Here is a 144,179-nt window from a genome sequence, read left to right on the forward strand (position 1 = left end):
ACAGAGGTTATACTCTTTATACCAATGAAGAATGTAACTAAATAAACTCAATATCATTAAGATTTGAATAACATCTCAATAGAGGCTCCATGCCTTTCCCTTCCATTGTGTTCTTGTTGCAGAAATCTTGGTCTATGACATGTTTTAATACTCACGCCAAAGTTGTGTAAGAAAACAATCACCTTATTGGCACCTCAATAATAATGACAACACTAGATCTCTTATAAAAAGGACATCGAATACCAGCGTTCTTCAAGGATTTTATTAAGGTGTAAATGGCTTATTTATTAGGTGGTAACTTCCTAGCAATAATGATTGAATCACCCTCCACAATGAGGTTTTGAATGCACAATTTAATTGGTTTCTTTGTACCTTTCATTATTGCATTTGTCTCAAACATGTTGTTAGAGTTGAAACTTAACTCTAGGAATATAACTTGTGAAATCTCCTTTCCAATCATTAAGAACAACACCTTGCTTCTCTAGTGTTGTCGAACAAATCCTTCTTGTAGACAAGAACAATCTCCCTAGATCTAGAACAAAACAAATAGGAACATACAACTTTCCATAAGTCTATTGCAATCAAATTGTAGATGGAAACAAAAATAATTTGAGTCCATACCTTTTTATCGATGTATGTCCTCGCTAGTTTCTTGAATAACTATAGTTTCTAGCCTTGTCCTCAATCCTCATGAAGAAGGGACCTGCATACAACATAAACAAATGAAACAAAAAAAGTACATCTAATCAAAAAATAATTTGATAGGCTTATATATATGATCAAGGAGATATATACCAAAAATCATCAAACACATAGACTATTATTGTGGGAAAGTAACGAATAACTATATTAATCACAAAGGAAGTGGTTACAACTTGATGCCTTGATGTTGTAGAGTCCCCTTCCAATGATTCCTCGTTTCAACTCCTTTCCTTCAAATGTCTTGAGATCATAAGTTTTATACTTTAGCAGAGATTTAATCAGGATCTTAGAACCAAAGCCTTTCTGAAATCAACCAAGAGCCCTCTCCCAATGGAAGATGGTTCTATTTGTAAGATTTTGGGAAGGATAAGGGATGGAGGTTATGATCTAGACAATGCAGGGATGCGAACTAGATCTAAACCAATTGGAGTAGATGCCATCCACGAGGCTTATCTTCTAGAGGCTTCTCATTCTTGTTATTTTTTCCTTCGTTAAAACAATGTCACAACTTGTAGTGAAGCAACCTGTGATAGTGTCGTGGCTTCACAGTTACGTAGATTGTGACAAACAACTATGTTTTAGGTTGTCAATGTGCAACCTGCGATGTCCTCTTTAATTAGGTTTTTAGAAGGATTTGTACAATTTTTTCATCTTTCAGTGAGAGGATTTTCTTCCATATTATTTAGGGATTAATGGAAGTAACACTATGGATGGTGAAGGATAGGGGTACCACATCAATTTCCATGAATGGACAAAATTGTTTGTAACAGAATGCCCCCTGAAGTATAGAGTTAGAAAAGGAGTGGTAACTGAAATTGTTAGAAAAATATTTATTACAAAGCAATGGAACACATAAAATATTGCGGAAACACAAACACAGAAAATGCATAAAACAAGAGAGACATAGATATACATGGTTCACCCAATTTGGGCTACGTCCATGGAGAAACAGCCAGACCTTCCTTTTATATTATCCAACAAAATGAAGAGATACAACCTACAGTTGATTTGTTGTAACTATTTCTTCGCCCTCACATAGTCTCCTCTCTCTTTTTTGTTCAGAGTAATAATACACAGTCGCAATACAATTCTCTCATATAGAGTGAATGTTTCCTTCTAGGGGAAAATACCCTTAATTAACATAACTTCTACTGCAAGATCATCCACCTAATGAATGGCCCAGATTGACTACAAAATTATAATATTTTACAAGGCAATTTTTCATCTCTATTTTGCTTCAGGGGCACTGCCCCTAAACCCCCGCACAGGGGGCGCTCCAAACAGAAATATCCCCCCCCCCCACCCCATACCCCCTAGGCAGTAATAGTGGGGAGGGTAGAAAGCCCCCCCATCAGGGATTGGCATCCAAACACAACTAAAACAAGACCTTTGAATTAGGAAGATAATCAGGCTCCACATCCAACAATCTCCCACTTGGAGACTGATTATATCAACTCCATCATTGCTTCATTTGTTGGACAATGACTCCACTTGGACCTGGTTGTTTCTCATCTTCACCATCATACATGAAGACCAATTAAAACTGAGCATAATCTCAGTTTCTCCCTGGTTACAAATTTTGTTAACATATCTGCAGAATTTTGGATAGTGTGTATCTTTTCTAACTTCAACTGTCCATCTTCCAACACTGGCCGTATGAAATGGTACTTGAGTTGTATATGTTTAGCCTTGGAATGAAATGTTGAGTTCTTTCCAAGATGAATTACACTCTCGTTGTCACTCTATAACTTGCCCATCTCCTGCTTATTACCAATTCATCCCAAAACCTTTGTAACCAAATCATTTCTTTACTAGCCTCTGTAGTAGCAACATACTTTGCTTCTGTTGTTGAAAGTGCAAAAACACTTTGCATTTTTGAAACCCAACTGATAGTTGTTCCACCAACAGTAAACACATACCATGTGGTGCTCCTCTTGTTATCTCTATCACCTTCCATATCTATATCATCATATCCCTATAGAGCAATGTTTGAACCTCCAAAAAATAATGCTTGAATTGTGGTACCTCTCAAATACTTGAGAATCCACTTCACTACTATCCAATGCTCTTTTCCTGGATTTTTCATAAACCTGCTAACAACTCCCATTGCATGTGCAATATCAAGTCTTGTGCAGACCATTGCATACAATAAGCTTCCAACAGCTGATGTGTATGGAACTTTACACATATAATACATTTGTTCCTGGGTCTTGGGACACATCTCCTTGCGTAGCTTGAAATGGCTAGCCAAATGTGTAATAACTGGTTTTTCATTCTGCATATTAAATTTTTCCAACACCTTTTGTATGTACTCACTCTGAGACAATGTTAATTTTCACTTTTTCTTGTCTCTGGTTATTCTCATACCAAGGATTTGTTTTACGGCACCAAAATCCTTCATTGCAAATGAATTTGCCAATTTTCTTTTGAGCACATTTATTTCCTGCATGTTAGACCCTGCAACAAGCATGTCATCTACATACAATAGCAATATAATATAGATTCCATCATTTTTCTTTTTAAGGTAAACACAGTGGTCAGAGTGACATCTAGTATAACCTTGTTCAGACGTAAACCTGTCAAATTTTATATACCACTGCCTTGGAGCTGGTTTTAGGCCATACAAACTCTTCTTCAACTTGCACACTAATTTCTCCTTCCCTTTGAACTCATACCCTTGTGGTTGTTGCATATAGATCTCTTCCTCCAAATCCCCATGGAGAAAGGTTGTCTTTACATCTAACTATTTAAGATGCAAATCTTTTGTTGCCACTAGACTTAAAATAGTTCTGATTGAACTCAATTTAACAACGGGCAAAAAAAAAACATCAAAGTCTATACCTTTCTTTTGTGCAAACCCCTTCACAACAAGTCTAGTCGTGTACCTCTTTCTACCTCCATCTTCTTACTTCAACCTATAAACTCATTTATTCTTCAATGTTGTTTTACCTGCAGGCAACTTGATTAAGTCCCAAGTCTGGTTCTGCATCAAGGATTCCATCTCTTCTTTCATGGCTAGCTCCCACTTCTTCCGAGTTTTTATAATATTGCTTCTTCATAACATTTTGGTTCACCAGAATCATTCAACAATACACAATATAATGAAGGAGAGTATCGTTCAGGGGGGTCTACTTGTCCTGGTAGATCTTCTAACACCACTTTCAGGTGTTTGAGGTGTTTTTTGTTGTTGTGGTTGTTGTTAGTGTTGTTGTGGCGACTGAACATTATGATTTTCGTGCACCTTTACTTTTTTCTGTGATTTCATCAAGCACTATGTATTCTTTATTTTCTTTTTCATGTTTCTTTCCCTGCATTTGATCCTTATACAAGACCTTTTTATTGAATATGACATCTTTTCTCCTAATGATTTTGTGATTTTCATAATCATATAAGAGATAACTAAAATCATTAACACCATATACAATAAAGGTACATTTATTTGATTTTTCCTCAGGCTTTGCTCTATTTTATTTATTAATGTGGACAAAGGGAGTATTTTACCTTTTTACCTGTTCATGCCTCATCTAGAATACCACCATCCAAGAAACTTGACGGACCTCTATTTATTAGATAAAAAACAATATCTACAACATCTGCCCAAAATTGTAAAGGCAATCTTGCATGTAATCGTATGTACCTCGCTCCATGATTGTTTTGTTCATCCTTTCTGACACTCCATTTTCCTACGGTGTTATTGGAATTGTATTCTCTCTGTGAATTCCATGCTCTAAACGGTACTTATCAAACTCTTTGCTACAATATTCACCTCCATTGTCTGATCTAAGACACTTCAACTTCTTTCATGTCTTATTCTCAACCAAAGCTTTCCATTTCTTGAAAGTATCAAATACATCATATTTATTTTGAATACAATAAATTCAAGTTTTCTTGGTTGCATCATCAATAAAAGTAACAAAATAGCGAGAGTTGCCGAGAGATGATACTTGAGTAGGTTCCCATACATTTGTATGCACAAGCTGTAATTTTTTGCTCTTCTTTTCTTTCCCAACTCTAATAAATTTGACTCTCTTCGGTTTTCCATAAACACAATTCTCACAGAAATCCAAATCAACCTTCTTCAAACTTGGCAACAAATTTCTTGAGTGAAGAATTTGCATCCCCTTCTCACTCATGTGCCTAAGTATATGATGCTACAATGTTGTATTTTCTCCTATGGAGGTTAAATCATTAACATAATTATAAATACCATTGTATAAATACAATGTACCAACCTTTTCTCCTTTTTTATATTACCAGGGATCCTTCAGTGACCTTCCAGGTTTTTTTTGTAAATGTAGTTACACAGCCTTCACCTCCTAACTGCCCTATTGAAATTAAATTTTCCTTCAGATCTATAACATGACTTACCTCCTTTAAAATCCATTGGTTTCCATTTTGTTGTTTTATAAAAGCCTTACCCATTCCAATGGTTTTACATGGTTTATCATCACCTAGATGAACCTGTCCAAAATCTCCTTGAACATAGTCATGAAAATGTTTCCTATCAGGTGTGTCATGGAATGAGGCCCTGAATCTACCACCCAGGAATCAATAATATTATCTAATGAAAGAATCAAATCATCTTGCAATACATCACCTGTCACATTTGCTTCATGATTGTTCTCTTGTTGTCCATCTCCTTTTCCCTTCTGAGATTTGCAATCTTTCTTCAGGTGTCCTTTATTCCTACATTTCCAGCACACTATCTTCATTCTGGAGTTAGATCTTCCTTTCCTTAACTTACTTTGATGTCCTGGCCTCTTTCTTCTTTCCATTTTTCTTCCCCTAGTCTCTGTAGTCCAATTACGAAATTAAACCCTTTTTTGTCATTTCCCTTGAAATGTTGAATGCCGCTGATGCTACCAAACACAACTGTGTTGTTCCAAGTACCTTTCTGTTGAGAATCTCCCATTCTGCATCTATCATACTCGTCGGCTTCTTTGTTTTTCCGCTCAATGGTAGGTACATATATTTTTGCTACAAAAATATTCCATTTGCATCTTCCACAACTGATAGTTTTGGTCGTTGAATTTCTCAACCCTAAACCTACCATCCTCCGCCATTGCTCCCACTCAAACTAGGAACCCTTATTTCTTATGATATTATCATCCAAATAGACCTTCAGCTCTGATACCAATTGTTAGACAATTATATATTATAGAGCAATGAAACACATAAAAAATTGCGGAAACACAAACACAGAAAATGCATAAAACGAGAGAGCCACAGATATATGTGGTTCACCCAATTTAGATTACGTCCACAGAGAAACAGTCAATCCTTCCTTTTATATTCTCTAGAAAAATGAAGAGGTACTACATATAGCATTTTTTTATTATTTCCTCTTCGCTCTCACACAGTCTCCTCTCTCTTTCTCATTCAAAATGATAATACACAGTCACAATACAATTCCCTCGTATAATCCAAGGGTTTCATTCTAGGGAGAAAAAACCCTAAATTAACCCCCATGAAGCAATAGTGGGGGGGGGCAATCCCCCCCACACCCCCCATCGAGGATTGGCATCCAAACGTAGTTGAAACAAGACCCCTAAATCAGGAAGAGAATCAGGTTCCACATCCAACAAAAATACTTTATCATGCAAAATCATTGAAACAAGGAATGGACCAGTCAGAAACTTACCAACAAAAATTACGTAGTTGCACTATAATGATATCATCTCTCAGGTAGGCATTCCCATGCTCATAATGATAAAGGTCATGACCACCAAACATACATTGTGGATCCATGCCCACATGACTCAATACAAACATAGCCACCATACATATAATGTGGATCTATACAACAATCATAAATACTCAAAAGACTCCATCACAACCTGGACATAATAGACAAGATCTGGGGTCTTCATCTCTATCTTTCCATAGTACAAATCTAACCATGCGAATAAATGTGTTGAGGTCGAACATGGTAGAAACAGTTTGATTACTGGTCAATGATGAAAATTGTTAATACATGTGAAAGAAACCACCAATAATGACAATGGCCCTTAAGGTACTCGAATACATTCTATTAAGTGTGAATAAATGATCTAAAGTTGAACACTCATACAATCATTCAATTGAAGGTCAACGATGTAAACCTATCATCGAAGGCAAGGAAATTTTCCATTAAGGCATGCAAGCTCCAAGGTACAAAATGCTTTCTAAATAAACTTCCTAGATAAAGTGTTGAATTCGATAGGAAGTGATTCATCATAGGAGGGCCTTGATGTATCCCCCATCAATGACATGAAATAGGTACAAAGATGTGAAGTATAATAGAGAACAAAGTAATTTAGCACTAGCTCAGGGATGGCCAACATGATAGAAGGCTTAAGGAACTGTGAATTGGTTAACTCGGGCTGAAGTTATCTTGAACGTATTGATGACACGACAATTGTATTGGCAGCACTTACTCAAAGAAGGGTCAGATACAAAAGTTATAAGACTTTTGAAGGGATATGATCAATAAGAGACAAGTGGATTTCCCAACCTTAACACAAGGAGTGAAAGGGTGTCATGTTCAAGAGCGACTTGCTGCCATAAAATGTGTACAGAGTTTATATATTCCCTTCCCAAATTTCCCCCACCATTTCTGGTGAGTACCTCTTTATTTTTAAGCGAGCTTGAGGAGGATAACATATGCCCAGAATATAAGCCCATCCTTCAGATGAGTCCTTCAGATTATTTTTAACAAACCCTAGGAAGGAGTGGTTTGATCCCAATTTACAGATGGGTCCTTCATTGTTTAACTTTTATGAATCGAATGAAGGCATAACTCGATGTGTTTTTCATATTTAGAGAGTTTGAAAAAGAAATGAAAATAAAACTCCAAGATTACCATTTTCATTTAGATTTAGCAGGTCCAAGAAAAGGGATAAAAGATAACTCATTAGATTCTTTCAACGTAATATTTTAATGAGCATAGAGAAAGTAAAGCTCGGTGATTTTTCATATTTAGAGAGTTTGAACAATCGAAAAGAAAACTTCGGCGAGGACGTTTTTTCGTAAATTTATTCAGTCTGAAAAGGGATAAAAGTATACATATTTCCTTCTCACATTTTAACCAGCTTGAGAAGGGAAAATTGATCGCTTTCCGACTTTAAATTTAATTAACGAATGGGAGAGACAAAAAGAACTTGAGGTTTTTATATAGGTTTTATGAGCATGAAAATATGGTAGCAAAAGAAGCTCAAGATTTTCATGAGTCTAACGAGTCAGGAAAAGGAGACCAAAATGGACTCGGGGTTTTCAATTTTCAATGGGCATGAAAAGAAGACCAACAAGAAGCTCCTGCCCAAAGATCATGTTTAATTGGTATCATCCCATGGTATTTATCTTAAAGACATAATCTCCATGATACTTTTTTTGGTGGGAAAAATATCATCAAAATGATTAGGAGATGTAGTGGAAATGAGCTAAAAGGATTGAGAGTACTGATCTAAAACCATGTTCATTCAGCCATTGGCATCAAAAGTCACCGCAAAGGTAGACTATATTGCTTCATAAGCATATTCAATTGGACTAGGCAGAATTTGTTCGTTATAGTTTTAATATTTAGATGGACTAGACACTACCCAAGGGTCATATGATTCGAGGGATCCACTAGTGCTAGCCAAAAGCATGTTGATTTGAGTGATAGGAGTGGTATTGATTGGTGGAAGTGGAAAAATACCCATTAATAATGAATATTTCAAAAGACCCACACCAACATCCTCATAAGGAAATGGGGTTTTACCTAGGAAATGTACATTAACAATCATGCATGAAGCAGAAGAAAAGTAAGCGAGCTAGTATACCGTGACTATTTTCCCTCGATGACAGAAACAAAGTACACGAAAAAAGAGTAGAAACTATAAAAAACATAGCATAGGTCTAGCTATGACAAAGTAAAAGGTTACAATCAAGAGGTTCGTCAACAACTTCTACTTCAAATGTTATTGTTTTACCTTCCAATTCGATAGGAAATGCATTAAGAATACCATAAGGTTTCAATCCTCTACCATAAAATTAATTTAAAGTTGTTGCTGATTGATTGATCGAAGGAGATCCAATGGATTTCCAATATGTTAATTGCATTATGCAAGTTGAGGCTCCTTTATCAATGATAGTACAAAAAACTTTTCGTACACACAACAATTTTAATTTGCAAAGCAAGTTGGTGGGGAGCCTTAATACACGATTCTCCAATTCAAAAACTATCAAACTAGAATCAAACACTTCAACTCTACTAATAGTCGAAACTAACACTTTTTGTTGCACAGGAAAACTTTGAAGGACTTAGAGGGCTAACATTGCAGAGGGAGCTTGAGCTAAATATTCTACAATATTTTAATTTTGAGTAGTTCAAGCATGTGGACTGAAGGAAGACCTTTGATTAACACCTTTTGGAGGGGGTCGGATCACTATGTCAGAACTTGGTCGCTTGATCTATACAGGACCAGAAGTCGGTGGAGTAGATGTGTAAATTTGATCAAGAACACTTCCACTAGGAGGATTATAGTCGTTGGCTCGTGTTGCCACTGAAAATGTCTCTTGACTCATGAGTATGTCAGAAGAGGTCGACATTGGAATGATGTAGAAAATACTTAGTATAATGATCCTCATCACAAATAAGACAAGGATAACGAGGTTTTCATTTTTGTCCTTCATCAGCAGGTTGAGTTTTAGTTTTCCCTTATTAGGGGGAATTTTGTTTAGCTTTACCTTTTCCCTTTTTTCTAACCTCTAAGTTGTTGAGATTTACCAATTGATGTGGAATGGGTTGTGCTAATATCATAAGTTTGAACAAGATTAGTAGTAGGAGGGGCAGAGTTTTGAACTGCAACAGTTGAAGTAGTTTTGGAAATTGAATGACCAAATGTTTTACTCATAAACTATTGACCAATGAAACCAATCACACCATAAAAAGCATGAGATTTTGTAGGAGAAAATGTAGTGGGATTATTCGATGGGTGAGAAGCATGAGGAATAAGATCATACAATGCTCTAGACTACGAATATACAAGATCTAGATATTGAGCATGAGTGATAACTTGTTCTTCGGTAAGGCCACCACCCATGGTGACATCATGGAAAATATCAAAAGTAATGACTTTGTAAACCAATCTTTCAGTAATTGGTCTGGGATAGAGGCTTTAATTAATCAACGTCATTGTCTCCATTCATGAATATGATCAGAAATGTGTGTACATTTAGACTGATGTAACAAAGTTAAAATATCAGTGTCAGTTTCATAATGAATTGGCAATTAGAAGTGGATCAAAAATGTTGTAGCCAGCATAGTTAAATCATCCAAATATGCTTGGGCTAACTCAATGTACCACTTAGTTGCACTACCAGTAAGAGTGTGCTGAAAAAGACGTAAATGAATATAATCATCATTTAAAGAGTTTGAGGAACACAACAAATGATAAGTCATGGTTTGGCGGGTCTTTGTCAGGTTTACCATCAAATTTGGGAATGTCACATTGTAATTTAGCAGGAATTACTGGCCATAATGGATAGTGAAGAGTAGGATCATTCATAAGTCGTGAAATGTCTGATGATTCTAAAGTCACAAGGAATGGGAATTTCATATTAGAAGCGGGATATTGATACCCAGCCATAGGACTATAAGGTCCAGCTACTAGAGGAAGATATACTTACTTGATAAGGTTATGCTGCGAGCATTTGAATTCCACCAGTGTAGGATGGAGGAGAAAATCCTAGAAAAGCTTGACCTATGGAAATTTGAGTTCCAACAACATAATCTTGAGGAGGAAATCCTTGGTAAAGTTGGCCTGTAGACATTTGAGCTCCACAAGCATTAGCTTGAGGAGGAAATCCTTGAAAATATTAGCCTGTAGTTATTTGGGCTCCACCAACTTAAGCTAAATTCCATGGGGTACCTATCATTCCAGGGAATGTAACACCACTAACAATTTGACTATTGGCGGATGATTGCATAAAACCTATTTGATATGGTCCAAAATAGAAGGAATATATCTAATGGGAGGTTGTTGTCTAGTAGGAGGAAAGATTCTTATGGTAGGTTGTTGTCCAGTAGGAAGAAAATTTTCTATGAGAAGTTGTTGTCCAGTAGGAGGAGATCCTATGGGAGGTTTCCTCTCATTAAATGGAAGATATCATATAGGAGATTATTGTGAAAAACTTATTTCATTAGAAATCTTACTAGGTTGTTGACTAGATATTGGTTGGACACTAGACATAGAAGTTTGAGAAGCAACCACAGTTTGAGGGGTTTGTACCATACTTGGAATAGATGAACTAGATGGAATTCTAGTAGACCAAGGAGGATAAGGAAAAAATGAGGGACTAGATTCTCCAGAAAAGGTTCCGTTGAGTGATTAATACCTAGTAGGTACATAAGGTCCACCATAAATATACGATTTACCATATCCACTAGGATCAAAAGAACTAATAGGAAAATAATATCCGATAAACATGGAAGATGTATTAGGTTCAGAAGATCCACCATAATAGAAGGTAAAGTTTGCATTAAAGTACTTGCAGGTGCAGATTATGTGGACATTGATTGATACATAATTGGACTGGTAGGAAATGATAAAGGAGTATGTAAAAGTGGACTTCTCTTAGATGTAGAGTCGGTGTTGCTAAGAGGGATAGCAACAAGAAATTGATACGAAGGATTATCTCGCCACGGAGATGCAATAGGTAATTCAACAAGAACATGGGCTCTTATATTAGTTATCAGAGGATTAACTGAAAAGGTGTATTCTTGAGAAACTTCTTCTATGTGTAGTAGACCAAGTGGAAGACATGTTACAACTTTACCTCCTGAAGAGATAGATTCTTGAGGACTAACTAGTAAAGGAGTAGACACTAAATCTATTGAAGGAGGAATGTCAATTTCAAAATTTATAGGTTCAACAATTTTCAATTCCAAAATTTCAAATGGGACAACCTCTAGTTCCAAAGTTTCAAGTTCCATAATCTCTAGTTCTGATGTTTTGGTTTCAACAATTTCAGGTATGTAACTTTAGGTTGTGATTTCTCAAGTTCTATAATTTCAGGTTGTACAAATTCAGGTTCTTCTATAATTTCTAGTTTTGCAACTTCAAGTATTTTAGGGGGTAAACCATGCATCCTATGTGATCGAAGAGGTTGATATTTTTCCACATTGAATTTATATAATCAATTAAAAACACACCTATGGTTCATTAAAAAGGAAAACAAATAGCACACTCTAACAAATCTAAAGTAGAAATCATACAATCCATAAAGATGAGAGAGCGGGTGGAACTATTTTTGTTGACGACCTGCTTAACGGTCCAAGCCCAATGCATGTACCCTCATATATATTGGATCACCCTCCAGGAAGGTCTGAGTGGGTTTCACCAACGTCTGTCCCATGTACAACAAAGATTCCCCCTTCATCATCACCTTGTATATGAACCCTAGGATTATAGCCACTAAGGTTACCACCTACAACAACTCGACCTGGGGGGACAACTAACAATCAAATATACATGTAAGGGCAGGGTAATGAAACACAAAATTCCCCTAATAGATTCCTCAAAATGAGGTGTAATCCTCCCAGGTGATCCCCAAGTGTTATACAACATCATTTGTAATATGTGCAGATCAATGTCACGAAGATCAACAAAGTGGGGTTAATAACTCTATTGGCCCCAATGTGACATCGTACTTAACCCTTGTGTGAGAAGGGTTGCCCAGAAAATGTGATGTTGCAAATGTATTTTCACTCCTTAACTCAAGATTCTAAGTTTTTTTTGTGGCCTTGCAGAGAAATGAAAAAATATCGAATTGATTTTATTAACTATTAATTTCAATGGTTGTTGTTTACACAAATAGGTGTATGGAGTGGAAGAGATGGTATTTTGACATAAATCTAAATCTTAATCCAACGAAATGAAATGCAAAACCTTTGTTTCAATGAAATCTATATCAGGAGAAGGAGAAAGCACTTTAATTTCCCATATTTAATCACATTCGCTTAAAACCAAGATGTTTTCACTACTTGAAAATGCTTTGTTTCAAACCCAAAAATATGTCGTCCTACAAATGCAAGAATTTAACAAAATTCCATTTTCAAAAAAGAAATTAAAGCACATAAAGAATGCGGTGAATTCAATCGAAGAAACAAAAAACCAATTCAAGCAATCAATATATATATATATATATATATATATATATATATATATATATATATATATATATATATATATATATATATATATATATATATATATATATATATTGTAAAATGAATCTTTTTTAAAGAAAAGGAAGAAAATTTTCTTTTTTTCCCAAACAACAAACTCTGAAATAATTGATCAAATACAATAAAGAAAGAAACCCTGAGATTTGAATAAAAAATCCAAGCCTAAGCGATTATAAACCTTTAAAAAGCAAATGAAGACCAAATAGGTCAAAGAGACAAATAATGAAAATTTCACATAAAAATTGAAAAGAAAAGAAAAAGAAAGAAAAAAAGGAAAATGGCATACAAGAGGAGACCTAATCAAACACACTCAAAAACAAATGCAAAACATAGATCTAAGATCAGTTTGGAAAAAACCATGAGGAAAATTGATTTTTTAGTCAGTGTGATAAGTTACAGTGCGACAAGTAGGTTGTGTCACAATCTTTAAACTACTCGAGTGTGACAATGTCGCTCTGGTGCCCAAAGCAAGGTGCGAAAATCTTGCTCTAATTCCCAAAGCAAGGTGTGACATGTGCAAAAAAACAAGAAAAAAAATACAAAATTCTTCCAACATATGAGTAGATCTGAGGTTTAGTCAAATCTCGTTTTCCATTGATTCATAAAGCAGAAAGCTAAATAAAAACAAGAATTCAAGAAACAAATCTTGGAGAACATATCCTAGAGATTAGTCCCCAGTGAAGTCATCAATATTGTTGTCGGAAAAACCCTTCTTGTGGAGAAGAACAATCTCCCTAGGTCTACTACCTAGATCTAGAACAAAACAAACAGGAACATATAGCTTTCCTTAAGGATATTGCAATCAAATTATAGATGGAAACAAAAGTAAGATGAGCCCATGGATTTTTATCAATGTTTATCCCCTCTAGTTGCTTGAATCGTTATAGTTTCCAGCCTTGTCCTCAATGCTCACAAAGAAGATACTTGCATACAACATAAACAACTGAAACATAAAAGCACATCTAATCCAAAAATAATTTGGTAAGACTTATATATATGATCGAGGAGATATATACCAAAAATCATTAAACACATAAACAATCATTGTGGGAAGGTAACATATAACTGTATTAATCACGAAGGAAGTGTTTACAACATGATGCCTTGATTTTGTATATTCCCCTTCCAACTATTCCTTGTTTCAACACCTTGCCTTCAAAATCCTTAAGATCATAAGTTTGATACTTTAGTAGATATTAAATCACAATCATAGAGCCAAGGCCTTTATGAAATCAACCAAGAACCCTCTCTCAATGGAAGATGGTTCTATTTGTAATCTTTTGGTAAGGATAAGGGAAGGAGGTTATGATCTAGAAAAATCAGGAGTGCAATCCATATCCAAACCGATTGCAGTAGATGCCATCCACGAGGCTTATCTTCTAGAAGCTTCTTATTTTATTTTATTTTCCTTCATTAAAACAATGTCACACCTTGTAGTGAAGCAACCTGTAATAGTGTCGCGGCTTGACAATTTTGCAGACTACAAAACTTAGCTATGTCACAAGTTGTCAATGTGCATCCTATGACATCCTCATAAATTTGGGTTTTTAGAAGGATTTCAACAAGTTTTTCATCTTTCATGGAGATGATTTCCTTCCATCTTCTTCAGGGATTAGTGGCAATAATGCTTCGGATGGTGAAGGATAGGGGTACAACATCAATTTCCATCAATGCGACAAAATAATGTGTAACATCTAGGATAAATTTTAGATGCCTTATCAAAGTTATGCTCATAGAGAACCCTTCTATGTGTTGGTTTTAGCTCTTTTTCTAAGTTTCCTTCTATTAAGGCTCATAGGATATTGCACATGCTAGTTAGCAAGTTTAGCAAAGTTATCTTAAGCACACCCCCATACTTCTCCAGGTTTGATTTTAAATGGCTTATCAAAGTTATGCTTGTAGATCCCTTCTATCTATTAGTCTTAGTTCTTCTTCTAACTAACTTTCTATCAAGGCTCATAGAATGTTGCATATTTCACTTAGCAAGATTGGAAATTTTTTATGACCAAGGATGCTCCTCAATAAGTGAGTACACCATTGAAGTTTCTACCAAAGAGGTCATAATTTATTGAATAATTCGAAGATGGGAGTCTTATGTTCCTAGCTCTAATCATATTTTCCAAGAAACTAATGTTGTAAAAGTCATTATAAAATCGGTGACTCGCGAGTTTTTTGAAATGTCGATTTTATCATTTTTTTATTTGAAAAAACTCTTCATTTTATTGTAAAGGTTCTGATTTTTTCTCAAGTTGATGGAAAAAATTATAGGTTATTGCTAGGATGAGTTAAATTAACTTTTTGATGTTTTTTTGGGGTCATTTTACATGCCTAATGATGCATTTCGAGCTTTGAGGAGAAGCAAAGGGTTTCTAGTCACTTAGGACGACGAAAAAGGTAAGTTTTTTTAGTGGTGATCGCTTTTTTCTCCATTGTTCAATGAGTTATCTCCAGTAGTTGTGAACCTTCAGGTATGGGCAATGATTTTGCCCCTTTTCTTCATGTTTTTTTTTCTTTGGTTTGGATTCCCAATGCCTTAATGACATGGTCTACGTCTACTATAATCTCCAATTAGGGTGAGAAACTTCATAAAACCCTTGATGTGGATGCCATCTTATTGGATCAAATTAACACCATTACTACATGGAGGGTTGAGACTGAGAGACCTATCATGGAATCAATCCCTGATTGGTTAGATGAGGAGACATTGCAGAGGTGGCATTTGTGGGGAAGAGAGAGGTAGAGGAACGGGAGATGGAGGAGTGATAAGAGTAGGACGTGACACCACCTATCATGGTCACCGATAGAGTACATCAGAGGCTACCTCCTATTTCTTCTTCTAGAGGACGTCAAAGTCCATTTCCAGCCCCAGGTCCTTCTTCCTTTAGAGGAAAAACTATTACAAAGGAACTCACTAGATTATTTACCTAATATGATTATAGACGACTCATGATGATGAGATACATTTATTATATTTTTTGTTGATATTTTGAATCTTAAGACTGAGTCAGGACTCTAGATTTAGGACATGATTCATTGATGATATGTGATGCAGCACTAGACTTTTTGTACATCCTATATATCAGTTTTATTTTTATATTTTTGTGGTAATGCATTTATCTAATGTCGTGGATACTTTAGATGCTAAAAAAAAAATTAAAAATGAATTTTTTTGTATTTTTTTTTATTTTACCATTGTTTTTCTTATTTTTTCTCAGCTTTTACAATTTTTTCATTTTTCAGACTCTTACGATTTATTCCCAATGTTGAATTTTCAACATTGCAAGAAAGAATTTATGGTGATAGCCTCCTTAACTAAGACAAATATTTTTTATTTATGGATTAAGCTAGTGTACACCAACTTTTAAGTTGATTTTCATTGGCATCGTCTTAAATCAAACAATTGGAAAATTCCACCGTAGGCCTCCCTAGCATGGGTGCAACTCAAAAGGTTATGATTAGTCCATTCCCTTTTTCTTTAAAAAACATGCCCTAGGAGGAGATTGAGATGCCTATTTTCTTTCATTGATCCCCAATGAAAAGCTTATGCTTAACAATTAAAGAAAGAAAATATTTATCCTTCATCCAACCAACCCTATTTTTTGTGACTAGTGGAATCGACAGCTATGGAGGTCTCATCCTTTCATGACATGGGGAAAATTTTGTCTACTACCATTATAACAACTACGTACACCATGCTTACCCCTAATGTGGACATGGGTTATCAAGGGATCGAACCAAGGACCTCATAATATTCTACATAACACATTTACATGCTTTGCCAAGTGAGCAACCCCCGTGGATTGAAAAAATGAAGGACATAGGGGTGGGATTTGATCCACCTATGTGTGCATGGGTCACAAGATCATTTAATATAATCTCTCTAGGTAAAACAATAGGTTTTACCACTACTTCAAGGTTCCCCATGGATTTAGGTTAAGCCCTCATGGAAATTGAACCTTACTTAATAGTGAAAAACTCCTCGCTTTCCATCATTGGATCCAACCCCTTTGGGCTCATCCAACCAACCTTGATCCAATAGTTTCTCCAAATTTTCTTGACTTCTTCATCATCATCTTGTCTTACCATTTTTTTTAATTTTATGTGAAATACATAACCATGGAATCCTATTGGGCACTTCCCATCATTCGAAGGATGGTACTCAGTATAAACTAAATGATGTAGAAGCTCAAGCCTTTATGAGCAAAGGGCTCAAGAACATTACAACATTACACTTGTTATGATTTAAATGTGTCACTTACGAGAATTTAACTTAAGTGGGGATGATAAAAATAGTTCCTCATAACCAACCAAACTAGACCCAATTGACAATCCTTTTGTCTTACTCTCAATTCTTACCCAACATTGACCAAGTATTCACTTAAGACATATCCATTATGCCTCCAATAATCCATTAATTCCTTGTAAAGGCTTATAAATTGATCCAATATGCTTGTGAGTTGATTTGATGTGTCTTAGTTTTCTCTATTACAAACCTCTATGATGTTTTCCATGTTTCTTGTAGCATCCCTTCTCCTAGCTCTATCCAACAGTTGCAATTATTTTAGCTCCAAGCATGTTGGATTGGTTCTCAAAGAAGTGCCCAACTAACCTTATTTTAAAAAGGTGCATTTCTTATTTTCTGTCAACCCATCCCAAAAAAATTCTGTCAATCCATCCCTAATCATCCAAATAAGTTGTAATTGACTATCTCTACATTTGTTGTGATAAGATATCAAAATTTCTATCCTTTTACAAGAATTGTAGTTGTGAAAATGCACTTACAACTTAGAGTAATTCTCCACAATCTCGAGTACCAAGAATAAATTTTCCAAACCTATTTACCTTTGATGTAGAGTTTGCTTAATTCCCCCGTCCAAGTCTAAGACTATTCCAAGACTTGGACTTGAGTATAATTTAATGCATTTATGATACATGTAGGAACTTTCAAGATTGAGAAGGAATAACATATGATAACTTGGATCATTGATTTTGAAATTTATATTATGCTTCCCAGCGAGAGCCATTTCCCTATGTAGCTTGACCTATTTGTAATTATATCTAACACTTTTGTCCATAAATAATTTCTGGCTTAGCATGGAAATAATAGAATTTGAATATGTCACACATGGAAGAGGTTCTCTGTCACATCGCAATAACTTGACCTATTTTGGTCTTACCATACTACATTGGGAAATAAATCTTAGATTTCTAAGCATTAATATTTTTTCTAGTGGTGTTTTCATAGGATAAGATGATTGATTTGTCAGATGGCTTCATAATGGAAATGTTTCTCAACTTATTGGGTATTATCTCCAAATTATAGATAAGAGATGGGTGAAGGATCTGAGGATACATTTTCAATATGATGAATCTTCTTATGTCTCTAGCATCCCTTAATATTTTTCCATTTGCCTCAACCATAATGATAAATAGATAAGGATATAAATGGTCTCCCAGATAGAGATCCCTTAAGGCTTCAAAGAAGTTAGTGGACAAGCTATTGATTATAACATAAAAGCTAAGTGTGAAGTAATAAATTTCCCTTAAGGCTTCAAAGGAGTTAGTGGACAAGATATTGATTAGAACATAAAAGATAGGTGTGGAGTAGAAAAAAATCATCCAAAGCATTTAGTTTAGGAAGAATTCATAAACTTTTGCACTAAATTCAATAGAGGTGTTATTGAGGATTACACAATTTTAAATATTTGTTAAGTTATTTTTTTGCATATAAACTTTTTGTATTTTATGCAATTCAACCAAGAAATGTGATTGTTATAGGTTTGAACATTTACAAACATTTCCCAATTTGTGTGTTTGCATGCAGGTGCAATGAGTAGTCACCACCTTTCTATAAAAAATGCTATTATTCCTTGAAATTATCATAATATTTAAAAATACTAAACAAACTAGGATTTTTCCTCCACATTATAGAATAATTCCCTTTCATATTTCTTTCCATTCGCATTAAAACATAGAATTAAGATTTTTTGAAGATCCTATATTACAACTCATAAAATAAAGAAAACAAAAAGGATAATCCAAGAGACAAGGAATTTGGCTGAATTTTACCTTATTGCATATTTTGTAGCTCTTATGATTTATTATTCATGGAACAATAGTAGGATAAAGCAAGGATGAGTGAGTTATAAGGTTTTTTATAGCTAATAGATGAAAAAATAGGTTACTGGTTGTCAAAAGGGATGATATTTCTTTGGCCCAAAATTCCCCCGCGCTTAGGGTGTTGCGTGTTCGCATGAATTTTGGTAGAAAAAATTTTCAAAATTGTGATAATATTATCTTTAGAAAGCAGTCTAAAAGGCTTGGATCAGTATATCCAAGTTACTCTTAGCACCTTTCTTCTTCATAACAACTGGCCACCTAGGATTTTTCATTAACATCTTTTCTTTTAACCCTTTAATTTTCTATTGAAGTGCTTTGTTGATATTTTTTAGCTTTGAGTTCTTATGATGCTAGTAATACATGTGCTTAAGAATTATGTCATTTTCTTCTTTAAGCATCTCATTTTCTCCTTTTACATGCCTTTCCAGTACTTCTAGTACAACAATTTATTCTTTCAATGCATCGATAATGTCTTTTTCCACAGAGAATGGAACACTATCATTATGTACATAACTATTAGGTACTGGAATATCATTATTGAAAGGCTGCTCAAAGAGAGGAGAAAGTTCCTTTACCTTTTCTTTATGCACCTCTTTCTCCAAGGCATCAAAATAGTGATATGCTTGTTGTTGAATTTCATCAATCTCTGGACTTTTCACTTCAGGTACAGATGGTGACTTTGGCTCCTGGACACTTGCAACTTTCAATGTTTCAAACGACACAGAATTGTTTCCTTTCATCATACTCTTGGTAATTCTTCTGCATTTATTTTGCCTCTAGTTCTCTAATTCTTTTATCTTTTGTGAACTTTTCCTTTTAACACTCTACTTTTCAAGCTCGGGTAAAACAATGATACTCAGTTTTTTCCCTTTTTGATTTTTCTTAACTGCTTTGGTTGCTTTTGGTGCTTTCTTCTTTTGTGCTTCCTCATTTTTCTCTCTCGTGTATCCCTTTTGACAATTCTCCTAGGGTGATTGGTGAACTTGGAATTTCTTCTGCTTTTGGCATGTCTTGATTTTCATTCAATGGATCTTCTAGCACAAAAATTACTTTTGTCTTGATGATTCTAATATCCACTGCTTCTTGAACTGGTTGTTCTTCTTTTTCTATGTTCTCATTTTGAGGGTTAAGGTTTTGATGAAACCCGACTTCTTCTCCTCTTTCTTTTTGGAACCGTATCTTCCTCTAACACTTCAATAAAATGATTTCTAATTAGGAAATTACCCCAATTATCATTCCTTGTTTTCAACTCTACTTCGACAAGGATTTTAATTGACCCGAAATGATAAAGGGCCCTGTCAATATTTATGGGGTTCCTCTTAAATGTTGAAGGCCATTTTTCTTAGACTATTAAGTAGATAGTATGGCAAATTTATCTCCATCCCCTTTACAAAATGCATTAAAAACCAAACATGATAAAATAGGGTGATACCATACCTACCTTCACAGGTGATAATTTTTTGCAAAATTAACTACAAATTTCACCATTTCTCCTTAAATGTTGATAAATGAATAGCTTTTCTCCATGTCGTGATGTCCATGTCGGGGTCTTTAGTAGGGATTTCCATGATTCATCTCTGAGGTTCTGACACTTTACCCAATTTCCACTAGTTCTTAGAATTCTTGTGGTTTCATCCAAGAATGACTCTATTATTTTCAGATAGAGGAGGAATGACCTGTTATAGAGTTTTTGTGAACCCAACATTTCGGACTACCAAGTGAGTCCATCATCAGGGGATGTGTCAATAGATATTCTCCAGATCTTAATGATGTATCCAAGAGCTATAATTAGGGTATATATATAAGTTATCAAAAAAAAAAGAAAAAAAAAAGAGTAATAAGAAAATAGGTCGGCTATCATTTATTTAATTAATTAATTAATTTATTTATTTATTATTATTATTATTATTATTATTATTATTTATTTAAAAGGATAAATTAATTAATTTATTAACAAGTTAGAGGGATAACTTAATTAATTAATTTTATTATTTTGTTTATTAATTATAATTTTTATATGAAATTAATTATCTAAGTAATTGGTTTAACTTATTTGTTAATTTGTCCAATAAAATTAATTAATTTGTTTGATTAATAAAATTAATTCATTTAATTATTTTTAAGTTATTAATTTATTAATTGGATTTAAATGATTCATTAATTAATAAGTTTAAAGTGATAAATTAATTAATTAATTTTGTTGTTTGTTGATTTAATTATTATGTTTATTACTTTTATGTAAAACTATTTTCTATATATATATATATATATATAATTTGATTGGTTAATTCATTAATATGTTTAACTAATTAACTAATTTGTTTGATTAATAAATTAAAAAAAAAAAAAAATAGATTGATTAATTTTATTATTTATTATTTGTTAATTTGATTTATTTGATTAATTTAATTAATTAATTAATTTTTTATTTTATTATTATTATTATTACTATTATTATTTTATTAATTAATAATCCTTGTAGATTTGGTGAGTTATTTTGTTATAATATTATCTAAGATTTCTAGAGTTAATTTTTAATTGTTTAGATTTGAGTAATTACACCATATGCATTTTCATCGTTATTTTATAATGTTATCACATGATTATATGTGAAGTAATAAACTACTAATTTATGTATGTATGATTATTGTTCTATTGCTCACATAGGATGTTATATAATTGATGTTTTTTGTTAATTATCATTTTATTTATTTATTTTAATTATTATTTTTTTTTTTTAAGGGAGGAGGGAATAGGTAATTTTTAAGGGATAAGAGTTAATTACTGATTTTTTAAAATTTCAAGTAAAGGTTTCCAGGTGTTGCTTAGTTTTAATCCATCGTCCCGGTTCAGGTTGTTCTTCCTTTTTTCTATTTCAATGGCTTCTTTGATTTTCCTTTTAAGATAGTGGTCTTCTTTTCTAACCAGTTTGACTTCTTCCATGCAGATGTAATGAGAGGAAGAGTGAACATGTTCTGCTAAGGCTGATTTAGAGGTCCTTTCTCTTCTTAAGTCAGCAGTGTGTTCTTTAATTCTAATATTAAGAGACCTACATGTTTCACCTATGTATTCCTTACCGCATGAGCAGGGAATCACATAAACACCTTTTTGAAGTTTAGGGTTTATGGGATCCTTGACTGAGTTGAATAATTGTCTGTTAGGGTCCCACCCTAACCCCCTTATTTATGTCATGGGATCACGTCATAGTCAAGAGTCAATAAAGCCCATATTAATATTTGTAAGTGGTTAACCCGCAATTAATGACGGGACCACAGTTAGTTGCAAATGGGCCATAGTATTAGATAGATGGTATTAATAAAACCCACAGTATTGGCCCGTGGTATTGCATGTATGAGTCATATATAAAGGATAGAGACTCCCTGCGAGGAGCATTATGTCTTATTTTGTATTCGAGCTCTGCTCTATTTGAGGTTGCCCCCTCGAAGAGGCAAGTGAACATTACTCTCTGAATAATAAAATCATTGCTATTCTGTGTTCTGGGTATCTTTTCTTCGCATATTCTGTATTTGGGTATCATTTTGCAGGTTAAGAGCATAACAAGTGGTATCAGAGCACTTTCCAGGGCCGGTGGGATCTCCAATTCTTAGCAAAAAAAAAATTTCGGCTAGAGACGTGTTCCGGCGTCTTTAAACCACGGGATCTGTCGTTGAGCGCATAAACATGCGGATTTGGGGAGGCATGCACGCAGGAAATACAAGAGGTGGTCACGTCTGTTGGACTCCCTCGTAACCCCTGTGGGTACCCCTTCGAGTAGTAGCGCATTCGACAGAACTGCGCACGGACTGTCTTACACGTACCCTCTGGGTATATCGGAAGCCCCCTAGGCTCCCTTGAAACCTCACCATAGATAAACCGTCGGTCGTCTTATGGCTATAGTACACCGAGAACAGCACTCGGAGAGATTACTCACCCGTACGATAGGGAAGTTGGGTTGTACGACTAAGGGTACGGTCGATCCTCCTTAGTTAGAGCCCTGAAACATTGGGCCGATTACTACTGCCAGACCCTTATGTATATTGCGATCTGTAGCACCTGACACTCCTCACGACCATAGTTTCCTTTTCTATCGGGGGATCACACATCATCTATTCCCGATCCGCGTGTGCAAAGAGGTGCAGCAGCAGCAGACATCAGTCCTGCAGATCCATCAGATCCGCCGCAGCAGTTGTTCCGCCATTCAGATCTCTCAGACCCACCAAATCGGAGTTGTTGTGAAGGGTTCCTATACCGGGGCATACTTTTTGCAGGACTTTTGGCAGCGTTGACATTTTGAGGATTTGGCGACTGCAGTATTGATCAAGAAGGAGTAAAACTCCGTTAGGAGTTTTCAAAAAAAAAAAAGTCTGAGATCTTCTGGGGCGCTTATTGGTGATCTAGCCCATCAGAATCAGGACGACGAGCTGAGCAAGGTGGTACCATTCAATTTATTAGTAAAAAAAATTTTAGGCGGTCCCAATTTTTCATCAAGTTGGTGTATGGTAGAAACTTGAGCTCAAGCGATGGCCAATGAAAGGATGGACAAACTGGAAGAAACTGTGAACTCCATCCAAACTGAGATTCGCGGACTAAGTCTCCAGATACAGCAATTACTCCCGAAGGGCAAGGAGCAAGCCCACGAGGAGGCGTATAATGGCCATGAATACAATGAGGGTGAGTCTAGCCACTCTCCTCACGTCTGGCACACCCATCCACCACCCAGTCAGCGACCGCCCAAGTTGGATGTGCATAAATTTGACGGTTCTCACCCGTCCGCATGGCTAGCACAAATGGAGCAATATTTCAAATTGAATCATATCCCAGAGGATGCGACTAAGCTTATGTTGGGGAGCATGTACTTGGACAATGAACGGTGGCAATGGTGGGAATGGCATCAGCGTTGCAATGGAACTTTTAGGACTTGGACCCAATTTACCAAAGCTCTTCGAGATCGCTTTGAACAGGAAGACTCTTTTTTGGGTCATCTCACTAAGCTCCGACAGACTGGTACAGTGGATGAATATATTACCGCTTTTGAAGCCTTAGCCTTCCGCACTAGGGGTCTCACAGATGAGTTATACACGGAATGTTTTATCAGTGGTCTTAAAGAAGCCATCAAAGCTCAAGTTCTACTTCACCACCCTCCCACGTGGACGGAGGCTTGCCAGGTAGATCGTAAGGTGGAACGTGCATTAGCAGCCCAATACAGTCGCCCAAATTTCCCCGCTAAAGGTCGTCCCCCACAGGCTCACAACACGACTCAAACACTTAAGGTCCAAAAGGTGTCACCTGCGGAAATGGCCGAAAGAAGGAAGCAAGGACTATGTTACTACTGTGATGAAAAATATTCCCCAGGTCATAAATGCAAGGAGCCCAAATTTTTTTAAATAGATGCCACTGACTATAGCTCAACAGAGGAAGATCCACCACTTGAGGAACATGAGGCGCTAGAAGAAGACAACCCAAAGGAGAATGTCTCTGACGAACCAGTTATTTCGCTGCATGCGTTGGCAGGGATTTCTTCCCCTCAAACTCTCAAAATCCGGGGTTTTCTTAAACATCACCCAGTAGTAGTCTTGATTGATAGTGGAAGTACCCATAATTTCATCCATCAAAAAATCGCAGAAGCAGCGCATTGTTTTGTACGAGCAGTTTCTAACTTCCAAGTCCAAATTGCGGATGGGGGCACAATGAAATGTGAAGGCCGCTGTGAAAATGTCAAACTTCAAATGGGGGATTATCAGTTGAAAACCCACATGTTTGCCATACACATGGGGGGTTGCGACATTCTCCTCGGCGCTGAATGGCTCCGCACTCTTGGGCCAATCACAATGGATTTCCAGGAGTTATATATGAGTTTTAAGCAGAACAACTCCACACATACCCTCCGTGGACTCCAGGCGGGAGCCCCCTCTATCATCAGCTCGCATAGGATGGAAAAATTGTTAAAAAAGGGCCATCATGGAGTAGTAGCTCAATTTAATGCCATCCAGGTAGTCGAAACCATGTCTCTGCCAATTCATCATGAGATGCAACAGATTTTAAATAACCATCGGACGGTCTTTGACAAGCCTCATGAGCTTCCACCCTCGCGAGGGGAACATGATCATAGCATCACCTTGGTTCCAGGGGCCCAACCCCCAAATGTGCAGCCATACAGATATCCATTCACCCAAAAGAATGAAATAGAAAAAATCATCAAGGAACTGTTGGAAGCAGGTGTCATTCGTCCCAGCATTAGTCCTTATTCATCCCCAGTGGTCATGGTGCTCAAGAAAGATGGGGAGTGGCGGATGTGTCCTGACTTCAGGGCCCTCAATAAGTTGACAGTCAAAGATAAATTTCCCATCCCGGTGGTTGACGATTTGCTGGACGAACTCAATGGGGCTCAATTCTTCACTAAGTTGGATCTTCGCTCAGGCTACCACCAAATTCGCATGAAGGAAGTCGACATTCCCAAGACGGCTTTCAGAACTCATGAAGGCCATTATGAGTTCCTGGTCATGCCATTTAGTCTTTGTAATGCCCCCTCTACTTTTCAGAGCCTTATGAATCACATTCTCAAACCATATCTCAGAAAATTTGTCCTTGTCTTCTTCGATGACATCCTCATCTATAGTGGCACTTGGGCGGCACATCTTCAGCATGTAGATCTACTCTTGCAACTGCTCCGCAAGCATAAATTATTTGTCAAGATGTCCAAGTGTTCGTTTGGCATGGAAGAAGTTGAGTATTTGGGCCACATTGTGGGGCGTGAAGGTGTCAAGGTGGACCCCAAAAAGATCCAGGCAATGCAAGAATGGCCTCAACCTAAGACCTTGAAGAGCTTGAGAGGATTTTTGGGTCTCACAGGCTATATCGTAAATTTTTCCACAACTATGGCCGTATAGCGAAGCCCCTCACTCAACTCCTAAAGAAAAATTCCTTCTTCTGGAACGAGGAAGCACAACAGGCATTTACCGCTCTCAAAAACGCCATGTGTTCCACTCCAGTCTTAGCACTACCTGACTTCACCAAATCCTTTGTCATTGAATGTGATGCTTCGGGTACAGGTATCGGGGCGGTCTTAATGCAGGAAGGGCGCCCGTTGGCCTTCACAAGCCAACAACTCAGTGGGAGGAATCTGGGCCAATCTACCTACGAGAAGGAAATGATGGCCATCTTACATGCAGTCGAGACCTGGCGACCTTACTTATTGGGGCGACGTTTCCAAATCCGCACAGATCATCATAGTCTTAAATATTTTTTGGAGCAATGCCTATCCTCCCCACAACAAAATAAATGGTTAGCCAAAATGCTGGGATATGATTATGAGATCATTTACAAGAAAAGGAAAGACAATAGTGTAGCAGATGCATTATCTCGCCAATTTGAGGAGGAAAGTACTCTGCTCGTAATTTCCCTCCCCATTCCAGACTGGATTGAAGAGGCTCGCAGGGAATGGTTTTCACACCCCGGGCTCTCCCAACTCATTTCTCAATTGCAGGTAGATCCTAATTCCACCAAGGGCTACTCGTGGCAGAATGATATTCTTCGCTACAAGGACAGAGTCGTAATCTCACCAACATCCACCCTCAAAAGTCGCATTTTGGCAGAATTACACTCATCTCCCATTGCAGGACATTCAGGCTTTCAGAAGACGTATGCTCGCACCAGAAGATCATTTTTTTGGACAGGCATGAAAAAGGACATCCTTACCTTCGTAGCAGAATGTGATGTCTGTCAACGCCACAAAGGGGAAACCGTCAACACACCAGGGACATTACAACCATTGCCCATTCCAGCATCAATTTGGACGGAGGTTTCTATGGATTTCATTACAGGTCTTCCAAAGTCAGGGAACAAGTCAGTCATCATGGTGGTTGTGGACCAACTGTCGAAGTATGCTCATTTCTGCGCCCTACCCCACCCATTTACACCAACTTTGGTTGCTCAATCTTTCATGGATCAGATCTTCAAATTGCATGGCATGCCCACTTCTATTGTGTCCGACCGCGACCCGATCTTCACCAGTAATTTTTGGCAGGAACTCTTCAGAATACAAGGCACTCAACTCAAACTCAGTACTTCATATCATCCGCAAACAGATGGTCAAACCGAAGCCTTCAACAAATGTCTAGAAACCTACCTTAGGTGTTTCACTTCAGAAAAGCAACACCTTTGGATACAGTGGTTACCTCTGGCTGAATGGTGGTATAACACCAACTATCATGCCACCACCAAAATGACTCCCTATGAAGCAGTATATGGTCAACTTCCGCCTTCCCCTACTTCTTATCTCAAGGGGTGCTCCAAAGTACAAGCAGTGGATCAACTCCTACAACACTGCGCAACCATGCTCGCCCATCTTAGAGAGAATCTTCATCAAGCTCAGAACCGCATGAAGCAACAGGTCGACCAGCATCTCTCAGAGCGCCAATTTCAAGAAGGGGATCAAGTCTTTTTGAGGCTGCAACCATATAAGCTAACATCACTCAAAGACAAGGGTTGTCAAAAGCTCTCTCCAAAATTCTACGGACCATACCAAGTACTTCATCGCATTGGAGAAGTGGCTTACAAGTTGGCTTTGCCACCTACGGCAAAAATCCATCCAGTTTTCCATGTATCGTGCCTCAAGAAAGTGATTGGGAACAATTGCCGAGTTCAAACCAGTCTACCTGAATTGGACGAAGAAGGGTCAATCTGGCTTCAACCCGAACAGGTTCTAGACACACGAGACAAGCACCTGCGCGGCCGCATGATTAAGGAAGTCCTCGTCAAATGGAAAGACACCTCTCCAGAAGATGCAACTTGGGAACCAGCCACTATTCTTCAGCAGTTTCCGCAGCTTCAGCCTTGAGGACAAGGCTAGTCTTAAGGGGGAGGGCATGTTAGGGTCCCACCCTAACCCCCTTATTTATGTCATGGGATCACATCATAGTCAAGAGTCAATAAAGCCCATATTAATATTTGTAAGTGGTTAACCCGCAATTAATGACGGGACCACAGTTAGTTGCAAATGGGCCGTAGTATTAGATAGATGGTATTAATAAAACCCACGGTATTGGCCCGTGGTATTGCATGTATGAGTCATATATAAAGGATAGAGACTCCCTGCGAGGAGCATTGTGTCTTATTTTGTATTCGAGCTCTGCTCTATTGGAGTTTTCCCCCTCGAAGAGGCAAGTGAACATTACTCTCTGAATAATAAAATCATTGCTATTCTGTGTTATGGGTATCTTTTCTTCGCATATTCTGTATTTGGGTATCATTTTGCCGGTTAAGAGCATAACATTGTCTGATGGTGTTAGCAGGGGTGAACGCTACGTTAATGTTATGTTTATTAAGAATTTTAGTGATTTTGTCAGTGGTGCCTTTTATGAATGGAAGGGAGATCTGAGGAGTTGATAAATTGTGATTTTTAATATCATTGTTCTTCTTATTTAGGGATAGTTGCATGGTTTTCTTGATGGCATTTCTATTGTATCCATTTAGTTCAAACACCTTGTGAAGATGGTTGAGTTCATCATTTAAATGGTCAAGATCAGATATTCTGGCTGCCCTAGTGGTTAAGGTCCTAATGATGCCAATCTTCTGTTTAGGGTGGTGATGGGAATTTGCATGCAGATATGTTTCTGTATGGGTTTTCTTTCTATAGACTTGGAAACCAAGAGACCCATCTCTTTTAGTTAGAAGGATATCAAGAAAGGGAAGTTGGTTGTTATTTTCAATTTCAATAGTGAATTTTATATGGTCAGAGAGGTTGTTTAAGTGATTGAGGAACATGTCTAGTTTTTCTTTTCCATAACTCCACTTGGCAAATATGTCGTCTACAAACCTTTTCCATTCTTCAGGGGTGTATGGAAATGACGTAAGAGCCTTCTTTTCAAAGTGCTCCATAAAGATATTGGCAATTATGGGGGATAGAGGAGAGCCCATAGCCACACCATGAGTTTGTTCATAAATTTTACCTTTGAAACTGAAGTAAGAGGATCTCAAACACAGCTCCAGAAGATCCAAAATAGGTGATTTTTTTTTTCTTTTACAATTAATTTGTATATATTTTCATAAGTACACCATATATATATATATATATATATATATATATATTATATATATATATATATATAGATATATATATAGATATATATATATATATATATATATATATATATATATATATATATATATATATATATATATATATATATATATATATATATATATATATAGATATATATATATATAGATATATATATATATATAGATATATATATATAATTAATATCTTTAATTTTTCAATTAAATCATATAAATTCTTAAGAATTCTTGTGGTTTCATCCAAGAATGACTCTATTATTGTAAGGTCCCTCGTCTACCAACTAGGTCTATAACTTAAGTTACCCAAAATAGGTGATTTTTTTTTCTTTTACAATTAATTTGTATATATTTTCATAAGTACACCACATATATATATATATATATATATATATATATATATATATATATATAGATATATATATATATATATATATATATATATATAATTAATATATTTAAGTTTTCAAATAAATCATATAAATTCTTAAGAAATTTTTGAAGTTAAAATTAAATTGTCTCAAATCCAACTTAATATTAAATGTTAATTTTAAATCATAAAATATGACTTCACACATAAAATCCATCCATGTTTCATACGAACAGTGAAAATAGATCCTTATTATTGCTATATGTTAACAATACACTATATAGACTTTGTATCATGCTTTTGGCCTTTCATAAAACATGAAAACTAAAAACATTAATCCTTGCATAAATTATAAGTCTTCCAAAAATGAAGAAGAAATCATCATATCCAAAAACATTCATTCTATGTAACATAAATTTTAGATATTAAAATTTGATCCATTCATTTGAAGAATCTTCTTTGCAACAATACCCTATATTTTAAATATAAAATTCTGTCATTTTAGAAATATTTGATACCATTATGAAACCATTAAATGATCACAGCATGGGGATTCATTTCCATTTCCTCTTCTCAATAACTTACTTACTGAAACCATTAAATGATCATAGCATGGAAATTCTTTTGCCTCATATATTGTTGACCCCACTAAAAATTATTTTGGCTCATATATTGTTGACCCCATTATAATACTTTTTTCTTAAATCTTCAGTGTTATAAATTGAATAATATTTCTAATTTCAAATCCATTTATATTACTTCCCAATTAGTTTTCATATTTACCCCAAACAACTAAAATTAATCTCTTTATGTACTCTAAGAATCTTTCATCAATACAATAGCTATACATGCAAAATATTACAAGGGAATATATATATATATTTCCTTGTAAAAGGAAAAATCCAACATAATTCTTATTTCAGTTTTTAAAAAGTAAGATACAATTTCTAATACTTAATAAATCATATAAAATTTCAATTACTTAATAATATGGTAATATTTATATTACTTTAAAAGCATGAAAAAGAAGACGATGTCATTGAATCTCAAGCTTAGTAAAATAAACCCAATTTAATATTGAATAGCGTCTGCATCCCTATCAGGGAAGGATACCAGAGTATGGTGTTCATAAGTGATTGGTCAAAATTAACAAAATATGTATTATTTGAGCTAAATATTCTTATTATTACAATTGCCTGAAACAAAATCAAAGTATATCTTGCCAACCTATAGAAATACTCAGAAGTATTCTTTTCAACGAAAGTCCAAACAAACAAAACAAGGTTTTCTTTCACATTGTCCAGACAAAATTACTCTATGTCAAAGCTCACATACTAAGATTTGGTGTCATGCAAAGTGCAACACTAAAATAATAATAAATTATTTAAAACCCATCCCAAAATCAACTATTGGCAAAATAACCAAATATCCCACTGTATAAAACATTTAATATTATAAAATATTACAAAGCTTATCTTCTTTCAAAAATTATCGCAATCTAATATTTTTGACAAAAATAAAAACTTTAAACTACATAATGTAAATGGATAAATCATAAAGTCTCATTTGCCAAAAATGCATATAAAGTTTACTAAGGTCATAAAATCAAAATAACATAGGGTCCAAAATCAAAATTTTCTGGGGCGCTGCCTTGGACCCCATAAAGTGGGGTTACGGGTACCCCTCAAACCCCCTGTTAACTACATGGAAAGAATATAACACAACCCAACATTCTCCCACTTGTTGTTTTCTTTCCACATGGAGCCACAGGAGAGCTTAGTCATTTTTCCAGCCCTAAAATGCCCATTGTTTCTCTACACCAGGAGAACTTCTCAGAGCTCACAGATTTTGCCAATGCATTTGCAGTATTATTCAAAGTGTCCACCTTTACTAGCAACACCTTTTTGTCTTCTATCATATCCCTCACAAAGTAATATTGAACATCAATGTGCTTTGTCTTTGAATGATAAGCAGGGTTCTTTGCTAAGAAAATTGCACTTTGGCTGTCACAATCTATCCTTATAGCTCCCTGTACTAACCCCATACTTGAACACAATCTCTGCAACCAAACTACTTCCTTGCTTGCATAAGTGGTTGCCATGTATTCTACCTCTGTAGTTGATAGTGCCACTACATATTGTTTCTTATTCATCCAACTGATTGCACCTCCAAATAGGTTAAACACATACCCACTTGTAGATCTTCTCTAATCCAAATCTCCAGCCCAGTCTGCATCAACAAAGCCATGGATATCCAAAACTCTGTCCAATCCTATTCTTCCTTGGTAGCACAAACCATAATTACTAGTGCCACGCAAATACCTGAAAACCCGCTTCATTGTTGTTCAATGCTCCTTCCCTAGTTTTTCATAAACCTGCTCAATACTCCCACTGCATGTGCAATGTCTGGTCTAGTACAAGCCATTGCATACATCAAGCTACTGACTGCACTTGCATATGGAACACGGGATATATCCTCTTCCTCTTCTTGTGTCTTGGGACACTGTTCAGCAGATAACTTTACACCTACAGGAATAGGAACCTTCATCGGTTTACTATCCTGCATATTAAACCTCTGCAGTATTGTCTCGACGTACTTCCTTTGGTTTAACCAGAGCTTCCTCTTTTCCCGATCTCTTTTAATTTCCATGCCAAAAATATAGTTTGCAGCACCAAGATCTTTCATGTCGAATTTGGAGGACAATTGGGTCTTCAAATCCTAGATAATTTCTTTGTCATGTCCAACCAGCAACATATCATCCACATACAAGACCAAATAAATAACACAGTCACCAATTAATTTAAAATGCACAATGATCTGCTTTGCTTCTGGTGAAGCCAAGTCCGCGTATAAATGTATCAAATTTCTGATACCACATCCTTGGTGACTGTTTTAACCCATAAAAAGACTTCTTTAACTTTCATACCAATTCTTTCTTACCCTTCACCGCAAAGCCTTCAGGTTGCTTCATGTAGATCTCCTCTTCCAGATCCCCGTGAAGAAATGATGTCTTCACATCCATCTGTTCTACCTCAAAATCAAAAGCAGTAGCAACATATAAAAGTAATCTAATAGAAGTTACCTTGGCAACAGGAGAAAAAATATCACCAAAATCAATTCTCGGCACCTGGGAATAACCTTTTGCTACCAACCGAGCCTTGTATTTCTCCGCCTTTCCTTCTGCATTTGTCTTCTTCTTGAACACCCATTTGCTGCCAATGGGTTTCCTTCCGACCGGCAACTCCACCAGATCCCAAGCCTCATTTTTGTGCAAAGATGTCATTTCATCAACCATGCCTCTTTCCAGAGTTTTCCATCCTCTGAATCCACTGCTTCCTTCACAGTTCTGGGATCATCATCATTAATATATAAAGCAAAAGTTGAATAGAAAGTAGATGGACTATACCTTTCTGGTTTCCTTCTTTCTTGAACTGATCTTCTTACACCCGGAGTTTGTGGCTCTTCATCTTCTGATTCCTCCTCTGTTGTAGAGTCTGATTCTTCTTCCTTTAGCTAAAACTCTATCTTCTCAGGTTCCTTTGGTTGGACTTCATGTTTAATAACATCTTTCACCTCTCTGAACACCACATCTCAGCTGTACACAACCTTCCTTATTACTGGGTTCCAAAGCTTATAACCCTTCAAACCATCATTATACCCAATAAAGATGCATTTTTCAGATTTACTATCCAACTTGGTTCATTTCTCCTTTGGAACATGTACATATGCATCACATCCAAATACTCTCAGATGTGAAAGAGAGGGTTTCTTACCAGTCCATACCTCTTGTGGAGTTTTATCCTCCAACGCGGATGAAGGTGATTTGTTGACCAAGTAACATGTTGTCTCCACCGCCTCTGCCCAGAATTCATGTCCTAACCTAGCACCACTGAGCATGCTTCTTGCCCTTTCCATCAACGTCTTGTTCATTCTTTCTGCAACTCCATTTTGCTAAGGTGTATATGGAGTAGTCTTCTGCCGTGCTATACCACACTTCTTACAGAATTCTTCAAATTCCTTACTGCAAAACTCTCCACCATTATCTGTCCTCAGCACCTTTATCTTCTTCTCTGTCTGGTTTTCCACCAGAGCCTTGAATTCTTTAAACCTGTCAAAGACTTCAAATTTCTTCTTAAGGAAATATATCCATGTATTCCTTGAGAAGTCATCTATAAATGATACATAGTACACAGACTTACCCAGTGATGGAATCTTCACAGGTCCAAACACATCACTGTGCACAAGCTCTAATATATGTTTCGCCCTCTTACTTCCAGAGGGGAAACTCACCCGATTCTACTTCCCATATACATAATTTTCACAGAAATAAAAATCTAGAGAGCTATTACTCATACCTTCTACCATACCTTTATCATGAAGTATTCGAAGCAACATGGTCCTCTCTCCAAAGACAACTAGATTTTATGCTCCACATTCAGGAACCACAGAACTGTTGCACCCATCAACAGCAGTGCTACCTAGTAGCTTGTATAGAGTTCCAGTCCGAACTCCCCGCATCAATACCAATGCTTTCTGAACCATCTTGTATGTATCCTTCTCGAACACTTTTTTTACACCTGCATCATCCAGCTTGCTTACAGAAATCAGATTTCTGACCAATGCAGGAATATGTAGAACACCCAGAAGTGTTCTAACCCTTCCACCTTGCAACTTCAACTTTACTTTTCCACAACCAATGATTCTAGCCTTCCTGTCATCCCCCAAGAAGACATCACCACCATCATATTTCTCATATTCGCAGAACCACTCTCTATGGGGAGTGAAGTGAAAGGATGCACCTGAGTCAATCAACCATGCCTCATGATCTACATGTGTACTTGAAGAAGCCAAGTACACATCCCCACCTTCATCTGAGGTGGTTTTCGCCTCTGTAGAAGGAGCATCATCAGATCCCTTTCCTTTATCAGGAGCTTTAGATTTACAGTCCCTTTTGAAGTTCCCTTCCTTTCCACATTTCCAGCACACCACCTTTACAGGTTTTCCTGGAGATTTAGATCTCCCTCTAGATTTAGATCTCTCACTCGATGACTTATTTTTGTTTCTGTTCTGGGACCATCCTCATATAGACAAGGCATCACCATTCTGACTCTCCATATTTTTCCGTCTCATCTCCTTCGTCAGCAAGGATGAGACTATTTCATCAAAATGCAAGGCAGTTGCATTGTTATCTATTGCAATAACCAGACTATCCTACGAATCTGGTAGAGAACACAACAAACTGATGCACTTATCTTCATCTGAAATTTTAATATCAACAGATGCTAATTGACTTACCACAGTATTAAACACATTCAGATGCTCTGTCACCGAGTCTCCATCTTTCATCCTCAGCATATACAGCTTTTTCGCAGGAACAGTTTATTCACCAGAGAGTTAGATTGGTACAAAGTCCCTAACTTGTCCCACAAAGCCTTTGTCGTAGCTTCCCCTGATACATTCAGCAATATTGAATTTGAGACACGCAATCGTATTGTGCTCTTTGCCTTCCGATCCAACTTCTTCCATTCTTCATCGGTCACTCCCGTTGGTTTAGTACCTGGATCTATCGTGATCCACTGATCTTTATCCACCAACAGATCCTCCATCTTGAGTTTCCACAACTCAAAACTCCTACCATTAAATTTCTCAATCTCTATCTTTCCACCACTCGCCATCTTCTTTCACCACCAGAATTGATCTCGTAGATCTCCCACTGAACAGGGTCTACCACAGGCTCGAGTGAAACCCCTCAGCAACAAAGGCGTCCCCTTAAAGCCAAAAACACCTCTGATACCAAATGTAGGTTTTAACCCCGAACAGAAATTACTTGCATACGAATTCTAAAACACAGAAAATAAACAATGCGAGAGCATAACACATAAAACACATATACACAGAGATTTTCCCCTGGAACCCAAAACCGGAACTACCAGCATGATTTTTCATTATGTTCCTTTCAATGTTATAATACATATTTATACATGCCGAAGCATCCAATACCATGGACCGAAAACCATCGCATCCAATACCATGGACCGAAAACCATCGTGTCCAATACCATGGACCGAAAACCCATCGCGTCCAAAAACATGTGCCAAAATCATGCACAAAACCATAGGTGGGTCCGCCCAACCTAACATATGGTCCAAATCAAAATTTTCCGGGGCGCTGCCCTGGACCCCATAAAGTGGGGTTACGGGTACCCCTTAAACCCCTTGTTAACTACATGGAAAGAATATAACACAACCCAACACCATGGTGGATGAAAATAAAGATGAGGGGGCAAGAGATCCTATCAAAATCTTGTTGGAGGAAGCCCTCGAGCGACAAAGGAACGCGATGATGGACAACTACGCCCAGATCCTTCAGCAGCTACCCAGGGGCAACACATCTACTTCTGGCAGCTACTCTGGAAGCGCCACACCCTTTAAGTTATAAGTTAGCTTTGACATTCCCATATTTGAGGGTCAGATAGATGCAGATGCTATAGATAAATGGTTAAATTTGCTAGAAGGATATTTTTTCATTCATGATTTTTCCAGCTGGGAAAAGATAACTTTTGCACTTCTCAAAGTGGCCCCCCACATCAAGGACTGGTGGGAAACCTACTGTGAGCAGAAGGATGAAAGTACAAATTCAATGTTTTCAGTCGCACCCACTTGGAACTGGTTCCAGGATGCCATCAAGGAGTAGTACTACCCTGTCAGGAGTTATGAGGACAAATACAGAAAGTGGACAATGCTGCAATAGGGAAGGGACCAAGATGTGTCGGAGTTTACCAATATTTTTCATACCCTTCGCACGAAGTTGGGTATCAAGGATTCTAAGAAGCATTTGGTTCTCAAGTACCTCGGCTGCCTGCACAGGTACATCTAAGACGATATGGAATTCCTGGACATCTCCTCGCTCAGCATGGCATACCGATATGCGGTCAAGATCGAGCAAAAGTTTAAACAGAAAAAGCGAGACTTTGGATCTGTGAATCCAAAGCAAGGGAAAGGTGCCCCCAAACCACAGAACAAAGGAAAAATCCAAGGCGAGGCGACCCAGGACAACCTGCCAAAGTCGTAAGCAAAGAACAATGTTGCGAAGCCGAAGGACATAGGAAAGTGGTGTGAGTTCCATAAGAGCTCCACTCACAACACAAGTGAGTGTCAGGCCAAGCAGACACTGGTGGCCGAGCTAAAGGCTTCGAAATCAAATGCATGTTCCAACTCTAAGTCAGAACCTGACAAGGGGAATGAAAAATGGAAGCATATTATCGATGCGAAGCCCAACGCCACCGTTGCCACAATGAGGATCCAGAAGGAGGAACCTGAAGATCCAGAGGAGGAGGAGCGCCTCTTCCACTCCCAAATGTGGATAAAGGGATCCCTGCTATAGTTCATTGTCAATAACGGAAGCCAAAAGAACCTCATTTCAGCAGAGGTCGTGAAGCATCTGGGCTTACTAACCACATCACATCCACAACCATACACCATCGAGCGGCTTCGCCAAGGACAAGATCTTCACGTGAGCCAGCAGCGCCGCCTTCCATACAACATCAAGCCCTTCACGGATGAGGTATTATGTGATGTTGCTCCCCTTGATGTTTCTGATGTATTATTAGGCCAACCATACTTATGGAAGTGACATGTTGTGTATGAGTCAAGGCCTCGTGTTGTATTGTTACTTTGGGAAATAAGTTGTACTAGATACCAAAGGTAGCACCACCTACCGCCATCTCTTTGGTTACTGCAAAACAATGGAGTAAGCTCATTTCCAAAACCAGGAAATTTGTTTTCGTGATGATACACCCTTAGGGAAAGAAGAAGATGTTGGCCATGACCTCCAGACAAGGCCCCTCCACATGGAAACAACATATGGACAAGGTCATGGAGGAGTACGAGGACATCTTCACCTCCCCCACAGGGTTGCCTCTACACTGTCAGGTCAAGCACTCCATCGATCTGACCCCAGGTGCGTCGTTGCTCAATGGACCAATCTATCGTCGCTTCATTTTGGAGAATGACGAAATCAAGAGGAAAATTCAATAGCTACTACAGAAAGGTCACATCCATCCAAGTTCATCGCCCTGTGGGAGCCCGATCGTGTTGGTACAAAATAAGGATGGGACTTGGAGACTCTATATTAACTACTGGGCGCTGAACAAGATCATTGTCCAGAATAGGTACTTGATCCCACAGATTTATGACCTTCTAGACCAACTAAAGGGGGCAAAGTATTTCAACAAGATTGACTTGAAGTCTGGCTTTCACTAGGTACCAATCGAACCCTCCGATTTGTGGAAGACTGCCTTCAAAGCCAAGGAGGGCCTTTTCGAATGGTTGGTTATGCCTTTTGGGTTGACGAATGCTCCTACAACCTTCATGAGGCTGATGGATGACATCTTATGGCCATTCACCAACTCATTTGTAGTGGTATACTTAGATGACATCCTGATCTTCAACCAGAGTTCAGAAGAGCACCTCCACCACATCTGACGGGTTCTTCAAACACTGCGGCAACACAAGCTGTGTGCCAATTTGGAGAAACGCATTTTTGGCATGACCCAGGGTTAGTATTTGGGATACATTATTGATGAACGAGGGGTGCATGTGGATCTAGCCAAGATCAAAGTCGTTCGGGATTGGCCAACCCCAACCACTCTAACAGAGCTCCATATCTTTCTGGGTCTTGCCAATTTCTACTGCAAGTTCGTGTTGGGAGTCTCTCTTATCACTTGGCCCTTGAGTCAAGTCACCAAGGGAGGAGCAAAAGAAAAATTATTTTTGTATGAATCTCAACAAAAGGCATTCGCAGAGTTGAAACATCGCCTCTACTCTGCACCAATTCTCACTTTACCAAACTTGCAACAGCCATTTGAGATCAAGACAGATGCCTCTGACTATGTTATTGGGGCAGTGCTTACTCAACAGGGGCATCCTGTGGCATATCACAATGAGACACTTTCAGACACGGTCCGGAAGTATCCCACTTACAACAAAGAGATGTATTCCATTGTGCAGGCCTACCGACAATGGAAGAATTACATTTTGGGGAAGGAAACAGTCATCCACATAGACCACCAACCGCTGCAGTTCATACAGATGCAAGGGAAGTTGCAGAATGATCACCATCAAAAGTGATCCACATACCTGCAACAATTCCATTTGAATATCAATTATAAGAAGGGTAGCACCAATAATGTTGCAGATTTCCTCAGCCAACCACCGATCATGGCGTTAACCACCATGCTCAACCTTTATGGGCACGAGACTTTTGATTGGCCACTTCTCTGTAAAAGAGACCCAGAGTTCAGCACGCATACCAATTGCTCTTGGAGGGTCAGCAAGTTCCAAATTTTCACCTCCGTAATGCCCTACTATTCCATCTGGGAAGCGCACTACAGTCGTGTCACTGGGCATTCTGGGGTTGAGAAAACAATGGTAGTACTACAAAAGTATTTCTACTGGCTGAATCTTCGACAAGATATCGGGAAGTACATTAGATCCTACACTGCCTGCGCCATTGTCAAACCGACCATCAAGAAGCAAGGCCTCTATACTCCACTGCCTACCCCTAGTCAACCTTGGGAATCCATCTCCATGGATTACATGTTAGGTCTTCCTTCTTCTAAGCATGGAAATGACTGTGTTTTTGTGGTCGTCAATAGATTCTCGAAGATGGCCATTTTGGCGCCCTACAAGAAGAATATCACAGCAGAAGCCACTGCTAAACTCTTCTTTGAACGAGTGTGGGTACACTTTGGGATCCCACAATCTATCATCTCAGAATGGGACAGTAGGTTCCTCAGTACATTTTGGTCCAGTCTCTGGTCAATATTGGACACCAACCTCACTAAGTCCATAGCTTTCCATCCCCAAACTGATGGCCAAACATAGGTCGTCAACAGGATGATCGTACATATTCTGCATATGTACAACTCAAAGCATCCACACACATGGGATGAGAGCCTTCCCTATGTCCAACACAGCTATAATCAGGCTCTCCATAGCTCGATTGGCCACATCCCTTTTCAAGTGGGCTTGGGATTCTAACCAATATGTCCCATTGATGTGGCCATACCATTTGCAGCTACTCAGGCAGATTCGGCTCATGTCCAGTCAGAAGCCAATAAGGCAAATAGATTCATTGATCACATACAACATATCCGCCAGTAGGTCCATGACATTCTGAAGAAATCAAATGCCAAGTACAAGCAGCGACATGATCAACATCGGGTGCCACACAAGTTTCAGGTGGGCGACAAAGTCTAGTTGCATTTGCAGAAGGAACGCCTTACCGGAGCCTATCGAAAACTCAGACCACTCCGATATGGTCCTTACACCATTATCAAACTTGTGGCTGACAATGCATTTGAGCTCAACATTCCCCCATTCCTTGGCCTGCACCCAGTGTTCAATGTGGACCACCTTCTACTATACTTCCAACCATTAATGGACACATCAAACATTGCAGAACAACTCACACCTACAGAGTTAAATCCAGATTGCATGGAGCAAGCCACAACTGATTAGATCATGGACATGTAGATTAATAACACCTGATAGCAAAGGATCCAACTATATCGAGTTGTCAAAGAAGACCAACTCCTTCACCAGGGCAAGTGGCTCACTAGGGACCAAGTTCGGCAGAAGTTTCCTCATTTCATGGAGAAAGTCAACGCAATGGGGACCATTGCTTCCTAAGCAGGGAGGAATGATCCAGGTGGATATTGGTGACCACCACCTATTCCACTTGGACCCCCACCATTGTTTCTTTCAGTTTTTCAGTTTCCTTATTTGTAGCACGATTTACTATTTTTGGCAGTTTTTTGGGTCTTGAACTTTCAGAGCCGTTTTGAGGCCCTAAACGATTTTTTTTGGGAAAACCAGGAGCAACATGGGTTGTTGATTGATGTTTCTCACTCAAAAGTTGTATTGCTCGAATAGATCTTTCTAACAAGGTATTGTGCACATCAAACGAAGATCGTATGCCAAAGTTACAACCCCAGGAAGTTGATGTCCCAATTTACCCAAATGGGGCCCATAGTTTGGCGCTTCATCTCCTAGGGTTAGGCTTTTGGATGTTTAGGGTTTTCCATTTTTTCTCAACAATAAATAGGCCTTCGAGCCTCATTGTAATGGAGTTCAAAGGCATGTAGCCACCACATCTCTTCTCAAAGGTAAGCTACCATCGCCCGAGCTAGTCTTATTCCCATTATGTTTGTAAGTATATTTCAGTATTTGATATTAATGAAATGAAGTGTTATTTCTACTGCATCTTTGTATTTATGGTTATATCTGTAATTTTTTATGTTCCTGTTTAAATCCGGATCAGCCTGCTAAGTTTCACCACCGCCCATCCGGAGTTTATCCAACGAGGACTCTCAGAGATGTATATCAGTATCTTATTTCCATGTGTTGCCGGTTGCATGGGCGGAAGAACGCTGAGGTGTTTGAGGAAAATTGGATATATATGCTCAATATGGTAGTCACCCGTGGTAAATATTTCAATTCGGTAGATATATTGTCATTGAAGTTGCAAGTTCATGTGGGACAGGAAAAGGCATCTTTGAGGGAAAATCAAGCACCAGAATTCTATATGTCTACATTTCTTCTAGATGGAATATGTGCACAATATGCTTTCCTAGAAATGTACTAGAACTAAACTCCTCAGAACAAGTTCCTAGATTACTTCCACTGTAAAGTTTTGTTAGAATCAAGCTTCAGAGGCGCATATGACAGATTGGTTGAGAAATTCTTTATAGTTATATTCCACGTGATATTCGAGATCTATCCTCCTTCCATGATCGATCAGATGAAGGAGTCACTACAGGATATCATGGATTGGTTTGCAACACCTAAGGGCACATACATTCATTGCTTTGGATGTCAGATATCCCCTCATCTCATGCCGTAATATGTGACCAATAAGGTGGTCATGTAGAAAGTAGCATATTAGTTGGAAAAAGGATTGTAAAGAGTCCTTCACAAGAGAAAGAAAGCCCCTCAGCCCACCTTCCCATTGATGATCAGACTATACGAGTTGATGAGCCATAAGGCGGAAATTGCAGAAATACAAAATTTGGATCACTTTCACTTTGAAACTAAATAATTTCATGGATATGATCCCAAGAGAGTGTGCAGGCAACATTGTGAAAGGATCGGTTTCAATTGGGGATATTCATCAATGTCTATAGCAGAAGATGAGAAGGTGAAGAACTGGTACAATGCAGTTAGAAAGACACATCCAGGGATGGAGACCAGTTCACCCCAAGATCCACCAGCTTAAGACATGTAGGTGCAGGAGGTAGAACAGATAATCCCTCAAGCAAAGAGTGTAGCTCCTAGGAAGAGGATCAAGTACGATTTGACATCAGAAATCAGCAGGAAATGGAAAATTAATCCTTTGAACGCAAGAGCTATTCAAGAAGAACAAGAAAGAACAGAAGTAGGATAAGAGGAGAAGAGGAAGCAAGATGAGTTGCTTAGAAATAAACAGGAAGAAGAAGAGGAAAGGAGAAGAATAGGAGACGAACATGAAAGGTAGTCCTAGGAGGAAGAAGTAGCACAGAGACTAGAAGAACAACAGTTGACTCAAGACATAGAGGAAGAGTTGGAGGAAAAGGATACCATCTAGCCCATGGATGATGAAACAGGCTCTCTAGAAGAACCTCCTCTCACAGGTGGTCATCTTCCATTTGGAGAAATGGGAATCACACCTCCACCTAAGGATAGAGTCATGGATGTGTGCAATGTCATGTTTGATCAGCACAAGAGGAGCATTCAATAGATATGAAGATACCTCTCCAATGATCCTTAGAACCCAGTCTCAATATCTACATAGAAGGTGATAACTGCAATTACTAGAAGGAATGCTAGGGAAATCATGCAGCAAATGTTGCTTTTTCTATAGGAGCGTAGGAGAACTCTGAATATCTATTGAGTGAGAATTTTAGATTGAAGAGAGAAGTTGTTGCAGTGAAGAAACAAGAACACCTTGCGGCAAAGAATCAATGGTTATCTTCACACAGTTACAACACCACAAAATGGCAGTTAGCCATGCAGGAGGAACTGGCGCTAATCGAGGAAACTATGGCACGTTTATATGATGAGATGATACTTCCAACAAGTGGTGGATCCTCTCGTTGGCATTCATAAAGCACAAGAAGTGGTAAAACTCTTGAAAGTGGAAAACAAATCAGTTGACCAACTTCAAGAATGGGATGCCAAGTATCTGGATTCTCTACAACATTTGGAAAGGAAAGACATGATTGTTGCTGAGATAGATAGAGTTCAGCTAACACTCCACCATCAGAACTACATGTTTCTTGGAGAACAGTTAATTATTACTATTGCTGCTTATAATTGACTGCACAATGGTTTCGAGTCTCTAACACAAAAACATGGGATGCTCGCAACAGGGTCACTTGAAGAAATAAAAGGTAGGTAAACCATCTTCCTGGAGATCAGACAGTACATAGAACAGATCAAGCAAGCATCAGAATAGGAAGGCTTGGAGATTACCAAAGACATTATTCTGCAATATGCCATTGCACCAGTCAAAGCTCATATGAAACCCTCATGGCTATTGATTAATGTATAGTCAAGCTCCAAGACTATATTGACGGAGGCACTAGAGGTGAAGTTGTGTTATGTAGAGGACTTTCCAGTTCGGGTCAAATTCATCTCAACAAAGTTCAGAGCTTGGCACATATACATCACAAATGAGCTCCATGAGAAGGAAAATTATTTGTCTATTTGATAAGACTTTGTCCTATTTTCATTTTTGTCTTATATAGGCATTGTCCCATATGTAATTTTTCCTTTGTAATAAATGGTATGTAATGAAATCCAAGATACACATGTGGAATGTGAATAGCCACATATGGAATGTAAAGAGTCATGTATATAATATGAAAAGTTGTAGGAGTTGAAGAGTCATGAAGAAGTTCAAAGATCATTGTCATTAGTTATAAATATCTCCTTATAACTCAAGCTAAGGGCTTGGATTCTTGGAGACTTGCCTTGGCTTCCCTTGTAGTTCATAGGAGATAGATCATTCTTTGGAGAAGTTGTGGCTTCATGTTCCACCATTGGATCTAACTTTTCACCTATGTAACAGTGTACTTGGGATCTTTCATTCATAATCATAAGCTATATGAGACAGTATCTATTCATACAAGTATCATGGATGTAATAGGACTATTCTTGTTATGTTTATAGTATATGTTGGTTTAATTACATACTAAGTCTAATGAACTACTCCATTGCTTAAGTATGATTATTATTGAATAGATGATGTCATGTTTTCATGATTGTTGTTTATTATGTGGACTAATCTGCAGGTAATCAACAAGCATTTATCTTTGTTCCTAGGTCCCCCTTTAGGATAGTACTATTACTTTTCTAACTAGAGGCTTGTTTCCCTTTACCAGCTATGGAAGTTCCCCCACGCACCTTACATTGGATGTCTTATAGAGCTTACATACTTGTTGCCCAAAGAGGTGTTACGATCTCTTGTGTGTGATTGTAACCAAGGCGTATCTTTGAAACTTGTCCAACAGTGGTCAAACTGTATAGCAGAATGGGACTCCTACACCAAATGGTGTGAGGTATAATTGGGACTTCACATCAGGGAGATCCCCTTACATGTTTGCGGCATCTAGAACCATCAACATTTTGGCACTAGAAGGAGAGCTAGATGACAAGTTGAGCCTTTGAAGTCTGTTTGAATCTTTTACCTTTAATGGCTTCATCCTATATCATGATCCTGAGGTGTTTTTCCAAAGCTTTATATCTTTCAATTTTTTACATGACTTGTCACATTTGAAATTCGATGGCAGGGGTACAACAATCATCCTTGATTACATAATTGATTTTATTCAATTTTGTTTCTCAAGTGGTGTATTCTAAAGAAATCCTTGCACAGTTGTTTACCCTTACATTAGATGGTCGTGCGAAGCAATGGTGCTATTCTCTACCCACTGCTTCTATCTCATATTTTAAGCATTTGGTTAATTAGCTTTGACGTGTTTTCAACAAATATGAATATCAAGATTTTCTTAATGAAATTGATCAGCGTAGAATGGTATCCAATTAATCTCTTGAACATTTTGCTGATAGATTTCTTCGTATTTGTTATGAGTTTCCGGATGACAATGTGGACTAGAAATTCTCGGATGAAAAGTTTTGTTTCTTAGTCAGGATGTCAAGGAAGTCTTTTGAATCTCATTCATCATGTTCTCTTGATCAAAAATAATTTCAACATATTGAGGAATAACTGGATATGCCTTTTGTTCTATGTCCCCCTCCTTTTGATGTTCTATGTTTTCAACCTAAGCTCATCACTAAATCGAAAGATCAATTTGCTAATGAAGAATTAAATTTTCTTTCACATCTTTCCCCCGATGATGATTTTTATAATCCTATTAATCAATAATCCTCGAATCTTGATATTTCTCTTGTCAACCCTCAATATATTAATCAAGTGGAATCCTTGGAAAACCGTGACCCTAAAGATTTTCTTTTTTCTGAATTGTATGGTGATGATGTTCAAGTCTTATGGATGAATCTTTCTTCCCCCAAGAAGATTCAAATTTGTTGAAGTTGCAAATGGAGTCTGATGCTATCATTTAAGATTTTCTTTCAGGTATGGTTCCTTTTGATCAAGAAGATGGCATACTTATCATTGCAAATTTTTGTGTTAATCTCGAAAATCTATCTGATCAACCTCAATTTCCTTTTGAATCTCATGATTTGAATGATGACTCTTGTTTAGATAAGCAGCTAACCGTGTTTTCTTAGAATTCAAAGTTAATTCAGGTGAGTAGGACACTTCATCCTATGTTGATGGTTATGTCAGGTTCCTATCACCTTGACGGTATTTGTGATTTTGGTCAATTTAAGATTTTCTCACAAGATCTTGTTGTTAATGTCATCTCGTGGGATGTCGAATCTCTCTTGAGGGATTCTCATTTTCTTCACATAAAATTTTTAAACCCTCATGGTAGAAAGTTTAATTTGACTATTGAACTTCAATAAATACATCCCACCTCAAGAAAATCTTTAATCTCCTATGTGGAAACAAGCAATAGTCTTAATGATTGCGAAATCCTTTGACTAACACACCTTTTGCATCATCCATTGAAAATTTTAACTTTCACGAAAACATGGCTTGTGGTCAACTTGATGATATTGCTTATGATATGGATTTGTCTTTGATCAATTTTTCTTGTCAAAGTTTTTCTAAAGGTTGTTTCCATGATCCTATTGCAGAGTCCCTTGAAGAATCTTATCAGTTTGGACCCATGTCTCATGGCTTTTTCTTTCTTGCATTTAATCGAGTCTTGTATGGTCATGGACCTGGTATTTGCTACTTTTGTGGAGTCTTTCATTTAACAGAGTGGTCGAGTGTGTCACACCATTGTGATTGCACTTCTTGTTTCTATATGTCGGAGTGGATGTTTGCATTGTATATCCTTTTCACTGCTTTATACTTTATTCCAGTTTTACACGGTCACATATTTCCATCCAAAGGTCGGTAGCATCTTCTATGGCTACATTGGAAGTCCCATTTCACATGACCCCACCATGTATTGCTTAGTTTAGGGTAGGATAGGATGAATTTAGGTAGACACATTGCATTCATGTTTTGTTTCTCTTTGCCTCGCTTTGTTTTTTCAGTTTCATTAGTCCTTGAATAAAGATGGTTTTGAGCTTTAAGATGATGTGGCTAATCTTTTGTAAAAGGCAAGTTGTGGTAGCACACAACCTTTGGCTTATCTATTACCCTCTTTTTTTTTGTTTATGTCTTTCAAGTCGATGATTTTTTTTATGGAAAATATGATCCTTCAGCCGAGAAGTTGTAAGCAAACCATGATGCATGTATCCTTTTAGGATTCTCATTCATGCACTCTATCTTGTTTATGAATAGTGTGTTCTTGCTTATCTATCTAAGTAGAGTAAGATAAAGGGAAATCCTTTAGTGAATAAAGCATCAAAGGTCTTAAATCTATCTCTAAAGGAGCAACCTCTTCTACTCTCAATAAGTCAAGATCCCTCTTCCACCCATTGAAAATAATAAGTGACTAAGCACAGTCCTATGAAAAAAAATAGAAAATAAAAGGTGAAAGAAGAGAAAGGAATCTTGCATAAGGAGGTGAAGCAAGTGACTTTGTCAGGGTATTGTCTAGGCTCGCTGGCAGTGAAGCAATGTTTGTGTTCCTTAGGTGACTCTGTCGGGGTATTGGTCAGTCCTGCTAGCAGCAAATCAATGCCAGATATGTAAAATTTATGCTTTGATTGTCTTAACTTGTCGTGCTATATTACCCTTACTTACATAGACATGATAATGATAGGGATTACTTTATATTTTGTTACACTAAGTAGTGGAACTGGGAAGACTATATCTTTAACCAGGTAAGAGTGGGGAGCTAATGTAACTCACTAATTGAATCAATAATTCCCGGAGAATTGAGACTTTGTGACTAAATGAAACCATTTCAGAGAAGTTGGGGTTCTCCCAGTGTTGTTGTTGCGACAACGACCCTCCAAAAAAAATTCCTAAGACGATTTTGGAGCCTACATGAATTGTCATTTCAAGCCCCTTAGTGTCATCACGTTGCTTGTTTTGTTACTCTTGTGTTTTCTCTTAGTTTCGCATCCTCCTAAGTTAATGTTTCCTAAGTATCGTCGTCTAACCTTTAGAAATGCTTGTGTTATCTAGCCCATGGTTAGGTGGAACCATGACTTCTCTTGACTTAGAAACTAGCCTTTTCACCATGAACGCACTCGAGAAGCACTCAAGAGCACACAAAAACAAGCAAAAGCAAGAAGAGCGCCCTTTAAGTCAAAAGTGCACTTCTATTTGATGAAGACATGTGTTTGTGTTGAGCGCACTCCTTCAGGTTGAAGAAGTGCACCATCCTTCAGCACACTCCTTCATGCTTAGCATATATATATATATATATATATATATATATAGATATATATATATATATATATACATATCTATATATATATATATATATACATATCTATATATATATATATATACATATCTATATCTATATCTATATATATATATATATATATATATATATATATATACATATCTATATCTATATATATATATATATGGGAGATGAAGGGTACAATTATAATAAAATCGAACCATGAAAATTCCTAGTGTATATAACAATAGAAATGTACACTCAATATCTAGAAATTAATAAGGGGTTTTAGTATTAACATGGGGTGCATATAGGGCTTAACAAAATCTAAAATTTTTGACAATTCAAAGAGTTTAAGGCACTTGTGGAAAATCAAACAAAAAAAAATTAAGGTGTTATGAATAGATAATGGTGGAGAATTATGTGAGAATGAATTCAAAGAATTCTGTAAGTGTGATATGGCAAGGAAAAATATCACTCAAAACATAACTTAGAAGAATGGAGTTGCAGAAAGGATGAATAGGACGTTGATGGAAAAAAAAAAGAGCATGCTTATTGGTGTTGGGTTAGGACAAGAATTCTAGGCAGAGGCAATCGATACTACATGTTACTTGGTAAGTTGATCACCCTCCTCAACGTTGGACAACAAGATTCCACATGGAGTATGGATTGGTAAGAAACCATCTCTTAAACATCTCAATGTAGTTGATTGTAATGATTATGTACATGTTCCAAAGGGAAGAGGTGGTGCATACTACATGTTAGATGGTAAAACGATCACCCTCATCAACACTAGACAACAAGACTCCACATGATGTATAGATTGGTAAGAAACAATATCTTAAACATCTTAGGGTATTTGGATATGATGCTTATGTAGATACTCATAGGAAAATATGTGTAAGTTGGATAATAAGGATGGAAAGTGTATCTTTACTGGATATAACAATGGTTAGAATGGTTGTAGGATTTGGAACCTAGAAACAAAAAAATTATGTATAGTCGAGATGTGGTATTTAGAGAAATCAAAGATATTTTCAAATAGGAAGTCCTACCAATAAATAAAGAATCAAAGAAGATAAATTTTGAATTGAAGGATGATGAAACAAACTCTATAAAAGAATAGGAACTAGAGGCAGAAAAACCACATAATTTGGTATTAAGGAGATCAGTTCAAGAAACAAGGCAATCATAAAGGTATACTCTTTGTGATTTTTATTCTAATTTTGCGGTTTTTATCACTAATGATGTTCCTATAACTGTTAGGGAGGTGGTTATGCATACATTTTCACAAAACTATCTCGAACCTCGTTCAACTAAGCAAGATAAATAGGAATGATACTCTCGGTTTATATTCTATTAATTTTACAACCATGTTTCAAGAAACTAAGTCCTTGAAATATTAAATTTATTTTCATATTATAAAATTTTATATTTTTTATTTATTTCGGCCAAACAAGTAAAGAATGAAAGACTATAACATCAACTCATAAAGAGATTTTGAAAATAAACTGAAAATATTATAAATTGAACAATAGCATCAATTCAAAACCAAAATCTTTTATTGAGCCAAATTTAAAAAATCAATCAACAAACAACTTTATTGAATACCAATCTAAATTGCAAACTATCTTTTCAAATCCCTGTGAGGATCGATACTAGAGATTTTCTTAGAAGCATGAGATGTGGTAACAACTCACACAAAAGAAACCAAGTGCCACATGAAACAAACAAACAAAAAAAAGAATAAGGTTTGATCTAGACCACTTCAAGAGACACAAATAACATTAGCAAACTTCTGCAAAAGTTACACTAATTAGCATTAAATCAGGTCAGAACCTTTAAATAGTGAAAGAATAAAACAAAGAGAGTAAATAACCTTGAAGAATACCACAGTTCAACGTTACTCAAATTTTTGTTATCAACTTTCAAGATGTCTCTGCTATCAACAAGATGATTTAACCCTCAAGAAATATAGAATGGAAATGAATAATAATAATAAACTCACTCTCAGATCTTAGACATACCTTCACATAACTCTTTCCTCCTTCGTTTCATGCCTTCTTTCTTTTATCTTTGCATAAAGTAGCTAAGTAGTTCAACTACATTTTAATTATTAATTTAGTTTTTTACTTGATGAGGGAATAAAGTGTTTCAAGAAAAAAACCACAAATATTTTAAAATACATATAACTAAAAGTAGGTGGGGTCCCGCTAGACTCTTAATATCACAACTTTATCGTATATAAAATATCCTTGTAACTCCCATAATAATATAATCTGTTAGCACCTAAATTTGCCTTAGGCTAAAGGAAGGCAACATTCAGGGTAACCACAAACCACGCTCGGTCTGGTAGCTAGCCCTACTAGAACAGGAGAGGGCTCTCTCCGGGTCACACTCAGGAAAATAAACAATAGGGTCTGAGATGACTCAAAAATGAATACTGATTTTAGGCTAGGTAAATGGATGTGATAGAGGTATTTTGACAAATGACTGAGTTTTCTGGGATGTGTGGGACCAAGGAACAGCATGAGCAGAGAATTTAACTCAAAGACACAGATTATTTCGTGAGGCAAGATAGGTGGAAAGTCTAGCAATTAGATTCGAAATAACATGAAGTGGAGAGATTGTTTAAGAGTGTGAAAAGGGCATAAATACATGAATCCTTTTCAACAGAAGAAAACATAGAACGTGAAAACTATCCCAAGGCAGAGCAGCACACTGAATTCTACCTTTTTACTTAGAAAGCTTTCACTGGAAATGAATATGAATGAAAATATGAAACATAACGAAATACATATGAAACATAAAGAAGATACATTTGCTAAACTCACGCCACAGGAATCTCATGAACCAGAGCTGCAATCTTTCATTAATTCTCTGTCAAAATGTACAGTGAGTGACTGGGTTTCTCTCCCACAGTTTCCCAGAAATTCCAACCCTTTACAAAATGACTCTCAATATAATAAATAAGATTTTCCATGAGAAGGTCGATCAACCCAGGCAATGAAGAGCCAACCATCAGCAGTTACATTTAATTTTCTATGAAGACCAATTAGAAAAAAGCAAATATGAGCATAGATTTTGTGGGTGGTTGTTCACCTTCATTTGGCCACTTGGATAGAAGCCAAAAATGATTTTTAAACTTTGCCTTTAATGCCGGGAAAAATGTATTGTAAATGAGTGGGCCCACTTGGAGAAAATTGCGAATCGAAATTTCGCGAAGCAGGAGCGATTTTGGCCTTTGAATCTCTGTGCGCCGCGCCAAAAACTGTATGCATCGCGCTACTTTGGAGCTGGTTTTGAGGCACTTTCTGAAGTCCAAATTGAGCCCAAGTGTGCTTGTTGGAAATCCCTGCCTGTCTACTCTCCAACCCAAGTCGAATTTCTGAATTTGGTGCCCATTTTCCCCTCCAAAACTGCAATCTTCCAAGACTTTCTTCCTATGTGTCAAAATAGGGGCAGAGAGGTCATTTTTTGGGTGTTTTTGACCTCATGAGGACTCAAAACTGGCCCAAACTTCTTGGCCATGCACCAAAAGTCATAATTTTCCATGGAAAATCCAAAAATGTAAACCTTTTGTCATTTGGAGCTCCCTATTGTAAGCGTGCGCCAGGTGGCACGGCGCATAGGGAGAAAAACCCTATTTTTTGCACAAAAATTTGCAAAAACACCAAAAATGCCTCAAATTTCTTGAAATTTGGGCTGGAGCTTCATTATCAAGTGTTATGCTGGGCCAAAGAGGCTTTGGCCAATATCTGAAGTCGATCGAGCTCCCTTTGCCTCTTTTCCTTCTTGATTACCTTTCTCAATTTCGCCTTCAAATTCCTGATTCGGGCCTTGCACACTTTGTTTCGCGCCATGTAGTGGAAAGCCATGTGTCTCAGCAATGCATGGTCCTTGTTGGCCTTGTCCAGTAGCCTCTCTAAGTGCATGTTAACTCTCTCGAGATTGGCCTCCCGATCCTCCTTAATCTCTTGCTCCAATGACGTGAGGTCAACTCTTCTCCTTTGTGCAACTTGGCGATGCTCACGAATGTTTTGTAGCTCCATGATCACTTGCTGATCCTCCAGATGTTTGTTCCTCTGCTCCAGATATTTCATGTTCCATTTGGCTCTTTCCAAATCAAGGGACAAGGCTTGAATCTCTGCTTGCTGCTCCTAGATGATCTCTTTAAGTTGTGCACCTGTCGGATCTGTATCTGTATCATCATCATGAAGGAGAACGAATTCAGTCTCTCATTCACCTGAAGGCCCCTCATCCTGCATTGGCTCCTTGCCTTTGTATTGTTCCTGTGATGTTGATGGAGGAAGCGAGGCCCCTTCCACCCCGGGTGGAGATAACACTCGCTTTGCCGCTGCAAACAAACGTCTGGTGCCTTTCTGATATGTGATGAAAACCGGCACACTAGCAGTCTCATGGCGCTCATACCAATGAGAAGGTTCACCCTCATGCTTAACCTCTGTTACTCTCCGTGAAGCTCTGAAGAAATCACGTGAGATGAAATCATCCCAAGTGATGCCCTGCAATCCAAGCTGATGAACCACCAAAATCTTAATAAGAGCAAAATGATAGACATTGTTAAGTTGCTGCTGAGGTGTTTTGCGTTGTATAAAGGTGGTCATCCTCTCTATGTTCCGGCAAATGAAATACGGAATGTTCATCATCCGTACCCTGGTGAAATGCATGAGCAACCTGATGTGATAAGCATAAAGACGAGAGAATCGCCCCTCACAGCTGAAATATTTCATAATCAATCTCATTAGTGGAGCATATTCATCTTTTAGATACCGGAATGGGAACACTCTCTTGAGATGCCTTAAGAAACTGGTTTTGATGTATGGCTCATAATGCTGCTGGTCAATCTTCTTTTTCTTGTGCCATGGTTCACCAATGTTCGGTATACCGGTTGCCAATGAGATGGATTCTGGTGTAAGTGTGAAGGTGACACCAGCCAAGATAGCTTGATCTCCGTGCAAGTGCAGCACAAAAATACGAGCCAACTCATGATGAAATTGTACACTTGCCACCTTTTGACAAAACTCATAGCATGACTGATGCTGAAAACATGACATAGCAAGAGGACAGGCCTGCAATTCTGTTAGGGTGTTTGGTTCCTCTCTAACATGTCTGCCACTTTTATGAGGCCTCCGGGGTGCCTGTTCTTCCAAGGGAGAGTCACTTTGGGTTTCCACCTCATAGTTCGATGAATGCTCAGATGCCATGCCTGCTATACAAAATACCCTGAAGACAAGATGACTGTTGTATATGAACTGTGCTTGAATTGCTCTTTTTGATGTGTTGAAATCTACCACCAAGGGGAAAATTCAACAAGGGACTGTTAGGAAGGGGAATAATATGAAGGGATTAGGGATTATGAGGAGGAATTTTATTTAGGGAGTAGGGAATTTAGGAGATTTTATATAGGGTAGGGTTTGGGGTGTTAGGAAAATTTATATGGGGTTGGGTTTGGGGTTTTACCTTTGACAAATGTGAGGAGGGGATAGGGAATAGGATTTTAGTAGCATTTTAGGATAGGGAGAAATGGAAAAAGTGGAATAGGGAAGAAGGGAATGAGGGCAAGAAGGAAAAATGAAATGGAGGAAGAACCTTGGTACCAACACAATGAGTTTGTAACCCTAACAGCATTTGCTTTGATGATTTTAAGTGGTAGGGTTTAAGAGTTTTTGTGCAACCATAAGCCGCCATTTACTATCATCATACTAACATAAAAATGGATGCAACACTGAGAGATTGACCCCACCTGGCAAATTCAAGGGATTGAAGGCGATTGGTTGCAAATTCTGAGCAAAATCGGGCTTCTGTGTATATGCACCGCGCCAAGAACCCAGTGCGCCGCGCTCTCTGTGTGCATCGCGCCCATTTGAATTAGCACTGGGTGGAAATCCCCAGTGCGTTGCGCTCCTCCACCTGTGCATCGCGCCCCAATTCTTAACACAGCCACGGCCTTTCCAAACGGCAGTTTGCTCTCCAACCTCCAAATTCGACTTTGCAATAAGATTTCTTGAATGTAACTTGACACAAATGATTTATATAACTTGGAGAAATATGTTGCAAGAGTTGGATTTGATTTTTTCTTCCTCCAAAACCCATTTTGTAATGTTTTCACTTTGGCACTTTTTCTCAATTAATACAACTCTGCTTTTCGCATTTCCTTTTGATTTCTTTGACTAAAATGATGAAATTTTTGGCAATTTTTTGCAGGGGTAGCCGACATGGAATTTGGCTAAGGAGACCAGGGCTGCGCTTGGAGAAATCCACTGAGAAACTTTTGAAAATTTTTACAAATGACAAACTATTGACTTTTCTTCAAAACGGAGTTTTGAAGAACAGTCGTATTCTATCAACATGACGATGAAAATCTTTGAATCACAACTTTATAAGAGCCTCCCTCTAGCCTTGTTGGCTTTATTGGACATTGTTTGAAGACCTAATGACTAATCCCTAGACTTAATGACCGAAATGACTCTTGCCCATTAAAAGATCAAACCTTGACTGTCATGGACTTTAATAAATATTGATGAAAAGACCTAAGCCAGCAGGTACAAGACATGAGGGGAATGAACAATAAGGCCCTTCCGTCAGGTTATGGCATGCCCCTAGCGGAATGCAGCTGAGTGAATGGAGCGAGACACCTAAAAATGAAATGCAGAAAGAGTTTTGATCTTTGACGGAGGACTAACAAGACCGACTCTAACATAATCAACATATAATGCGGAAAATATATATCAAAAAAATCATCATCATCATAATAATCATCACCATAACACTTGTGCCTCCCTTAATCAAAATATATGATATTTTTGAGTTTCCAAAATTAAATATCGTATAATCATTGTAAGGTCAAAAATTATGCCTCAAGTATACAAAACATAAATTATGTCATAAAACATGGAATCATAAAATCTTAGGGTGCATATCCTTAAATTTAATTTATCTTTTATCTTCATCCCATGTTTTTACTTATTGTATTTTTTATTATGCAGAAGTGGATTGAAATAACTTAGTGCTTTGGACATCAATATGTTTCTTCACTTTATATTCAAGATGTAGAGGAAGATGTTGTTGATCATTTCTTTAGGGAGAGCAAGAAAAACAAGAAGTCGAAGTGATCATGGGTGTAGAAATAGGTGGTTATGGTGCATCTTTGGGACTAGTAGACGATTGAACTATACTAAATGGGGTCGAGCAAGAATATTTTCCCATCCTTCATCCATAGGTTGAAAAGGGGTTTTTAAAACATCCATAATGATGGGATGAGGTTTAAGAGGTGCGTCGGGGGGAGAAAATGTTGGGGCAAGGCTAATTGTCCACCCAAGTCTAGGTGACCAGTTTGGATTAGTTTGTTGAACGTAGCAGAATTAACATCATAATCTGATTCTTTATTTGTTTCCTTCTTATCATATCACATTCCCTTTGCCTCTCCCTCTTATGTATCTTCAGATTACCCTACTAAAGAAACTCATCTATATCATTCCATATATAAACTAATAACGTGAAGTAAAATATAATATGCAACAAAAGTATACTTCACTAAATTATGTTAAATATGCTTAACAATATCTAAATCACAGCATAGATAAATTGAGGAAGAAAGAGAGAATTGAAAGGGAAATAGTAAATGGAACATGAAAAACTGATGCATACTATGTTTTGGATCCAAGACATATTCCATCACAACATTTTGTTTTCCTTTCAATTTAAATAAATCTCCTTATTTCACCTAAAATTTTCATTATGAATACTAGATGATTTCAACTTTAATGCCAAAATTATTTAACATCCTTCCACAAATATTAAATAAGGGGGAAACATACATAAAGGAATGGAAAATGAAAAACAAGTGAGGTTTTAATAACACTTTCTCTCCACATCATAAATGATTTGTGTTTAACAAGAGTTTTCATATAACATAGTATTCAAATTCATGAGTCACTTTAATTTATATGAACAATGAATAATCAAACCATGTTATTTTTCAAATGTGGTAACACATGGAAAATGGTAGTATGGATGGATAAATTAAATATAAGTGATAGACTAAAATCATAATCTTACCTCTTATCTCAATGATTCCAAGGTTGTAGGTTATCATTGTATATCTAAAATAGAGTTCATAATATTATTAAACTTTAAACAAAGTAAGATTGAAATAAATATAATACATGATCAAACCACAAATTATCATTATGCATGCAGATCAAAATAATGTATCTAATTAAGACCACACCCAGAATCCAACAAGTGTGCACAAACAGAGCAAACTTCACATAGCCATTAAGATCAAAGACAAGGTTAAACATTTGTAGAAATCATGTCCTAAATTCTCTGATAGGATGAGCTTCTTTCTTTTCAAAGAATGTATTATGAGTGTAAATCACAATGCCTCTGTAATACCCTCCTCCCACATCTACCCAAGTAACCAGCCAACCGGGGTAAACATGTGACGAGAGGATACTATGATATGATTTGACCTCCTAAGTCATGTTAAGGAAGTGGAACTAATGGAAACACACCATAAAGACCTTCAACATCAGCGATAGGAATCCTAAAAACCATCCCAATCTTTCTATTAACCATCCCCTGAGTCCTACTAAGGCTTTAGACCTCTTAACATATGGGCGCCCCCATGCTATGGGCATGTTAGTGTCCAGATGACTCTGGACGCTCCCACAAGCCTACATGCTTTCGTCCAGGGATTATTTCCAGCAAACCTATGCCAGAGTCTGAGGATTTTAAGGCACTTTTCAAGCCCATAATTCTGGCCAATGCTTAGAACTTGTTGTAACTTCCGGAATCCATTAAACACATGGCGACAAGACTAATAAACCAAAAACTAACTCCAAGACTCGGCCTGACGATCCCCAACCAGGACTGACATTCTATCAAACACTTGGCATCAATGCAATCTATAGGTGTAAATGACATATCTAAGCATTGGGGTCTTATACTTATCTGAGATTCGCTATGAGGCACTGTTTCCTTATCACTTTAGCTGTAGTTTCATCCATTAGACCTTAGATACATTTTTCATTCATATACAAGTAAAAACATGATGGGATCCATACGTAGCCACTGTCATAATACATATTCATAACCAGCATAATAACAACAGAAATACCAAGTAAAAAACAGTCATATAATCCACATGTAAACCAGTATAATACTCATCATATAAAAAGGAGCAATATCCTCATATTAATGATGCAAAATCCAACCTGGTATGGGACTAACACGTTCCACCCGACTGTAGAATGGTTGAACCAATTCTCTCTTCATCCATTCACCCTCGTGCCATATTCCAAGAATGAATGTGGGATCTCATAAAGCACGTCAATCCAAAACCATCCAAGGCTTCTAGAGGAAAACCACCTCAACCCATCAAACAATGATTCCACCTCATGGTCAGACATCACAACACCATCATCAAATCGGTCTCTATCCAAGCCTTCTAGGGCTCCAGAGAATTTGTTCCAATCTAGCTTCCAAGACTAGTAACTCAACCCATAATTGTTGTCAGGATCCAGAGCATTTGTCCAACCAAGTCTCCAGGACTAGTAACTCAACCCACAGCTTATACAGGGCTCCTTTGTCCAACCAAGGCTCCAGGACTAGTAACTCAACCCACCAAGGGCTCCAGAGCGTTTGTCCAGCCAAGGCTCCAAGACTAATAACTCAACCCAAGCTCTTAAAGGGCTCCAGAGCATTTGTCCAACAAAGGCTCCAGGACTAATAACTCAACCAAGCCGTTGCAGGACTTCCAAAACGTTTGTCCAACCAAGGCTCTAGGAACTAATAACTCAACCCAAGCTAAAGGAAACATGAGAACCAACCAAAAAAACAAAGAAATAAAACCACAACACCATGGAAATCTAGGAAATGGAAAGGCTAGGAAAATTCATTGCCAATCCAGGCAATCCTCCATGCCAATGACAGATCATAACTAAGAAACCACATGCATGTGCTATGCATGCCAAAACTAGTGAGGAAAACATACATGCAACTTGGTACCTACAAGCAAAACTCATTGTAGCTACTGATCCTGATGTCCCCTTGTGCTTTCCTGCTCTTCCTTTGCCTTCTTGCTCCAAAACTCCAAGTATACCACACTCTCCAAGAGTGCTCCAGAAAACTCTAATGTCCAGGAGTATGAGAGAGAGAGAGAATAGAGAGAGAGCTCCAAAACTGAACTGACCAAGCTTACCCATTGATCCTCATAAGCCTGTTTATCAATGAGGCCTCTATTTTCTTCATTTTCCGTTATTTTCCTTCATTTTCCTCCTCACATGCAACCTATAACCTTTCACCTCCCTTTTCTCCTAATTTCCATTATTTTCATAAATAAATGTCAATAAATGCCACTTTGCCTTTCTAAAGCCTTTGCCAATTCCTTAGCCATAATAAACTGAATGAATGCCCACTAGGATGTTTTTGCCCACCATTCATCTTGGAATACATGTCCCATGACCATGGCCTTATATATTTTTACATGGATTTTTAACCAAGGTTGTTACAAAACCCTCCCCCTTGGGGGAAGACCGTCCTCGATGTTCAATGACACCTATAACCAACAATACTACTGAAAAATAAAACATACTGCCCATGGAGCTTTATAACACAGCTCGTTGCAGTATTTACAATGAACATCTGTTAAATCATGACAAACATATCGTTTATTGGAGCTTTATAACACAACTCATTACAGTATTTACAATCAAAATATACTTATACACATTTGCTTCAACCAGCAAATAGCCATATTGTCTATGGAGCTTTATAAACTAGCTTGATACAGTATTTAAAATGATATACACATATATACATTTGCTCGACCAACTGATAAAAGGATACGATGCTCTTATCAATCAACAAGGGAATCCAGAGGCTCACACCTCCACCCTCAAAGGTAGAACCAGGATTCACCTCCTTCCCAAGAAGTCCATAATCCACTGTATAAGTCAAAGTTGCATCTAATTTCCAGCGCTACAATCCCGTGCCCCTTGTCCTCTCAGGGAACAGTTATCGGCTCATTGTTCTAGGGGACACTCCAAACATGCATCTAATTCCATCTGGCAATGTTAATGACCAAAACAAATTCATCCCCATTCTTCCCTTCTCTACTACACAGTCCCTCGGGAAATACAATCACCCCCTTCCATGCAGTCACTCACCTTCCAAGTTTCGTTGGCACCCCCATACCGAGAAGTCCATCCCTTGGCAAGGCTTCCTCGCATAGCAAGATACAAAAACCAAGGCATATCCCTACCTTAAAACCATCATATAAGTCATAGCATGCTCATGGAAATCAACACACACTATTGGGTACTAGTGTCCCACAATGGCCTTGCTCCTGAATACTTTACCTGCATACTGCTACATTTTCCAATTCCTTTTATTGTTGCAAATTCTTGCAGTCAATTTCAACCACCCAACCCAACATTTCATTCTTTCCTATACCAACAACATATCTACCATTAGATTCATAATAAATTGAAATAACTTCAAATCATACCTCATTGGTAGCTCGTCAATAAGGTACACTTGCAATCATATTTACTTCTTGTCACAACAAGTCAAATTAACATCTTAGACCAAATCATCATGTATAACATATCACATCAAGTTAGCTCAAAACACAACCATCATAGATCAAAATCATAAATCACATGTAACCATCATAAACCATAATCAAAGATAACATGTAATCATCATAGACTAGAATCATAAACCACATGCATAATAAAACTGAAATAAAATACGGATACTTATCCTTTAATCAATCCTTAGCTTCTAACTTTGTCTTTATTCTGTACGCGCTCTGGATCAGTTTCCACACCCAATAAACACCATATGCCTTCTCCTCAACCATGTACACATACACATAGTGTACATCCCTCACACACGACATACAACACCATGCAATACATGCATCTACACCTGACATACCACATATACATCTACATCCAATGTACAACACAACACAATACATACTCCTACACCTTATATACAACACAACCTAACACATACATCTATACTCGATGTACAACACCACATAATACATGTACCTGAACCTGGCATACAACACAACACAATAGATGTACTACATAGAGTACAACACAACGAGTACACATGTCACGATACCACGACTACATAATGCACATACATAATACTGCATGTACACAACACAACATGTATGACATGCACATAATACCACATGTACACTAGTACCATATGTACAACATGTACACAATACCACCTGTACAAAGCACCACCTGCACAACGTGTGCAGGGAATCACATGTACACGTCACCACCTGAACAATGTGTACACAATGCCACATGTACACTACACTATCTATACAAAATGTGCATAATACCACATGTACACAGTACCACAACGCCATATGCACACATCACCATATGCACAACATGTACATAGCACCACCTACACACAGTACCATATCTAAAACATGTACACGGCACCACATGCTCACAGCACCACTTGTACAATCATGCACACAACACCATATATACATAGCACCACATGTACAACATGCACACAACACCATATGTACATACCACTGCATATACAACATGTACATAGCACCCTATGTACATAGCACTACATATCCAACATGCACACAACACTGGATATCCATCATGCACACAGTACAATATGTACACAACACCGCATATCCAACATGTACATAGCACCATCTATACCCAGCACTACATATGCAATATTCACACAACACTATTTGTACCACCATGTACATAACAATGCATAAACAACATGTACACACACTATATATACTTAACACCACATGTGCACAACATCACATATGCAATATGTACAACATATACAACATATGTACAACAGTAGTACAACACATCCAAAACCACACTGTTTCTGCCAAGCAATCTCGCTTCCAATGTCTTATCCATGCTTGTCCCAGCATGCCGCAGACCACACAGCTTTCATTTTTCTGATGTATCCCTCAGTATAGCATGTCCATAACATAGACATAATATAAGCACAAAATATCAATGCATAGCCACATGATATTGACTTGTTATATTTGTCATGACTAGTCTTCCACTTGATCCCTCGTAAACTAGGAACCTCTTCATGTCATTCACCTGCGTAAGCAATCATTCCTCCACAAGAATGATTCCTAACAACCCTGTCAGATAACAGCATACATACATACATATATATACATATAAATATTAACATTAATAATCATGATCCATGACGACCATGTCAAACATGACATACATATATGCATACACATATAGACATCAACATAATCATCATCACAACATAATTACTAGATATCATAAGGTCAAGGTTAAGAGAACTCCCTTTATGCGTGCAACACATGCGCAACATTGAGAACAACAGATCCCAACATAGCCAAGGCATATGATGCCTCAAATCCACTCACCTTACCTTTCTAGATTACCTTTCCCATGCCTGTTTTGCCATCATCCATTTACACCAATGGACCCAACTAGTCCAACTGGATGTCATACTCTTTCCTTCAACTGCCCTTATACATGCACCGAGCTTCATCCAGGTCTCACATTACTTGTTGGGTACCACACAACTCTCCCCGAGCTCCAATAACTTCCTCCTACCCTAACCAATTCCCAAGACTCTCAAAAAAATAAAGGCAAGAACGAGAAGCAAACAAGAAAACCATGGAAAACCAACAACAATACGACACCACAAACAAAGTGGCATGGCCATGCACAAGATGCAAATAAAACTGCAATAAATCACAACAAGTCACCAAAAGACCAAAAGCAAAAGACTGGCAACAGACACCATGACTCAATCCCCATGGTCCCTAGTGCTTCCAAGGGAAAATTCAAACTAAGCTTCTTCAATATTTCATGGCAGTCTCTTTTCCATGCAGTCCCCTACATCATGCTGCCATCAACACATAACTGTCAATGCATAAATAAACATAACAATACACTAGTTACCTTAAATTATTGTGCCAAACATGTTGCTTGCAACTAAACACATCCATGCCATCTCTCAAGGGACTCCATGTCCCTTAACAAATCCACCTGTGACTAGCAACTAGCTAATATACCTGTCAAGTATATGTTCATGAATCTAGCACACATCTACATAATGTTAGACATGATTAAGGTTAAGAGGACTTCTTGTATGCAAAGCACTCATTCATTTGGAATTAAGGTTTCTAAACATAGCCAAAGGAATTCTTGCCCAATTCCTTTCTTTTACCTTTTTACCTTGTTGCAATCGAGGTTTACTATGTACTGTCACATCACCCAACTATTAGTTATATAAAGACATCAATTGTTATCTTGTTGCGCTAATACCAAGCATGTTTCCCTGCAACTGCTCACACATGGTAGTCTCACGTTCCAAAGATCAAGACATCATGTATATTAATTTGAAATCAACCTTTACCAACCCTGACAACCATGTCATACTCAAAAATCAACTCACATTCATCAGTCATAATACATAATGCTACAACTATCACCTACTTACACTCAAGTACATATCAGTTGTCTCAACACATATGTATTAGTACGACCATCTTAAAATAAGATCGTTTCGGCAAGAAATCTTGTAGACACATACTCATATCATTCAAGTAATCAAACATTAAGACAACAGACAAACAACATAATAGACACCAAACACTCAAACACCAAATAAACGACATAGTCAAACATTCAAGCACAAAGTAGACGACATAAGCAAACCCATACCTTAATGTATCTTAGGGGAGGCTAACTTGTCTGCACAATCAATCCAAATTAGCATGATATAAGTTCATGACATATCAAATCAATCATAAATAAGGTCATGATATCCATAATGGTCACTAGCTAACATGTTCACATCGTAAGCTCATAAACATTTGTCGTTCATGCATAACAATCACATATGCACCGTCAGTCTAGATTAGCATGACATAATATCACAACATATTAACTCATACCTGAATGTCATAACCCTAACCATTTGCATGGACTAATCCATATTAGTATGATACACATAACATCAGTTCTTAATGTAATAACACTAATCATCAAGTTATTATCATATAACAACAACAAGTTATATATCATGTTCATCAACAACATATAACCAAATCATCAAGCTAACTATCATATAATAACAACAAGTTAACTTATAACATACTCATCAACAACATATAATGTATAACAAAATCATCAAGTTATCTAACATAAAACAACAATAACAATGCATACAACCACAAGTTACTATCATTGTGTACATGACTACACTAATCAATTAGCATCTATCATGTATATAACCATAACATCAATAGACATGTACATAAACCTAATGTATATAACCCTAATGCATATAAAAATCCATTAACTAATATACCTGCATGCCCAAGATCCAAACCTATATGACGACATGCTCTTGCCTCGAGGTCAAATGTTGCAACTTCACTTTAATGATCTGCATCTCTTACTCTTTCTCAGCCAACACATCAGCATCATAACATGTCAGTAGAATCATTATTACCTAATTGCATATAATGACTTTACATTGCATGTCTAACCTACCATACATGCATAACCATAACCATGACAATGCATGCATAACAACATACAAACACTAACATGCATAACAAATGCATATACACCCATACACTCATGACGACACATCCCACAACAACACCATCAACTTTCACATAGTGACATCACTACAACCATAATCAACACCATGAAAATGCAACAAGCACATGGACTACAAGCATAAGCAACACATATGCAACCGACATGAATGCATGAACAACACACCACCCATCCAGTCTGAGGGGTGAATCATGCTCTAATACCACTCTGTAACACCCTCCTCCCACATCTACCCAAGTAATAGGCCAACAGTGGTAAACATGTGACAAGAGGCTACTATGATATGATTCGACCTCCTAAGTCACATTAAGGAATTGGAACCAAAGAAAACACACCATATAGACCTTTAACATCAGAAATATGACTCTTAAGAACCATCTGAACCTTCCTTCTAACCATACCTTGAGTCCTATTGAGGTTTTAGACCTCTTGACCTTTGGATGCTCCCATGTTATAGGCATGTCAGCGTCTAGAGGGCTCTGGATTCTCCCACAAGTCTGCATGTTTGCTTCTAGGGACTATTTCCAATAGACTTGCGCCAGAGTTCAGGGATTTTAAGGCACTTTTCAAACCCAGAATTTCGGCCACTACCCATAACTTCTTGTAACTTCTGGAATCCATTAAACACATGCCGACAAGACTAATAAACCAAAAACTAACTCCAAGAATAGGCCTCACCATCGCCAACCGAGACTGGAATTCTGTAAAAAACTTGGCATCAATGCATTCTACAAGTGTAAATGACAGATCTAAGCATAGGGGTCTTATACTTATCTGAGATTCGCTATGAGGCATTATTTCCTTATCACTTTAGTTGTAGTTTCATCCATTATGCCATAGATACATTGTTCATTCATATACAAGTAAAAATGTGATGGAAGTAATACATATCCACTCTCATAATAAATATTCATAACCAACATAATAACAATAGAAATACCAAGGAAACAAAATCCATATAATCCACATATAAACCAGTATAATACTCATGAGATAACAAGGATAAATAACCCCATATTAATGATGCAATTTCCAACCTGGTATGGGACTACCACATTCCACCCTACCGTAGAATGTTTGAGCCAATTCTCTCTTCATCCATTCACCCCCATGCCATATTCCAAGCATTAATGTGGGATCTCATAAAACACATCAATCCAAAACCATATTGGGTTTCCAGAGGCCAACCACCTCAACCCATCAAATAGTGACTCTGTAACACCCTCCTCCCATATCTACCCAAGAAACCGGCCAACCAAGGTAAACATGCGACAAGAGGCCATTATGATATGATTCGACCTCCTAAGTCACGTTAAGGAAGTGGAACCGATAGAAACACACCATACAGACATCCAACATCAGCATTAGGACCCTCAAGAACCAACCCAACCTTTCTGCCAACCAGCCTCTGGGTCCCACTGACATTTTGGACTACTTGACCTCTAGACACTCTCATGCTATGGGCATGCTAGTGTCCAGGGACCTTTGGACACTCTCACAGGCCTGCAAGCCAGTGTCCAGGGACTCTTTTTATTAGTCTTATGGCAACATTCCTAGGATTTGAGCCACTTTTTCAGGCACACAAACCAGGTTACTGCCCATAATTGAATGATATCTTCAAAATAGTAAAATAACAAGGAAATGACAATATAAATGCAATCACTTGAATGAGACCTTGATTTTACCCTTACTAGCCATCATAGGCATTTCGTCAAACATATCACAAATATGTAACCTACATGTGTAAATAACAGATCTGAGCATGGGGGTCTCATACTTAGCTGAGAATCGCTAAGTAGCATTGATGCCTCAACACATCAACTACCATTTCATCCAATAGGTGATAGATACATTGTTCATTCATTTACAAGTAAAAATATATTGAGAGCCATACATAGCTACTGTCATAAAACACATATATAACCAGCATAATAGCAGCAGAAATACCAATGAAATCACAGTCATATAAACCATATATAATCCAGTATAATACTCATAGAAATACAAGGAGAAATAACCTCATATTGATGAAGCAAAATCCAAACCCAAGATGGGACTTCCACGTTCCACCCGATCGTAGAATGGCTCTATCGAATCTCTCTTCAGTCATTCACCCTCGTGCCATATTCCAAGCATGAATGTGAGATCTCATAGAACACATCAATCCAAAACCATCCAGGGCTTCCAGAGACCATTCACCTCAACCCATCAAATAATGATTCCACCTCATGGTCGGAAATCACAAAACCATCATCACATTGGTCTCTATCCAATTCTTCCAAAGCGTTTGCCCAACCAAAGCTCCACGACTAGTAATTCAACCCACAGCTTTTACTGGGCTCCAGAGTGTTTGCCTAACCAAGGCTCTAGGACTAATAACTCAACCCACCAAGGGCTAGAAATAGCCTCGTATTGATGAAGAAAACTCAAAACCCGGGATGGCACTTCCACGTTCCACCCGACTGTAGAATGGCTGAGCCGAATCTCTCTTTAGTCATTCACCCTCATGCCATATTCCAAGCATGAATGTGAGATCTCATAGAACACATCAATCCAAAACCATCTAGGGCTTCCAGAGGTCATTCACTGCAACCCATCAAACAGTGGTTCCACGTCACGATCGGACATCACAAAACCATCATCAGATTGGTCTCTATCCAAGTCTTCCAAAGCGTTTCTCCAATGAAGGCTCTAGGACTAGTAATTCAACCCACAGCTTTTACTGGGCTCCAGAGCATTTGTCCAACCAAGGCTCCAAAACTAATAATTCAACCCACCAAGGGCTCCAGATCGTTTGTCCAGCCAAGGCTACGGGACTAGTAACTCAACCCAAGATGTTACAAGGCTCCACGTCGTTTGTCCAACGAAGGCTCCAGGACTAATAACTCAACCCAAGCTAAGGAAACATGAGAACCAACCAAAACAAAACAATGAAAATAAACCCACAATCTCCATGGCTATCTAGGAAATGGCAAGGCTAGGCAATCCATTGTCAATCCTGACCATCCTCCATGCCAATGACAGATCACAACCAACAAACCACATGCATATGCCATGCATGCCAAAACTAGTGAGGAAAACATACATGCAACTCAGTACCTACAAGCAAATCCCGATGTAGCTGCTGATCTCAATGTCCTCTTGCACTTTCTTTCTCTTCCTTTTCCTTCTTGCTCCAAAAATCCAAGTATGCCACACCCTCCAAGAGTGCTCCAAGAAAGCTCTAAGTATCCAAGAGTATGAGAGAAAGAGAATAATGAGAGAGCTCCCAAATTGAACTGACAAAAGGTTACACTGACCAAACCTCCCCATTGATCCTTAGAAGCCTTTTTATCAGTGACGCATCTATTTTATTCAATTTCCATTATTTTCCTTCATTTTCCTCCTCACATGCAACCAATGACCTTTCACCTCCCTTTCTCCTAATTTTCATAAATAAATGTGCCAAAAATGCATTTTGCCTTTTTAATGCCTTAACCTTTGCCAAATTCCTTAACCATAATAAACCGAATGAGCACCCACTAGGATTTTTTACCAACCATTCAGCTTGGAATACGTGTCCCATCACCATGGCCTTATATTTTTTTACATGAATTTTTAAGAAAGTTTTTTACAGAACCCTCCCCCTTGGGGGAACACTGTCCTCAATGTTCAATGACACCTATAACCAACAAGATAATTGAAAACAAAACATACTTCCCATGGAGCTTTATAACACAACTCGTTGTGGTATTTACAATGACAATCTACTAAAACATTACAAACATGCAGTTTACTAGAACTTTATAACACATATCATTACAGTATTTACAATAATAACCACATATACACACATACACATTTGCTTCAACCAACAAATACTCATATTGTCTATGGAGATTTATAAACTAGCTCAATACATTATTTACAATAATATACATATATGCACATATACACATTTGCTCATCCAGCAAATAAAAGGATACGATGCATGCATCCACAACAAGGGAATCCATAGGCTCACATCTCCACCCTCAAGGTAATACAAGGATTCACCTCCTTCCCAGGAAGTCCAGAATCCACTACAAAAGTCAAAACTGCATCAATGTCCAGTGCTACAATCCTGTGCCACTTTTCCTCTCAACAAACAGTTACCGCCTCATTGTTCCAGGGTGTACTCCCAATGTGCATATGATTCCATCTGGAAATGCTAATGACCAGAAAAAATATATCCCCATCATTTCCTTCTCTGCTACACAGTCCCTCGGGCAATCTGGTCACCCCCTTTCGTGCAGTCACACACTTTCCAAGTTATGTTGGCACCCCCATTCTGGGTAGTCCATCCCTTGGCAAGGTTTCTCGGAAGATACAAAAACCAAGGCATATCCCTGCCTCAAACCATCATACCTATCATAGCATGCTCATGGCAATCAATGGACACTATTGGGTACCATTGTCCAACAATGGCCCTACTCCTGAATGCTTTACCAGCATATTGCAGCCTGTTATAATTCCTTTTTGTTGTTGCTGCTAATTCTTGCATGCGGTTTTAACCACCCAACTAGGCATTTCATGTTTTCTTGTTTCAAGCACATAACCTCCATTAGATTCAAAATAAATTAAAATAACTTCAAATCATACCTCATTGGTAGCTCGTCAATAAGGTATACTTACAATTATGTTCACTTCCTATCACACAAGTCAAACTAGCATCTTTGACCAAATGATCATGTATAAACATATCACATTAGGTTAACTCAAAACATAACCATCTAGATAAAAATCATAAATCACATGTAACCATCATAAACGAGAATCATAGATCACATGTAATCTCATAGACCATAATCATAAATCACAAGCATAATAGAACTGAAATAAAATATTGATACTTATCATTTAATCAATCCTTAGCTTCTACCTTTGTCCTTATTCTATACGCACACTGCATCAGTTGCCACACCCGACAAACACCCAGTGCCTTCTCCTCAACCATGTGCACATACACATAGTGTGAATCACACACATAAAACCACACATAACATACAACGCCATGCAATACATGCACCTATACCTAACATACAACGCATACACCTACACCCCTTGTACAACACAACACAATACATGTGGCTACCTGGTGTACACCACCACAAAATACATACACCTACACCCAGTGTACAACCCAACACATACGTACACCTTCACCCAATGTACAACACAACACATACATACACCTACACCCAATGTACATCACAATACAACCATCTATACCTGATGTACAACACCACACAACACATGTACCTACACATGGCGTACAACACAACACAATACATATATACCTGATGTACAACACCACACAATACATATACATACACAGAGTACAACATAACGAATATACATGTCGCAATACCATGACTACACAATGCACATACATAGTACCGCACGCCTGCAACACAGCATGTATGACATGCACACAACACCACATGTACACCAGTACCATGTGTACAACATGTACACAATACCACATGTACAAATCACCAGCTGCACAATGTGTGCACATCATCACATGTACACGACACCACCTGTACAACGTGTACACAACGCCACATGTACATCGTACCACCTATACGATGTGTACACAACGCTAGGCATACACAACGCTAGGCATACACAACGCCAGGCATACACAACACCACATGCACGACACCACATGTACACAACACCATATGCACAACATGTACACAACACCACTTGCACACACTACCATTTGTATAACATGTACACGACACCACATGCTTATATCACCACTTGTATAATCATTCACACAACACCATATGTACATATAGCACAAAATGTACAACATGCACACAACCCCATATGTACATAACACTGCATATGCAACATGGACATAACACCCTATGTACATAGCACTCTCTGTACACAACACTACATATCCAACATGCACACAACACCATAGGCACACAACACCACATATCCATCATGCACACAAAACAATATGTATACAACACTGCATATCCAACATGTACATAGCACCATCTATACCTAGCACTGCATATGAAATATTCACACAACATTATTTGTACCAATATATACATAACATTGCATAAACAACATGTACACACACTATATATACACAACACCGCATGCTCACAACATCACAGATGCAACATATACAACATATGCATAACAATAGTACCACACATCCAAATCCACATTGTCTCTACCAAGCAACCTTGCTTCCATTGCCTTATCCATGCTTGTCCCAGCATGCCATAGACCACACTGTTTTCATTTCGCTGATGTATCCCTCGGTATAGACTATCCATAACATAGACATAATAAAATCACATAATATCAACTCATAAGCACATGATATTGACCTCATATATTTATCAAGGCTACTCCTCTCAATTGATTCCCATAAGACCAAGAACCTCGTCATGCCATTCACCTGCATAAGCAATCATTCCTTCATGACAATGATCCCTGACAAGCTTGTTTGATGGTGGATATATACATACATATATATAAACATTAGCATAAAACAATCATGATCCTGTCAGCCAACGACATGCATACATACACATATAAACATCAACATAAAACAATATTGATCTAGTCAGACAATGACATACATACATACATACATATGTACATGTATACACATATAGACATCAACATAATCATGATCACAATGTAATTACTAGATATCATAAGGTCAAGGTTAAGAGAACTCCCTTTATGCGTGTAACACATGTGCCACATTAGTTATATAAACACATCAATTGTTACCTTGTCATGCTAATACCAAGCATGTTTCCTGCAACTACTCACACATGTCAACCACATGTTCCAAATATCAAGACAATCATATCTATCAATTTAAACTCAACCTTTACCAAGACTAACAATCAAGTCATAATCAACTAATAGTCATATAACATAATGATACAAATATCACCTACTACACTCAAGTACATATCAATTATCTCAAAACATATGTATTAGTACAACCATCTTAAAACAAGATCATTCCTTCATGCAATCTTATAGATGCAAATTCATATCATGCAATCAATCAAACATTCAACAACAGATAGATGACATCATAGACACCAACACTCAAACACCAAATAGATGACATAATCAAACATTCAAATACAAGGTAGATGATATAAGAAAATTCATACCTTAATGTATCTCAAGGGAGGCTATCTTGTTTGCACAATCAATCTAGATTAGCATGATATAACTTCAAAACATATCAACTCAAACACAAATAATATCAAGATATCCATAATAGTCACTAACTATCATGTTCACATTATAAGCTCATAAACATTTGTCATTCATGCATAACAATCACATATGTATGATCAGTCTAGATTAGTACAACACAATGTCACAAATAAATCGACTCATACCTGAATGTCATAACCCTAACCATTTGCATAGGCCAATCCAATTTAGCATGATACATATAACACCAAGATCTAATGTAATAACCCTAATCATCAAGTTACTAGCATATAACAACAAGAAGTTATACATCATGCCCATCAACAACATATAACCTAATCATCAAAGTAACTATCATATAAAAACAACAAGTTATCTACCATGTTCATCAACAACATATGACATAATCATCAAGCTAACTATCTTATAACAACAACAATTTAACATACTCATCAACAATGTATAACATACTCATCAAGTTATCTTAGCATAAAACAAAAATAGCAATGCATACAACCATAGACTATTATCATTCATAACTATCGAACAGATGTGCATATGACTACACTAATCAACTAGCATCTATCATGTATGTAACGATAACATCAATGGAATGAAAGGCATACACATAACCACAATGCATATAACAATCCTTAACCTACATACTTGCATGCCCAACATACAAACTTGTATGACAACATGGTCTTGCCTTAAAGTCCAATGATGCACTTCACTTTGATGGTCTGCATCTCCTACTCTATCTCAGCGAACACATTAGCATCATAACATACCAATATCATCATGATGACCTAATTTCATACAATAACCTCACAATTCATGTCCAGACTACCATACATGCATAACCATAACCATAACCATGGAAATGCATGCATAACAACATATAGACACTGACATGCATAACAAATGCATATACAACCATCTACTCATGACGGCACATCCCACAACAACACCATCAACCTTCACATGGTGACATCACTACAACCATGATCAACACCATGCAAATGCAACCAGCACATGGTCTCACAACACAAAAAACACATATGCAACGGACCTAATACATGACCAACACACCCAACCCATCCAGTCTAAGGGGTGAACCATGCTCTGATACCACTCTGTAACACACTCCTCCCACATTTACCCAAGCAACCGGCCAGTAGGGGTAAACATGCGACGAGAGTCCACTATGATAAGATTCAACCTTCTAAGTCATGTTAAGGAAGTGGAACCAACGAAAACACACCATACAGACATCCAACATTAGCATTAGGAACCTCAAGAACCAACCCAACCTTTCTGCCAACCAGCCCCTGGGTCCCACTGACATTCTGGACTACTTGACCTCTGGACGCTCTCATGCTATGGGCATGCTAGTGTCTAGGGACTTGTTTTGTCAGTGTTGTGCTAGCGTCCCCGGGATTTGAGCCAATTTTTTAGGCCCAGAGTCCAGGTCATTGCCCATAATTGAACCATATCTTCATAACGGTAAAATAACAAGGAAATGACAGTATAAATGAAATCACTTGAATAAGACCTTGATTAGAACCCTACTAGCCATGGCACACATTTCGTCAAACATATCACGAATATGTAATCTACATGCGTAAATAACATATCTAAGCATAGGGGTCTCATACCTAGTTGAATCGCTAAGAAGCATTGATGCATCAACACATCAACTATCATTTCATCCATTAGGTTATAGATACATTGTTCATTCATTTAAAATTAAAAACATGATGAGAGCCATACATAGCTGCTATCATAAAACACATATATAACCAGCATAATAGCAACAGAAATACCAATGAAATCACATCCATATAAACCACATATAATACAATATAATACTCATAGAAATACAAGGATAAATAACCTCATATTGATGAAGCAAAATCCAAACCCGGGATGGGACTTCAATGTTCCACCCAACCGTAGAATGGCTGAGCCAAATCTATCTTTAGCCATTCACCCCCATGCCATATTCCAAGCATGAATGTGGGATCTCACACATCAATCCAAAACCATCTAGGGAATCTAGGGGTCATTCACCTTAACCCATCAAACAGTGATTTCACCTCATGGTCAAACATCACAAAACCATCATCAGATTGGTCTCTATCCAAGCCTTCCAAGGCTTCAGAGCATTTGTCCAACCAAAGCTCCAGTACTAGTAACTTTGTAGCACCCTCCTCCAACATATACCCAAGTAAACGGTCAAATGGGGTAAACATGTGATGAGAGGCTATTGTGATTGAATTCAACCTCCTATGTGACCTTAAGGAAATGGAATCAATGGAAAAACAACATACAAAACTTCCACATCAGCTACAGAACCAATGAGAACCATGCCAACACTTCAGGAAGATTACCCCTGGGTCCCACTGAAGTTTTTGATCACTTGACCTCTGGACACTCTCATGATATGGGCATGCCAGCATCCAGGGACCTCTAAACGCTCTCACAGGCGTGCGAGCCAGTGTCTAGGGACCATTTTGTCCAGTTCTGTGCTAGCGTCCCAGGGATTTGAGCCACTTTTTCAGGCCCAGAGCCTAGATCACTGCACATAATGGAATGACATCTTCAAAGCAGTAAAATAACAGGGAAACAAGGATGCAAAAAGCAATTAGTTGAACAATCTCTTAACCAAACCCCTACTAGCCATGACAAGTATTTTGTTAAACATATCACAAACATATAATATACAAGTGTAAATAACATATTTAAGCATAGGGATCTTGTACTTATCTGAAAATCGCTAAGAACCACTCTTCCCTCATGTCAGTTGTTGCATTATCATCTATTAGGTCATAGATAAATTGTCCATTCATTTACAAGTAAAAACATAGTGAGAGCCATACATAGTTGTTGTCATAAACATATACATAACCAGCATAGTAACAACTCAAATACCATAAATACATTAGCCATAGAATCCACATATGAACCAGTACATTTACACATGAAAACCAAAGGGATGAATTTCTCATTAATGAATGTAGAAACCAACTAGGGATGGGGCTACCATGTTCCACCCGACCATATATTGGCTGAGCCAAATCTCTCTTCAACCAATCACCCTTGTGCCATATTCCAAGCATGAATGTGGGTCTCATAATCAATCGAAAAGAACCAAACAAGAATGGATGCTACCAAAGTTCTACACCTACACCATGAAGAGTTTGAGTTCCTCCTAGTCTCAGGATTTATTGTAATCCACGGTCTGATCCAGGGATCACTAGGCCCTACACTGAGACCCACTCTCTAGGCTTTACTGTACATCCCATCCCGGGACTACTAGGCCCAACGAAGAGCAATCCACCTCTTGGATTTATCGTATATCTCGCCATTCACCGACAAGGATTCCTAGGCCCACCGAGGCACACAATCCTAGCTTTACCGCAACCCACAATCTGGCTTAGGGGTTACTAGGCCAGTGGATTTACCGTGATCCATAGTCTGGTTCAAGGACCACTAGGCCATGTGTTTGTCATTTCAGAGATCCACCCCACTCAGCTTCGAATCCATCCGGCAATCCAGCTCAACCGAAGTATGAGAACCCATCTCATCAAGGCTATCCGGAAATGGCAAGGCTAGGCTGAAAACATTGTCACACCTGGAAAAACCCATGCCATGACAGAAAAGAACCACATGCAATACCATGCATGCAAAATCTAGCAAGGAAATCACACATGCAAATCAATACCTGCAAATAATCTTGTTGTAGCTGCTTGATCCTACTCTTCCTTGCTTATTTTTTCCTTCCTCTTATCTTCTTTGTCTTTCTTGATCAAATGCCAAAGTGCTCCAAAAAGACTATAAGTGTCCAAGAGTGAGAGAGAGAGAGAGAGAATAATGAGAGAGCTCCAAAACTAAACTGGCCAAGTTTGCCATAATCCTCAGAAGCCTTTTTATCAATGAGACCTCTATTTTATTTATTTTCCATTATTTTCCTTCAATTTCCTCCTCACATGCAACCTATGACCTTTCACCTTCCTTTTCTTCTAATTTCCATTATTTTCATAAATAAATGTGCCAAATTGCCATTTTGTCTTTCCAAAGCATTTTCCATTTCCTTTGTCATTTTCCTTTAGCCATAATAACTGAAATGAACACCCACTAGGATGTTTTGCCTGCCATTAAACTTGGAATATGTGTCCCATCAACCGTGGTCATATATTTTTTTACATGGATCTTTAACTAGGGTTGTTACAAAACCCTCCCCCTTGGGGGAACGCCGTCCTCGTTGTTCAATGACACCTATAACCAACAAGACTACTGAAAACAGAACATACTACCCATGGAGCTTTATAACATAGCTTGTTGCAGTATCTACAACGACCATTGTAGAAAACATGACAACATACCTCATATTGGATCTTTCTAACACAACTCATTACGGCATTTACAATAATAACCACATATACACACATACACATTTTCTTCACCCAACAAATAATCATACTATCTATGGAGCTTTATAAATCCATCTCAATACAGTATTTACAATAATACACACGTATACACATGCACATTTTCTCAAGCAGCAAATAAAAGGATATGATGCCTACATCTTAAATAAGGGAATCCAAAGGCTCACACCTTCACTCTCGAAGTAATACTAGGATTCACCTCCTTCCCAGGAAGTCTAGAATCCACTGCAAGTTCAAATCTGCATCCAATGTCCAGTGTTATATTCTCGTGCCATTTGTCCCCTCAGTGAACAATTACTGGCTCATTATTCCACGATGCACTCCCAATGTGCATCTGATTCCATCTAGAAATGATAATGACAAAAACAAATATATCCCCGAACTTTTGTTCTCTTCTACACAATCCCTCAGGAAATCTGGTCACCCCCTTTCGTGCAGTCACACACCTTCCAAGTTCTGTTGGCACCCTCATCCCAGGCAGACCATCCCTTGGCAAGGCTTCCTCGCATCGGAAGATACGAAAACCAAGGCCTATCCCTTCCTTAAAACCATCATACTATTCATAGCATGCTCATGGAAATCAATGGACACTATTAGGTACCAGTGTCCCACAATGGCCCTTATCTTGAAGTGCTTTATCAACATACTGTTCCATTTTTCAATTCCTTTTGATCTTTCAAATTCTTGCAATCAATTTCAACCACCCAATTAAGCATTTCATGCTTTCTTGTACCAAGCACATAATTTCCATTAGATTCAAAATAAATTGAAATAAATTCACATCCTACCTCATTGGTAGCTCGCCAATAAGGTACACTTGCAATCCGGTTTACTTCATGTCACAACAAGTCAACTAGCATCTTTGACCAAATCATCATGTATAAACATATCACATCAGGTTAGCTCAAAACACAACCATCCTAGATCAAAATCATAAATCACGTGTAACCATCATAAACCAGAATCATAGATCACATGAAATCATCATAGAACAGAATCATAATCACGTGCATAATAAAACTGAAATAACATATTGATACTTATCCTTTAATCAATCCTTAGATTCTACCTTTGTCCTTATTCCGTACACACTCTGGATCGGTTGCCACACCCGCCAAACACCTAGTGCTTTCTCCTCAACATGTGCACATACACCTAGTTTGCATCACACACATACAACCACACATGGCATACAACACCATGCACATCCACCTGACATACAACACATACACATACACCCAGTGTACAACATAACACAATACATATGCCTACATTCGGTGTACACCACCACACAATATGTACACTTACACATGGTGTACAATACAGTACATACATCTATACGAGATGTACAACCCCACACAATACATATACGTACACAAAGTACAACATAAGGAATACACATGTCATGATACCACGACTACAAAACGCACATACATAGTACCGCATGCCTACAACAAAGCATGTACAACATGCACACATTACCACACATATACCAGTACCATATGTACAACGTGTACACAACACCAAACTTACACAGTACAACATGCATGACATGTACATGACACCACATGTACACAACACCATATGCACATGTACACAGCATCACTTGCACATAGCACCACATGTACAACATGAACACAGCACCATATGTACATAGCACTGCATATACAACACGTACATAGCATCATATGTACACATCACTACACATCCAACATGCACACAGCACCATATGCACACAACACTGCATATCCATCATGTACATAGCACCATCAATACCCAGCACTACATATGCAATATTCACACAACAATATTTGTACCATGTACATAACATTGCATAAACAACATATACACACATTATATATACACAACACCACATGCGCACAACATCACAGATGCAACATGTACAACATATACAATATATACACAACAATAGTACCACACATCCAAAACCACATTGTCTCTACCAAGCAACCTTGCTTCTAGTGTCTCTCTGCCATCCATACTTATCTTAGCATCCCACAAAGCACATTGTTTTCATTTCATTGTTGTATCCTTCAACATTACCTGTCATAACATAAACATAGACATAATACAAGCATACAATATCAACTCACATCCACATGATACTGACCTCATATATTTGTCATGACTACTCTTCCCACTTGATTCCTCATAAACCAGGAACCTCTTCATGTCATTCACCTGCGTAAGCAATCATTCTTCCACAAGAATGATCCCTAATGACCCTGTCAGACAGCAACATAGATACATGGATACATACATACATATACATAAACATTAGCATGAACAATCATGATCCTGTCAGACAATGATATGCATACATACAAATACATACATATAAACATCAACCTAAAATAATAATGATCTAGTCAATCAACGACATACACACATACATATGTACATATAATCATTAGCATAAAATAATCATGATCCATGATGACCCTGCCAGATAACAACGTAAATACATATAAACATTAGCATAAAGCAATCATGATCACAACATAATTACTAGATCTCAAGGTCAAGGTTAAGAGAAATTCCTTTATTCATGCACACCATGCATAACATTGAGAACAATCGTTCACAACATAGCCAAGGCATCTGACGCCTCAAATCCATTTATTTCACCTTTCCTTATTACTTTTCTCATAATTTTCCTATCATCATCCATTTACCTCAATGGACCTAACTAATCCAACTAGTTGTCATACTCTTTCCTTTAGTTTCCCTCATACATGCACGAACTTCATCTGAGTCTTTCATCACCTGTTGGGTTTCATCAGCTCTCCCTGAGCTCCATTAACTTTCCTCTTTCCCAACCAATTCCCAATACTCAAAACAAAAAAGTCAAGCACAAGAAACAAACAAGAAGAAGGCCATGAAATCCAATAACAACACGAAACCATAAACAAAGTGGCATGATCATGCACTAGAAATAAAAAAACTCCAAATCAAGTGCAAGAAAATCACAAAAGACCAAAAGAACAAGACTAAAAATAGACACCATGACTCAATCCTTGTGGTTCCGAGTGCTTCCAAAGAAAAGCTCAACTTGAGCTTTCTTCAAGATTTCATGGCAGTCTCTTTTCCATGCAATCCCCTGCATCATATTACCATGAACACATAATTGTCAGTGCATAAATAAACATAACAACATATTAGTCACCTTACCTTGTTGTTCCAAGCACATCACCTTGCAATTGAACACGTCCATGCCATCTCTCAAGGGCTCCAATTTCCTTGACGAATCCATTCATGACTGGAAACCAGCTGATATACCTATCAAATACATGTTCATGACTATAGCACATATCCACATAATGTAAGACAAAATCAAGGCTAAAAAAACTTCCTATATGTAAAGCACTTGTTCATTTGGAATTAGGGTTTCCAAACATAGCCAAAGGAATTCTTGCCCAATTCACTTTTACTCTGTTGGAATCAAGGCTTACTATGTGTTGCCACATCACCCAACTGTTAGCTATATAAACACATCAACTATTACCTCAGCATGCTAATACCGAGCATGTTTCCTACAACTCTTCACACATGTCAACCACACGTTCCAAATATCAAGACAATCATATCTATCAATTTGAAATCAACCTTTACCAAGACTAACAAGCATGTCATAATCCGTAGTCAATGCATAGTCATTAGACATAATGCTACCACTATCACCTACTACACTTAAGTACATATCAACTGTCTCAACACATATGTATTAGTACAATTAACTTAAAACAAGATCATTGGAACACATACTCATATTATGAAATTCATCAAACATTCAACCAACTTGCAAACATACCATGTTAAATAAATCAACTAGACGACCTAATAGACACCAAACAGTCAAACACCAAATAGACGTCATAATCAAACAGTCAAGTACAAAGTAGACGACATAAGCAAGTTCATACCTTAATGTATCTCACAGGAGGTAATCTTGTCTGCATAATCAATCCAGATTAGCACAATATAACTTCACAACATATCAACTCAACCACAAATAAGGTTATGATATCCAGAATAGTCACTAACTAACATGTCCACGTCATAATCTCATAAGAATTTATCATTCATACATAATAATCAAATCTACACAGTCAGTCTAGATTAGTATGACATAATATCACAACATATTAACCCATACCTGAATGTCATAACCCTAACCATTCACATAGACCAATCCAACTTAGTATGATACATATAACATCAAGATCTTCAAGTAATAACCCTAACCATCAAGTTACTAGCATACAACAACAAGAAGTTATATATCATGCTCATCAACAACATATAACCTAATCATCAAGCTAAATATCATATAACAACAACAAATTAACCTATAACATATTCATCAATAACATAATCATCAATTATCTAACATAAAACAACAATAGAAATGCATACAACCACAAGTTATTATCATTAATGACTATATGACACATATGTATATGACTACACTGATCAACTAGCATCTATTATGTATGTAACCATAACATCAATAGACATGTACATAAACCTAATGTATATAACCCTAATGCGTATAACAATCCATTAAATAACATACCTACATGCCCAACATACAAACATGTATGGCAACATGTCCTTGCCTCGAGGTCCAATGTTACAACTTCACCTTTATAATCTACATCTCATGCTCTATCTCAGCCAACACATTAGAATCATAACATACCAATAGCATTTTGATTATCTAATTGCATACAATGACCTCATGCATAACAACCTTCACCATGAAAATGCATGCATAACAACATATAGACACTGACATGCATAACAAGCATAACAAATGCATATACAACCATACACACATGACGACACATCCTACAACAACACATACTCATATTATGAAATTCATCAAACATTCAACCAACTTGCAAACATACCATGTTAAATAAATCAACTAGACGACCTAATAGACACCAAACAGTCAAACACCAAATAGACGTCATAATCAAACAGTCAAGTACAAAGTAGACGACATAAGCAAGTTCATACCTTAATGTATCTCACAGGAGGTAATCTTGTCTGCATAATCAATCCAGATTAGCACGATATAACTTCACAACATATCAACTCAACCACAAATAAGGTTATGATATCCAGAATAGTCACTAACTAACATGTCCACGTCATAATCTCATAAGCATTTATCATTCATACATAATAATCAAATCTACACAGTCAGTCTAGATTAGTATGACATAATATCACAACATATTAACCCATACCTGAATGTCATAACCCTAACCATTCACATAGACCAATCCAACTTAGTATGATACATATAACATCAAGATCTTCAAGTAATAACCCTAACCATCAAGTTACTAGCATACAACAACAAGAAGTTATATATCATGCTCATCAACAACATATAACCTAATCATCAAGCTAAATATCATATAACAACAACAAATTAACCTATAACATATTCATCAATAACATAATCATCAATTATCTAACATAAAACAACAATAGAAACGCATACAACCACAAGTTATTATCATTAATGACTATATGACACATATGTATATGACTACACTGATCAACTAGCATCTATTATGTATGTAACCATAACATCAATAGACATGTACATAAACCTAATGTATATAACCCTAATGCGTATAACAATCCATTAAATAACATACCTACATGCCCAACATACAAACATGTATGGCAACATGTCCTTGCCTCGAGGTCCAATGTTACAACTTCACCTTTATAATCTACATCTCATGCTCTATCTCAGCCAACACATTAGAATCATAACATACCAATAGCATTTTGATTATCTAATTGCATACAATGACCTCATGCATAACAACCTTCACCATGAAAATGCATGCATAACAACATATAGACACTGACATGCATAACAAGCATAACAAATGCATATACAACCATACACACATGACGACACATCCTACAACAACACATACTCATATTATGAAATTCATCAAACATTCAACCAACTTGCAAACATACCATGTTAAATAAATCAACTAGACGACCTAATAGACACCAAACAGTCAAACACCAAATAGACGTCATAATCAAACAGTCAAGTACAAAGTAGACGACATAAGCAAGTTCATACCTTAATGTATCTCACAGGAGGTAATCTTGTCTGCATAATCAATCCAGATTAGCACGATATAACTTCACAACATATCAACTCAACCACAAATAAGGTTATGATATCCAGAATAGTCACTAACTAACATGTCCACGTCATAATCTCATAAGCATTTATCATTCATACATAATAATCAAATCTACACAGTCAGTCTAGATTAGTATGACATAATATCACAACATATTAACCCATACCTGAATGTCATAACCCTAACCATTCACATAGACCAATCCAACTTAGTATGATACATATAACATCAAGATCTTCAAGTAATAACCCTAACCATCAAGTTACTAGCATACAACAACAAGAAGTTATATATCATGCTCATCAACAACATATAACCTAATCATCAAGCTAAATATCATATAACAACAACAAATTAACCTATAACATATTCATCAATAACATAATCATCAATTATCTAACATAAAACAACAATAGAAATGCATACAACCACAAGTTATTATCATTAATGACTATATGACACATATGTATATGACTACACTGATCAACTAGCATCTATTATGGATGTAACCATAACATCAATAGACATGTACATAAACCTAATGTATATAACCCTAATGCGTATAACAATCCATTAAATAACATACCTACATGCCCAACATACAAACATGTATGGCAACATGTCCTTGCCTCGAGGTCCAATGTTACAACTTCACCTTTATAATCTACATCTCATGCTCTATCTCAGCCAACACATTAGAATCATAACATACCAATAGCATTTTGATTATCTAATTGCATACAATGACCTCATGCATAACAACCTTCACCATGAAAATGCATGCATAACAACATATAGACACTGACATGCATAACAAGCATAACAAATGCATATACAACCATACACACATGACGACACATCCTACAACAACACATACTCATATTATGAAATTCATCAAACATTCAACCAACTTGCAAACATACCATGTTAAATAAATCAACTAGACGACCTAATAGACACCAAACAGTCAAACACCAAATAGACGTCATAATCAAACAGTCAAGTACAAAGTAGACGACATAAGCAAGTTCATACCTTAATGTATCTCACAGGAGGTAATCTTGTCTGCATAATCAATCCAGATTAGCACGATATAACTTCACAACATATCAACTCAACCACAAATAAGGTTATGATATCCAGAATAGTCACTAACTAACATGTCCACGTCATAATCTCATAAGCATTTATCATTCATACATAATAATCAAATCTACACAGTCAGTCTAGATTAGTATGACATAATATCACAACATATTAACCCATACCTGAATGTCATAACCCTAACCATTCACATAGACCAATCCAACTTAGTATGATACATATAACATCAAGATCTTCAAGTAATAACCCTAACCATCAAGTTACTAGCATACAACAACAAGAAGTTATATATCATGCTCATCAACAACATATAACCTAATCATCAAGCTAAATATCATATAACAACAACAAATTAACCTATAACATATTCATCAATAACATAATCATCAATTATCTAACATAAAACAACAATAGAAATGCATACAACCACAAGTTATTATCATTAATGACTATATGACACATATGTATATGACTACACTGATCAACTAGCATCTATTATGGATGTAACCATAACATCAATAGACATGTACATAAACCTAATGTATATAACCCTAATGCGTATAACAATCCATTAAATAACATACCTACATGCCCAACATACAAACATGTATGACAACATGTCCTTGCCTCGAGGTCCAATGTTACAACTTCACCTTTATAATCTACATCTCATGCTCTATCTCAGCCAACACATTAGAATCATAACATACCAATAGCATTTTGATGACCTAATTGCATACAATGACCTCATGCATAACAACCTTCACCATGAAAATGCATGCATAACAACATATAGACACTGACATGCATAACAAGCATAACAAATGCATATACAACCATACACACATGACGACACATCCTACAACAACACCATCAACCTTCACATGGCTACATCACTACAACCATGATCAACACCATGCAAATGCAACAAACACATCGATACGAGCATAAGGAACATATATGCAACCAACATGAATGCATGACCAACACACAACCATCTAGTCTGAAGGGTGAACCATGCTCTAATACCACTCTGTAACACCCTCCTCCCACATCTGCCCAAGTAATCGGTAAACCGGGGTAAACATGTGATGAGAGGCTATTGTGATTAGATTCAACCTCCTATGTGACCTTAAGGAAATGGAGTCAATGGAAACATAACATATGTTGAAAATGCAACAAGATGATGGAGCTTAGTGGAAAGGAGTCGCTTTCACTAAGTGGGCCCGCAGGCTATTTTTGGCGCAAAGTCTATTTTTAGACTATGTCTATTTTTAGACATATGGATCATGGTCTATGAGTTGCAAGATGCTATTTGTGGATGATTGGTCATGTTGGTAGCCTCTAGATTCATCCTTCTTTTGGAAGGTGAGATATTCGGTAAAAGCCCATATAGTCAATCTCTGTACGAGAAATACTTTGTTCTCACGAATTTTAGATTAGAAGCAGTTGAGTTTTGAGCTGGTGGAATTCGAATTTGCAGCAGTGTTTTCTTGGTGTCAAAATTGAAATGTATTTCAACGGATTGCGATTGGAGCATGCTCTTGAGGGCAGCTCGAATTATATTGCATGGAAAGACAGGATGGAGGTGGTGTTAGATGACAATGGGCTAAAGGAGTTCATAGAGGCTAAGGTCCCAAAGCCTACTGATGCTACTCACGTTGAGGTTTGGCAAAATAAGACAGCAAAGTGTCGAAGGATTCTGTTGGAGGGCATGAAGGATCACATTGTATCCAGCCTGCATGGAAAGGCTTCTCCATACTTGATGTGGAAAGCGTTGACAGATTTATTCCAAAGCAAAAGCGACCAGAGGAAGTTGGCGCTCAAGGATAAACTCAGAAACATTAAGTGTGAGAAAGGAGACAGTATGCCCAAGTATCTCACGAAGTTCACCCAATGCAGGGATGAGCTGGGAAGTGTGGGGGTGACTGTCGATGATGAGGACTTGGTGAGCTTGGCTCTTCTTGGTCTTTCGAAGAGTTGGAATTCCTATTAGGAATCTGTCAATGGTTGGGAGAAATTGCCAGGATGGGAGAGACTTTGGTCAGATCTTGTGCAAGAGGAGATCAGGCGGAATACCAGGGATGGATCTTCATCAAAGGCACCTGATGAAGAAAATTGCGCTTTGGCTGCCAAAGCAAAGAAGGGGAAGAACAAGAAAGCTTCTCATTCTGGTGTGAAGGGAAAGAAGCAATACATGTCCAAGGTGAAGTGCTTTCACTGTCACCGGCACGGACATTATGCCACAAATTGTCCGCAGAAGAAGAAAAATAAGCAAGCTGCTGGATCTGCAGCGGGAGAGGCCTTAGCCTCGCAGTTTGAGCTGTATTATTGGTTGATCGCATGCTTGGTATCAAGTGTGATGGGATCGATATGCTGCTTGGACAGTGGTGCGTCTTTTCACATGACAGGAGATCGAGATTTGTTTTCTGATATGGAGGAGAAAGATCTTGGAGCGCACATCGAGATGGGCGATGATGGTAGATACAGTGCGACCGGTGTCGGTACCATTTCCTTTGAGAGGGAGTCTGGTAAACCCTTCGTATTGAAGGCAGTGATGCATGTTCCAAGATTGAAGAAGAATCTTATCTCTGTGGCGATGTTAGAAGACAAGGGATATGATGTTGTTTTCAGCGAGGGAAAGGCTTTCCTACGCAGTAAGACAACTAGAGAAACCCAGAAGATAAGGGTTTGAGTCATGAACCTTTATCAGTTGCATGTAGATGGCTGCGCAGCAATGGCATGCAAGGCAGAAGGATTGGTGAGCTGGGATGATGGCGAGCTGTGGCACAGGAGATTGGGCCACCTTCACCATGGAGCCTTGAAGATACTGCAGCAGATTACTACTGGGCTTCCTAAAGGCACTCTTGCGCAGTCAGATCAGTGCAAGGAGTGTGCTTTGGGAAAATTTGTGAAAGCCACCTTTCACGAGAAGGATAGTTGCGCCACGACGATCCTTGAGAGAATTCACATAGACGTGTGTGGACCTTTCTCAGTAGCTTCGACAGCAAAGCACAGGTACTATGTGATCTTTGTTGATGATTTCTCTCGAAAGTGCTGGATCTTCTTCATGCAAAAGAAGAGTGAGACATACTCAAAGTTCTGTGAGTTCAAAGCACTGGTCGAGAAGGAATCAGGGAAGAAGGTGGAGGCTCTCCAGAGTGACAATGGTGGTGAATTCATCTCTGGCGAATTCAAGGACTTCTGCAGCGCAGAAGGGATTCGAAGAGAGCTCATAGCTCCCCATAACCCATAGCAGAACGGGGTTTCTGAGCGGAAGAACAGAACGATCGTGGGTGTTGCACGAGCGATGTTGCATGATCAGGGCCTACCCCTTCACTTGTGGGTGAAGGCATGCAATACTGCAATATATGTGCAGAACCGTTGTCCTCACCAGATACTTGGCATGAGTACACCCGAGGAGGCTTATTCTGGTAAGAGGCCTGATATTTCCCATTTGAGGATTTTTGGTTCTAACGTTTACATGCATGTGACGAAGGATGCCAGGAAGAAGCTGGAGCCGACCACAGAGGTTGGGATATTTGTGGGGTACACTGATACGCCCCACAACTATCGTGTGTATTTTCCAGACAGTCGCAAGACTGTTGTGCGACAGGATATCAAATTTCAGGAGGAGAAAGCCATGAAGTGTTCGCTTGAGAGGGAGCCACACTTGCATGTAGATGAGGAGCTATTAGTTCCTAAGGATGAGCTTCATGACATGGATCAGCCACAAGATGAATTTCATGGAGTGGAAGATACCACTCATGCAGCGCCAACCATCAGAGGGTGAAAGCGCACTACAGAAGCTGAGCGACTGGCTCAAGATGCAGAGAAGGTTGTAGGACCACCTACAGGACAACGCAGATAGAGACAGTCACTTGATCGGTACACTGGATACATGGCTCTTGTGAGCAAATGTGTTGTGACTGAGCCATCCTCTTTCGAGGAAGCTGTGGAGGATCCCGCATGGGTAGATGCCATGGTGGAAGAGTATGATTCGATTGTCAGAAACAGTGCATGGGAGATTGTCCCAAGACCGGAAGGGAAGTCAGTGGTGGGTTCGAGATGGATCTACAAAGTGAAGCAGGCAGCTGACGGGAGTGTGGAGAAGTAAAAGGTAAGATTTGTTGCCCGAGGCTTCTCACAGATAGAGGGGATCGATTATGAGGAGACCTTTGCACCTGTCGCAAGGTATTCTTCCATACGGATGATTCTTGCTCTCTCAGCGCAGATGGGGTGGCATGTTGAAAATGCAACAAGATGATGGATCTTAGTGAAAAGAAGTCGCCTTCACTAAGTGGGCCCGCAGGCTATTTTTGGCGCAAAGTCTATTTTTAAACTATGTCTATTTTTAGACATATGGATCATGGTCTATGAGTTGCAGGATGTTGTTTATGGATGATTGGTCATGTTGGAAAAAATAGATGGACTTCTATTTTTGGTTCACAGCGGATTAATTAGAGTCTATTTTTAGACTGCCATGTTAAAAATAGAAACAGTCAAATATTATTAGCCCTTAGTAATATTTGGACTCTAAACATTATCTTATTCTCTTGGAGCACTTCAGTTCGAGCTACGGATGTGGCACATGCAGTTGACAAAAGGAATCATGTGGTTTCTTATGTGTTAGTTGAGCTATTGCATGATGGACTTCAGTTAGAACTCAAGTGATTGAGTTTGGTGGAGTTGATTGAGGAGTTGATGGAGATTGTCCCAAGACCGGAAGGGAAGTCAGTAGTGGGTTCAAGATGGATCTACAAAGTGAAGCAGGCAGCTGACGAGAGTGTGGAGAAGTAAAAGGCAAGATTTGTTGCCCGAGGCTTCTCACAGATAGAGGGGATCGATTATGAGGAGACATTTGCACCTGTCGTAAGGTATTCTTCCATACGGATGATTCTTGCTCTCTCAACGCAGATGGGGTGGCATGTTGAAAATGCAACAAGATGATGGATCTTAGTGAAAAGAAGTCGCCTTCACTAAGTGGGCCCGCAGGCTATTTTTGGCACAAAGTCTATTTTTAGACTATGTCTATTTTTAGACATATGGATCATGGTCTATGAGTTGCAGGATGTTGTTTATGGATGATTGGTAATGTTGGGAAAAATAGATGGACTTCTATTTTTGGTTCACAGCGAATTGATTAGAGTCTATTTTTAGACTGCCAGGTTAAAAATAGAAATAATCAAATATTATTAGCCCTTAGTAATATTTGGACTCTAAACATTATCTTATTCTCTTGGAGCACTTCAGTTCGAGCTATGGATGTGGCACATGCAGTTGACAAAAGGAATCATGTGGTTTCTTATGTGTTAGTTGAGCTATTGCATGATGGACTTCAGTTAGAACTCAAGTGATTGAGTTTGGTGGAGTTGATTGAGGAGTTGATGGAGCTGTGTTCAGTTTGACTTAGTTGAACTAGTTGTATTTAGTCTAACTAAAGAATACAGTAGTGATGAGTTGTGTGAATTAAATATTAATTAATTCACTAATTATTAACTCATAAATCAACTAAAGAATACATCAATTAACTTAGTGCATGGACAGTTCAACAGAGACAGGTGTTAGAGGTAAGTGAAAGGGTGAGTCGTGACTATCAGTTGTGCATGAGATTTTGCACATGCGTGGATTGAGTAATGGCAATGAGGATTGCGTAGTGTGGGCCAATATCTAGGCAATTGTAGCTTCTGCTCACGTGATTCTCTTGCAGGACTGTGCAATGGAGGCAGGAAAAGCAGCGGAGGAGATTTGAACATGTGACTTGTTCGGATCTGAGCTAGTTTTGTGTGTAATAGGTGGAGATAGTACTGAGTACTTGTGAGGAGTATTGTACTATGTATTGTTACATGTTCTCAATCATTAATATACAGATAGTGAGGGGTTTTCAGCTGTATTCTTTCCCTGGGTTACATATTGTGTTAATGAGTGCATGCGATTGATGTTTCATTATTTTTAATGCTGCTAAATTGATGATCAACGTAGAGGAGATTATGTATTGTGCATGTATTCCACAATAGTGTATAATCGGGATAATATCTATGAATAAGTGTCATATTATTCAAAATTTCTACATGGTATCAGAGCTAGATGATTTGTAGAAAAATTTCTACATGGTATCGGAGATGTTGATCATCAGATCTATTATTCAGAAAGTGTTTACATTTTATTTCTTCAGGCAGAGTCTGTAATCGGGCCAGGTAGCCTCTGGATTCATCCTTTCTTTGGAAGGTGAGATATCTGGTAAAATCCCATACAGTCAATCTCTGTACAAGAAATACTTTGTTCTCACGAATTCTAGATCAGAGGCGGTTGAGTTTTGAGCTGGTGGAATTTGAATTTGCAGCAGTGTTTTCTTGGTGTCAAAGTTGAAATGTCTTTCAACGGATTGCGATTGGAGTATGCTCTTGAGGGCAGCTCGAATTATATTGCATGGAAAGACAGGATGGAGGTGGTGTTAGATGATAATGGGATGAAGGAGTTCATATAGGCTGAGGTACCAAAACCTACTGATGTTGCTGAAGCTGTGGTTTGGCAAAAGAAGACAGCAAAGTGTCGAAGGATTCTGTTAGAGGGCGTGAAGGATCACATTGTGTCCAGCCTGCATGGAAAGGCTTATCCATACTTGATGTGGAAAGCGTTGACAGATCTATTCCAAAGCAAGAGCGACCAGAGGAAGTTAGCGCTCAAGGATAAACTCAGAAACATTAAGTGTGAGAATGGAGACAGTATGCCCAAGTATCTCACGAAGTTCACCCAGTGCCGGGATGAGCTGGGAAATGTGGGGGTGACTGTTGATGATGAGGACTTGGTGAGCTTGGCTCTCCTTGGTCTTTTGAAGAGTTAGCATTCCTATCAGCACTTTGTCAATGGTCGGGAGAAATTTCCAGGATGGGAGAGACTTTGGTCATATCTTGTGCAAGAGGAGATCAGACGGAGCACCAGAGACAATTCTTCATCCATGCATGATGAGGAGAACTGTGCCTTAGCGAGTAAGGTGAAGAAGGGGAAGGAAAAGGGTTCTCTTTCCGAATCCAATTCTTCCAATGATGGAAAGAAGGTTGACAAGTCAAAGGTGAGATGCTTTCGTTGTCATGAGTTGGGCCATTATGCTACTAATTGCCCAAAGAAGAAGTCCAAGAAGGGATCCGGGGAAGGATCTGAAGGTGAGGCACTTGCTTCACAATTTGAGTTGGATTTCACACTCTTCGCATGCATGGTTTCATCCATGGTTGGAATTGGTTGGTTTCTTGACAGTGGAGCTTCTTTCCACATGACCGGTGACAAGAGTTTGTCCAGTACTTTGGAGGAGAAAGATCTCCAGATACTCATAGCGATGGGTAATGATGAGAAGTATAGTGTCTCAGGTGTAGGCACGGTTATTTTTCAGAGGGAGCATGGAGCTCACCTTACCTTGTCCATGTCAAGTATGTACCAGGACTGGAGAGAAACTTGGTGTCGATCGCGATGCTGGAAGACAAAGGCTATGATGTAGTCTTTAGTAAGGGAAAGGTTTTCCTTAGACACATCATCACTAGACAGGTGAAGCAAATTGGTTCACAAGTCAAGAACCTGTATGCTCTTGAGGTTCAAGATGCATGCAAAGCCTTGAGCAACGAGGCAACTAATGGAGACTTGGTGGTTGAGAGGGAGCGTATATTACCTCTCAACATGCAGAGCCAAAAGAAGTCTCAGACGATTGTGGAGGAGCCACGATTGGTGCAGCAGCTTCAGGAGGTTGTGGAGCAGCCACAACAAGGGAAGCTAAGAGGAGATCGAGTAGAGACATCTACTCATGCAGAGACCTCCAGTAGGGGGAAACTTCGAGCCAGGTGGGCTGAGGGATCACATGCAGCCATACCTCCAGGTAGGAGGTGGGGCGATATAGAGTGATCGTCCCAAGGAGGAGGGGCAGGATCCTTGAGGTACCCAACCTCTTAGATGAGACCTTGCTACGGGAGCCCCGATGTGGAGTAGCAGGAACTGACTGATTGGGTAAAGACAGATGCGGATGGAGCGGCAGAGAGAGCGACAGTGTAGGGAATCCCAGGACAGCGCATAGCTAGCAGGCTGCAGCAATGTGAGAGGCACAAGTGTTTTTCACAGTGCTAGGTGGCACAGAGAAGTGTGCAATGGTGCGAGATGCATGGAGATGTTGCAGTAGCACAGATGTCACAGAGGGAGCACTTGTCAGCAGCAGGTAGAGCTTCAGCATTAGAGTATGTTCCTAGCCCAACAGAGTGGTCAGTTGGGAGTTGTTTTTGTTCCAAGTGTTGTTGGAGCAAGTGGACCGGGCAAATGTGTTGCATGCAGAACATTCCAGAGTTGCAGGATAGGGGTTGCAGATAATCCATATCTTGTTGAGAGGGAGTGTTGAAAATGCAACAAGATGATGGATCTTAGTGAAAAGAAGTCGCCTTCACTAAGTGGGCCCGCAGGCTATTTTTGGCACAAAGTCTATTTTTAGACATATGGATCATGGTCTATGAGTTGCAGGATGTTGTTTATGGATGATTGGTCATGTTGGGAAAAATAGATGGACTTCTATTTTTGGTTCACAGCGGAGTGATCAGAGTCTATTTTTAGACTGCCAGGCTAAAAATAGAAATAGTCAAATATTATTAGCCCTTAGTAATAATTGGACTCTAAACATTATCTTATTCTCTTGGAGCACTTCAGTTCGAGCTACGGATGTGGCACATGCAGTTGACGAAAGGAATCACGTGGTTTCTTATGTGTTAGTTGAGCTATTGCATGATGGACTTCAATTAGAACTCAAGTGATTGAGTTTGGTGGAGTTGATTGAGGAGTTGATGGAGCTGTGTTCAGTTTGACTTAGTTGAACTAGTTGTATTTAGTCTAACTAAAGAATACAGTAGTGATGAGTTGTGTGAATTAAATATTAATTAATTCACTAATTATTAACTCATAAATCAACTAAAGAATACATCAGTTAACTCAGTGCATGGACAGTTCAACAGAGACAGGTGTTAGAGGTAATTGAAAGGGTGAGTTGTGACTATCAGTTGTGCATCAGATTTTGCACATGCATGGATTGAGTAATGCCAATGAGGATTGTGCAATGTGGGCCAATATATAGGCAATTGTAGCTTGTGCTCATGCGATTCTCTTGCAGGACTGTGCAATGGAGGCAGGCAAAGCAGCGGAGGAGATTTGAACATGTGACTTGTTCGGATCTGAGCTAGTTTTGTGTGTAACAGGAGGAGATAGTACTGAGTACTTGTGAGGAGTATTGTACTATGTATTGTTACATGTTCTCAATCATTAATATACAGATAGTGTGGGGTTTTCAGCTGTATGCTTTCCCCGGGTTACATACTGTGTTAATGAGCGCATGCGATTGATGTTTCATTGTTTTTAATGTTGCTAAATTGATGATCAACATAGAGGAGATTATGTATTGTGCATGTATTCCGCAATAGTGTATAATTGGGATAATCTCTGTGAATAAGTGTCATATTATTCAAAATTTATACATGGCACATTCATCAGATGGATGTGAAGACTACGTTCCTCAACGGAGTCATTGAGGAGGAGGTGTACATAGAGCAGCCCGAAGGTTTCGAGATCTTCAGCAGCGAGTCGCATGTGTGTAGGCTCAAGAGAGCATTGTATGGGTTGAAACAAGCACCACGTGCTTGGTACACACGGATAGACAGTTATTTCACCGGACTTGGATTCTCCAAGAGTGAGGTTGGTTCCTAACCTATACCAGATTGTGGTGGAGAGTAAGTTGCTTATCATTTTACTTTATGTAGATGATTTGATTTTGACAGGAGATGAGCTGTTGATACTTTCATGCAAGGAGGATCTTGCTAGGTAGTTTGAGATGAAGGACTTGGGCCTCCTTCATTATTTCCTGGGATTGGAAATTTGGCAGCGCAGTGATGGACTATTTGATTCTCAGGGTAAGTATGCTCGAGAGATACTAGAGAAGTTCAACATGCATGGCTGCAAGCCTGTTGATACTCCTTTTCTTGGAGGTTGGAGGAAGGAGGATGCTACTTCAGTGAAGGTAGTGGATGCCACTATTTATCGACAATTGGTGGGGTTGCTTATGTATCTGGTCAATACACGACTCGATATATGCTATGTTGTTAACCAGCTTTCACAAGCTATGGTTAAGCCAACCAAGCTCTTCTGGAAGGTAGGCAAGCATGTATTGCGTTATCTCAGAGGCACAACGGGATATGGATTGTGGTACAAACAGGAGGATGAGGTGAAGCTATGTGGCTTCACGGATGCAGATTGGGCAGGGAGCCCAACGGACAGAAAGAGCACATCTGGAGGGATTTTCAGTATCGGGTCGACAGCAGTTTCTTGGTACAGTAGGAAGCAGAGATCCGTGGCACTCAGTTCAGCAAAGGCTGAGTATGTGGCAGCAAGTTTGGCTGCATGCGAGGCTATATGGAAGAGGAAGATCCTGGTCGGGTTGTTCGGGTCACACTTGGAGCCTACAGTGATTTATTGTGATAACCAGAGTTGCATTGAACTCTCGACTAATCCAGTATTCCATGATAGATCCAAGCACATCGACATCAGGTACCATCATATCAGAGATTGTGTGCAGCGAAGAATCATGTTACTTTCATACATTCCAACGGAGGATCAGGATGCTGATATCTTGACGAAGGCGCTCACCAGGAGCAAATTCGAATACCACCGAGGCAGGATAGGGGTTGCTGATAATCCATATCTTGTTGAGAGGGAGTGTTGAAAATGCAACAAGATGATGGATCTTAGTGGAAAGGAGTTGCCTTCACTAAGTGGGCCTGTAGGCTATTTTTGGCGCAAAGTCTATTTTTAGACATATGGATCATGGTCTATGAGTTGCAGGATGTTATTTGTGGATGATTGGTCATGTTGGTAAAAATAGATGGACTTCTATTTTTAGACATATGGGCGGAGTCTATTTTTAGACTGCCAGGCTAAAAATAGAACAGTCGAATATTATTAGCTCTTAATAATATTTGGACTATAAACATTATCTTATCCTCTTGGAGCACTTCAGTTTGAGCTACGGATGTGGCACATGCAATTTCCAGAAGGAAATATGCTTTTCTTATGGGTCAGCTGAGCTATTGTATGATGGACTTCAGTTAGAACTCAAGTGATTGAGTTTGGTGGAGTTGATTGAGGAGTTGATGGAGTTGTGTTCAGTTTGAATTGGTTGAACTAGTTGTATTTAGTCTAACTGCAGAATACACTAGTGATGAGTGATGTGAATTAATTGTTAATTAATTCACTAATTATTAACTCATAAAGCAACTAAAGAATACATCAGTTAACTCGGTGCATGGACAGTTCAGTGGAGACAAGTGTTAGAGGTGGGTGAAAGAGTGAGACTGCTATCAGCTGTGACTATAGTTGTGCATGAGATTTGCACATGAATTGATGGAGATTTCCAATGAGGATTGCTCAGTACAAGCCAAGGAAAACGAACTTGGATCATTCCTATTCTTGCTTTGGATTGCACAGTAGAGGCAGGCAGACAGTGGAGGAGATTTGAACCTGTGACTTGATTCAGATCTGAGCTAGTTTGTGTGTAGCAAGTGGAGATAGTACTGAGTACTTGTGAGGAGTATTGTACTATGTATTGTTACATGTTCTCTATCATTATAATATACAGATAGTTGGGGGTTTTCAGCTGTATGCTTTCCCCGGTTACATACAGTGTTGATATGTGTTATTGATGTGTTTCAATGTGCGCATGCGAATGTTTTGATTCTACAAATTGATGATCAACGTAGAGGAGGTTATGTATTATGCATGCATTCCGCAATAATGTATAATCAGGATAATCTATGTGAATAAGTGTCATATTATTCAAAATTTCTACAACATATAGAACTTCCACATAAACTATAGGACCCTTAAGAACCATGCCAACACTTTAGGCATCTTGCCATTATGTCCCAGTGAAGTTTTTGATCACTAGACCTCTGGACACTCTCATGTTATGGGCATGCCAGCATCCAGGGAACTATTCTCATATGCCTATAAGCCAGCATCCAAGGACCATTTTTTCTAGATCTGTGCCAACTTCCCTGGGATTTGAGCCACTTTTTCATGCCCAGAGCCCAGATCACTGCCCATAATGGAATGACATCTTCAAAGAAGTAAAATAATAGGGAAACAATGATGCAAAAGAAATTAGTTGAACAAGCCCTTAACTAGACCCCTACTAGCCATGACAGGCATTTCATCAAACATATCACAAACATGTAATCTACATGTGTAAATAACATATTTAAGCATAGGGATCTCATACTTATCTGAGAATCGCTAAGAACCATTTTTCCCTCATGTCATTTGTTGCATTATCATCTATTAGGTCATAGATACATTGTCCATTCATTTACAAGTAAAAACATGATGAGATCCATACATAGTTGTTGTCATAAAACATATACATAACCAGCATAGTAACAACAGAAATACCATAAATACATCAACCATAAAAACCAACCATGGATGGGACTACCATGTTCCACCCGACCATAGATTGGTTTAGTCAAATCTCTCTTCAGCCAATCACCCCCGTGCCATATTCCAAGCATAAATGTGGGACTCATAACCAACCAGAAATAACCAAACAAGCATGGATGTTACTGAAGTTCTCCACCTACACCATGAGGAATTTGAGTGCCTCCTAGTCTCTCAGGCTTTACCATAATCCACAATCCAATCCAGGGATCACTAGGCCCTACACCGAGACCCACTCTCCAGGATTTACTGTACATCCCATCCTGGGACTACTAGGCCCAACAGAGAGAAATCCACCTCTTGGCTTTACCGTATATCCTGCCATTCACCGGCAAGGATTCCTAGGCCCACCAAGGCACACAATCCTAGCTTTAATGTAACCCACAGTTTGGTTCAGGGGTTACTAGGCCAGTGGATTTATCATAATCCACATTCTGGTTTAGGGACCACTATGCCATATGTTTGTCATTTCGGAGATCCACACCACTAAGCTTCGAATCCATCCAGCAATCCAGCTTAACCAAAGTATGAGAACCCATCTCATCAAGGCTATTCAGAAATGGCAAGGCTAGGCTGAAAACATTGTCACACTTGGAAAAACCCATGCCATGCCAGAAAAGAACCACATGTAATACCATGCATTCCAAATCTAGCAAGGAAATCACATATACAAATCAATACCTACAAAGAATCATGTTGTAGCTACTTGATCCTGATCTTCCTTGCTTGTTTTTTCCTTCCTCTTGTCTTCTTTGCCTTTCTTGATTGAATTCCAAAGTGCTCCAAGAAAACTCTAAGTGTCCAAGAGTGAGAGAGAGAGAATAATGAGAGAGCTCCAAAACTTAACTGACCAAACTTTCCCACTGATCCTTGGAAGCCTTTTTATCAATGAGGCCTCTATTTTCTTCATTTTCCATTATTTTCCTTCAATTTCCTCCTCACATGGAACATGTGACCTTTCACCTTACTTTTCTCCTAATTTCCATTATTTTCATAAATAAGTGTACCGAAATGCCATTTTTCTTTTCCAAAGCCTTTTCCATTGCCATTTACATTTTCCTTTAGCCATAATAACCGAAATGAACACCCACTAGGATGTTTTTCCCACCATTTAGCTTGGAATATGTGTCCCATCAACCGTGGTCTTATATTTTTTTACATGGATTTTTTACTAGGGCTGTTACAAACTCAACCAACAGCATTTACCAAGCTCCAAAGCGTTTGTCGAACCAAGGCTCTAGGACTAATAACTCAACCCAACAAGGGCTCCAGTGCATTTTTCCAACCAAGGCTACGGTACTAGTAACTAAACCCAAGTTATTACAAGGCTCCACAGTGTTTGTCCAACCAAGGCTCCAGGACTAATAACTCAACCCAAGCTAAAGAAACATGAGAACCAACCAAAATAAAACAATGAAAATAAACCCACAATCTCCATGGCTATCTAGGAAATGGCAAGGCTAGGAAATCCACTGTCAATCTCGGCATCCTCCATGCCAATGACGAATCACAACCAAAAAACAAATGCATATGCCATGCATGCTGAAACTAGTGAGGAAAACATACATGCAGCTCGGTACTTGCAAGAAAATCTCATTGTAGTTGTTGATCTCGATGTCCTCTTGCACTTTCCTGCTCTTCCTTTGCCTTCTTGCTCCAAAAATCCAAGTATGTCACACCCTCCAAGAGTGCTCCAAGAAAACTCTAAGTATCCAAGAGTATGAGAGAGAAAGAGAATAATGAGAGATCTCCAAAACTGAACTAACAAAAGGTTACACTAACCAAGCCTGCCCACTGATCCTCAAAAGCCTTTTTATCAATGAGGCCTCTATTTTCTTCAATTTCCAATATATTTTTTTCATTTTCCTCCTCACATGCAACCTGTGACCTTTCACCTCCCTTTCTTCTAATTTTCATAAATAAATGTGCCAAAATGCCTTTTGTCTTTTTAATGCCTTAGCCTTTGCCTTTTCTGATTTCTTTAGCCATGATAAACCGAATGAACACCCACTAGGATGTTTTACCCACCATTTAGCTTGGAATACGTGTCCCATCACCATGGCCTTATATTTTTTTGACATGAATTTTTAACCAAGGTTGTTACAGATTCCACCTCATGGTTGGACATCACAACACCATCATCAGATTGGTCTCTCTCCAAGCCTTCTAGGGCTCCAGATCATTTTTTCCAACCTGACTTCTACGACTAGTAACTACACCCATGAATGTTGTCAGGCTCCAGAGCGTTTGTCTAACCAAGGCTCTAGGATTAGTAACTCAACCCATAGCTTATATAGGGCTCCTTTGTCTAACCAAGGCTCCGGGACTAGTAACTCAACCTACAGCTTATACAGGGATCCTTTGTCCAACCAAGGCTCCAGGACTAGTAACTCAACCCACCAAGTGTTCCATAGCGTTTTTCCAACCAAGGCTCTAGGACTAATAACTCAACCCAAGTTGTTATAGGGCTCCAGAGCATTTGTCCAACCAAGGCTCCAGGACTAATAACTCAACCCAAGTCGTTACAGGGCTTCAAGGTCATTTGTGCAACCAAGGCTCTAGGAACTAATAACTCAACCCAAGCTAAAGGAATCATGAGAACCAACCAGAAAAACAAATAAATAAACCCACAACCCCATGGCAATCTAGGAAATGGCAAGGCTAGGAAAATCCATTGTCAATCCAGGCAATCCTCCATGCCAATGACAGATCATAACCAAGAAACCACATGCATGTGTCATGCATGTCGAAACTAGTGAGGAAAACATACATGCAACTCAGTACCTGCAAGCAAAACTTGGTGTAGTTGTTGATCCTAATGTCCTCTTGCACCTTCCTGCTCTTCCTTTGCCTTCTTTCTCCAAAACTCCAAGTATGCCACACTCTCCAAGAGCTCTCGAAGAAAACTCTAAGTGTCTAGGACTATGAGAGAGAGAGAGAGCTCCAAAACTGAACTGACCAAGCTTGCCCATTGATCCTCATAAGCCTTTTATCAATGAGGCCTCTATTTTCTTCATTTTCCATTATTTTCCTTCATTTTCCTCCTCACATGCAACCTGTGACCTTTGACCATTGCCTTTTCCAATTCCTTAGCCATAGTAAATTGAATAAACACCCACTATGATGTTTTTCCCACCATTCAATTTGGAATACATGTCCCATGACCATGGTCTTATATATTTTTACATGGATTTTTAACTAGAGTTGTTACAGCCTCACATAACCATCATTATATCTAAACATGAATTTAGGGTATTGTGTTCTAAGAAATGATTAATTCATTCATAAGTTTTTTCAAAGCAACCACAAGATTCCTTGGAAACCCTTATCATATTTCTTTTTAGAATAACATGGTGTTACTTAAGAAGTAAAACGATTTACTGTCAATCTATAACCATATCTCATAGGGTTTCCTTTTTATTCATAACAACTATTTTAGTCAATTACAACATTTTGGCATGAAGAACAAGGCAGAGTTGTTATGCATATATATTTCTTATTTAGAGTAATAAAATGACCCAAACCCAAACTTATACAACATTTACCATATTAACTATTTGAATGTGATGAGTAAAAACAATAATTTTACTTTAACTTGTGACTATAACTTGTAAAATATTTTTCTTTTACCCATACGTTTTATATCTTGACGTAATAAAACCATATAATGTCCAATGTTTCAGCCATTATTTGAATAACATTTCTTAACTCAAGATCCCAATAATATTTCATGACTACAAACTTCAATATAAGTAAACTATTCACTGTGACAAACTTATTCTGAGCTCAATGGCGAGAGTGAAGGCCAATACAACAATACTCATAAGCACGTAGCCATTACAACAATATTTCTCATCATCATGTCACTCACAGGGAATTGAACTTGGGTAGGGGAGATAACAACCATTCTGCCCAACCACCCGAGATAACCCCAACTGACACACACACACACACATATATTTCAGTTAGCCATACATAGTAATATTTCAATTTTACATTCAACCAAATAGAGTATGTAGAGCTCAAACGAAAAATAAAGAACGAAAAGTGATAATATGGAGTGAAAACCAAAAATGAGTTAAACCTCACATAATAGTTCATTTATTATGAATTATTTAATGGATTTTCATAGCCACATTTTTAGAATATGAGTAGATTTACTAGGAATATAAACTGATAACATATGGCTTAATTTTACAAAGCAAATAATAGTGTTTTCTCAGTTAGAACAGGGAAAATGAGAGACATACATAGCAACCATCTAAATCAGGGCCATGCCATAACATTTATTAACAAAATTAAGCTATTGTAATGCTTTTAAACCATACAAGGTACTCAATTCATCCAAAGTTGTCCCTTGTGCCAATTATGAGCTTAAATCCCACTAGAATTTGTTGCACAACTAACCAAATCCATGCTTGACTAAAAATATCAATTTAGAACCAAAGCCAACATTGAACACTTTTGAATGACCAAATGACTGTGTAGATCTCAACCCTAACGAATTCCCATAGTAGTGAGCTATGGATTCAACAACTTTAATTCCCACCTTCTTTTCACAATTAATGCATGCCTTCAATGACTATCCCAATATCAAAATACAACATTGTCAACATTATCATAAATGGCCACATTCAAATAATATGGCATATATAATATTTACAATGCCATTAATTACTATACAACTCATTAATGCCATCGAAAAATGTAAATATACAACTCACCATTTATCATAGTGCCCAAAAATAACTTATCCTATATCAAAACCCTATAACCACTATGCATTGTGCCTTGAAAACATAACCTTTCCATAAGGTATTGTATGATATTATGGTATGACTTGAATAATATGACTGATGATATGATGTTTTTGAAATATAATTGGAGGTTTGTGCGATAATATTTTTAGTATATGAACTTTCTTATCACCATCCAAATGTAATCACAATCTCTCTCTATGGTACTTTGATCTGTAAACTTCCATGGATATGCCACTAGACATATCATCACAATAGATTTGATAAAATTATACTTAAAAATATAAAATCTACACCACGGGAGTTTATTTCTCTTTATATTTTTGGATTTGTAAATTATTATTTATTGTATATGTATGTAATAATACTAATGTATAACATATACAACAACAAAATGAAACTCATAAACCATGATGGACACAAGATATAACCTAGGAAACCCTTTTGAGAGAAAACCCAACTGGAAGGTGAGGTTGCTCTGCTCTTTTTCTCTAAATAGAAAATGGTTGAGAGTACAAAGAAGTAAGGCTTGTGAACCATGGGTTACTATAGTGCGCAAATTCTCGATATGTGCTCTCTCCCTAACCCTCTTGGCTATTTTTCTCATCTGTGACACAAATGCACTCGAAAAAAATGGAACCCCTTTTCCTCCTAGTGGCCTGGTTATAACACAACCTAATAGCCTACTATTGGTTAGGTTCGACTCCCTAAACTCTTAACCAGAGTTACAATATGGACTCTTCTAGAGACTTCTTCATCTGATCACATGGATAGCCCATTTTCCTTAAGTAATGGGGGTTTACATGGCATCCTATCGAATTACGGTGGTCAAAATAGGAAGGTTAACTTCTGAGTGGCATAACTTTTGCATGTAGATTCCAATTGATGTGATTCTTATGTTGTTGGAAAGTCTATGTGTGTGGAATAGGAGAAAATTTTTCTACCTAAAGAAGAAATGTTTACCCCCAAAAAATTCCATTTGATTACTTAAAGTCCTCCCAAAAGGCTTCATACCCCAATTTGCCAAATTGTGTCCCACTAGTAAAAATGGTCCTCTGAGCTCTTTCCTCCACTTTTTCCACTCTAAAAGCATCGAGATGGATGAAAAACAATATAATGGTCCAATCTAGCACATGCCTCCCCATTTTTAGAGGCTTTTGATCCCCAAAAGCTTCTATTGAATGAGGTAAGGAAATTTTTCCTCCACCTTCTCGCGGGTGTACCATTTAGCCTTCCCTGGAAGTTGTCCTTTCAACCCAATCTACCAAAGGTCATGTTGCTCTTGTCTTTTAATTCTAGACCTCTTTTATAAAATTGCATTCTTTGTCAACTCTTCTTGAGTATTTGGTGCCAAATCCTCTACAAATGGTGGGGCATGTTCCTCTCCTTGATCTAGTATGGAAGGCTCATAGAGTTTGATATTATCTACATTCACAATTGAGTAAATGTGCATTTATGGGGGTAGATTGAGTCTATAGGCATTATCGCCCACATTTTCTAGTATCTTGAAGGAACCATACTACAAAGCCTTAATTTTCTTAACAGGACCTTGTAGCCTCTCCTTGTTCCACTATAACCATACTTTGTCTCCCACCTTGAATGACTTCTCTGTTCTATGTTGATCATGCTTGACCTTGTATTTTTCTTGTGACTTCTACAATTTCTCCTATACCTATGTATGGATTTGCCTGATCTTTTCTACAATTTTTTCTACCCTCAACTCATCCCCTATAAGATCCTCCCTCACTCCTCCTTACTACCCATATGCAATATCCAAAGTTGATGGTGGAAAATACCCGAAAGAAGTTTCAAATGGGGAATTATTAGTAGAAGTGTGGATTTCTCTATTATAAGAGTGTTGTATATATACTAAATTTTCATCCCAGGTCTTTGGATGCTTTTGATTCTAACCCCTCAAAAGTTGCACCAAAGTCTTGTTGGCTTTTTTGGTCTACCCATCTATTTGTGGATGGATTGATTTAGACCTCTTCAAATTCATGTCCATTGTCTCCCATAATGTAGTCCAAAATTCACTGATAAATCTTGCATCCCTGTCTAAAACAATGCTCCTTGGTATCCCAAAGTGAACCGAAAGCTATCCAAAGAACAAGTTTGCCACCTCCCACCTAATGATGGTCTTTTTACATGGCATTAGAACACACATATTGTTGAACCTGTCAAACAGGTAGTCATGTTTGTTCCTACTTGTTGGTAAAACTCTCACGAAGTCCATGCAAATGCTTTCCCATGGATGAGTGGGTACAAATAAGGGATGATATAGACATTATTTTATGTTACTAGGCTTGTTGATACAACAAAACATGCATCCTCTTATGAACCTTACTATCTATTCTTGCATATTGGGCCCATATACATACCTCTTCAAGTTTGTCATTCTCTTCCCACACCAAAGTTCCTTGCAACCTTGGAGGTGTGAGCCTCTTTAATCAGTTGCAGTCACTCACCTTTAAGAACACATAACTTATCCAACATATAGAGTAACCCATCCTGGAGAAGGTAGTAAATTACGTTGTCACCATCATGCACATGTCTTTGGATCTCTAGTTGCTAAAACACCTCCTTGAAGTCCTCATCTGCTGAATATGCCTCTTTATATGCATCATGGTGTTGGAAATACTAATAGGGAGGGTAAATCAGTATTTCCTTTAATTTTTACAATTGGTTGGGTTCCCTTTAAACATTTATAGCATCAAAACAAAACATGAAACATCATCACATCATATGATCAGTACACAGGAGATTTCACTCAATAAAGCTTTGCTATGTATGGTTACATACAAGTTTACTAGTTAAACTAGTTGGAAGTACAAACTCCCAAAGGTTTTACTGGAAAGGGCTGGAAGGAAGCTAATTATCCCTAAGGCCTAAAGAGTTCTACAAATCCAATATGAAGGAGTCTTCAGTCCCCTTGTACAATACAACTTCCCTGCTCCACACTTCAAATTTTGCTACCTCAACACTCTACTTGCCCCACAACACTTTGTTGCACTATATAAGATCTGTTGTATGTATATATATATATATATAGGCTCTCATAACAGGTATAATGGCCTACTTACAAATGAGATCAAAACAAATTTCAACTAACGATGTCAAGCTACTGAAGAACAATGAAACCCAACTTCAAACCAAACTCAACCTACTGAAAGATGTACAATATTAACCAACATACCTTAGCTTCTCTGCTGATGAAGAATCACTATAAAATCTTCCTTTACAAATACTTTTCCTTCATGAACCTTTGTTATTATCTTATGCTTCACACTACTATAAAGACATATGACAATGACACCCTTACTGTTGCAAATTCGGCTACTATTGAATGATGTTGAACAATAGCTCCATAATGATACTTAAGATGATGATAAAACTATGAATCTTAATGCTGCAATATGAAAAAATGAGACTACTAGTAATGAAACCCTTATTATTGCAACAAATGATTGCTAACAATGAAACCCTTATTACAAACCAAACTACTTAACTCAAATCCAAATCTCAGTGGAAATAATGGTTTGTTCTTAAACCATCAACTCCATTGAGTAGTTTATGCAAACCCTAGCACTACTTAATTTGCATAAACATTTGCCCAAAGGATAAGAGCTCTACCAGGTGCATTGCCACAGTCGCTCTTCTCATGTGACAACAACTTCAAATGCAAGCCTCTGCTCAGAAACTTATGATGTAATCACTAGAACCTCAAAACTTAAGTGTTGATACATTCAAACCCTAGAAAATTCACTTCTATTCTTAACATGTGCATCACCAACAACTTGTAATACAATCCATGCAACCAACAAATCCTTAATGCTCATCAAAAGTCAAACCAATGCATATGCAACACAGACCCTGGCACATTAGTCAATTCTACAATACAAATTATGTTCATTAACCAAAGCAACTTTTCTCTTGTCAAACCCTTAGCATCAAATATTTTTCAATAGTAGCATACTTCGTGCTCTTAGGAACTTAGTCATACTTTCATATTAAATGGCTTCACTGAAACATTCAAACTCATTTACCAACACTAACAATATCGATACCCAAAATCCATGACCTTGATCTACAAACACTAGCAGTGATGCATACAAAACCTTTAGCATACAGTCACATCAAGTCATTCTAAGTCACAAACAATCAATGCACTTTGCTCTTTCCACAGCACTAGTCACAAAGTGTGCATACAACTTATAAAGTAGCCAACACTTTGTTACAGCAAGGACTTGCATCTTCAATTATTCTTTGTAACATGCACATCTTTTGCATATATACAAACTCATAGTAACACACTAGTTTCTCTGCTCTTTGTCTCAACGTGTTGGAACATTGCACTATGTATTACATGGTAGAGCCTTTGTCACTTTAATTACACAATATAGAATAATATGAAGATGCACAACTATTCCTATGCACAGTGCACGTAGATTCCAATGATCTCTTAATACTCTACTTCCTTCTGGCAATGTCACCCGTGGTGGACTCAATTAATGCGTAACTATGGATTCGCCCAATCCTGTGGTTCAGTTATACCTTGTGATACATGGATCAATTATATATATTGTCATCTCACTCAAATATAAAGGGCTACATGAATTGTATTTAGAATTTTATGCCTTCACTTAAAAATAGAGCATACCATTCTTAGGTTAGGGCATCATCATGAATATTGTATCAATGAAGTCGAAAGGAAATAAGAGAGTGCCTTTTAAAAAGAACAAAAGCACATATACTTCACGATGCATAAGATTTGTAGGCAAAAACAATTACAAATAGTGCATATGTAATACATGGAGACATAAAATAAGGTTGATTTTGATGTTGGTCACAATTCGCCTTTTATTTGATTCGCGGGGAGAGAATATGTGTGTGTGTGTGTGTGTGTGTGTGTGTGTACTATCAAAAAACCGACACTTATAGGTATGGCTTCAAAATCTATCCTTGATATTGTAATGAAGACTGAATACTATTAAGAGGTTATGAGATTCGTGTTTCAGTGCCACAGACCTTTGTCTTTAAGAAGTAGCCTCCCACAGAATGTCACAAGTGTAGTCACAAAGAAATGAGAACGATTGCAAGACTTGGGCTTGGCTACAAAAGGTAAGGAACATAAGAATATCACAACGAATCCCAATAGTATAGCCCCAATATTGTTAGATCTAAGACTTTTGTGACCCATAATGTAGAAATAAGTCTTCTGGATTAATCACATCGTTAGGATTTGGTCAATGTTTTGAACCAACTAATGTGGTTCATCCTCAGGACAAGGTGAGAAATCAATCAATCTGAAGGAATAAATAGCATGGATGCATCATTGCCCAGAGTTAATTGTTGGTAAATTTGTTAATGAGAAGGGTAAAATATTATTTAAGAAAAAGTGGCAAGGGGATAGATGTTTAATTATTCAATATTTAGTTAGAAACTAGTTGTTATGTGATAATTAATTATTTAATTCTGATACTATAAAATAATAATTTAATGATATCAATTTATATAGTAATATTATATTTATATAGTATTATTTGACTTATTAGATAGAATATAATCCAGACTTATTTGACCAAATCCCAACAATTAATTCGGAAGCCCCAATACTGTCAAGACAAAAACCCTAAACCCTTTTTCAATTTTGACCTTTTTGGATATCCTAGCTGCAGATATATTTCCTAGAATAGATCCAACAAAAACTTCATTGATACACTAAAGGGCTAGAAATGCCTCCTTTATATAGGAACCAAGGTTCCTTCTAGAGAGGCAATCGACCTGCCTTTAGGGGGGAATTAAATTTTGAAGATTCAAAATTTGGAGCCAAACCCCTAATTTAATATGAGGTTGACTTGCACCTTTGACATAATTTGAATTTTGAAATATTAATAAAGTTCCTTTTGACATCAATAAATTTGCCTTTTTATTAAGATATCCTTCTTTGTGCATCATCTAACCAATAATTTGATGCCACATCCTCACCCTTTGGGGTCTTCAATCACAATAAGACATCCTTCTTTGCCACATCATCTAACCAATAATGTGATGCAACACCATCACTTGTTTGGGGATTTTGACCACAAGTTGGGGCTTTGGACTTCCGAAGGGCATATCTTGCAAATTGTGAGGGATCTCATGATGTGCCATATCCCATCAGAATCAACATGACGAGAAGAATCCAATGATGATTCTCTCCAACACAAATTCATTGATATAAATCTTCAAAATTGCTCAAAAAGTGTGGGGTATGATCATCTTCAAAGGGATCCAAACCCTAGAGCTAGGGTTTCATCAATGCATCGTCTCATCCATTCATGTCAGCATACTGAGGACATCAATGACGATATCCTACACCCGCTTTGACAACAATGGAAATATAATCAACACATGGGTGAATGGCTCCATGTGCATCAGAGTTCCCAAAGCTATGATCTTTGGTATGGATGCGCTTGAAAGCATGTTGGCCAAATTGTTTATGTTTCCCTTCTTATAATTGATCTCTAAATGAAAATATTGTAGAAACCCCATCCACTTGTAATGTTTGGTCTGTTGTAGCTTACTATGGGCATGTAAGTACTGTAGTGGTTAATGATCTATGTGAATTATTGTCTCCTTTCCTGTTAGATAATGTTTCCATTTCTTCACAACTTGCACCATGGCATAGATATCCTTGTTGTAGTTAGGGTAGTTAAGAATTGCCCAATGAAATACTTTGGAATGGTAGCATAGAGGCCTTCCTTCCTACATCAAGTTCTCTCCCATAGCATACCCACTAGCATCTATCTCCACTTTGAAGGGTTGTTGCAAATTTCGTGATGCCAGAACTGGTGCTTGATTGATCTTCTTCTTTAGCTCCTCAAATTTCCTTTGCCAACCCTTTCCCCATTGGAAAATCTTTCCACTTGTTGTTATGGCATAGAGTCGTGTTGCTATGGCTGAAAATGAGGCTATGAATTTCCTCAAGTATTATGCCACCCCAATGAAACTCCTAACCTCAAAAACATTAGCAGGCACCAGCCATTTCATGATGGCCTCCATCTTGGTAGGATGTATCTTTAGCTCCCCTCCACTTATCATATACCCTAGATATACCAAAGGCTACTATGCAAACTCACACTTCTTGAGATGTGTTAGCAGTTGGTGCTTCTTTAATGTTTCCAACACCTACGTCAAATTAATGTGAGATGTGCTACTCCCATGTGGAACTATATACCAGTATATCATCTAGATAGATAATAACAAATGAATATATAAAAGGGCATAATATATCATTCATTAACCTCGTAAATGTAGAAGGTGCATTACATAGGTTGAATAACATGACTAAATACTAATACAAACTTTGGTTGGTTTTGAAGGTGATCTTCTAGGTATCTTCTTCTCTAGCTCGAACTTGGTGATATATAGTCTTTAAGTCCAACTTGGTGAAGTATTAAATTCCCTGCAACTGATCCAACAAATCATCTATTCTAGGAAGGCGGTACTTGTTCTTGTGCATAAATTTTGTTCAATGCATTATAATCTATACACATTCGCCAAGTCTTATCCTTGTTTGACACAATGATGATAGGTGACCCACATGGTGATGTAATAAGTTGATTGACACCTTGTTCAAGTAGCTACTACAATTGTTTCTTCCCCTCACTTGCTTCTATAACAAACTTCCTGCATAACCCAATGTTTGACAATGGGAGTCTGACAATAGCTAGATCTAGTGCTCCACGTCCCTCTTGGATAGTAGCCCTTTTAGCTCCCAGAACACATCCATGTATGCTTATATAAACTATTCCAGTCGTTGTTTTTGTTTATTACTACACCCCTATAAGGATGCATTTGCTCTCATTGACTCTTCTATAGACTTATTTTCTCTTAAAAATAGTAAAAAATACTTCTTGCTAGAACTAATCAGTTTCTTACCTTGCTTGAAACTTAACAACAAAAATTTTGACTTGACTTTGTGTTCATTGATGGTGGATGATTTTCCATCCTTGATGAGCTAGTATCGGTTGAATCTCTACATTAAGATTGCATGTAGATGGAGGGACTTCTAAAAACCACTCCACATACATAAATGGGAACTACATCTATTTATACTTCGTCAATCAAATCAACACTGATAGAAAAACTAATTTTGCATTGTTTTGTTACCTTTATCTATGCATCCTTGTTTACCCATCCCAATTCATATGGCCTTAGATGATCACAAACTTCCAATCCCAATTTGTTGACCAACTCTATTTCAATGAGATTTTCCTGCAATCCCGAGTCAAATAAAGCATTAGTCTTTGTTTATGTATCTTATATGGAAGAGATCAATATTTTCATTCTCTTCTTTTGTTGAAGGCTAATCAGTTTCACCCCCCTTTGCACTAATGTATAGAGGATATTCTCATCCACGTCTAAGTTGCTTTCAACTTGGTTACTTAAATCAGTGGACATGAGATTCTTCTTCTTATTATATTTATTTTTGTTCTTTGGGTTAAGCTCTGGATGCAAATTCCAACACTTCTCCTCTATATGACCATCAATGTTACAGTGGTTGTAGTGGTTCTTGGGATCTTTGCACTAGGGTTCCGTGGATGTTGTCTTTTTATCTTTTCCCCTTTCCACTTCTTCTTCCCCTCCTTAGAAGCATCTTCATGATCCTTCTACTTCAATCCACTTGATTTACCTTTCTTCGAGCATATGTTCTAAGGGTATTATGCATGTATGCATGTATACAAGCTTCTTCCACTTATCTAGGCTTAAACAACATCAATTACTTTTGCAAATGGATGTGTAGACCCTCTAGATACTTGAGGAGTACATATAGGTTCTTTGGGGATATACCTAGGATTAAGGAAATCTTTCTAAATTATGTGGTGTACTCGTGTACACTTTGCCCCTGTTTATTCCCAAAGTAGTGCCACTGAATCCATTGATCTTCTACATTCCCAATAGAGTAAAATTGTAACTTTATGAGGGTTTTAAACTCCTCCAACTTAGTCACTAGAGGATCTCCCTCCAACCTCAAGGTCTCTATGTGGATTCTCCACCGAGTCAAGGCATCACCCTCTAATTTCTATCATGCAAATGAAATCTTTTGTGCTTATCCTATATCATGAGCACCGAAATAAACTACTAATTACTACAATCACTGGTTTAGCTTGAGGGCATCAATCTCACCTTGGTATGACTTTATATCAACCTTCGCTTCTATTTTGAAGATGGATTATGAATGGTTCAAGGCACTCGAACTAGGTTGATCTTTCTTGGGTCCTTTCTTTGGCTCGTTCTTTGATTATTCTTGATCTCCTGATCTCCCCTTTGATCATACTTTTGTGTTAGAACCCCCATCTTCTCTGAATAACATGATTTTCTTGGTCAAGACCGCCATGAGGATATTCATGTTATAGTTTATATTTGTAGCTTTTTCTTCCAACTGTGAAAACTTCTAGTCTACGGGATCATGAGGTTTATTCATAGATTCGTCATCCATAATTGGGATTTTATGACTTTTGGCATATTTGATCTATATCCTCTTCAAATCTCCACAATATACCCAAAGAAACATGTTGCCCACCACCAATGGGTAACCCCATAGGAGAATTTTTCTCCTAAATTTGTCTTCATCCGGTAGCTAATAATTGTTGACAACCACCATTGTAGCCAATATGCTGTGCCAGTAGATCTCTGCTCCTTGAGCCAGTCATATGTTCCCTTGCCCATTTGTCAAGAGTGTATGTTTGAAGGTCGGTGATCCAATCCTAAAGGTATGTATTTCATTATGCAATTGGGTGCTTATGCTTGTTTTTACTTGGGAACACTTGGGTATGGATTATTTGGTGACTTGGAAGAAGGAAGGGTTTTGATTGTAGTATTGTTCCCTTACCTTAAATGGGGGTGCAATCCTCATCCCTTATCCCATGGGATCTCCCATGTCTTCAAGATGGGCACTACTTGGGAAACCCCGACTGTGGTAGTGCGGTCCAGTTTTCTTATTTCATATTTTTCACTCCCCTTCACATATTAAATGCCCTATTTCATCATCTTCCCTCTCTAGGTCCACATTACCATTGGGTCAACAAGGCTCTGGTACTCCCCCTCCCCTTGCCCACATGTATGGTTCGGGCATGGAATGTTGCCCCAGAGGTTGATGCAACTAAAAAAAATGATAAAATCATATCATGGCCAAATAAAAAAGGAAATAATACCACAAAATGCAAAATATGGTCGAGACAGTAAAAGATTAGCACGTTGGAAAAGGCTAAACGAGCTCTACCCCTTATCATATGGCCATCACCCTGGTTCCTAGGGCCCCATGAGCCCCCCCCTGCATCATTAAGGAAGCCATGCATGATCCAACACTTTGTGGGCGATGAAATACCCCACCTAAAGGGGGTAACCACCGCTTATATCATACATAACATGCTCTCATCCCCTAGAGCCTCAAGTAGTCTAATAAAAGAAAAATCAAGAGAAGGTGAAGGGAAAGTGAAGAAGGGTGGAAAAACAAAGGTCGGGGTAACTCATGTACCACGATTTCTCCCTCCTACATCTATACACCCAAATATGTGGACATCCATCATCATTATTACCCTTTATCTGATGGCATTTGGCCTTGATACCTTTGTGTCCCTATTCACCTCATCATTATTCACATGACCCCTATCACTTGAAGGATTTACCTTGGAAATGTATTTCCCTTTAGAGGTTGGGAATACTTAATAAGGTTGTTTATTAGCCACTCCTACCTAGGGAGGTAACACCATTACATTCTCAAAGCCCCAAATTTGGAAGAGAAACCCATTACCAAGTCTCATTTGTGCCCTAAACTAACAAGTTTGGTTCACTGAGATGCACTAATGAATTATTGTACCCAAAGGTGAGCAGACGCATTGGATCTTATGGGTAATTGGAAGGTGCTTTCTCATGGGTTGGGCAACTTAAATAGGGCCCAAGCTCAATAGAGGATCATATTGGGGATGTGTTTAGAGCCATGGGACTCCATCATGTGATATGGCATTATCTTATGTTATGGATGCCATCAACACCTTCAACAACTTGTTCATTGCCCCACATTATATGTGAGATGATGCACTAGAACCAGTAACGCCCCCAACTCACTTACGAACATATACAGGGTTTTGTAGAAATTTTGAATAATATAACACTTATTCACAGAGATTATCCCGATTATACACTATTGCGGAATACATGCATAATACATAACCTCCTCTACGTTGATCATCAATTTAGCAGCATTAAAAACAATGAAACATCAATCGCATGCGCACATTAACACAGTATGTAACCCGGGGAAAGCTTACAGCTGAAAACCCCACACTATCTGTATATTATAATGATTGAGAACTCCTCACAAGTACTCAGTACTATCTCCACCTGTTACACACAAAACTAGCTCAGATCTGAATCAATCACAGGTTCCAATCTCATCCACTGCTTTGCCTGCCTCCACTGCGCAATCCTGCTTGAGAATGGATGAGAATGGCTGATCCAAACTCGTATTTCCCTTGGCTGAACCACGCAATCCTCATTGGCATTACTCAATCCCATTGATTGTGCAAGATCTCATGCACAACTATAGTCACAACTAATAGCAATCTCAACCTCTAACATCTATCTCCACTGAACTGTCCATGCACTGAGTTAACTGATGTATTCTTTAGTTGCTTTATGAGTTAATAATTAGTGAATTAATTTAACAATTAATTCACATCACTCATCACTAGTGTATTCTGCAGTTAGACTAAATACAACTAGTTTAACCAAGTCCATCAACTCCATAATCAACTCCACCAAAACTCAACCACTTGAGTTCTAACTGAAGTCCACCATGCAATAGCTCAATTGACTCACAAGAAAAGCGTATTTCCTTCTAACAGCTGCATGTGCCACATCTGTAGCTCAAACTGAAGTGCTCCAAGAGGATAAGATAATGTTTATAGTCCAAATATTATTATGAGCTAATAATATTCGATTGTTCTATTTTTAGCCTGGCAGTCTAAAAATAGAAACCGCCCATATGTCTAAAAATAGAAGTCCATCTATTTTTACCAACATGACCAATCATCCACAAATAATATCCTGCAACTCATAGACCATGATCCATATGTCTAAAAATAGACTTTGCGCCAAAAATAGCCTGCGGGCCCACTTAGTGAAGGCGACTCCTTTCCACTAAGCTCCATCATCTTGTTGCATTTTCAACAGGTTTGGCAATGGATCTAATTCCAAGAGGAGGTTTGTCTCATCCTTTAGACATGGGAGGGAAGCACTATCTTTAGTGACCTCATTTGGAGTAGTCTATAGGCTTATCTTTCATAAGGATACCCACAAGACTAGTACTTGTGCCCCAGAGCCACATTGGAGCACCACATGATTATTTACATGGAGACTAAGGGTCCAACCCCTTGTCCATCATTCATGGAGACCTCTCCCACACTATGGCACCTTAGGGACTCAACTCAACCTTCCAACAACCCTTCTACATCACGATTTAATCATTTAGGTTCACTTATGGACAACTTTTTCATCACTTTATGAGCTACTTGGTGAGCTTGTCACCAAGGATTTGTTATTTACACGTTATTTTATAAGTGTAGGGGATATTAGGATAATTCAAATTAGGAAAAGGATCATATAAATAGATATGACTCTCATTGGGATAGATGATCATCATCATCACTTGAAACTCTCTTCTAACAGAAGTTTGCACTTCTTCTTAGATGAATTGGATGTTCTTTGATGCATTTCGATATCTTTGGGATCTAATTTTGATCTTTATTGATGCTACTTCTTTTAATGGTTGGATATATCTCTTATCATTTTGTGACTGCTATCTTGTTGAAATTTTGTTGGAATAATGTCTAATGTGTGGAATTATTTCAACTAGCTAGATTTTTTTTGCCCTAATTTTGTTGAATATCATTCTAAAGGATTGTTTGACTAAAAACTGCACGTTACTCATTGAATGGAAAAAGACGAATGTTCCTACTGGATGGGATTTTATTATTCTTCCATGAAAAACCATATATATTGAGTAGGTAATTGTTTCAAAGTGTTCTAGGGCATCACTTTTTATCCTCCTTGAAGACAATTTTAGAAAATTTCAAATCATCATTGACTCCATAGCCAAGGGAAGTACGCATCGGTCCAAGAAAAATTGGTGATCAACCTCTTTTCCCTTCCCCTTTCTCTTCTCCAAAATTTCTGGTTCGTTCTCATAGATGGCCTAGCTAGGGAACCCTATGAAATTCCTTAGAGGGGGTATTTCTTAAATCCGTTTGGACAATAATCTGTGTTGGTGTCTCCTCTAGAGGATTTCAAAGTTTGGTGGAATTATCACGGTTAGTTCTCGAGAAAAATTGTGCCTTAGTTGTGTACTTGAAAGCCTATCTTGAGCATCTTGGATTAGGTGGTCTTCTTAAGGGTCATTTGTACATAGTATTCAAAGGAATAAATCATTCTAGACCCTTTCCTTATCTTATATTGACCTAGTGAGCTCATTGGAGGAAATCCTCCCACGATCATTCATAAATCATAGGTCTTGTATAGGCTCTTTATAGGTCTTTTTAGTGAAGTGGAAATCCTATTTCAAGTGACAAATCACCTTGCAAAGCTTCTACAAAGATCTTATATCACCTTGGAAGTATTGACCTTAGGCATACTCATCATCATTGAATACTTGTAACCCTAGTTCTAGAAGTTCCTCCTAAGTCTTTCTTGGAGAGCCTTTAGATTCTTTGAATCATTGAGACCTAATTGATTCTCTCCTTGAATGGACCTAGTGGAAAGAAATCATTGATCCTTTCTTTCTCAAGTGATTCCTATCCTACCGGGACACCTCCCATCGATGAAAGTCCATAAAGAGCCGGGGACATTGACTGAGGTGACAGTGGCTCTTTGCCCCATTGTTGTCATTTACTCCAGTAGTTGTCCCATAGGTTCCCCTCCTAGGAACCTTGCTAGAGTGTTGGTCGACAAAAACATTTTTGGCGTTGTTACCAGGGAAAAATAGGTCAAAACCAAAATACCAACACCAACACTAACACTAACCAAAACCAAAATCAAAATCAAAGCCAAGTCCCTAAGCCTAAGAAGTGGAATGTTGTAGCCTTCAAACGTATAGATTTTAGTGGAATTCCTTATGCTCCTCACACATTACTTGAGAACTATCTCGAATGGCTACTAAAGTTTAGAGGAAGTGTTGATCAAAATACTGAACTCCATGTAGAAGACTTATTTTGGGTAATGGACTCTTGAGGGATCGAAGATGAAGATGTAGTGATGATGTTATTTGCTTTAACCTTTTAGGGAAATGTTAGGGATTGGTACTTTAGCCTTCCTCCATCTAGTATCATCAAGTATGACCAAATTAGATATATTTTAAAGAAAAGATCGACCATTGATGTTGATGGAGGTTATGTCATTGAAAACTTCTACCACCTAAAAAAGAAAAGAGATGAAGATGTTAGACATTTTATTCAGGTGTTTGATAGAATTGTTAGGGATATCCCTGATCACCTCAAACCCATTGATGCCCAAATCTTATACAAGTTCATTAAAGTGGCCAAAAGACAACTAACATATCAACTTAGAGATAAGAAGCCAAAAATCCTTGCCGAAGCAAAAGGAAAGTGTCATCGAAATTGAAGAAAATCTAAATGTTGTTCATATTGAAATTTTTTATGTCCCTAAGGTTAAGAGTGAAACTAAAAATATAAGGCCAAGGACCAAGTTGAAGAAGTTGTTGTTACCATGTTCAAGAAATTAGATAAGATATATGAATATATGAATGCTAGGGATAGGTTATACATGAGCAAATTCACTGCCCTTGAAAAGGGGAAAATATCCAACTTTAAACCGAAGAATAATAACAAATTATTTGTCAAAAAGAATCATGAGTAAGGTACGCAAGATCAACTAACAAGCAATATGAAATCAAGTCCCATCACCAACTCCGTCCTCTAGAGTTTTGGTGTTTGGAATCGATTTTCAAGTAGTCCCACCCTTGTTCAAATCTCTGGAGGTGTCACCCATACACCCACAGTGTAGGAGGATACAAGAAATATGAAAGAAAGTCCCATCACCAACTCTGGCCTTTGGAGTTTTGGTGTTTGGAATTGATTTCCAATAGTCTGACTTGTGTTCTAGCTTCCACTAATGCTATGGAGCAAGAATACTCATCCTCCATTGAATATCAAAGTGATAGTGCTAGTGAGGAAAGTGAAGATGAGGGTGGTGAGAAAATGAATCTAGTCAATGAATCCTAAGCTTTAAACATCATTTTGGGTGGCACATATTCTCATCCATAAATCAATGAGGTTAAACTTAAGGAAGAAAAAGAAGATCATATACTGAATGTGGAGACTAATGGAAGATTTAAAGGATTGCAGTATTCTAGAAATATTGACAAAGAATCTTCTTCAAGCTCTAAAACACCAAAAAAGAAGGATCTCCCTCCTAAGGAAACCCCAAATATGGATCCTCCTAAGAAGGGCCACATCAAAAATGACCCGCCTAGCAGGGGAGCCCAAGCATGGATCCAAAGGTAAAGAAACTGAATTAGAGATCGATGTGGGAACTATTGTGAGTAACATGAGCATGCAGGTTTCCAAAAAGCAATTATGAATATTTAATCCCAAAGATTGCAAGTGAATAAAGCTTTAGGGCTTGATAAAAAGTACCCACCTATAATGTTGCAAAACATCCATTTCACTAAAACCAATCCTGGTCATGAACCGTTCATTTTTACCTTGACCATAAATGACCTCCTCCTCCAAAATTGTATATTGGATTCAGGGGCTTCTGCCAATATCGTGCCATTAAAGGTCATGAAATAACTCAAGTTAAGTATCACCCAAAAGTATAAGAATGTGTGTCTTTGACTCTACATCCATTCTCATTGAATGTCTCATCAAGGACCTCAAAGTAGCTTTGTCTATGAATGAATAAATATCATTTCTTATGGACGTTGTGGTTATTGATATACCTAACATGTGGGGAATGTTGTTATCTAGAAAGTGAGGTGCCGCTGTAGGTGGTCAACTTCTTTACAGGGAGCTTCAATTTCAAACTCATGTTGAGTAACTTGGCCTTCTTCCTTATCCTAATAGGTGGCCTAAATCCAAATATCCTAGCCCATCCTTCCCTCCCAAGAGGTCCATATCCTTAAAATAACTAACCCTGAAAAAGAAAAACCTAAGAAGAAATGTGTGCAAAAAACTTAAAAGGAGTTTAAGGCTAGGGAAATAGTGTTGGTAGATAAAACCATGGTGTGTGTCAAGATCCATGGTAAGATTGGTGAGGGATACTACTACACTACAAGGCTTGATGATGAGCTTTGGCCTAACCCCATCAAACCTAGTCATATCACCCCTTTCCTTGATAATTGACATTGTATATTATATGCATGTTAGAGTAGAAATGCATTGCATATTGATTTTTGCATAGATAACATCATCATGTCATTTTATCATGCTAAAATATATTCATTTAGATTAAAACCTGTATTTTAGAATAGATTTTATTTTATGTATGGTTTTATTATTTGATGAAAACCTTGGTGATAAAAACACACACATGAAAGATGCTTCCAACAATTGTTTGTGATGTGCAAGATACATATCTGTAATCCCGGAGGATTGTTGGTGTTTTCATGACCTCCCCATTTGAGTACATGGTTCGTGCACTATACAGAGAGCTCATGTCCCAATCAGAGCCAGATGTTACCCACCACCAATGGGTGACCCAATAGGAGAAATTTTCTCCTACATTTGTCTCCAATTGGCAACCAACAACCCCTAATAGCCGCCATTGTAGCTGATACATTCTATCAGTTGATACCTAGTCCCTAAGCCAGTCATATGTCCCCTCACCCATCTCTCAAGAGTGTATGTTTGAAGGTAGGCCATCAAATCCTAAAGGTATGTCTTTCATTGTGAAATCAGGTGCTTATGCTTGTTTTTCCTTGGGCACACTTGGGTATGGATTATTGGGTGACTTGGATCAACCCTAGTACCATGGGATCCCCCCTATTGGCTTATAGCTTTAAGATGGGCACTATTTGGGAAACCTTGATTGTGGTATCACAATCCTGTTTTCCCTTTCATATTTTTCACTCCCCTCTACACATTACATGCCCCATTTCATCATATTCCCTCTTTGGGTCCATAAGGATCTAGTATTCCCCCTCCCCTTGTCCACATGTTTGGGTCAGGCCTATAATGTTGCCCTGAAGGTTGATGTAGCTAAAAAAAAATGATAAAAGCATATCATGCCCACATACAAAAGGAAATAATACCACAAAATGCAAAAGATGGTCAGGACAATAAAATATTAGCATGTGGGAAAAAGCCAAACATGAACTCTACCCCTTATCACTATGGCCATAATCCTGGTTCATTGGGCCTGCACGAGTGCCCCCCCCCCCCTTACCTGCATCATTAAGAAACCCATGCATATCCTAACCCCTGGTGGGAAATTAACTACCCCACCTTCAGGGTGTAACAACTTCTTATATCATACACAACATTCTCTCATCCACTGTAGCCCCGAGTAGTATAATAAAAGAAAAATCAATAAAAGGCGAAAGGAAAGTGTAAAAGGGTGGAAAAATAAAGGTTGGGGTAACTCATGTACCATGATTGCTCCCTCCTACATATATACACCCAAATATGTGGACATCCCTCGTCATTACCACCCTTGAGCCCATGGAATTTGGCCTTGAGACCCTCGCGTCCTTATCCACCTCATCATTATTTGCATGACCCCTATCACCTGAAGGATGTACCTTAGACATGCATTTCCCGTTAGGGGTTGGAACACCTAATATGGTTGTTTATTAGCCACTCCTAATTATGGAGGTAACACCATTACATGCTCAAAGTCCCAAAGTTGGAAGAGAAACCCATTATGAAGTCTCATTTGTGCCCTAGACTAACAAGCTTGGTTCACTTAAAAACACTAATGAATTATTGTACCTGAAGGTGGGGAGACACATTGGATCTTACATGTATTTGGCAGGTGGTTTCATCACAAACTAGGCAACTTAGCTGGATCCCAATCCCACCAGAGGATCATATTGGGGATGCATTAAGATCCATTGGACCCCATCATGTGATATGGCATTATCTCATCTTATGGGTGACCTCATCACCTTCGATAGCTTCTTCATTGCCCCACATTATATGTGAGATGATGCACTTGGACCAACAGTGCCCCCAACTGGCTTACTAGTATTTACAAGGTTTGGAAGTTTATCTGAGGCCAAAGGAGGTTTGTCTCATGCTTGATACATGGGAGGGTTAGCACCATATTCAGTGCCCTCATTTGGAGTTGTCTATAGGCTTATCTTTCATGAAGAGACCCATGAGACCAGTATTTGTGCACCAGAGCCACATTTGAGCACCACATGATTATTTACATGGAGACTAAGGGGCCAACCTCTTGCCTATCATTAATGGGTCCCTCTCCCACATTATGGCACCTTGAGGACTCAACTTGGCCTTCCAATGACCCTTATAAATCACAATTTCATCATTTTCACTCACTTATGGATGGATTTTTCATCAATTATGAGCTACTTGGTGGGCTTGTCACCAAGGATTTTCTATTTGCACATTGTTTTATAATTGTAGGGGCTATTAGGATAATTCAAATTAGGAAAAGGATCATATAAATGGAGAGGACTCTCATTGTGAGAGACCGTCATCATCATCACTTGGAAATCTCTTGTAAAATAATTTCACACTTCTTCTTGGACGAATTGAATGTTCTTTGATGTATTTCGATATCTTTGGGAGATAATTTTGATCTCTCTTGGAGCTACTTCTTTTAAAGGTTGGATATAGCTCTTGTCATTTTGTAAGTGATATCTTGTCGAAATTTTGTTGGAATAATGTCTAATGTGTGGAATTATTGCAACTAGCTAGATCTTTTGTGCCCTGATTTTGTTAAATATCATTCTAAAGGATTGATTGATTGCAAATTTCACATGTTACTCATTGAATGGAAATATTTGAATGTTCCTAGTGGATGGGATTTTATTAGTCTTCCATGAAAATCCATAGATATTGAGTAGGTAATTGTTGAAAATTGTTTGCTAGGGCATCACTTTTTAGCCTCCTTGAAGATGATTTTAGCGAATCATCATTGACTCCATATCGAATGGAAGTAGACACTAGTCCAAGCAAAATTGGTGGTCAACCTCTTTTCCCTTCTCCAAAATCTTGAGCCCCTTGTCTTAGATAGACTAGCTAGGGCACCCTATGAAATTACGTAGAGGGGATATTTTCCAAATCCGTTTGGACAAGAATCTGTGTTGGTGTCTCCTCTAGAGGATTTCAAAGTTTGCTGGAATTATCACAGTTAGTTCTCAAGAAAACTTGTACCCTAGTTGTGTCCCTAAAAGCCTTTCTTGAGCATCTTCGATTCGGTGGTCTCTTAAGGGTCATTTGAACATAGTATTCGAAGGAATAAATCATTCTAGACCCTTTTCCTATCCTATCTTGACCTAGTGAGCTCATTGGAGGAAATCCTACCACTATCATTCATAAACCCTAGGTCTTGTACATGCTCTTTCTAGGTCTTTCTAATGAACTCAAAATCCTATTGCAAGTGATAAATCACCTTGGAAAGCTTCTATAAAGATATTATATCACCTTGGAAGTCTTGACCTTAGGCATACTCATCATCATTGAATACTTGTAACCATAGGTCTATAAGTCTTTCTTGGAGAGCCTTTAGCTTATTTGAAGCATTGATCCCTAATCAAGTGTCTCCTTGAATGGGCCTAGCAGAATCACTCCACACAGATCATTGATCCTTTCTTTCTCAAGTGATTCAAACCTACCGAGACTTCTCCCACCGGTGAAAGTTTTTCAAGAACAGGGGAAACTAACTGAGGTGACAATGGGAATTTGTCCCATTGTCGTCATTTGGTCTAATAGTTGTCCCATGGTTTCCCCTCCTAACACCCCTGCTAGATTATGTGGGAAAAAAACCTACTTTGATACCATATGATCTATATACTACCATAAATATTCCAATCGACAATTCGTCACAACAGATTTAATAAAATTATACATAAAAATTAGAAATCCACATTGCGAAAGTTTATTCTCTTTATAATTTTGGATCTATAAATTATTGTTCATTGCATATGTATGTAAATTATAGTTATTATGAAAATAGATAACAACAAAATAAAACTCACAAACCACGTTTGACACAAGATATAACCTACGAAACCCTTGGGGGAGAAAACCCCGCTGGAAGGTGAGGTCGCTCTACTTTCTTTATTTGAACAAAAAATGGTCACGAGTACAAAGAAGTAAGGCTTGTAGCCAATGGGATACTACAATGCACAAATTCTCCTTGTGTTCTCTTTCTCTATCCCTCACGACAACTCTACTCATCTAGGGAACAAATGCACTCAAAAGTAATGGAACCCCTTTTCCTCCCAATTCCCTGGTTATAACACAGCCTAGTAGCCTATTAATGGTTAGGTTTGACTCCCTCATCTCTTAAAAAGAGTTGAAATATGGACCCTTATAAAGCCTTATTCATCATTATCATGTGGCTATGCCCTTTTACTTGAGTAATGGGGGTTGGCGTGGAATTCTCTCGAATTATGGTGGTCAAAATAGGAAGGTAAAATTTTGAATGGCATAACTTTTGCAAACAAACTCTAATTGAGGTGATTCTTGCATCGTTAAAAAGATATTTGTGTGTAGAATAAAAAAAAAAAAAAAAAAATCCCTGAAAGTGTTGAAGTTTCTAAGTTTACTTAATTTAGAAACCCGTCATGCACTTTTTCTGTTTTATTCCTACCTACTTGTTATTTTTCTTTAACAAGTATTTACAAAGTAAATACTAAAAATAAACACTAGTGCATGCTCAACATATTACAGATCAACAAATAAAAGAAACAAGAACAAACACACCACATGACACCATTATTTTTGGACGAATGTCCCCGAAAAAACCCAATGCGGGAAAACCAGTGCAACTATCTGAGGGTTTTCTTATTAAGCAATATCATAGTACAATCTGGGTGTCGAAACTGGCCTACCCAATAGAGAATTTCCTTGGCAGTAATACCTCCCAGTTTCTGACAAATCTTCTGGCTGAAACCCCAGATAATCCTTCCGGTAGCTACTCAACACAAATCTGCCCCAGAAACCCCAGTGTTAGCCTCTCTCTGGACTGTGTCAGCCCCTCTCTGCCTCACAATGGCTCTGTGTCACCCTGAATGGGTCTGCGTCAGCCCTGGGAGGCCTTGTGTCAGCCCTCTGGCCCTCTGCGTCAGCAACGCTGGCCTCTTTGAGGCTCTATGCAGCTCTCGGCTGCCTCTGCGTGGCCCTGCGTGAGCCCTGGCTGGCTCTGCGTCACTCTCCTTGGCTACTGCGTTGCTCTCCTGACACTATCTCTACCTCTCTATCTCTCTGTACTCAAATGCCCCTCAGCTGCATCTCCTGATCACTAATTCTATCTCTCTTAGCAAACCCCGCTCTAGAGAATAGAATGATTGATCACTCTAGTGTGTTCTCCAAGTGACCCTCAAGCCTCCTCTTATACTTTTCCTGTTGACATATCAATGGTCGAGATTAAGTCCCTAATCAACGGATAAGATTAGATCTGGCTTGATCCATGTCTTTTGGACCATTCTAACACAGATTCATATTAATACACATTAATATTTTATTTTCCCTAAGTTTAGACTTAGGGACTCCATTAAAAATATTAATTATTTTAATATGTCCTGAACTGTTTAGAATCTGCCCAAACCCTTTCTGGGTATTGGATATGTCGTGTGCCCCAACCTCTCCACCAAATTTTGTGGCTAGAGCACATCTGATGCTACCCCAAATCAACACTCCCTTTTAGCGAGGACTGTGCTCTAGCAATACTCCTCACTGAGTATTACTCTAATCATCTGGCATCGGTACCTGTGTTAATGCTAGGCCTTCCTACCCAACATCTTCTGCACTGCTACCTCCTGTACTACTGCCCATGGTTCTGCCACTGCCATTGCTGCATCTGTATGACAACTCCCTCTGCATCTGTGTTGCTGCTGGTCCTTTCTCCTAGCATTGCATCCACACTGCACCTCCTCTCATCATGCTACATCGTGCTGCCCACTGTTGCACTGCAACTCAATTACTGAGAAGTGAGTAACTAATCTCCCAACAGACCTCCCTATTGGGCTAGAAACGTCCACTTTTGCTGAAGCTCCCTCTACCGCTGACAAGTGCTCCCTCTCTCTGACCTCTGTGCTGCTGCAACAACTCCCTGCATCTCACACCGTTGCACACCTCTCTGTGCCTTCCTGCACTGGTGTAACACTCATGTACCTCTCATACTATTATAGCCTGTTATCTCTACGTTGTCTCGGGACTCTTGCACTGTAGCTCTCTCCGCCGCTCCATCTGCATCCGTCTCTACCCACTCAAGCAGTCCCGCTACTCCTCTTCAGGGCTCCCATAGCAAGGTCTAATCCAAGAGGCTGGGTACCTCTAAGATCCTGCTCCTCATTTCTTGTAGTCCTCCTGACTACAGCTCGATGTCTCCCCACTTCCGCTCAAGTGGTGCATGTGCACTCATGGCACAGTCATCATCTATCAAAACTTCCTTCTCTACCCGTGCTAGCGCTGCTTTAGTCTCGAAAGACTCTCCTTTACTCTTCTTCCTTAGGCAGTAGGTCGCATAATGACCCATCTCCCCACAGTGGAAGCACTTGATCTTGGAGAGATCTTTCTTCTTCTGCTTCTCCTGCTTTCCCTCAGATGCTAGGGCCACATCCTCCTCCTCCTTCTTGACCTTGATCCCTTTGTTGCTACTACCTATCTTCGACTATCGTCTTATCTCTTCCTGACGAAGAGCCACCCACATCTCGTCCCAAGGTAGGAGAGTCCCTCTGCCTAGGATACTATGGACAAACACTTCCTAATCCCCTGAGACAGCATTCAGGTTTATCCTCACCATAAGCTCCTGATCCGGTGTTGCTCGTATAGCAGTCAACTGGTCTCGAATCTCATTCAGTCCTCCGAGGAAGGTGTCAACCGATTGACCCTTCTTCATCTAATACGACCTCATCTGGTTCTTAAGAAACATTCTTCTCTACATAGAAGTATGTTGGTACAGGTTCTTGAGAGCCTCCCACATCTCAATTGTCGTTTCATTCTCGGCTATATGTCGTACGACATTATCCTTGACCCTGTCAAGGATAATGCACTTGGCCCTCGCCATCACCTCTTCGTACCTGTCATTATCATTGGGGTCGACTGGGATAGCTACTACCTTCAAGGCGAAGTTCTTGACATGATTCCTGTCAAGCACTGATAAGATTCTAGCCTTCCAGACTGCGAAGTTCGATGCTCTGTCCAGTCTATCCTGGTCTCTTACCCCATGTAGTGACATGATGCTCCTTTACTTCCCTCCTAGAAGTTCTTTGTTTGACTCCTCTGAGTCTCTACTTCCCATCTAAAAGTTCTCTTATGGACTCCCTCTGAGTCCTGATTTCCCTCCTAGAAATCCTTATGTCGCTTGTCGAGATGACCCCTACTCTAATCGTCTTATGCAACTGCACTGCTGATCTGGGTTCCTTGGCTAGAAACCCTCGGTAACAACTCCTCTGGCCTTGCTCTGTCAGGTATTATTCTGACTACAGCGCCTCACCAGCCCCACTCTGCAATATTCTTGCAGCCTTCTACACCCCAGCAACTACCTCTTTGTGAACTGCGTCAGCCCTTCTCTGCCTCACGCTGGATCTGTGTCACCCTGGATGGGTCTGCGTCAGCCCTGGGATGCCCTACGTCAGCCCTCTAGCCCTCTGTGTCAGCAACGCTAGCCTCTCTGAGGCTCTGCGCAGTTCCCGACTTCTTTTGCGTGGCTCTGGCTGGCTCTGCGTCACACTTCCTTGGCTTCTGCGCTGCTAGAAACAGCTTTTGTCACCTTGGGATAGCTGTTTTTTGCTACTATTACTCCGCTCGGCTGATTTCTTTTAGTCCTCCTGTGATCTGCAATCATGCTCTGATACCATGTTGAAGTTTCTAAGTTTACTTAATTTAGAACCCTTCTTCATGCACTTTTTATGATTTATTCCTACCTACTTGTCATTTTTCTTTAACAAGTTTTTTACAAAGTAAATACTGAAAATAAACACCAGTGCATGCTCAACATATTACAGATCAGCAACTAAAAGAAACAAGAACAAACACACCACATGACACCATTATTTTTGGACCAATGTCCCCGGAAAAACCCAATGCGGGAAAATCGGTGCAGCTATCTAAGGGTTTTCTTATTAAGCAATATTAGAGTACAATCTGGGTGTTGAAATTGGCCTACCCAACAGATAATTTCCTTGGCAGTAATACCTCCCAGTTTCTGACAAAATCTTCTGGCTAAAACCTCGGATAATCCTTTCGGTAGCTACTCAGCATAAATATGCCCCAGAAACCTCAGCGTCAGCCTCTCTCTGGACTGCGTCAGACCCTCTCTGCCTCACGATGGCTCTGCGTCACCCTAGATGGGTCTCCGTCAGCCCTCTGGCCCTCTACATCAACAACGCTGGCCTCTCTGAGGCTCTACGCAGCTCCCGGCTACCTTTGCGTGGCCCTGCATGAGCCCTGGCTGGCTCTGTGTCACTCTCCTTGGCTACTACGCTGCTCTCCCAACACTATCTCTTCCTCTCTGTCTCTTTGTACTCAAGTGCCCCTCAGCTTCATCTCTTGATCACTAATTCTATCTCTCTTAGCAAACCCCGCTCTAGAGAATAGAATGATTGGTCACTCTGGTGTGTTCTCCAAGTGACCCTCAAGCCTCCTCTTATACTTTTCCTGTTGACATATCAACGGCCGAGATTAAGTCCTTAACCAACAGCTAAGATTAGATCTAGCTTGATCCATGTCTTTTGGACCATTCTAACACAGATTCATATTAATACACATTAATATTTTATTTTCCCTAAGTTTAGACTTAGGGACTCCATTAAAAATATTAATTATTTTAATATCTCCTGAACTGTTTAGAATCTGCCCAAACCCTTTCTGGGTATTGGAGATCTCGTGTTCCCCAACCTCTCCACCAAATTTTGTGGCTAGATCACATATGATGCTACCCCAAATCAATCGAAAGCGCCAAAGTTTTACCCCCCAATAATGCCATATGATGCATCAAAATGCTCCCGGGAGGTTTCAACCCCAATTTTCCAAACTGGGTCCTGCTAGTAGAAATGGTCCTATGAGTTGATTCCTCCATTTTTTCCACTCTAAAAGCATCGAGATGGATGACAAACAATATAATGATCCAATACATATCATACTTTCATAAGGAAATACCATAATTTACATATACATATCACAATATTTGTTATCATGTAAAACACATCATTTGATCGCACAGCATTAAGTAATGTAATTCATGTTTAACCTAAGCTTCAAAACATATTATAGGCCTATGTTCAAAGTGTGTTACCAATCCTATTCTTCTTTTCATGTGACAACATAATGATACTTACATAAATCCACTTTATTTGATCGCAGAGCATTAAGTAATGTAATTCATGTTTAGCCTAAGCTTCAAAACATACTATAGGCCTATGTTCAAAGTGTGTTTCCAATCCTATTCTTCTTTTCATGTGACAACATAATGATACTTACATAAATCCACTTTATTATAGGACTCCATATGTAGAAATGCATTTCTGAACTCTTTCAATAATGAAACCATATATATGATAAGGGTAACAAACCATCAATGATGCTCATATAAGCATGTTCCATACACAAGTCTACCATAATCAGTCATATATGATACTCTTATCAAGGGACCCCACCTACCTTAATTTTATTTTAACATAGTGATACAAGCTTTGCAACATTGTGCAAGGTTTTATAATATAGATAGGCAATATATGGGTCAACAGGAGGCAGTGGGAGTTAGGGGATGGAAAACTCTAGTAAAAGGTCATGGTTGAAGAAATGGTAACCTTGGAGAGGCTTGGGACCTAGTGGGGTTTCCAGATGGAAGAAATCCCATTGGTATCAAATGGTTGTTTAAGAGGAAATTCAATACATAAGGAAAATTGGAGAAATACAATGATCGGTTAGTAGCAAAATGTTATTCCAAGTAGAGAGAATTAACTTTGGTGAGATTTTATCTCCCATACCAAGTTAACTTCTATTATATTTACTTTATTTATTATTGTTACTTTTGATTGTGAAGTAGAATAATTGGACATGAAGACAACCTTCTTACATGGAGATCTAGAAGAAGAAATCTACTTGAAGCAACCAGAAGGCTTTGTAATGAAGGGAAAGCAAGAGCTAGTATGTAAGCTTAAAAATTCCATGTACGGTTTGAAACAAACACCAAGGATGTGGTATAACAAATGTGATTCTTATTTATTGGGACTTGACTTCATGAGGAGCAAATCAGATCACTGTGTGTATTTCAAATTAGTTAGTGAGAATATTATTTATTTAGTCTTATATGTGGATGATATGTTGCTAACTGAAAATCACAAGGAAATCATTGAGGACGTGAAAACCCAATTGTCCTCTAAATTTTACATGAATGATCTTGGTACTACAAATTTCATTTTAGGCATGGAAATTCAAATATATAGGATAAACGTGAAGCTCTAGTAAAATTAAAGGAAGTATGTTGAGTCAATATTGCAAAGGTTTAAAATGCAAGAATATAAACTGGTAAAGATCCCTAATCATATAAGTGTAAAGTTATCTTTAGATTAGTGTCCAAACCACAGTAAGAGAAACAAAACACATCATGTGCTCCTTGTGTGAGTGTGATTGGAAATTTGATGTATGCAATGATTTTTATTTTACCAAACATTGCACATGTAGTGGGAGTACATAGAACTTATATGTAAAAACCAAGGAAGGAGCATTGGACATAAGTAAAGATGGTTTTTTACATATTTTTCTAACAATACTAGTTATGGACTAAGGAAGACCAATATTAGTTAGAGTGTTGGACATACATGACTTTGTTGATGCAGGTTGGACTTGAGATCTGGATTGCAGAATTTCCACAAGTGGGTATGTGTTTAACATCTCTAGAGGAGAAATTAGTTGAATGAGCAACAAACATTCTATAATAGCACTCCCAACTACAAAAGTTGAATACATGGTAGCCACTCATGCAAGCAAGGAAGCAATATGGGTCAAAGATTGTGTTCGGGTATTTAGTTGTTACAACAAGACATAAGGATATACTGCAACAATCAGAGTGAAATTTAACACAATTTTTCAACAAAGAACCCAACTTATCATTATAAGAGAAAGAATATTGATGTACAATATCACTTTTTGAGAACTCATTAAAGACACAAAGGTGTAGCTTGTAAAGGTGGACACTTTGAAGAATATTGTGAATTCATTAACAAAATTTCTGAGCACTAAGAAGTTCTTTTGGTGTAGAGTAACAATGGTCATTACTACCCTATATTATTGATATTGTACTCCCATGACCCCTTAAATGCAAAGAAAATAATAAGTGGGAGAATGTTAGGCAGGTGTTATATTCTTTACACAACTAGCCTGTTACACACCTAGTCCCCTCAAGGCTTTTCTTAGGGTACAAATGGTACAGACCCAACCTCCAAGGTTACTTTGCGGAGATGGGGTTATCAAAATTCCTGTTCTTTCAACCACCTTAAATTTATTTTCTAAGATAATCAACATCCTCTACTCATCAAGAGCTTTCCAAGAGTATAAATTTCATCAAATTCCAAGCTCTACATCTCAATTTATGTCCATCTAAATATTTGCCTTTCTTAAAGCCACTTTAGCATCCATACAATTGACATGGGGTAGTCATTTTTCCTTTGTCTCACCTATAACACACCCCCTATTATCCCTAGCCCCTACTAAGGGTAGAAGGAGGTAGTTACTTTGGTGACCCGACCTCCAAAGTCTCGTTATGGAAATGGGGTCTAATTTTTTTTTATCTTTCCAACTCCCTTAAAACTTAAAACGGATAATATCGTTGCATTCATCTCATTGAGACCCTTTCAACAATATAAAATTTGTCTCAATCCGGCTCCTGGAACAAAAGTTATGGCCAATTAAAGACTGAACTATTTGGTCTTGCCATGTCATTTGAACTGCCACATGGCTACCCAAGTCATATTCCATATCACCACCACATGGCTACCCAAGTCATATTCCATATCACCACCACGTGGCAGTTGCTGACCTGTTCATGACCAATGTCACGTTATATAGGCAGTTCCCCTTTTTGAGGTGGTCAAATATGCACATAATGATTAACACACACACACATATATAAGAGGCACATATGCCCCTCAGTTGCCACATCAACCCTTAGATTAAATCCTAGGTGTTTCCTTTATAGTCCCCCATCGAAACTGCTGGGGAAGAACTTTTGGGGTTATGTGGAACCCTACTCTCACAATTTGTCATGTCAATCCACCATGAAATGCTTACATCCAATTGCATAAGGTCTAGCTTGCTTCGTGGACCCCTCCTCCTACACGTTACGTCTCATTCACTCATGTCATACACACGAGGGCTCCACCACTGCCACCTCACCCAAGGAAATAAATCCTCATAGTATTACACTAGGTACCATAGGAAATCGCTAAGGTAGAGGCACCGAGGTGATGTCACACCCTCCATGTGGTTCCACTTTGAGAGTTCCATGTGTCACCTATTTACATGACACTTGGCCCATCAAACCCTCAATTCCAATTGACACGTGTCTTGCCTCCCATGTCGCCAAGTTGCCCTGAGTCCACGACACTACCATGCTTGCCATGGACCCAATTGGAATCATCCATTGAGTGGTATAGTGCATTCTCACGTTATAAAATATGTGTGGGGTCCTCCACTGGGTTACGCCAAATGCCAGGTAAATGCCCCTACTACGCCATATCGTCCTGGTAGTGAAATATCAACAGGGTTGTCATTGTCTCCCTTTGAAATCTCTGGGGAAATACTTCCAGGGTCCATCTGACGATGAGGAACACACATACCGAATTAATGACCAAGATTAGATGGGAGGTCCCATAATGCCACATCACCCCGACAATTTAAATCCCAGTGAATTCTGAACTAGCCTTTGCTTAAGACTTCTGGGGTAACTCTTTCAAGATGACAAAATTCTCGTCACTTGATGGGTTGCTTCCTGTCTATTGTCAAGACCTCCCTAACACTTGGACATAGCATATGTTCACATTGGTGCTTAAGGCTTGAGCCTCCTTGTTCCTCTTGGCCCTGAACCTCTAGCCTCATAGCAACTAGATCGAAATACGTTAGGACCCTCTCCGCCTTTGACACTTGGTTATAGCACTTACACACATGACCTCTTAAAAACTCAAAGGTTAGACATCTTTGATGCCTTAAAGGCTCAACCCATGCAACGACATATTAATGTCATATACACACGTTGCGATCTATATATATATATATATATATATATATATATATATATATATATATATATATACTTCCCTAAACTTTGACAGGGCTTCATCCAACCAGTTCAATACATACATATACATATACATATACTTGTAGAACATATATAATATGTGTCCAACTATCTCTCTTAAGCTTAGAATGCACACACATATGCGGCATTCACACTATTCTTTCTAAGCTTCCAGAGGCTTCATCCCATCCTGCTAATATATATATATATATATATATATATATATATATATATATATATATGAGTGTGTATAATTTCACATATACACAAATGTTATCCTTTCTAAGCTTTACACTGATAAGATAAGGCTTCAAGGCCAAATATATTAATTTCATAACCAACAAGACAACATTTTGTCCATTCATTTACACTGAGGCCCATTGGACAAATTTCAAGCTCATAACAATTCATAAATCTACAGGTCTCTTAGCCTAATAATAAACATAAAAACAAGCTCATGAATACGTATAGGATTTCATTCATTTGCCCAAGAACTACATAGGAAATTAACATTCCTCAAGCAAGCAGGAAATCGCACTTCCACATTAATCACAAGTATTAAACCAACACATTGAATCAATACCAAGAAAAGCTTTAAGCGAGCACATCAAACATAATCTTAACAAGTAATGTACAAAGGCTTGAGTATATACTTATCTTATAAAATGTGCTCAACAATTGAGATTGGGACTTCAACTCTCCACCCAACCTTAGACACACTGCAACCAAGCCTTTCTTGCAATAGTCACCCCCAAGCCAGATTATAGAACTTAAGGATAAGTGCTTAAGGGATTAAACTAGTTATGCCAGCTGAAACAGGGACTCCACCCACTAGCTACTTCACGCAGTCAATATCTCACAAGGAATCCAGAGGTCCATCATCTCCACCCTTCAGTTGGTTCAATAAGAAATGTAGTTCTACCATCACATACTAAAACAAGAAATCCATAGGCTTACCACCTCCACCCTAAACTGAATGAGGGAATCCAAAGGCTTAATGCCTCCACCCCCAACAATTATTTCACTCATTGATTCCACCTAATCCTAGGAATCTAGATCCCACTGTAAAACCAAAAAATAAGTAGAGGGGGCTAAAGAACTCTCTCCTTGCCAAGAATCCAAGGAACATGCCTCCACCCAAGTTGTTAAGGGAATCCAAAGAAAACCATCTCCACCCTCCAGTCTTACAAGAAATCCATAGACTACTGTCATCACTAAAGAGATATTCTTCCATGTCCCAATGCTCAATCGAATTATTACTTTATTCCTTGTGTTTTGATAGCAACACTGAATTTTATGCTCATTTTCCCTCCTATGCTATGGTTTTTTCCTCATTTATAGCGCATTCACTTCTTCTCTTTGTCTTTCTAAGAGTTTTACTTTTTGTTCTTGTTCAGTAGTGCTCTTCCTACATTCTCCATCTTCCTTTGTATCAAAATCATCTCCCTCAATGTGTGCAAATCCAATGGATTATAATGTTGTGTTCCCAAATTATGTGTTTAGGGAAAATTTGTCTCATCTTCGAATCCCTTCTTCGTAAGTCCTCCACTACCATGCTGCAACTATTTCAGTTGCATGGGCAAACACTCCTGTTGCTCATACTTCATCTCGACCATGGTGGTTCTATCATTTTTCAGTGGTGGTGGGGATGTTTTTGTGCCAACACTTTACCATCACTTTCCTGTTGGTTTAATTCCACTATCCCAACTGCTAGTGCAACCCATCCTTCATTGATTTTTGTTGTTTCTGCCTTGTGAATTTATCTAAGGAAGGAATGGTTCCTCTATCCTCTTGCCCAACTCCATTAACTGATGTGATCAATCCAATTTAAATCATACCTACCAACCATTCAAGGTTGTCATAAAGAAAGTCAATCCTTCTTCAAATCCCAAGCAACCTCCTTCCCTAAAATCTTGAATTTGTGTCCCAATTCTCAGGCCTTTTAACTAAAATCAAACTATATGAAATATTTATAATAAAGGGGAATTAGCCTTCGGGTTGCCACATCACCACCATAAAATTCCATGTCATCTAACATGTGGCTAATAAGTGGCAGTGCTCTTCCCTGCCTGTCATAACACATAGAGCCACATATGAAACTAGACACATCAACCTGCTAGCTCACATCTATATCCTAAAAAAATCTTATTGTCTACTATAAAAGGTTCATATTACCAACCTTATGGATTATCTAGATTTTCCAAAACTTTTATAGCAATTTTGAATCTATGAAAAATGCTAAGTCAACATATCAACATCCAAATCCGGGGAAATCTTAAACATTTAGAACATTTTCTAATTCATGTCACTTCCACAATTTCTACCACCTGGGCCTCCACCTTAGCACCATTGTGCCTCTGATCATTGTCAACAACATGCAACCTTAGCATGGGTCAAACTTTTTCTCATGTGGATATGCAAACTTTTAACTTTTTTTTTTGGATCCATTTAGAAATTCAATCTTCTAGTTTCATTTAGATCCAAGAAAACCAAAATGGCCATTTTTCTAGAACTCCAAATTTTCACATTTCTATATTGCATGTCACCTCTCGTGATAGGCACCATGTTTATTGCCATGACAACTCCTTCGCACTACAATGCTATGTTAACATACCACATCGACATGCCACATCATCCAAACATGTCCCTCATGCCATGTCAACATGACACATAAGCCTACCACATCAACATGCCACATCTCCAAACTATTTGGGGCTTTTCCACGTATCCACCTCACATAATTCTTACCTAACATCTGGAAATATGTTTTTCTATAAAGTTCATGTATAGGAATTTCAGGATGCCCAAACTTCCACCCTTGATAGATTTTGAATGCTCATACTTTAGCATTTGATAGATCCTGATACTGGAGCTTCAACACTTGATAGATTTTAGATGCCACCGGAAAGTTTCACACTGGATAGATTCTAGATCGTCTAAATTTTCTTGATTCCCACCCACCTTATCCCATTAAGTCACGCCCATAGTCATAGCTCCTGTTAGACCATTTGACCAGAGTTAGGGCTAAAAAATTTAATCCCCAAATTTCCAGAAGTTACAGATTTCCAAAAAGCATTTTTAATCCTACTTCCAAGGACTGAAACTAATTCTAACATAGTAGAATCTTGTCTTTATGGTTTGTTCATCTAGTCATAAAAGAGTCATTGTCATGAAGTCATGTTACACCTTGTAAAAAGGTCAATATTGTTTATGTAAAGTTTCCTCCAAGAACTTGTCACCCAACCTCTTCAAGTCGTCCTACAAACAATGAAGAAGCTACTAGATGAAGTCAGCCTAAACTCCAGTTGTTAAATCGGCCTAAATATCAAGCGAAAAAGGGTATATATAGCCCTACTCAGCCTCATTTGGTGACACACAAGTCAGATAAGCATTTGATATAACCTTGGCAAGAAATTTATGAAGAGAATGCAGAAGAAATTCAAAGAGAAGACTAAAAGTAGAGCGAATAAGGATCAACAAAAGAGAAGTACAAAGTTTCTTCTAGGATATTATCTTTTGGGTATAGCGAAGTTTCTTATGGGCAGTTCGAAGTATGGGCTTCGAAAATTCTTCTAGGTAGTGTGAAGGTAGGCTAGTGAAATTTCTAGGGCAGCAAGAGAAAGACTCTTATAGGAGATCAAAGTAGAGGCTGAGTTTCTCTCTATAAGACCTAGAGACCGAGATTCTCTAGGGAAGTTATGAAGGTGCAATATAAGAGATTGATACCGAGTTTCTCTAGAAGGAGACGAAAATGAGTTGTTCTAGATCAAGAGGAAAAGCAAAGGAAGGAAGAGGCAAACATCAAGGTGGGTGACAAGGTTCTTGGTAGGATACTATAGTCAAGGGTTTGTGTCATGGTCTTGGTACTTATCAATTGAAGATCTAGAAGAAGAATTTTTTATTGGGTTTTCCTCTCAAGAGGTGAGAGGTTTTGGCCCTGGTTGAAGAAGCCTATATATTGTGTCACTTATCTTTATTTATTTTGGTAATTTTATTGATAAATAGAACACACTAATAAGCTAAGAAATAAAAATATCATAAGCTAAGTAGTACAAGTATATAACAAGCAATTATCAAGCAAAGAAATTGTTAACATTGCATGCCCTAGATTTCTCAACATGGTATCAGAGCTTAGGTGCTTAAGACAAGAAGGAGCAGTCAAAGCAAGCTAACACACACAAATCGATCTTCAAAGAAGGAATGAAAGTCGAAGGTTATCAATAAGATCAAAATCTACATCATATAAACCCTAGATCGAGAAAGGAAGCAGGAAGAGAGACTGAAACCCTAGAAGTACTTCGTTACATCATCAGAGTAAGTGGAAGCTCTTCAAATCTAAGGAAGATTGAATCAAACGTCAATCCTCTCTCTATTGAAGCAAATATCTCATAGAAGGCGGTCCTGTCTCACCGAAATATTTGAAGTAAGAAGCAACAAGTTCATCATCAATTTGAAGATTTTATCTTCTCAAGTAAGTACCTATTATTATAATACAATCTAGTAAAAATGACTTCATGTTTTAAAGAAGATCAAAAGTTGGTTGGGATATCAAACTTCCTTGTTTGAAAAACAAGGATAGACATTGTCCTCGAAGTACATGAAGTCAGTGATCATGTTCATGGGAAGGTATCTAAGCCATCCAAAGAACAAGCATTATCTATATACATGGAAAGGGATCTCAAGGCTCAAAAGATACTCAATGAGTCCATCAAAGATTTACTTATTTCCTATGTAGCCAAGCTAGAGACATCTAAAGAAATATATGATAAACTGGGAGAACTTTTCTCTAGAAGCACGATAGAAAAGATATTATCACTCATATCTAATCTTCATAAGTTGAAAGTATCAAAGGATGAAGGAATATCATCATGCCTCTCTAAGGCATCAAAAATAAAATAACAATGGAAGAATTTGGGAAAGATAGTATCTAATAATGAAATAGCCTCCGTTATTCTAAATGCATTAACTGGTGAACAAGGTAACCTCATTGCCACTAGGGAAGAGGAAGTTATCCCATTCATCAGGTTATGGTCTCTCTGTAAGGCAAAAGAAGATAGGATGAAGAATGAATGTAACGAAAGATCATAGAGAAGGAAAATATTAGTGTCAAGACAAAAAGAAAAATTTGGAAAGTTTGTTACTCCAAAGAAGAAAAAGAAGAAAATGGATAAAGAAAGATGTTATGGTTGTCAAAAAATTAGGCACTACAGGAAAGACTGTCCTAATTACAAGAGGAACAAGAAAGAAGACTATTCTACTAAGTAAAAGAACCCGAGACAAAGCAATGTAAGAAGGAAGAAGTAAAAATATGACAAAGATGATCTTCTTCATTAGAAGGTTCCTTTCACTTGTAAGTTATAGTCAAGAAGCAATGTAAGATAGGATGCATCATATTATAAGGAAGCATCGTGATAAAAACATTGGAGATAAGAGCTCATGACTTGGGAAGCAAAAATTATGTCTGGTACAAATACTACTAATTTCAAAGAATAGGAAGCTCTTAGGAAACCTCATTAATACTTACAGAAGCGGAAGTCATCATCAAAGAAGAAAATATTTGTCGAATGAGGATATGAAACATCCTTGAGTTTCTCTGGTAGAATTCTCATCAAAGGATTCACCGATGTAGAAAGGAAGCAAAAGGTTTTCATCGAGAATTCCAACTCATGGAAATCAAAGGATGATGGTATGATGACATATCAAGAAAGCAGGTTTGTAGGACAAATTCTTTTCGAATGAAGCTGCTACACGAAGTGAGAAAGACGAAGTATGTATGCTCATATATTATTATGGAAAAGTCATGTCATATGGTTGCAGTTAACTTGAATCACTATTTCTATCCTGGAAATATGATCAAGGGAAGAAAGGATCTCCTTCTCTGAAGAATTACAACAAAACATAAGTCCCACTAGATGAAATCAACATAACATGTTCTCATATGAATCATAAGAAAGTTAACTAATATCAAGAACTCTGATTGGAAGCCCCTGGGAACGAATTATGTGAAAAGGTAGGAAGAGATCATGATAATATGCAACGAAGGTAGAAGACATTCAACATCCAAAGTCCAAGAAGATTTGACTAGAAGATCTCCTAGAAGGATGTGAAGACTCTCATGGAAGTTGGAAAAAGATAGAGACCCTTGACACTGAATATCTATGGTAGATGTGCCAACTTGCATGAAGGATGCTGATACTTATAGGAAGATGTCATGGTGAAATATCATCACAAAGGTAACTCTAATTTGAAGTGTTCATTGATTATTTTTTAACTAACATCTAGTTGGGCTTATGTAGGACTATCAAAGGGAAGATTTGTGAATGACTTCCAAGCAAACCATATAGAAGGATGTAATGTCCTTCCGAGAATATGGCATGAAAGCAAAATGACATAAAGCAAAGCCAGATGGAAAATTTTATGGATCACTTTCTGATGATTTAAAGACATGACTAACTCATGAATAAAGCGATGGATGATTTGTGCCCTATATATATGTTCCCAAAGATGAAGACTCTTTGACGGAAAAAGAAATTTATGACATCGACGAAAGGAGCTCTTCATGCAATTGATTGTTTTAGGATCTCCACATGAAGAGTGGTGATAGGTCCCTGGTTAAGAGGGAGCCTAAGAAGAAGTTTCTTACTTGGAAGAAACTTGAAAATTCCTAAGCCGAAAGCTTAGGTACATTCCTCTGTGATAGGAATCAGTACATTGCTTTAATGGAATAAAACCTCATAGTTTGAAAGGGAGAGATAGACATGTTGTTATGATCTTCACTTGGGAAGACATAATGGAAGATTGTGTAATCATTTGGCATCTGATGCTCTTAGGGGATGAGATAGGGCATCCCATGAAATAGTAGTTGTGGAGGAACGATATATTTTTGGGACTGGGGAGTCTAAGAAAAGAATAGCCCTTATGGAGCATATCCTGAGTGAACTCGGGTGGGGTATGTTCCCAGAAAGACAATGATGAGTATGTCTATAAAGCATTGGTCTCGCCAGCATTGTGCTATGATCTTGTGGAGAGATAGAGTTGTTAGTCAAGGGCTTGCTATATAATAATGATGGTTGGTATGATGCTATATAAATGAGTTACAAATCCGAATTATTGTTATGAGATATTCTTCAGATTAAGAAAGTACAAGATACCATTATCAATACCTCCTTATTTAAGAAAGAGTGTTGAAAAGTGTAACTAGGTTTGGTCTTCATAATTACATGTAATTATAATTTTATTTAATGAGATGTAAATAAGAAAAATGAAATTATTATATTGACTTGCTTCATGGGTTTCATGAGCAATAGATTTTGTTTTTGAGTCAAGACTCCCATTGAGAGTCTTTAGGGTTTGTTCATCTAGTCATAAAAGAGTCATTGTCATGAATTCATGTTACACTTTGTAAAAATTTCAATACACTACAACAAAAACCTATGATTAGTGTCCCTTTCTGCTTCCTTTTTCGCATCTAGAGCTCATTTTTGGTGCTATTTGTGTCCATTTATCAAATACGGTGTAAAACTTGATGCAAAGTTTGCATTGAGTTTTGCACCAAGTTTTGCACCAAGTCTTACACCAAGTTTAGCACCAAGTATTGTAATAGGATTTGCACCAGGTTTTACACCAGGTTTTATGCCAAGTTTTATGCCAAGTTTTGTGCCATCCTTTGCACCATGTTTTGCATCAAGTTTGGCACCTAATTTTGTTTCACCAACTTTTTCATCCTCTATTACATCCAATTTGTGCGCCTACACTTGCATAATCTCTTGAATCCTATTTTGCAACATTTTTTAAATCATTTTTTGCATCCCCTTTGTGCCAAGTTTTACATTGAGCTTTGTGTCTAGTTTTGCATCTACTTTTGTTGCATGCACTTTTACATATTGTTTTGCATCCATATTTATATCCTCTTTTTCATATGTTATTGTGTCCACTATTGCATCCAATTTTCTTGTGCCATATTGTGCACCTACTTTGGCACCTCCCTTTGCACCCATTTTTGCTTCTAAAATTTCATCCATGATTGCATCCTCATATACATCTAGGTTTTCATCGACTTCTACATCTATTTTTGCATCCCTTTTTGCATCCACTTTTGCATCAAGATTTGCATTTGGTTTTGTGTTTCATATTGCATCTACTTTTGCATCGAATTTTGTTGCATCAACTTTTGCATCCTATTTTGCATCCATTGTTGCACCCATGTTTACGTTCACTTTTGCATCCCTTTTTGCATCTTATTTTGCATCTTCATTTTCTTCTGTTTTTTCATCTTTTATTACATCCACCTTTTTTGTGACACAATTTGTGTCATGTTTTGTACTTACCGTTGTACCCACGTTTGCTTCCAATTTTGCATCCATCTTCGCATCAACTTTTGCATCAAATATTGCATCTATTTTTCATCCACTTTTATGTTGGGTTTTGCGTATCATTTTTTATCTTCTTTTACATCTAGTTTCATTGGATCCAATTTTGTTTCTCCTATTGCACCCATGTTTGCATCCACTTTTCCATCCCTTATTGCATCTTTTTTGCGTCTGTTATTACATCCACTTTCTCATCCAATTTTTTGTGCCATACCTTGTGCATATAATTGCAACCCACGTTCTCTTCCACTTTTGCATCCACATTTGCATCCTCTTTTGTGTCCAAGTTTGCATCAAATATTGTTTGTGCTTTTTGCATCCCATTTTGCATCTACTTTTACATCCACTTATGATGCATCCAATTTTGCATCTAATTTTGTGTCCACTATTGCACCCATGTTTGGTCCATGTTTACATCCCTTTTTTCATCCAAGTTTGCCTCCTTTTTGCATCCAAGTTTGTGTCCTTTCTTGCATTTGTTGTCGTATCCACATTTGTTTCACCACAATCCATGCTAAATTTTATGCCTACTATTGCACCCATGTTTTCTTCCACTTTTTCATCCATGTTTGCATCCTATTTTGTGTCCAAGTTTGCATCAACTATTGCATCTACTTTTTCATCCACTTTTGTGTCATTTTTTCTATCTTGTTTTTCATCTACTTATGTTGTGTCCACTCTTCATCCAATTTTACATCTATTGTTGCCCCCATTTTTTTTTTCACTTTTTCATCCCTTTTCCAACACTCGTCATATTTTTGCATTGATTATATTTCTTATGACATTGACAATTATGAACAACTGATGACAATGTCAATAATTATGAAGATGATGGTGATGACATGAATTGTGATTATTATGATAATGAAAATGATGGTAAATATGATGGGGGTTACAATGAGAATGATGATGACGATGCTAATGACCTTGGCCAATGTTCCCAATTTTTAAATGTTGTCATGGTCATAATCATAATCATTATCTTTGGCGACGTCTTCCAAGTCATCATCATTATCATTATTTCCGTCTTGGTCATCATCAACAACAATAATTGCATGAATGATGATTATGATGTTCATGATGAAGATCACAACAATGATGATATAAATTACATTAATTATGATGATGTGGATGATGAAAATTATAATGATGATGATAATGGTAGTGATGAGATGATCATCAATCATCTCTCAAAAATAAATTTGTTATTTCTCTTGCATATATCATGTGTCCTAACAACCCTTTTTCAAGCACTCGTAACATTTTTTGGGTTGATGATATTTCTTACGACACCTATAATTATGAACAATTGACGACAATGTCCATAATCATGATGATGACAACATGAATGGTGATTATGATGATAATGCAATGATGACAATAATGATGACGATGATGGTGTTGATGATGACGATAATGAAGATGATGACACTCCCTTTAAAATAGGGAGGTACTCATAATGAGAAAAAAAAGTACAGTCAAGTTGAAATATTCATATAAGAAGAGATCTGGGTTGATAAGCATCAATGATGATTTACATCATCATAGCCAACAATGTCAAAATAGCAAGGCCTTGACTAACAAGTTTTATCTCTCCATTAGATCAGAGCACAATGTTGGGAGGCATATATTTGAACACCACTGCCTCTCTAGGAACTTACCCCGCCAGGATGCTCACCAGGTATGTCATCACATGATCATTTCCTAATCAACTGCCATAATATTTGACACCAGGAAATTTCGATCCTCATGAATATTCTTATCTTGGATTAATGAACTTGACTTGTGGCGGTTAGTCCTAGTCAAAGTACAAATTCTCAAAGAATATTGGTCCCGAATGTTTATCCAATCCACCATTCTCCCTAATGGTGTCTTTACTAGGCTTACGACTATTAGTCCTGGCCATAGTACATGACACATGGATAATAAGGTGTCCACCCTCAATCCCTCTCAACTAGGGAGGATACATCCACAAGCATAAGATTTTCTCAAGAATACCTATCATTTTCATAGAGAATAACATCATTAATTTGTTTTCATCGCATGATGCCTTTATGATTAAGCATTCATAGATTTTTAGCAAAATATTTCCCCTTTTTTCATTTGTGATGAAAGAAAATCAAAAAGTGAAACCAAAATCATTAAAGATACATTGTAATGATTTATCTAAGTCTAAACTCTAAGGTTGAAGTGAAAATTCATGTAAATGTTATATCTATGAGTTGTGCCAAACTTATGAAAACCTTATTCCCTAAGTCCTATATATAAGAAAAAGAAATAAAAATAAGGCCCAATGAATGGTAACTCATGTATTCACTTCCTCTTTGGAAAACATATGAATATATACACGCCTAGTCACACTTGATGACATGTTTGTGATGATTAAATCACGAAGTCCTCTTTTTCCCTTGCATTTTCACTCCATCATTTAAGCACCTAATTGAGGATCTAGGGAATGTCTATTGCCTAAGGGTTTCATGTATACTCTTGGTTTACTTATGTCACACTATGGTCAATTTATGTGACAAAGTGAAATACTTAAGTTTTTGGAGTTATTAGAATAGTGTATTAAGTTAGTAACCACAGACACATGTATTACATCTCATTGATCCACATGTGTGGGTTTGAGACTCATTGCTTGAGAAATTTAATGGAGTCTACTTTAGGGCTTTGATGGTATAGCTTAGAAAATATCTTCGTAATCATTGTGATTCGTCCTTTCTTTTCCTCGAGACACTTGATAATATTGAAGTCACCCCCAATAATCCATGGAGATGAAGAGTATAAATTACATGTGTTGGAAATAGAATTGAGAAATAGAGGTTTTCCATTTGCAATATTGGAGTCATAGACATTAGATACATGATAGTAGTCCTCGATGTCAATTAACTAAAATTGTATTGTCATAATGTGAAAAGAGGTAAACATATTGGTAACCTTGATGTCATGATCATTCCAAATAATATCCATTCCATCCAAGTATCTCTAAGCATAATTCACTACTAGTTGGCCATTCCTCCCCCATTTCCTAATTTTATGAGATAGAAGCTCACTTAATATTTTTGTTTCTTATATCAACATTATTGATGCGTCCTTTGCGTACCATCTTTCTTTTAGGAGTCTTTGTTTTCCTTTACTATTGAGGCCCCTCATGTTCTATGAGACTATTTTCATGGAGAATTTACATAGAAAGGAATTATAATGTGACTAAAAAAAACATGTTTCAAGATTTAAGTGCTTGGACAATGCCACTTCATGACTCCTATATTTCCTTAACCTGGGACCAAATGGTGAACTTGATGGCCTTAAGGGAAATTGACCAATGAAAATCTCAAAAAGAGGTGACTTTTGACTTTATCACATACAAGTTAATATACTAAAAAAAATATCCATAACAATTTCATCAATCAATGAATCATTAAAAAAACTATCTAGAACAATTTCATCAAGCAATGAATCATTACATTATAAAATACAATCTATAAACCTTTTGGGAACTTTTTGCTAAACCATGCTCAAAACCAACATATTTAATATTAATATTTAACAATAATATGGACAATAACACATTTTCATAAATTAAATAACATGTTATCAAGCCTAATAAATGTCACTAACAGAAAACTAAAAAGCATGCAACTAATGGGAATGACCACTTAAGGCCACCATAAGACAATTAATCTATTAAGACCAAGATTAACGGGGACAAAGATCTACAAAGGACAAAGGCAAACCTATTTTAACTTTACTGTTTTATTAGGTTCAAGTTGAACATCTTAAGATATAATTAAGAGCAGAATTAATTTTATTGCATTAAGAAAACCCAAGAACATTATATAGCTTAGCAAGGAGGAAGAGATGTATAATACCCATCTGAGTGACACAACACATGGCATTAAGTTACTTTTTTATATATATAATTTAAAATTCTATCATAAAATCACAAATTTAGCATGAATGGAATGTTTAAAATCCATTTTTATAAAAACAAAATATATTTTTTGTTATAAAAATAATACCAAAAAATAAATATATTTTTTTAGAAAATAAAAAATACTAAAACTAAATATATATTAAAAAAAACTGAAACATAAGCAAAAAAAAAAATTTAATTTAAAATAATTTTTAGAATTTTTTTAAACACTTCCCTCCATTCTAAGAAGCAAAAATAATAATAGAAATAAGGACGGACCAAAAATATTCCTTTCCCTCGTAAGTGTTTCCCACCATTCATTCCACTCACTTGAGTTATTTCATAAAACAGAGATAAGTTTTATTTCACACTCTTTTGGCAAAGCCTATTGAGCTTCGTCTGTGATATATCTATTGCTTGATGGAGTCCTTGATATATTGATCAAGTTTTGATTCCTTGGAGATTAATTAGAGAAAAGAAAACATGATTACTCTTAATTCCAAGCTCAATGCCTTTGCTGGTGGACACGAGGCAAGGGAGGGATGCTATCGTGGTCATAACTCCAAGTTCATTGTCTCCGATGGTGGATGAGGCAGGGGGGGGAGGTGGTTGCATTCGTGGTCTTGGTCATGGAGTTTTATCTTTTGCATTATATTTAGGGAGTTCAAAGAAATTTGAATGGAATCATTGTTGTCACTAGGTATAATGGATTAAGTGTGATAATGGATAAAATGAAGTAATTATTTGTGATCATTTGTTCTTGAATGAACATTAGGACCCATTTTATCATAGAGAAAAGTACATGCATTAAAAACAACTCAATATTTCTTGTGAAATTTATATTGTATGAGACTTATTTTTCATCAAAAAAATTTACTTTTTCATGTAACATTCTTTTTTTGTTAAAATTTCTTCTATTTCTAATCTAGATTACAATTGTAATTTGAAATAAAACTTCCAATAACTCTTAATCTACCAATCCTGCATGGACATCATAAGAAACATTCACAATATAATATGAAGAACAAAACAGATCCCTACTTCATATGCATTAAAAAATGCTTCTTCTACTTAATGTGAATTACAAGTGTAATCTTAGTTGGATCTCTGATATATCTTAAACCATATTTTTATTTTCTTTTTAGTACTATTAAATCTTATTGTGTCCTACATCATTTTATGGTTAGCATTGTAATCAAAATATTCATTGTGATATAGAATTAGTACTAACATGTAATATTGATTTTTTCTTCTAGAACGATATAGGTAATGACCACGAAGATGATAAGGAGGATCGTGATGGCTTGGTGGTGATTATGTGGATGATATTATCAGGATGGTCAGGATGATGATCATGGAAATGATCATGAGGATGATCTTGACTATGATTTTCTTGGTGCTAGCTAGCCATGCGTTATTTTTTATATTTAGTTGGGATGCACTAATATGGTAATCATACATTTGAATTTTAGTTGATTCTAATAACGATGATGATACTATCAGTACTATGTTGTTACGTTATGAATATGTTGAATTTTTTTACATTTTTTTAATGAAGAATTATTGTGTATGATGAGATTCCTATTTTTTTATGGATGTTGTGAATTTAACTTCGAATAATGATATCTATGAAACATTTTTATTTGGTAATCAAACAGTTAATTTTAGTTGATTTGATTAAATATGAAGATGAATATTGTCATTTTTATCTTGTTATTTTATATATATATTGAAAATTATAAACATTATTTTGATAGGGAATTATTATGTATGATGATATTACTATCCTTTGGTGGACATTGTGAATTTACCTTAGAATAATGGTGTTCACGAAAGATTTTGATTATCACACATTTGAATTTTAATTGATTTGATTAAAGATGATGAGGATATTATTAGTATTATCTTGTTATTTTATATATGTGTTGAAACTGTCAATGCTTTTTTATGGAGAATCATTATGTATGATGATATTACTATTTTTGGATGTAATGTTGTGAATTTACCTTGGAATAATGATATTTGCGATAAGTGTTGATTTAGTAGTCATATATGTATATTGAAAATTGTCAATGATTTTTTTATGGAGAATTGTTATATATGAGGATACTGCTATCTTTTTTATGAATGTTGTCAATTACCCTTAAATTTGTTTACAAATATTAAGTTATCAATTTGAATTGTGATATATTCTTAAATGTGTTATACATGAAAATACCTCCTCATCATCTTGGAGGAGAATACTATGTTGTTGGTTGAAATACCCCTTTCTCCTAGACTATATAAGACTATAATACAAGTTATGTACCATGAGGACCACGTTATCCTAGTCTATAACAAGTTGTCCCCTTCATCTAACTTTTGTTACCAAAATTCTCACTTAGTCACGAGGAAAAAAGCTCGAGTTAACTAGAATTTGACACTCTTGTTCACTTTCGGAAACTCATATGGTGGAATGTGATCTCTTTATCCTCATCGTTAGATTTTTCCTAAAAAATAAAAGCATACAAAAGTAGGAAAGAGACATAAAGCAGGGGGAAGCTTTTTCCTAACCACAAAAGCATCTAAAAAGTGGAAAAGGACATTTTTACACAAGGGAACATTATTCACCCAAAAGCTTTTTCCCAAATTGAACTAATGGGGAATAAGTGAAATATTCATAGCCTTCACTTTCCTAAATATTGGAGGCTTGGCCATTGAGAAAAGGATGAGAATTCTTGTATTGTGGCTACCGAGATCTATCTTGAGAGGGATAGTTTTGGAGCTAGGAGTTGGGGGAGGTGTTGCTGCAACTGCATCTCATGGTTGTAACTTTCCTCCAACTCCTTTATTAATATAGATCAGTTGTGCTTCCTTCCATATGCTGCTATTCATTCTTTACTTACTCTATTTAACTAATGAATGTATGGGATTTTGGTTCATATTTATTTATTCAGTAATATTTATATTATAGATTTGAGGCTTCTGCGTTCAACATTTTGTGTAGTGATGTCTTCCAGAGTTATCACATTCATTTTTTATTGTATCGACATTTTGGTTCAT

This window comes from Pinus tabuliformis, chromosome J (genome assembly GCF_031772625.1).
Source record: "Pinus tabuliformis cultivar Carrire ecotype Pingquan chromosome J, CPIR1, whole genome shotgun sequence".
Lineage (NCBI taxonomy): Eukaryota > Viridiplantae > Streptophyta > Pinopsida > Pinales > Pinaceae > Pinus > Pinus tabuliformis.